We start from the raw sequence: 121896 nt of genomic DNA, 5'->3' as shown, positions 1-121896 counted from the left end.
GAGTGCCATTTGGGATGAAACACGTGGACTTCTCCTTAAAGAGGTTATTACAGTGCTTCTCCTGCTATATTTAGGTTAATGGAGTCCCTTCTACACCAGAGCTGGCTATTGGTTTCCGGCCCAATCCTGGCTTGTTAGAGATATAGTGTGTATTCATTAGTGCACACACCGTACAGTAGCAAAACGTTTCACAATGGAAACATGTGTCGGTATTACTTTATAATAAATCCACGTAATAGAGCATTTATAATGGATTAGTTAAATAGCTCATGCATCATTTATTAGTCATTACTCATTCATACAATTTTAATATAGGTCCGTATAAACCATTGTCTAATCAATTAGTTAAGTATTTTTGCGTTGCGTGATCTAAAGTGTGGGCTATTTATACTTTATAAACGCTTTGAGTGACCAGTGTAATTTCTCATTAAAAGATGGACATGCCATTCATTGGTAGACATTCTAGCAGTACCTGCTGCAGGTCTCAAAATGGCCCCTAGAACATATCAATGGTTAAACAATAAGCACACAATACAGATGATTTTTTTAAATATATTGAACATTTTATTCCGAAACAGTCACACTGTTGTAATAATAGTGCGATGTGTAACTTCAGACACATTCTATGCTGACTAGAACAACGTTTTTCCGTCTGAAAATGCTATCATTAGCGTTTCTTGTCAGTGACATTTATACCAAAACCAACGCGTGGAGCAGTCAGTCAATATACAGCTTGCGAGGTAGGGAAACAAATATCTGAATTCATAATTTAGCTGAACTATCCCATTATGTTTAAAGAGTGACTACATTTTAAAGGCCCAGTAAAAGTGTCGCCAAAAAACAAAGCCGTGTGAAAATAGTGTGTGGTTAAAAGACTGGAAGGATTTAAAAGTTCTACATGTCACATTTCTATCTGCAAATCATACATGGAACATATCTAGCTCAATCACATAGGCCTATCAGTAGTCATGAATGAATAAGAGAGAACAACCGATCTGGCCAGCTGTTGTGTGTAGGCTACATCTCCCAGTTGTATGACTGGTTTGCGTTTGTGAGGTTGACAAGATTAGCAAAACATTCACGTTACAATAGAGGGCTGCATTCCTGTGCGAGACAGGGTGGAGTGAGCTGGGCCACATAAGCATAAAAGAACATTGCGGGACTGCAGTTGGGTTCGGGACCAGTTCTTGCAGTAGCGGGTGGGAGTCGGACAGAAAGCCAGCAGCGGTATGAAAAACTGCTGGTGTGGGCGAGAGCGGGTGGAGGCAGGAGCTGGATGAATAAATCAGTCTGGTGCAGACCTCTACATTACACCTCTTCCTACAACATTTTTCGTGAATAAAATGTTTGATATATTTCCTTAATTTAAAGGCCCACTCCAGTCAAACACTAGATTTTCCTGTGTTTTATATATATTTCCACAATATGAGATTGGAATAATTCAGTGAAATTGTGAAAATTATGATAATGCCCTTTTAGTATAAGAGCTTCCAAAATTCTCTGCCAATATCAGCTAGTTTTTATGTTTTCCCCTCCCCACTCAGACCACGAGCAAAATTCTTGCTTGAGAAATTGCTGATGGCTAAGAATCTCCTTGACCATTTGAATTGAAAACAATCACAGTGAGGTACTTAATTGTTACCCAGAAATGATTTGATATTGAGATAAAAACGTCTGTATTGGACCTTTAAACATCCTGTGTTGTGTACTTGTTCTTTTACCATTGATACTGTATGTTTCAGACCTTAATTAAGGAGCATCAGGTACAGCTGGACCGTCTGTCTACCAATGGCATGTCCATCTTTTTGTGAGAAATTACACTGGTCAGTCAGAACATTTATAAAGTATTTCTAAAGTGTAAATTGCACACCATTTATATGAGGGCCACGCAAAACGACGTAACTAATGATTCTTCAAATGGCTTCAATGACCTATATTAAACATCTTATGAATGGAGAATTGATTAAGAAAAAAAATGAATAAACTATTTACTAATCCATTACAAATGCTTTATTACGTGGAGTTGCTATAAAGTGCTACCAGAGTTTCTATTGGACATATTCAGGTAGGTACCTCCCCATTTGGTTCAGTTTGGTTTCTATTGAAGACACACACGGTGTAGTGTGCATGACTGGAATTGTCACGGAAGTCCTGATGATAGCATTACAACGGATGTTGATGGAAATTATACATACAGTATAGGGCTTAATTATTTAAAGTATAGATTTGGCTATGTGTGTCTGTGTATAAAGACAGTGCGTATGGACAGTGTGTGAGTAGGCCCTTTGGTGAGCTTTTCATTTATATATCTATGTGCATAACTGTGATGAGTTACAGTACCAGTCAAAAGTTGACACACCTACTCATTCCAGGGTTTTTCTTTATTTTTGACTATTTTCTACATTGTAGAATAATAGTGAAGACATCAAAACTATGAAATAACACATATGGAGGAATCATGTAGTAACCCAAAAAGTGTTAAACAAATTAAAATATATTTTATATTCTTCAAAGTAGCTACCCTTTGCCTTGATGACAGCTTTGCACACTCTTGGCTTTCTCTCAAACAGCTTCACGAGGGATGCTTTTCTTACAGTCTTAAAGGAGTTCCCACATATGCTGAGCACTTGTTGGCTGATTTTCCTTCACGCTGCGTTCCAACTCATCCCAAACCATCTCAATTGGGTTGAGGTCGGGTGATTGTGGAGGCCAGGTCATCTGATGCAGCACTCCATCACTCTCTTTGGTCAAATAGCCCTTACACAAACTAGAGGTTTGTTTTGGGTCATTGTCCTGTTGAAAAACAAATGATAGTCGCACTAAGCACAAACCAGATGGGTTGGCGTATCGCTGCAAAATGCGGTGGTAGCCATGCTGGATAAATGTTCCTTGAATTCTAAATAAATCACTGAAAGAGTCACCAGCAAAGCAACCCCACACCATCACCTCCACCTCCATGCTTCACTGTGGGAACCACACATGCGGAGATCATCCGTTCACCTATTCTGCATCTCACAAAGACACAGCAGTTGGAAACAAATATCTCAAATTTGGACTAATTAGACCAAAGGACAGATTCACACCGGTCTAATGTCCATTGCTTGTGTTTCTTGGCACAAGCAAGTCTCTTTTTCTTATTGGTGTCCTTTAGTAGTGGTTTCTACTTCAGCAATTCGACCATGAAGGCCTGATTCATGCAGTCTCCTCTGAACAGTTGATGTTGAGATGTGTCTGTTACTTGAACTCTGTGAAGTATTTTTTGGGGCTGCAATCAGAGGTGCAGTGAACTCTAATGAATTTATCCTTTGCAGCAGAGGTAACTCCGAGTCTTCCTTTCCTGTGGCGGTCTACACGACTTTTGCGACTGCACTTGAAAAAAACTTAAAAAGTTCTTGAAATGTTTCGAATTGACTGACCTTCATGTCTTAAAGTATGTGTAATGGACGGTCGTTTCTCTTTGCTTATTTGAGCTGTTCTTGCCATAATATGGTCTTTTACCAAATAGGGCTATCTTCTGTATAACACCCCTTCCTTGCCAACTGAATGGCTCAAACCCATTAAGAAGGAAAGAAATTCCACAAATTTACTTTTAACAAGGCACACCTGTTAATTTAAATGCATTACAGGTGCATTCCTCATGAAGCTGGTTGAGTGAACTCCAAGAGTGTGCAAAGCTGTCATCAAGGCAAAGGGTGGCTACTTCGCGGAAGTTCAAATATAAAATCTATTTAGATTTGTTTAACAGTTTTTTGGTTACTACATGATTCTATATGTGTGATTTCATAGTTTTGATGTCTTCACTATTATTCTACAATGTAGAAAATAGTAAAAATAAAGAAAAACCCTTGAATGAGTAGGTGTGTCCAAACTTTTGACTGGTACTGTATGTTAGTATGTTCTGTATTTATGAGTATTCTCGAGTAATCATGAGTGTATGTCATTTTTCACTGTATTTGTAAAAAACCCTTGACGTTACACAATACAATTCATCCCTTCTATGGGTTTAACCATAGAAATAGAATCCTGTCAGTCCACGGAACGTTGACTTGAATGGCGAATGTCCATTCTCAAATGTGATTCTAATTCTATGGTTCCAAGTTCCAACCTTCCTCCTCCTCAGACAAAGTGTTGCTGAAGTCCTGAGTGGCTACGTCTGAGCTTCAGCCCTGACAGGATCTTCCGGGCCGGGCCACTCAGACCCTCCTCTCCACTCAGTCTCCTCCTCTCACCCACCCACCCCTGCCTGTTATTGGACTGGTTCACGTTCAGCTGAGACAATGTGGCAGACCAACTCCTAAGCCCCGCCTCCTGAGCACCGGTGCTCGGCGTCGGATTGGCTCCTGCCGCTACTGCTGTTGTTTCAGCTACTGATGTTTCTACTACCACTGTCCTTGCCCGCAGCCTGCCCTGTGGAACCTCATATGGGCGTGTCTTCTCTCTTTCCGTCTGGCTCTCTGGGGCGTGGCCTCCAGCCTGGCTGAGCAGGTGGTAGGCAGTTGTCTCGGGGGGAAGCTCCAATCGAAGGCTTCTCCTTCTCTGGCTAACAGGTTCAGGTTCTGGCGAGGGGCTACGGCTGCTGTCTGCGCTCCTTAGTTGGTTTCTCTTCCTCTCCTCCTCTTCATCCTCCTCCTCATCCTCCTCTTCCCCGAGCTGCCCGGCACTGGTAGTGCCCGCGGAGCGGCGGAGACCCGGGGTGGGCTGGCGCTGGTACTTGACAGGCTGCCTGTTGAAGTGGCTCCGTGGCTGGGTCCCCACGGAGGGAGAGTCAGCTGGCTCTGGACCCCCTACCAGATCACCCAGAGCAGCAGCCTCTGTTGATGCCCCCCTCACAGCCACGACTGGGGAAGCAAGGGGGAGGAAATGGAGGAGAGAGGGGAGGATATGCGACAACAAGACAAACCAGAGAAACACCGATTAACCACTGTACTTCACCTTTAGCTGAGCAAAGTAAATACTCTGTCTCTTTCTATCATAACATGTTGTGTGAGTTTAGGGCTAGCTTTTGAGAGGCTGTTGAATATTGGCAAAAGAAAGAAGAAAATGCCAACAATGAAGTCAGCAGAGGGCGCTATAACATGACAAAAACAGTGAGCAGCGAGCAGACAAAAGATCTGATGTGCAGCAGAGAAAGGTTCTGTAAGCAAATGTCAGATCAGATAAGAACAGCAAAGTCCTCTAGCCCACCTGTTTACCAACAATACCCATTAATCCAACCAACCATTCCTCTGATACTACAGTACATCCCGCCTACCTGCTCTCTCACTGGCCTCAGGGCTGAGCTGGTCCACTGCCTCATTGGACGACGACTTGTCAGATATATAACCCTCGCTCGAGTCTCTCTTGATTGTACGAGTCTGTTGAAATGACACAAACTCTGAGTTTTGGAGAATAGATACCAGATTTTTGGGGTAGGAAGTGTTGGGAATGGAACGCTGTAGCGAGATAAATACTATATTTCTCGGTCTAGAAAGTGAACCCCAGTGGGTTACAGAGAGATTGCCAGGTAAATTGTGGATGTTGATTAGCCTATACATATAACATGGATAAAAAAATTAAAAAACTTACTGGAGAAAATCAAGTTGCCTGGTCACTTGTTCTCCTAGTTCTGTTTTTCAGGTAAAAAAAATAAGCAAAGGGCAGGGCACTAACCTTCTCTTCCACCCCCCACACCCTCCCAGTATTTCCCAGTGGTCAGTGTTGTGTATTTAGTGGCCAAGAATGCCCACGCTAGGGCTGTGTCTCAATAGCTTTAACTTGCTTCCTCTCCTCATGTCCTTTCCTACCCATGAATACTGCAGTTTACACATTATCCAGTCCTTTGGCCTATCAGTGGTAACGAAGGAGAGAAGAAAGGAAAGGAAGTCATTTTACAATATAGGAAGGAGAACAGGAATAATTTGACACTCATTTAGTATATTTCACAGAAGAAGCCATTGGACAGTATTGAGATCCAGCCGGGGTAGATCTGGTCAGGAAAGGAAGGGTCAGATCAGAGTCCAGTCAGAGGTAGCATAGACACACAGAGACACACACACACACACACCACAATGTTGCATTGTGTTAAGCCTCACAGAAAAAGCACATAATCCCTTCCGGGTTGGCCACAGCATGGTGAGCCAGGAGCATTAAAGGGGCAATCTGGGATTAATACACATCTGTTTTGGGATTTTTGTATTTGAATTAATGATATAGCCATTGGCTCTTGAATAATATTCCTTATAAGTGCCTCGTTAGTTACATTTCTTCAACCCCGTCCCTCAGCTGTTTACCAAGAAAAGTGACTGGAGTGACCTCCAGTCCTTCTGTAGCTCAGTTGGTAGAGCATGGCGCTTGTAACGCCAGGGTAGTGGGTTCGATCCCCGGGACCACCCATACATAGAATGTGTGCACACATGACTGTAAGTCGCTTTGGATAAAAGCGTCTGCTAAATGGCATACATACATATATATATATATATATACCTCTTGTTGTTTGAATCCCAGATTACCCCTTTGACACAACAACAGGTACCAGAAGCAACAGGAAAGAAAGCAGCTCAAGGCAGCAGGCTGAGGCTGAAATCCGTGAACCCTGGCTTTGAGGCAGACTTGGGTTCAAATAGTATTTGAAATCGGTCAAATACTTTGAGTAGTTGCTCTAGCCTTCCTGGGGTGCCAGATGGGCTGGGTTTACAGTTTGGTGACTATTCTATTGGAACTATTGCGCCGCGTAGTAGCCCGGCGAAAGTATTTGAAATCATTTCTAATAGTATTTTAACCCAGGTCTGACTGTAGGGCATCATGAGCCGTCTCAGTGTTACTTAGACTTAGAGGACCAATCACTGGCTGACTAACCTACAGCTGCCAGATATGTGATCAAGAGGCCTCAGATTCAAAATTAAGTGTTTGATTGAGGTTAACATTGCCCTCCTATTCAAACCATTTAAAAAACATCGGAGAAAATCTGTATTTAAATGTACTTCAGTATAGTGGGTCTATGAAAAGTATTTGAAAAGTATATATTTATCTATCAGCTGAGGGTTAACCCATCTGTTGACCAGACCTAGGTTCAAATGGTATGTTTGGATTCAAACACTTAAGCTGCACTTGATTGAGCTTGTCTGACACGATGGAATCCCCCCTCAGTGTGTCCCTTACCTCTAGGGAACGGGGGCGTTCTTTGGACGAGGCTCCTCTAGTGGGGGGGTCCTGGGACCCAGGGTCAAGCCCAGTAACAGTCTTCTTGCCCCCCCCTGAACACATCGCCCGGGGAGGGGTGTCAGGGAGGGGGGTGGTGGGGGCGGGAGGTGGAGCATCAAAGATGTGTTGGTGGTGTGTGATGAGAAACTCCACCAGTAGGGCTTGGTAGGTGGTCTCCAGTAGGGCCACCATGGACACGTCTACAGACACCAGCGGGCGCAGCAGGGTCGGACCAAACACGATGCCCAGGTTACTGGGAGACATCTTGTTCTCCTCATAGTTCTCTGATACTCTGTGGAGAGAGAGAGAGAGAATGTGAAATCAGTGAAGAAGAGAGAGGATAGAGGATAGAGTATAAAAAAATGCAATCTGGAGGGCCCAGCACCCCTCATATGACCATGTGACCGACCGCTCTGCTGCACGCCACAATAATCTGTTTACCCAGTGAGCTGAAGCCGAGGCATAACTTTGAGGAGCTAACACAAGTCTATGAGCATGGTTCACTGAGACATCTCCACAACAACCAGGTTTACTAATTGTGCCGCAGTGTGCAGTAGTATCTGTGTAGGTGACGCATCATGTGCCGCAGTGCGCAGTAGTATCTGTGTAGGTGACGCATCATGTGCCGCAGTGCGCAGTAGTATCTGTGTAGGTGACGCATCATGTGCCGCAGTGCGCAGTAGTATCTGTGTAGGTGACGCATCATGTGCCGCAGTGCGCGGTAGTATCTGTGTAGGTGACGCATCATGTGCCGCAGTGTGCAGTAGTATCTGTGTAGGTGACGCATCATGTGCTGCAGTGTGCAGTAGTATCTGTGTAGGTGACGCATCATGTGCTGCAGTGTGCAGTAGTATCTGTGTAGGTGACGCATCATGTGCTGAAGTGTGCAGTAGTATCTGTGTAGGTGACGCATCATGTGCTGCAGTGTGCAGTAGTATCTGTGTAGGTGACGCATCATGTGCTGCAGTGTGCAGTAGTATCTGTGTAGGTGACGCATCATGTGCTGCAGTGTGCGGTAGTATCTGTGTAGGTGACGCATCATGTGCTGCAGTGTGCGGTAGTATCTGTGTAGGTGACGCATCATGTGCTGCAGTGTGCGGTAGTATCTGTGTAGGTGACGCATCATGTGCCGCAGTGTGCAGTAGTATCTGTGTAGGTGACGCATCATGTTGCACGTTCCGGTGCGGGATACACATGGTACACACCATCCAACGAAATGCTTCCTTCAGGTTCCTTCTCGACAATGCAACAACAATAAGAAATATAGGAACATTTAGTAAATGGCTCAGTAGAATAAGATAAAACAGGGCCTCCCGAGTGGCGCAGCGGTCCAAGGCACTGCATCGCAGTGCTAGAGGTGTCACTACAGACCCGGGTTCGATCCCGTATCACAACCAGCCATGGTTGGGAGTCCCATAAGGCAGCGCATAATTGGCCAGCGTTGTTCGGGTTAGGGGAGGGTTTGGCCGAGGGGGCTTTACTTGGCTCATCGCACTCTAGCGACTCCTTGTGGGGGCGGACGCCTGCAGGTTGACCTCGGTCGTCAGGTGAACAGTGTTTCCTCCGACACATTGGTGCAGCTGGCTTCCAGGTTAAGCGGTCAGGTGTCAAGAAGCGAGGTTTGGCGGGTCATGTTTTGGAGGACATATGACTTGACCTTTGCCCCCCGAGCCCGTTGGGGGAGTTGCAGCGATGAGACAAGATGAAAAAGGGGAGTAATTCAAATAATAATATATATTGGGATTGTGCAATATTGAGAAATCATAATAAGAGTCTGGTAGCAGCAGTTGTGATGCGTGTGTAGCATGAATGTACTGTGTGTGTGTGTGTGGGTGCATGTGTGTATGTCTGTGTGGGCGTGCATGTGTGAGTGAGTGCATGTGTGCTAAGGTGTGGAGAATCAGATCAGGTGGTCAGTCCAGTTCAAGTGTTCAGCAGTCTGATGGCTTGAGGATAGAAACTGTCTCGGAGCCTGTTGGTATCAGACCTCATGCTCCGATACTGTCTGCCCGACGGTAAGGGAGTGAACAGCTCGTGGCTGGGGTGTCTGGGGTCCTTGATGATGCTGCAGGCCTTCCTCAGGCACCGTTTCGAATAGATGTCCCGAATAGGTGGGAGCATGGTGCTGTACTGTATAATAGAGTAGTACTTGTGAAGGTGACGCATCATATGCTGCACTGTGTAGTAGTGTAGTACCTGTGAAGGTGACGCATCACTGTGTAGTAGAGTAGTACCTGTGAAGGTGATGCATCATATGCTGCACTGTGTAGTAGTGTAGTACCTGTGAAGGTGACGCATCATATGCTGCAGTGTGTAGTACCTGTGAAGGTGACGCATCATATGCTGCAGTGTGTAGTAGCGGTATGGGGGCAGTCTCTCCAGCAGGTCTCTCAGGTTATATGTGAGGTCATTCACTATCCCAGGAGTCTCTGCTGCCGCCTCCCTCTCACTGAGACGCTGGATCTCCTTGCCCACCCCGATGAAGTCATTGTACAGGTCAAAGGTCAACAGCGGCTCTGGAAGCTGTGTGAGGAGGAAGATGGTTATTATTAACAATTAATTAACACATAATAAATACTTATTAGCTTTGATGCATTGACTGACAACTGTACCACATGATGTTCACTAAAAGGGGAATTAAGATTTGTCCATATTAGTCATAGTTTGGCATAATCATGAAAGGGAGCTTTGTGTGAGAGCTTAAATAACAGTGTATAACAATGTATGACTGTATCTCAAGCCAGAATCCATTCGCCTCGATATGGTCTCTATTAACTGTCATTGGCTCTACAGTATATTGTCTATATTAACTGTCGTTGGCTCTACAGTATATTCTGTATTAACTGTGTCGTTGGCTCTACATTGTATTGTCTGTATTAACTGTATCGTTGGCTCTACAGTATATTGTCTGTATTAACTGTAGTTGGCTCTACATTATATTGTCTGTATTAACTGTATCGTTGGCTCTACAGTATATTGCTCTATTAACTGTCGTTGGCTCTACATTATATTGTCTCTATTAACTGTCGTTGGCACTACATTATATTGTCTGTATTAACAGTGTCGTTGGCTCTACAGTATATTGTCTGTATTAACTGTCGTTGGCTCTACAGTATATTGCTCTATTAACTGTCGTTGGCTCTACAGTATATTGTCTGTATTAACTGTGTAGTTGGCTCTACAGTATATTGTCTGTATTAACTGTATCGTTGGCTCTACAGGATATTGTCTCTATTAACTGTCGTTGGCTCTACATTATATTGTCTGTATTAACTGTTGTTGGCTCTACAGCATATTGTCTGTATTAACTGTATCGTTGGCTCTACATTATACTGTCTGTAATATCCATTTTCTTTGTTGTCTGGGAAACAGTGGAGTTGTACCTCCTTGAAGAAGTGTTTGAGGACCGAGGTGACGTCATGAGGTGAAAGGTCAGAGAGGTCGACTTGGTCCCCCTGGGTCTCGAAGACCTGACACAGCTTCTGGATACGAGGCTTCGACCCACTGATACGATACACCCCCTGGGTGGGAGGGAGGGATGGATGGATGTAGGGGGAAAGGAGGCCAAGAGAAAGCAAGAGGGATTGAGAGAAGGGCACTGCACTGTCACTTCTGCAAAACAGTTTTCCTGTTTGCTTCAGTACTTATTCGAAGATATGACATCCAGGTTAATACTGTACCTGTAGAGTGAGGGCCCTGCTCTCTATCTCGGCCGTGCAGCGCTGGACCACATAGGGCACCTCGTCAGGCCGGTCCCGGGGCAACAGGGAGAAACCCACGCCAAACAGAACGCCCTTCCTGTTCTCACACTCATGCAGTAACACCTCCAGACACTTCCTGTGGACCGCCACGCCACACTACAGATTGACGGCAGGCGGGACAGAGGACATGGATTAGCAAAGCACAGGGTGACCTCAAATCACACCCTATATACCTGGCTCACACTATAGACTCAACCTGAGCCATACTGTGCTGGCGCCACTGTGGAGGGCAGAGAACCAAACCAGCCCAGTACAGCTCGGTTCCACCCTTTAGTGTGACTGTGAATCAGGCGACAACGTTCTACTTTTGTCAGTTAAGAGGCTGCCACATGAAAGTCTCTCCTTCGTTTCCTCCTCTTTCCCACCTCCTCACACTCGATGCCGTTGACCACGATGTAGGTGTCACACTGTTTGCACTTCACCATCTTGCTCTTCATCTTCCGGAATCGGTGCGTCAGCGCGGCTCGGGACGTAGTCCGTACCTTCCCCACCGCACCGTTCCCCTCAGGAGTGGTGTCCACACAATCTAGGAGAAACCACACAGGAAGCGGACTCAGTCATCCTCGGCAGTGTACACTTTCACGGTGGGAAACACTGCCCCACCGAATGTACCCCCTAGTTCCCAAACAGAACCCTACTCCCTAACAACTCACATAGACCTGAGAGGATTGGACAAGTGGAAGAAAACGGCAACATTTCCACCTCGCCAATCAGTAGACAAGAAGCAATTGCCACAACGATTATATCGATCTAATCCTCTCAGATCTACCGGAGTGGCTAGGGTGTAGGGGTTAGGGCAGCATTTCCCAAACTTGGTCCCGGGGACCTCAAGGGCTGCACGTTTGTTGTCGTTGTTTGTCCTAACACTACACAGATGATTCAAATAATCAAAGCTTGATGAGGAGTTGGTTGGTTGTCTGAATCAGCTGTGTAGTGCCTGGGCCAAAACCAAAACATGCACCCCTTGAGGCCCCGAGGACCGAGTTTGGGAAACGCTGGGTTAGGGGTAGATTCGGGAGTTCAGCCGGAACATTTACATATAGAGAGCCATTAGTTGGTGTCTGTTGTGTGAGTGAGGTGACGACGGTGACATTCACCTCCTTCAAGGACGGTGCCCATGTCCCTCTCATCCAGGTCGTCTGATGACATGGTCCCTGTGGAGGGGGCTTTAAGGAGCATCCTGTTGCCATGGGCTACGGGGTTCAGGGTTCAACGCGGGTAAGACACGCAGAGAAGGAGAGAGGACCAGACAAACAGGGCGAGCTGGGTAAGCTTCGTAGCGAACACATTGTTTCTCACCACGAGCAATCATGACCTAGATGTTTGACGATTGGTCAATCTTCTGAGCATGATTAAATGGAATCTGTGGAATGAAGCACACAGGCTTACCTGGGCTGGACAGAGATTCCAGACTGCCTCCTATGCTCTCACTGTCACTGTAGCCCTTTCGTTTAACTAGACTTTCTTCAGGCAGGGAGAAGGAGTCCTGCAGAGAGCTGGGGTTGCTGGTCTTACGACGGCCACTTGGAGGTGCCACACACAGATTTGTAAACACACGCACACACACGCAGGTAAGCACACACACACACGCAGGCACACAATTAACATTGACAACGACTCTAAACACAAGACAATAGGCACTAACGGGACAAACAGTAGCATCCATTAGAGCCGTAGCCTATTTAAAACAGGACAAATCTTCCATCCGAACGTACCTCTTGTTCTGAGGGACAAACTCCTGGAAGGTGAAGGTTTGTAGGGGCTGTTCTTGGCTTCTCTTCCTGGAGATGTAGAGCAGGTAGGGCTCCCCAGGTTCACACGGCCTGCAGGTCAACTCCAGGTTGTGGTAGCCCAGGGGAACCGGCTCCGTCTGCTGACGCTGGAAGTAGAACATGTTCACTGTGGCCTAGGGGTGATAGAGGTACATGAGAAGAGGGATTATTTAAAAATGATTCATCCCATTGAGCTCAAGATACCTCTGTAGCTCGGTTGGTAGAGCACGGCAACGCCAGCATATTCGGTTCAATCCCAGCACTTCCTGTATGTAAAATGCATAACTAAATTGCTTTGGAAAAAGGGTTTGCTACCTGGCATATATTATATTACTATATTATTTAGAAATGGAAAATGGGACCATATTTGAATGTTTTGTTTGTTTATTGGGGCGATTGTTTAAATCAAAAGCATTGACAGTCTTAAAAGACTCATTGAAATGGCTGCAGACTGCTTGCCTGGAGTCTATTCACTCTTATGCCCCCTCTTATGCTGTCACTATCCCTATTATGCACTCCACTTGATCCATCCAGCACAGGGAACGTCTATCTCCCATAGGCCTGGACACCCACCTCCTTGAGCACAGTGTCCCCCTGGCAGATGAGTTTGCGGGTGTGAACTATGATTTTCTCCTTCAATCTCTCCAGCTTGTCCTGGTGGTCCTGGGCCTCACACACACACTGTCTGTACTGCATCTCTGCCTCTATCACCTGGACGAGAGAGGGAGAGAGAGAGAGGGAGAGAGAGAGGGAGAGAGCGAGAAGGAGAGAGAGAGAGCGGGAGATGGGCACAGTGAGTCACCGAAAAAGATAACTCTAATTTTCCCTTCAAAAAAATAATGATAACCTAAAAAGTGGAACCAAAAAAAAGAGAGGGATATGTTTCAGTGAACCCCACATGGCGGTCGGACCCGCTGCACCACACCTTTGAATGTGCGTCGTCACGTGACTTCCTCCTCTTGTCCAGGGTCTTGTTTCCCGCTGTGAGCTCGTCCCCGGCCTTGGCCGTCACCGCCTTGGTCTTCTCCAGGTCCTCGCTGCGCTGCAGGTACTGCTGACGAGCCTTCTTCAGAGCCGCCACCGCCTCATTCTGACCAATGAGAGAAGCATTGTTACCGCATCGTTCTGACCAATGGGAGAAGCCATTACCACATTGTTCTGACCAATGAGAGAAGCCGTTCAGTTAACGCACTGCTCCGATCAATGGGAGAAGCTGTTAAACACTCGCACACACCGTAGCGTCTAAAAAAAACACACGAAAAAAACCAGCTGTTTTTACCATCCTCCTCTGTTCTCTGGACCACTGATCCTTGAACTCCCTGCGCCACTTATCAATCTCATTCTTCTTGGATGCCAGGGCCTTCAGGATAAAGACGTCGGATTAAACACATCGTACTCAATCCGTTTACACATTATTCCACATTTTCTTGCATTCAGGAATGTTTTCGTTGTTGTTGTTGGACACATTGAGTATTTCTGTCTGTGGCGGTTCTCCTGCCTGTCTGTCTGTCTGTCCGTCGGTCCGTCTGTCTATAGTACCTGGTAGCAGCGTTGCTGCAGCAGCTCTGATGTCTGTTTAGTAGACTGGCTGGTCTTCACGTCGTGCTCCAGGGCCATGGTGTAGATGTACTGCAGAGGCATCATGTCCTGCAACAACGGTCACAGTAAGAACCAGGCCATAGATATCGTTTCAATACGTTATGGGAGATATATTTCAGTTATATTTAGAGATATTAGATCAACAGTATTTCAGAGAATATGTAGAGAGAGTGGTGAAATTAATGAAATAATATGTTTCTATGCAATACTGCACATGTGCCTTCAGAAAGTATTCATGCCCCTTGACCTATTCCACATTTTGTTGTGTTGCCTGAAAACATGTTTGTAGATTCTGTTAGCAAAATTATTGAAAATGAAATACAGAAATATCTCATTTACATAAGTATTCACACCCCTGAGTCAATATTTTGTAGAAGCACCTTTGGCAGCAATTACAGCTGTGAGTATTTCTGGGATCTTTCCACACCTGGATTGTGCAACATTTATTTTCAAACTACAAAGTTGTTGATTCATCCTCAGTTTACTCCTATCACAGCCATTATACTCTGTAACTGTTTGAAATTGGCCTCTTGGTGAAATCCCTGAGCGGTATCCTTCCTCTCCTGCAACTGAGTTAGGAAGGTCGCCTGTATCTTTGCAGTGACTGGGTGTATTGACACACCATCCAAAGTGTAATTAATGACTTCACCATGCTCAAAGGGATTATTCAATGTCTGTTTTGTTTTTATTACCCATCTACCCATCTACCCATCTTCTCTGGTCTTTCTGGTTGAATCTGTGTTTGGAATTCACTGCTCGACTGAGGGCCCTTACAGATGTGTAGGGTACAGAGATGAAGTAGTCACAACTTATTTACGTGACTTGTTCACCAGATTTGTTTGTTTTTTGAAACTCCTGAACGTATTTAGGCTCGACTCAAAACATTTCAGCTTTTCATTTTGAATGAATTATTTCCAAAAACATAATTCCACTCTGACATTATGGGATATCGTGCGTAGGCCCGAGACATTTCATCCGTTTGAAAATCAGGCTGCAACACAACAAATGGTGCAAAAAGTCAAGGCACTGTAAAACATTTCATTGTGGTAATTTAGCAGATGCTTTAATGCGCAGCGACTTTTCAGTGCATCCCACTAAAGTGGCGAGTAAACAGGCCTGGAAGAGTCATCTGATATGAATTGAATACTTTTCTATGCAATACTGTACACACCATCACATGTACACCTTAAACAGCCCCATGCACACGAGAGACAAGAAAAGCATCCATACCTGCTGAGCCACACAGGACTTAGCTGTTTCTGCTGCCTTCACAATGTTCTTGGCAAACTCTTGCTCTGCAAACAGACCAGAATAAGTCAGTATGATGGAACGTGATTTGATTTGAGTTAAAACAATTGATTAGCATAACAATATTGTCAGGCTGTCTTATCAAAAGCTTTCATCCAGCCAAATATCCATTGGACTTTTGGAGCTGTTGCGTGTTCCATTTATGTCTTTCAATGGTGATATAACAACCAATATGTAACATATCAGATCTCATATCAGGCCATCAGACCTCATAGAGAGGAGAGGTCAGTTCAGATTGTTAGCTTACATCACCAAATATCAAAATCAATGCTCTGCTTTGGCTGCCTAAGTGCTGCCCTACTTCAAGTAGACTAATCTGCTGATCCATACTGATGCTGTGGTGTCGGCGTTGCAACCATTCCACCAGTGGAGGCTGGTGGAAGGATCTACGGGAGGATGGGCCCGTTGTAATGGCTGGAATGGAATAAATGGAGCGGAGTCAAACATGTGGTGTCTATAGGTTTGCCGTGTGATACCGGTCCATTTATTCCGTTCCAGCCCAATGAGCCCTCCTATAGCTCCTTCCACCAGCCTCCACTGCATTCAACCGCCCACTGTCCACAGTGGCTCAGACCTCTGACCACTGGCTCAGACCTTTCCCTCAACGTTGACCACTTCCCCTACATTATCATCCACAGTGGCTCAGACCTTTCCCTCAACGTTGACCACTTCCCCTACATTATCATCCACAGTGGCTCAGACCTCTGACCACTGGCTCAGACCTTTCCCTCAACGTCGACCACTTCCCCTACATTATCATCCACAGTGGCTCAGACCTCTGACGACTGGCTCAGACCTTTCCCTCTACGTTGACCACTTCCCCTACAATGTCACTCTGACCTCTCTCCATTTCCTATACACAGCTATCCAAACACAAGTCTGCTTAGCAGCACCTTGGTGAGCTGATCTCTTTGCCCTCCTACAGCACAGAACAGTGCAGTACATTACAGTGTGGTATAGCAGAGCACATTACAGTACAGAAGGCTACAGTACAGAGCAGAACTGTAGGCTGTCAATCCTGTCCATTCTCCTGCTGTGGCCTGGTTAATCTGCCCTGTAGGCTCTGTGGGGTTCCCCTGGGGGGAGTGGCTGGCCCGCTCCATGTTATCCTCATTGGCTACCAACCATACAGATCTAATACCCTAACAGTGTTCCTCAGGGTAGGTTATATCGCTCTGTAATACCATAACAGTGTTCCTCAGGGTAGGTTATACCGCTCCGTAATACCCTAACAGTGTTCCTCAGGGTAGGTTATACCACCCCGTAATACCCTAGCAGTGTTACTCAGGGTAGGTTATACCGCTCCGTAATACCATAACGGTGTTCCTCAGGGTAGGTTATACCGCTCCGTAATACCCTAACAGTGTTCCTCAGGGTAGGTTATACCACCCCGTAATACCCTAACAGTGTTCCTCAGGGTAGGTTATACCGCTCCGTAATACCATAACGGTGTTCCTCAGGGTAGGTTATACCACCCCGTAATACCCTAACAGTGTTCCTCAGGGTAGGTTATACCGCTCCGTAATAACATAACAGTGTTCCTCAGGGTAGGTTATACCACCCCGTTATACCCCCGTAACGGTGTTCCTCAGGGTAGGTTATATCGCTCTGTAATACCCTAACAATGTTCCTCAACCTAAGGGGTCCGTGATATCTTACTGTCCCTGAAATGGTTAAATATTTTCCCTGATATATTTTCAACCAGTTTTGCTCACTGGGAATGTAAATGGTCCCTATAATAGTCCTTGTAATACCGAAGTTTTACCACCAGAGGGTACTGTGGAGAATACTGTTTATCCTTCCACACAGGGTTCAACCACAAGGTCTATTATCCTATTACAGTTGAAGAATAAACACACATTCTCTAACGGCAGGGTAGGCCTACTTTAGACGCTGTTGTCTTTTCCAGGAACAGAGTGACTGACTGCTTGTCTTTCCTAGGAGAAGAGCTTTGGTTGCTGTGGTTACTGCAGTTCCATACCAGTAAAATAACTTTTTTTAACAGAGGGATAAGAGAGCCTTTCATGTTGTCCTAAAATGATTCTTGTTTATCTTATGTCTCGAGAAAGCTTAACTGTCTATGAATGCCAGAAACATGGTATATACACTTCACATTTGGTGTGTGAACCCTTTCATTTGTTTATATGCAAAGCACATTGTTCACATGCAAGCACATATTTACAAATATATGTGTTTGTGAATATGTTATACTTGGGTAGTTGTGTCCATTTGTTACTTTGAATGAGTCTGTACCACATTGCAGTGATACACTATGGGCCATGCCCTAATTTTGAGATAGGCGCACTTAACTTGAATTAAATCATGTGTTTATATATCAATGTAAGATATGTAGGTATGAATATGAGACAAGCAGGCAGACAGACACAGAAATATCCCCACCCACATACACACAGGCAGAGAAACACAGAAACAAACACACCCACGTACACACAGGCAGAGAGACAGAAACAAACACACCCACGTACACACAGGCAGAGAGACACAGAAACAAACACACCCACGTACACACAGGCAGAGAGACACAGAAACAAACACACCCACGTACACACAGGCAGAGAGACACAGAAACAAACACACCCACGTACACACAGGCAGAGAGACACAGAAACAAACACACCCACGTACACACAGGCAGAGAGACACAGAAACAAACACACCCACGTACACACAGGCAGAGACACAGAAACAAACACACCCACGTATACACAGGCAGAGAGACACAGAAACAAACACACCCACGTACACACAGGCAGAGAGACAGAAACAAACACACCCACGTACACACAGGCAGAGAAACAAACCCACCCACGACAGAAAAACAAAACAAACACACCCACATACACACAGGCAGAGACACAGAAACAAACACACCCACGTACACACAGGCAGAGAGACACAGAAACAAACACACCCACGTACACAGGCAGAGAGAAACAAACACACCCACGTACACAGGCAGAGAGACACAGAAACAAACACACCCACGTACACACAGGCAGAGAGACACAGAAACAAACACACCCACGTACACACAGGCAGAGAGATACAGAAACAAACACACCCACGTACACACAGGCAGAGAGACACAGAAACAAACACACCCACGTACACACAGGCAGAGACACAGAAACAAACACACCCACGTACACACAGGCAGAGAGACACAGAAACAAACACACCCACGTACACACAGGCAGAGAGACACAGAAACAAACACACCCACGTACACACAGGCAGAGAGACATAGAAACAAACACACCCACGTACACACAGGCAGAGAGACACAGAAACAAACACACCCACGTACACACAGGCAGAGAAACACAGAAACAAACACACCCACGTACACACAGGCAGAGAGTCACAGAAACAAACACACACACACACGTACACACAGGCAGAGAGACACAGAAACAAACACACCCACGTACACACAGGCTGAGACACAGAAACAAACACACCCACGTACACACAGGCAGAGAAACACAGAAACAAGCACACCCACGTACACACAGGCAGAGAGACACAGAAACAAACACACCCACGTACACACAGGCAGAGAGACACAGAAATATCCCCACCCACGTACACACAGGCAGAGAGACACCGAAACAAACACACCCACGTACACAGAGGCAGATAGACACAGAAACAAACACACTCACGTACACACAGGCAGAGAGACACAGAAATATCCCCACCCACGTACACACAGGCAGAGAGACGCAGAAACAAACACACCCACGTCTCCACTCACCCAGGCTGATTCTCTTCTCCATCCAGGCCAGCAGGTCCTTGGCGTAGCGGCACCACATCTTGGCATACTGCAGGGCCAGCTCCACGCCTCCCTCACAGCGACACAGAGCCAGGTCTGCTTCCTGGGCTGAGAGTGAGTACATCAGCATGACTGCATATCCTCTCTACCTCACCCTGATGGGACACAGTCAGGAGGGCTTTTTTTTACCCCAAAACACACACAACGGGGCAGTCTGGACCCCCACGGGGTGTCCAAAACAGACCCCTCTCCCGCCTGATTCCCAGGGGAAAAGCTGGGCTCACGGGTATGCTTTGTCTCCCATACTATCAACAATGTGTAATTCGAATAATTTGTCATCCAAGAAACAAAAACAAAGGAATAAAAGAGAACAGACAAAAAGAAGGGTATCTCCAATTTCTCAGTTCCGTGAGTTCATCAGAAACATAGCTCTTTTTCCACGACAGGTTTGTGGTTTAGCCAAACAAAACTCTATGGAGAAGAGAGACCGAGAATGACTGGTCATCAGGGCTTGTCCCCGGAGTCCACAAGGTCTGCAGGTGCCCCAAGTGGTCACTCCTAAACCACCACGGGTGGAGGTGCGGTCATAGGTTGGTCATCTCAAAGCATGCATAGCAAGGGGTCATCATGTGGGAAAATCTAAATGTCCCAGGGACATTCTCCAGTCCAGCCGAGACCAGCTGCTTCCAGGGCTAAACAAACTGTGCTTTAACGGACATGAAGTTAAGAAAGGAAAAGAGAGAGAAAGGCGGAGGGTCCCAAACAGGCTTTTTAGGTTCACCTCCTCTCCTCTCCTCTCCCTGGCTCCTACCCCCTCCACTCCTCCCCCCCAGCACCTGTTCCACCGCTCCCCTCCTCCGTCAGAGAGAGAGAGAAAATGTGACGTCTAAGAAGATCACCCTGGCAACTCCTCGGTGCCAGAGTGCTGTAATCGATGTGGCAACACCAGAGCGGGTGTTTTGTGTCGTGGTTGTTATGGAAGTTAGGGCTTTGGTGTGACTGACAGCAGTCTGAAGTCAGTCAACTGCTCTCTCTCTCTCTCTCTCTCTCTCTCTCTCTCTCTCTCTCTCTCTCTCTCTCTCTCTCTCTCTCTCTCTCTCTCTCTCTCTCTCTCTCTCTCTCTCTCTCTCTCTCTCTCTCTCTCTCTCTCTCTCTCTCTCTCTCTCTCTCTCTCTCTCTCTCTCTCTCTCTCTCTCTCTCTCTCTCTTCCTCTCTGACTCAGTGACAGCAGATGGCGACGTGCAACAATCCTGCAACGCATGTCATGTGCATGCTTTCTTTCTTCCTTCCTCCCTCACTCTCCTTTCTGCTCTCTCTTTCCCTGTCATGTGCTTTCTCAAGTCTCCCCCCTCACTCGTGATCTCGCGACGTCACTATCCGTGGACTGTCCTTCCACTTCTTTGACCTGTCAGCAGTCGAGCTGCACGCACAGAAATAGATCGTTGGACCTGTCAATAACGCAGTCTTCTGAGAAGTCCATTTCCTGTTTCACATCTTCTTCTCCAACACAGAGATGTATTGTGTCCTACACTCTAATTCTGAGCTCGATTCCTCTCTGCGTGTTGTCACAGAAGCCTCTCTCAGTTCCTAGAGTGAGAACAGAGCATAGAAGGGACTTCTCTCTTGAAACAAGTAACTCCATGTCGGAGATGCAAAATCCACCAAAAACGATGAAGACTTTCTGACCGAGTGTTGTGCTGCGTTGACCTCTTGCTCTCGCTCCCTGTCTCGCTCTGTTGTGGGCACCCCTTCACACTTCGGCAACGAGTGTCCCTGTACCACCTGTGTGTGTGTGTCCCCTCTCGCTCCGCTCTGCCTGTGCTGTCTTCTGGGACTAGGGATTATCCAGAGAGGGCAGGTCCAGATTGTGGAGTGACAGGCTTTAGATCACAACCAGGTTTTACCTCCTGGTGTGTGTGTGCGACTTGCAGACCCTGTCAGGAGGACTATGAGGGTGGATGGGGTGAGGAAAGGGTTTAGAGCTCAGTACAAACGGATTATTGATGCTCCTCCTTCCAGCATTTTTTCTTTACTTGATCCCCCCCCCCCCACCTCTCTCTTTCTCACCCTCTCCCAATCTTTCTTTCTCTCTCTCTCTCTCTCTCTCTCTCTCTCCCTCCCTCTCTCAGTAGAGAACTTCACAGCTGTAGGTTAGTGGAATTACAGTAAATCAGGAATATTGATATACGACTGTCAGAATGTCAACTTGTGTTACACAAGTGCCAACAGTAGTTAGTTACACAAGTGCCAACAGTAGTTAGTTACACAAGTTCCGAACTCGGTACATACTGTTATTCACCCTTGACACCAACTAACACAGATAAACAACACAGTTGACACCCGCACATATACAGTCCACGGATCAATCAATGTTAACCCGGCGGGACAGGCGACAGGCATTGCAGAAAGCAGGTCACGGCACGGATCACTCAACTCATCAGCCCTACCATCCTACCCCCACCGCTCGGCCCCTATCCGCAGCCCCACCCCTCGCCCCTCCATTTGACTCATTACAGATCAGCTCCAAACTGGTGAGGGGGTATCTGGGAGAATTTGGGATTGGGAAGAGTGGGTTGGGTTAGGGTGAGGGCAGGATTCTGTATTAGATGTGACTGAATGAAGAGAGAGGAGGAGGGAACTCAGAGGGAAGGTATATGCTTGGTAACACGGTAAAGACGAGGTGCTCCGGGGGTGAAGTTTCCCCATTGGTGCAGATCTAGGATCAGCTTCCTCTCCCCCAATCCTAACCTTGATCATTAGTGGGGAAAATGCCAAATTGACCAAAATATATGATTTGATAGTTTCAAATACATGCAACTTAAAAGTGACCTATTACGACTCGATGTGACATCTTCTGGGCATCAGAGCAACATTTAGGGACTCGAATTTGAGTCAGAAAAGGATGTTCATATGATAGGTAAGATATGTAAAACCTCGCAGAGAGCCTAACCAACTGACAATCTCTTAGGAAAAAAATATAAACTATTGGAACCAAGACTTAAAAATGAACGGATGTTGGCACAGGATGGAGGTAAAAGTTGGAGCATAACTAACGAAATGACGGTAACACTTCACTTGACAGCCAGCGCCCATAACACGTAGCCATGTCATAATATGTCCAAACAGCTGACGTACACCGTCATGACACATATATTTAGACCGGTTGTGACATGTAACACACCTACAGAAGACTGTCGAAACCCACAAAACCTACCACACATTCCATTACGCTATAGCCTACCTGTCAACAGTATGTTTACGTTATATAACATTTTCTGAAATTGACCCTATTAAACTATCACCGTAGTTGCGCACACATTAATGTCCGACATGCACCTATCCCAAATGCTCTGCTGCTGATGACTAGGATGAGTGCAGGAGCAGTTTTCCGGAGCAGGAAAAGACACTCGTGGTATACGGTCTGATATACCATAGCTGTCAGCGAATCAGCATTCAGGCCTCGAACCACCCAGTTTCTAAGGGAATGTACGTGATTGGCTTAAACGATTATGATGGTCATAATCCTTTATGACAGTGTCGTAGTGTATTTTCTAGAAGGTATTTAAAATACTGTTACGATGAATAAAACATGAGTGTAAAAGAATTTATCACAACAACAAAGGACTTAAGAAATCAACTTTGAAAGGAAAGGAAACTTCTTGGCAGGGAAAAAACACGTTTGATTAAATGTGGGTTTTGACACTCGTATGTAGGTGTCATAGCCATCCGTAAAATAACGCAATATATGTCACAACAGGTGTAAATATATGGGTCATGACAGTGTTAGGACCATATTACGACAGGTTATGACAGGTTCTGTCGGCTGTTATGACATATTATGGCATGGTTATGCCCACGTGGGTCGGGCGTTTAAGTAAAGTGTTACCGAAATGACAGTTAACTAAAATGTATGCTTAACCCAGAATAAACTAACGTAATAGAATTGATTATACGAGAGACAACATTGACAAATTCCACAGCACAGCGGCAGAGTCATGTCTGAAGTATAAAACTAATAATGACTCAACAATCTGGGAACGCTTTAAAGTCCGGCAGTTGTGGGCGGAGCTAGACAGTTGGCCGTCAGAAGTATTACAATGTAAACTTCCCTTTAATCCACATATGTCAGAGTCAAGGCCCGCGGGCCACATCCGGCCCGCGAGAAGGTTTTTTACGGCCCCTGGGATGATCTTGATTTGTTATTAGAACCGGCCCGCAGACCGCAGCAAGCCGGCAGCCCGCAGATCTTTTACACGCACCAATACTACATTTCCCACAATGCAACGGTGACGCACCGAGCAGTAGGCTGCTTCATTTCAATATTTATTGGCACAGCAGTTGTCAGCATCACAGTAAAATTAACTTTCAGATACCCATCAAAAATGGCAAAACGGAAGGTGGACACTGAGAACCGGGGTTTCAAACAAGGTGGGAGTCGGAGTATTTGTTCACGGAGGTAGCTGGAAAACCTGTGTGTCTTCTGTGTGGAGAAAGTGTGGCGGTACTGAAAGAGTATAATCTGAGACGACATTATGAAACGAAACACGCGGACAAAAACAAGAATATGGACATGGAACAAAGGCTACAAAAGGCAGAGGAATTAAAACGAGGCCTCAAATCTCGACAGGCTCTGTTCAAAAAAGCCAAATCACAAGGCCAGGCTGCTGTCAAGGCCAGTTTTATTTTGGCAGAAGAGATCGCTAAATCAGCCCGGCCATTTACGGAGGGGGATTTCATCAAAAACTGCATGATTAAAGTTTGTGACGAAGTTTGCCCAGAAAAAGGCAACTCTTTTTAAATGTGAGTCTGAGCAGAAACACCATTGCCGAGAGAGTAGACCAGTTGTCCATCAATCTAAAAGAGCAGCTTGTGAAAAAGGGAAAAGATTTCATTGCATATTCCTTGGCTGTGGATGAGAGCACCGACATTTCTGACATTGCCCAGTTGTCAATTTTCATCCGCGGAGTGGACTCCAGCCTAAGCGTGACAGAGGAGTTTTTGGCTTTACGTCCTATGCATGGCACAACTACGGGGCATGATTTGTATGAAGAGGTGTCAAGATGTGTAAATGAGATGGAGCTGCCTTGGGAAAAACTCGTGGGTTTGACAACCGACGGAGCACCTGCGATGTGTGGACACAGGAGCGGACTGGTGGCGAAGATACGGGAAAAGATGCAAGAGGAAAACGCGACAGGTGAGCTGACAGCTTATCATTGTATCATACACCAGGAAGCGTTGTGCGGTAAAGCCTTGAAAATGGAGCATGTAATGAGCATCATCACGCGCACAGTTAACTTTATCAGAGCCAAAGGTTTGAATCACCGCCAGTTCAAGGCATTTCTGACGGAGTTAGAAACGGAGCATGGTGATTTGCCTTATCACACAGAGGTGCGATGGCTAAGCCAGGGAAAGGTGCTTCAAAGATGTTTCGAGCTTCGTGAGGAGATTTGTCTGTTCTTGGACAGCAAAGGGAAAGACACAACACAACTCCGAGACGAAATGTTTCTGTGTGAAATGGCTTTTCTGTGTGACATTACGAGTCATCTGAATGCAATGAACTTGCAGCTGCAGGGTCGGGATCGTGTCATCTCTGATATGTACAGTACAGTGAAGGCATTTAAAACCAAACTGACTCTGTGGGAGACGCAGATGCGGAAAGAAAATTTGAGCCACTTTCCCAGCTGCCAGACCATGAAAGAGAAGCTCTCTACCAGTGCGTTCCCGAGCGCACAGTTGGCTGATAAAATAGGTATGCTTGCCGCTGACTTTCGACGCCGATTTGCTGACTTTGAAGCACAAAAAAGCAGGTTGGAACTGCTCGGTAACCCATTTGCTGTTGACGTGGAAAGCTCACCACCAAACCTCCAAATGGAGTTGATTGACCTCCAATGCAATGATGCACTGAGGGCAAAATATGCTGCAGTGGGTGCTGCGGAGTTCGCCCGTTTCCTCCCCGACACAATGCCCCAGCTGCGCATCCAGGCTGCTCAAACGTTGTCTATGTTTGGCAGCACATACCTGTGTGAACAACTGTTTTCTTTGATGAACTTGAACAAAACATCACACAGAAGTCGACTTACTGCTGAACACCTCCACTCAATTCTGAGGATTTCCTCAGCTCAGAGCCTTACCCCGAACATTGATGAACTTGTGGAAAAGATGGGACACCACCAAGTATCACCCTCAACCTCAAACAAGTGAACATTACTGTGCAATCACATATTTAGAGTTTTTACTCAGTTCAAGTTTAAAAGTTAAAGTTTAATATTTGTTTTCACTGCATGTTACTTCTCCTTAAACAAAGTGTTGTTTTTGATTAATAGATTTTTGCACTTTATTTTATTGTATTTCAATCCAATTATATTTTAAAAATATTTCAGTTGAGTGGATGATAGAAAATTGCTATTATTGTTTTTTTCTTTGAAGTAAATTTAGCCCACTTTTGCTAAAATAGAAAATATAGGCTACTGATGGTGCCTTGAATACCGGTTTCTTTCATTTAATGTTCATGTTATGGGGATTTTTATATAAAGGAAATTTGTCTTTTGTGTCTGTTGAAAATTAAAGATTACTGACAGAGCCATAAGAAAATATTGCTTTATTTATCTGATCATATTGGAATATATTTGTTAGGTTTTCAGTAGGTTCAATTAGGTTCACTAGACTATATGCGTCATTTAAAAAAATTTCAATGAACATTCGAACAGTCCGGCCCTCGGCTTGTAGCTAAATTTTTTATTTGGCCCTCCGTCCATTTGACTTTGACACCCCTGCTTTAATCTGTCAGCGTATTTCAAGACATGGCATCTGGGGGTGTCGTGAGACACCCGATGGGTTGAACGATTCTCTTTTCATCGCTCAGCTTGGAAAAAACCAACGTATACTAAAAACGTGAATATCAATCAATCCGCCATCATTCGCATAATGGAGAAATGGAATGATTTATTGTTTAAATATTGAAAGTGGGTGGGCTACGGAGAGAAATGGTGCAGATTTAGGCCATGTGACGGAAAGCGATGCAGGGGGGGGCTGGAGATTGGGGTCTGGGGAGTTGTGATGTTTGTATGATGTTGCCGTTTGTATGTGTATATTTTTGTACTGTTTTCTAAAAGATCAAATAAAATCTTATAACACGGGAAAAAAGATCAGCATCTAGGGGCAACCCGCACCAAGAAGAGGTGACTGTCTGGTGCGCTGCAGTGGGCGACGCGAGGCCTTCCGTGGCGTGCAGCACAGCCAATAGGCACGGCTCCAGGATGTTTCCATTCTAATGTCTTATTTAAACACTGCTCTACGTGGTCCTGTAATCCTTAATCTCCATTACGACAACATGTGTCTGTGTCCATGGAATTGATGTTTAATGGGGTCAAAGGACATCCCTACATACATACACAGTTCCTGGAGAAACAAGTGGGCTGCGTTTAGTAGGTGGAAAACGTTTCAAAGCGTTGTGAATAAAAAAAAAACTTTTCAGTTTCCATTGCAAAATGTACTGCTGCGTTGTGTCCTATTGAACAAGACCCTGGTCTAACATGTCCCCCGCTCATTCCCATATCCCCATCATCTCACTCCTTTCTGTCGCCTTTGTAGTTTTTGTTGCCTCTCAGGCTGAACAATGCTCTTTTCATGACTCACTCTGTACTCACTCTTCCCTTCTGTCTGTTTCTCTCTTTTCCCTCCCATCCCTTTATGGAAAAACATGTGGAAAATCACGATGTTTTTCACATGTAACGTTTTATTTCACCTGTGAAATGTCACGTGAAAAAAAACATGTTGTTTTGGAACACTTCACACGTGATGATTTTTCACATGGTCCCATAACCTTTCACATGTGGATTCAAAGTTTCACATGATGCCCTGCAAACAAAAATATGTCGTTAGGATGCCGCAGGAACATCACAAAATAGCCGCAGTGTTTCCAAACCACATATTTGACACACATGATTACATTGCATATGTTTATTTGTACAGTAATAATTATTCAACAGGTCCTCACCTGGGATTTGAACTCACAACCTCATGGTTCACGGCCTTCAGATATTCCTGCTACGCCACCATGTCTGTGTCAATGACTAGTTTCACCTGTATTCTTATACTTTTGACTTAATAGTAAATCTCAGCTTTGTATGATACACTCAAGAAAACTATTATATGTATCCTAGTTATTCATTCAGGGGTAATATTAAAACAGAATTACATGCCTCACCAACATTAGACAACTATACAGAAAACCCTCAAATTACTGAAATAAATCAATGGAACCAATGAGAGAATAGTCAGATTAACTGATGTAAAACAAAAAGCAATGCAGAGAGGTATTGTATGTAATGAACGTGTAGGGGACTTCTGAGAAGTCTGCGCAGCAGAGAGATAAGAGCACTTCAAATCCCAGGTGGCATCATATTGTCCTAATATTTACATATTTCTTAAGCCCCATTCTTTGACTTTTAGATTTGTGTGCATTGTTGTGAAAACGTAGATACTACTGCACTGTTGGAGCTAGGAACACAAGCATTTCGCTACACCCGCAGTAACATCTGCTAAATATGTGTGCGTGACCAATACAATTTGATTTGATGTCTAAGGTAATCATGTTTAATTACACTATTTTAGCTGATCAGCGTGCCAGTTACCTTAAAGCGCCTATACCATTTCATTACTTCCTTGAACTTTTTTCACACGTTGAGCTGAAATTCTCACGTGTGAAGACAAAAGACACACAAATGAGGTCAGTTGTTCACATGTGTACACCATCTTTTCACATGTGGAATTTGCAGTCAGTGTCGCATGTTAGAACCTAACTCTCACATGTGGAATTGCATTTTCAAATGTGTAAAAATCAAATTTGCACTTTCACATGAAAAACTTGTATTTTCAAGGTATCACCTGTTGAAATGTTGCATTACCATGTTATCCCATTTATTTCACATGAGATCATGTTTTCACATGTGCTTAAATGTTTTCACATGTGTAGTTTCGTGCTATCACATGCTTCTTTAACATGTCACATGTAATCATATTAAGTTCACATGAGATCACATGTGAAATTGATGTCGTTTTTTCCATAAGGGATCTCCCCCTCACTTTTTCCCCCATCCCGCTCTACCTCCCCTTCTCACTCACATTTCTCCCTTCCTCGACCTCTATCTCCTTCTCTCCCCCTCTCTCATCCCTTCCTTCCCCTCTTCCTCCCTCCCTCTCTCTCCCGTTTGATGGATATGTCTGAGTGGTAAACTAGAGAGCATCTGTCTGCAGCTCTAATCCTCTCTCCCTCCCCACCCTCTCCAGTCTTCTCCTAATCTCGTTAACACAGAGTCAATTAGCGCCACCGGCTAATTACAGGTCAACAAGACAGGTTGAATAGTTGAAGATTAACCACCGTGACTGGCTGTCACCCCACTAGTCCCGCCCACATCACATCCCACCTGGATTGGCTGTCTATTAGTGTCAGTCAACAGTGTTTCCAGAAGAGAATGGCTTGGAGTCTTGCATCCCTTTCACATAAAGACCAAAACCACACAAATATACTATACCTGCATTTTTAAGCCATATTTTTTTGTATTTCTGAAAAGCATAGGGGGTAGAAAAACATGGAACAATAAAACCCACCTAAACACCTAAGTCATGATTCCTGTATTTATACAGACCCTGTAACCCAAATATAGGTATTGGGTCTGTGTGAATGGTTCTCAGATTTTTTTGCAGGTAAATTCCTTAACACTTCCATTGTTTAACACATCCCTCATTTGAAATGCAAACAGCCCCCATGGTTCAACAACAACCCCCAACCCTCCCAATTTGCCAATTACCCACTGATATGTATAAAAGGGGTATACCTGCAAACAACTGGTAATAAGGGGCTGTTTGAAATAAATATTGCCTTACAGTGCATTCAGAAAGTATTCAGACCCCTTGACTTTATCCACATTTTGTTACACTACAGCTTTATTCTAAAATGGATTAAATAACTAAATAAATACTCATCAATCTACCCCATAATGACAAAGCGAAATCAGTTTTTTTTTTCTTTTTCTCAAATGTAATAAAAAGTCAAACAGAAATATTTACATAAGTATATTGCTATGAAACTTGAAATTGAGCTCAGGTTCATCCTGTTTATTTTGATCGTCCATAAGATGTTTCTACACCTTGATTGGAGTCCACCTGTGGTATATTCAATTGATTGGACATGATTTGGAAAGGCACACACCTGTCTATATATAAGGTCCCACAGTTGACAGTTCATGTCAGGGCAAAAACTAAGCCATGAGGTCGAATGAGTTGTCCCTAGAGAGTCAAAACAGGATTGTGTTAAGGCACAGACCTGAGGAAGGGTACAAAAAAATGTCTGCAGCATGGAAGGTCCCCAAGAACACAGTGGCCTCCATCATTCTTAAATCGAAGAAGTTTGGAACCACCAATACTCTTCCTAGAGCTGGTCGTCTGGCCAAACTGAGCAATCGGGGGAGAAGGGCATTGGTCAGGGAGATGACCAAGAACCCAATGGTCACTCTGACAGAGCTCCAGAGTTCCCCTCTGTCACTGGTCAGAGGTCACCTTGGAGTGTACTCCCTGAGGGTGACACTGGAGGGCACCCTTATGTTTTCTAGTGTCCAGGTGAGCCTGATTGGGTTTATTGGGTTCACCTGGTGTATGACTATTTAGGTCCTCTGTGAACTGGGCCGGTTGCTCAGGTCTCTTGTTTTGTTTAGTGATTCATGTGCCAGTGCCTTTTTTTGCTGTGTAAAGCTTCAGTAAATGTTCTGGATTCATCCTCACCTCTGCCTGCTGTGTTTCTCTGAGCCTGGGTCCAAGTTTGTACAAGACTTATTGTCACACCCTCTGGAGATGGGAGAACCTTCCGGAAGGACAACAAATCTCTGCAGCACTTCACCAATCAGGCCTTTATGGTAGAGTGGCCAGATGTAAACCACTCCTCAGTAAAAGGCACATGACAGCTCGCTTAGAGTTTGCCAAAAGGCATCTTAAAGACTCTCAAACCATGAGAAACAAGATTTTCTGGTCTGATGAAACCAAGATTGAACTTCCTGTTCTGAATGCCATGGGTCACATTTGGAGGAAACCTGGCACAATCCCTACGGCGAAGCATGGTGGTGGCGGCATCATGCTGTGGGGGTGTTTTTTAGCGGCAGGGTCTGGGAGACTAGTCAGGATCGAGGGAAAGATGAACGGAGCAAAGTACAGAGAGCTCATTGATGAAAACCTGCTCCAGTGCACTCAGGACCTCAGACTGGGGCAAAGGTTCACCTTCCAACAGAAGTGGCTTCGTGACAAGTCTCTGAATGTCATCGAGTACCCCAGCCAGAGCCTGGACTTGAATCCGATCGAACATCTCTGAAGAGACCTGAAAATAGCTGTGCAGCAACGCTCCCTATCCAACCTGACAGAGCTTGAGAGGATCTGCAGAGGAGAATGGGAGAAACTCCCCAAATACAGGTGTGCCGAGCTTGTAGCGTTATACCCAAGAAGACTTGAGGCTGTAATCGCTGTTAAAGGTGCTTCAACAAAGTACTGAGTAAAAGGTCTGAATTCTTACGTAAATGTAATATTTCTAAAAACCTATTTTTGCTTTGTCATTATGTGGTATTATGTGTAGATTGATAGGGGGAAAAAACAATTTAATGCTTTCCGAATGCACTGTATATAAGAGGCTAGTCATACAAACCTAGCCTTATATTGTTTGCAGGTAACATACAGTACCACATTTTCTGTCTAAAATGGGTAATGGACACGAGGAACATATGGTGCTGGTGGTAGAGATCACAGAGGCCAGTCACCTTCAACACATTACAACCATTACCCCTGTCCTCTAACTACCGCTGGCTGTAATGTAAAGAAATCTCTCTTAGCCTTTACAAATGCCCTGCTGCACACCGTGGATACTGAAATCTAAGCCTGAACCACAAGGGTTTGCACATGTTACCAACTGGGCTTGAACCTGGGTCACCTGTGTGCTACATGCCTCAGCCCGCTGAGCGATAGCCGAAGTAGGTTTTAGTTGTGGGAGCTAATGCAAGTCGTCATGTCTCTGGCAAGGTTACTCATCACGCTGAACCAACAAACCTCCTCTGTTACTCACACCAGGGTTGGGGTCATTTCGAGTCAGTCTTAAGTGATTTGAATTGAAATCAAACAAAATGGAAAAACACACATGCATACAACACACCACGTTCTGCATAAGCACTTTGTGACATCTGCTGGCTTTATAAATACGCGTGATTGTATTACAAACATACCTGATAGACCTCCATCTTTGTCATCACCATCTGGGGGGTAGACATCCTCACACTGCAGGGTAGAATACAGAACGTTACACAGAGAAAGGGATTTGGAGACAAGACGATATACACTGTACTTCATATCAGTAGAATATGAGTGGAACCTAAACTCAAAAGGGCTCCCCTGTTGGCTGGTACAAACGGTACCAAAAGTATCAACACAACGGAGCACCCAGGCTAGAAAAAAAAAAAACGTTGATTGACTGACAGAGATAACATAGTAACGATTGACTGATTGTTTGTTTTTAGGCTGGGTATCTGTAAAGCACTTTGTGACAACTGCTGGTGTAAAAAATGGCTTTAGAAATAATGTTGATTAGTTAATGGATTGACTGATAGCACTGCTCCCCCACCGTCACGTGATCCAGCTCGGTGTTGTCGGTGGTTGCCGTAGAGACGGTCTCAGCGATTGACTGGGAGTCAGGGTCTGGAAACATCTCCTCTACAGTGCTGATGGAGCAGAGGGCAGATACACGTTATAATGGTTTTATGAAGCCTTCGTAAACCATTTAGAATTACTAGATGCTTCACTTATTCTTTCTGCGCAAATTCATACTACACTTAACAAAAATATAAACGCAAACATGCAACAATATCAACGATTTTACTCAATTACAGTTCATATAAGGAAATCAGTCAATTGAAATCAATTCATTGGGCCCTAATCTATGGATTTCACATGACTGGGCAGGGATCACAGTCATGGGTGGGGAGCCAGGCCCAGCTAATCAGAATTTGTTTTCACCACAAAAATACTTTACACACAGAAATATTCCTCAGCACCACCCCACCCTCCTCAGATGATCCTGCCGGTAAAGAAGCCGGATGTGAAGGTCCTGGGCTGGCGTGGTTACACGTGGTCTGTGGTTGTGAGGCCGGTTGAACGTACTGCCAAATTCTCTAAAATGACTTTGGAGGTGGCTTATGGTAGAGACATGTACGTTAAATTATCTGGCAACAGCTCTTGTGGACATTCCTGCAGTCAGCATGCCAATTGCACTCTCCCACAAAACTTGAGACATCTGTGGAATTGTGTTGTGTGACAAAACTGCACATTTTGGAGTGGCCTTTTATTGTACCCAGCATAAGGTGCACCTGTGTAATGATCATGCCGTTTAATCAGCTACTTGATATGCCACACATGTCAGGTGGATGGATTATCTTGGCAAAGGAGAAATGCTCACAAACAGTCAATGTAAACAAATTTGCGAACACAATTTGAGATAAATATTTTTTGTGTGCATATGGAACATTTCTGGGATCTTTTATTTCAGCTAATGGAAACATAGGACCAACACTTTACATGTTGCGTTTATATTTGTGTTCAGAATATCTAAAAAAGTTATTACTTTCAGGTCCTTACATCTGGTGACAAATGCGACAGAACCCCTTTTCCACCTTCTATGTAGCATTGCAATTGCTTATGAATGATTTACGAAGCACCTAAGAAACCATTATGAAGGGTTCATCTTAAATAGGACCTATCAAACTAAGGTACAGTACCAGTCAAAAGTTTGGACACACCTGGAAAATTGTACAAATAAAGAAAAACCCTTGAATGAGTAGGGGTGTCCAAACATTTGACTGCTACTGTGCGTACACGTAGATGTAAGAGGAAGAATATACTCGGTTTATAGATCCCACGTAGGTATACATTTCCTCTTTCTGGCAACTAGCAGCAGACTGATAATTGCCTCATTGAGGAAAGGTTTTACGTACTATGATTGTCTCACCGAGCTACCTTAAGACGAATGCACGGTATGTCGCTCTGCCCAAGAGAGTCTGCTAAAGGACTAAAAATGTAAAACATGTCAAGGTGTTCTGAATGATGGACTGATGATGATGTGGAGGGTGACAATGGTAACACGTGTACATGATGAGTGAATCTAAAAGTCAAGACTTACGAGTTGACCAGAGAGAGTTCAAAATTATCGAAGTCCCGGAAGATCTCACTGTAGCGCTTGGTCTCTGATTTGCTGGGGACCTTCACATCTGGGGTAAAAGATGGAGGACAAACATGTGAGCAAGAGAGGCCAAATGCTCGTTTTCTTTTTCAGAAAATGAATATTACACAAAAACACACAAGTTGAAATTGCTTCTTGCAGCTCCCAAAAAGGGATCTTGTAAAAAAAAAAATCTTACGAAATATTTTCTATTTTTAGAAATAACAAATAAAGGGGTAAACCAACAGCTGACACCCAGTTGTTAAACCTGGTGCAAGGAAATAAAGACGTTTGTGGGTTTGAAGGGTGGTGGTGGTGACCTGAGGCCTCAGATGTGTGATTGTATGCTCGTGTAAAAGGCATTAGCTGTAACACTGTTGTCTTTCAATTCCCCAGCCTCTGGTGAAAAACACATATCACTGTCGGTCACCCATTAAATCACACTAAGTACTGCTGAGATGGCTCAGAATGGTTTTAAACTTCGTGTGAACGGCAGACAAGCGTATTTACTTGTTATATAACATCGAATATGGGAAGGACTGCAAATAAACGGAGAAAAAGAGAAATGCGACTCCAACAAAGGGGTTCTGTTCATTTGATACATAGATGGTAGAAAGCATTTCCTATGACAGACTGAATGATGTATTTACTACGGAGTGCAGCGTTAAACCTGGTTTAACCAGGCTCGGCATTTACAGTACATGCCTCAACTGGGAAAAATACAGGTTGATGACACCCAAAACTGAATTATGGTACATTAACCCTGAGTGAACAACAACCAGGGTTGGAGAGTAACGGATTACATGTAATAACTGTAGTCCATTACGTTACCAGCAAAATATTGTAATCAGATTACCAATACTTTTGAAAGACTGGATGATTACTTCGAGGATTACTATTAAATTCCGAAAGGATGTTTGCGAATTTGTATTTTTTTTTTACACTTCTGTTCTCTCGGACATTAAAATCATCATTGAAAAAAGGCGCAAATGTAAGTTTGTTCCACCTGAGCGAGTCTGAACACAAGTAGAGACCGCTAAAATGACGCACCAAATGTATTTGATGGATCGCGGGAAAAGAGCAGGAATAGGCTTTTGTAGGCTACAGGTCGTTGTGGATGGCTGTTCACAAATCTAAATGTGTATTTGAACATGATAATGGTTGAATTCAAGAAGTTTAAGCTGCTTATCAATCATTGTTTTTCAAACCAGTGGACCAGTGGACAGCCAGTGAAAATATGTATTGCTCAATCTAATTCATGCTGATAAAAAAAATCATCCATAGTCCTAATGGACACTTGCTCAAACTTGCACACTTTTGATAGATTTAAAGTGGTAATCTGTAGTTGCTACATCTATTTGGGGATTTATAAATGATATATACAGTACCAGTCAAAAGTTTGGACAAATACTCATTCCAAGGGTTTTTCTTTATTTGTACTATTTTCTACATTAAAAAAATAATAGTGAAGACATCAAAACTATGAAATAACACATAGGGAATCATGTAGTAACCAAAAAAAGTGTTAAACAAATCAAAATATATTTGAGATTCTTCAAAGTATCCACCCTTTGCGTTGATGACAGCTTTGAACACTCTTGGCAAAGCATGCCATTCCATTTTTCAAATCAATGAGCCCAATCAGTCCTCCGTGACAACAAAAGAGTAGGGCTGGCTAATAAGTCCTGAGTCATGCTCAGGTAAATCAATTTGGCTAATCTATACTTCCATATTTTCCAAGTCCTATTCTTGAAGATCACGGCATGACTGGAACTCCGATAAACTTTGGTTTTTAATGTAAAGATATAATTGAATCATATTATTATATGTAGTAGAAAGAAGAAGCCTACATAACCAACCCATAAAGTAAAATGTAGCATCCATATATGGCCAGCTATGCAAACTTTAACATTGATTTATCCTGCAAAAGATGTCGTTCAATTGGTAACATACATTGTTGTCTTCTTCTAATGCCTCTTAAAGGGAAAGTCCTCTAAAAGTAACAGAATGTAATCAGATTACATTACTTAGTTTGCGTAATCCAAAAGTTACATTACTGATTAAAATTTGGGACAGGTCACTTGTAAATGTAACAGAATCAATTCCGTCCCTGGAAGGGGTGCGTCACCTGAGTGGGTTGATTCACTGTTGTGGTCATCCTGTCTGGGTTGGCGCCCCCCTTGGGTTGTGCCGTGGCGGAGATCTTTGTGGGCTATACTCAGCCTTGTCTCAGGATGGTAAGTTGGTGGTTGAAGATATCCCTCTAGTGGTGTGGGGGCTGTGTTTTGGCAAAGTGGGTGGGGTTATATCCTTCCTGTTTGGCCCTGTCCGGGGGTGTCCTCGGATGGGGCCACAGTGTCTCCTGACCCCTCCTGTCTCAGCCTCCAGTATTTATGCTGCAGTAGTTTATGTGTCGGGGGGCTAGGGTCAGTTTGTTATATCTGGAGTACTTCTCCTGTCCTATTCGGTGTCCTGTGTGAATCTAAGTGTGACCTGAGCCCTAGGACCATGCCCCAGGACTACCTGACATGATGACTCCTTGCTGTCCCCAGTCCACCTGGCCATGCTGCTGCTCCAGTTTCAACTGTTCTGCCTTATTATTATTCGACCATGCTGGTCATTTATGAACATTTGAACATCTTGGCCATGTTCTGTTATAATCTCCACCCGGCACAGCCAGAAGAGGACTGGCCACCCCACATAGCCTGGTTCCTCTCTAGGTTTCTTCCTAGGTTTTGGCCTTTCTAGGGAGTTTTTCCTAGCCACCGTGCTTCTACACCTGCATTGCTTGCTGTTTGGGGTTTTAGGCTGGGTTTCTGTACAGCACTTTGAGATATCAGCTTATGTACGAAGGGCTATATAAATAAATAGATTTGAATAAAAATGTAGAAAGTAACCTACCCAACCCTGACTACAACCTAATGCTGTAGTCTCGCTCAGACGTTTGCGGGGTAGCATCATGTGCTGAGACTGCATATGAGGCTTACAACCTATAGGGAGGGACCTGTTACAGTTGAAGCTGACAGTGTTTCACTTTAATGGCAGTCAATATGCAAAAACACTCAACTCCCAGTGTACATTTTTCATATCACCTCCCTCTCTCGCTCTATTGTTCTGTCTCCATTTAGGTCAACCACATCCTGCTTGTGATGTGTGTCATGTTTTGCTCAGAAGACACAAAGCTCTTGTTTATTCACCTTAGCAGAGTTCTGTTCATACGGCAGTAGAAGACAGGTAAGACATAGTAGAACTGTACACAAACCAAGTTCAGCTCTGTAGCACAAATGACATTGAAAAGCAATGTTCCCTCCTACGCGGAAACTGCATTCCCGGTAAACGCTGCACATGGCGGCTCAATCAGACATTACCTAGAAATATTAAGCGAGCTCTGGTGCTGAACTTTGGCAATATGGATTGAATCCAGCCCGTAGTCTCACAGAAAGCAGGGCCCTATAGCCTATTGCGCATGGCAGAGTTATAGAGGGAGATCGAGAGTGGGTTCAAATAGGATTTGTTTTCCGTCAAACCGTTTTCTCTTAAATAACGGAGACTGGCGTCCTTGACTTGATGGTTTCAAAGGCTTAATTTAAAAATATATATGTTTCACGAATGGCACACACCAACACGCAAAATGGAGGATGAGTTCAGGAGGTTCACTGATCCTGCACTGACTGGGAGGATGTAGCATGCAACCACACACGCATGCTCACACACACACACACGTTTGTTGTATTATTCTTGTGGGGACCAAATAATTGATTCCCATTCAAAATCCTATTTTCCCTAAACCCTAACCCTTAACCCTAAACCCTAAGCCTAAAATGGCCTTTTTCCTTGTGAGGACTGGCGAAAACTTGTCCAAAGTATCCTTGTGAGAACTTCTGTTCACCACAAGGATAGTAAAACATATACATACCTTCCCTGAAACATTTTCTCACCTCCTTTTCTACCTAAATGGATGGTTTCCCAGACCCAGATGGAGACTATTCTCCATTGAGCATGCTTTGGTCCAGGAGTAGGCTTAATCTGAGCACTGAAAACTGGCCCAAATGATAACAATCTTCTGTTTTCTCTTGTTGCTACTCACCTGGGGTTTTGGAGTGCTCCTCTTTAACTTCGGGTTCTTCTTCCCTCTCCATCTCTATTTGAGACTAAATATCACAAGTGCACCTAGCCCCAAACCAGCATCAACCACAGCAACCCCATCAATCTTCCCCGCTCCACCAGCAACGTTCCATCAACCTTCTATCAATCAATCTATCAATTCCATCAACGTTAGCAATGCGTACTCGTACACATGACAAACAACAGCTACAGAGCAGGAAATGGGCTCGATTTCCTCTAGTTGCACTCAATCACACTAACATTTGACTAGCACAATGCTGCTGTCTGGTAAAGTGCCTGGGTCTGACCCTTCTCTTCTTGTTCTCTCAGAGTTCTCTTCCTCTAGTGCAGAGCGAGGTTGGCCAATACGGTTTCACCATCATCAGAAGAGGAAGTGTGACTCTGTCAATCTAGGTCACACCTAGGTTGTCATACCGAAAGTAGCTAGATATGTGTGAGAGGGTGGAGGAGGAAAAAGAGAGAGAGAAAGTGAGCTGGCCTCTGTGTTAGACTGTTTGTGTTGTGCAGATGTTCAAAGAACAAACGTTGAGCTCTAAAATGATCTCTCTCATGGGTGTTGAAAGCTGAATGATATTGATACTACATTTGAGGCGGCAGGTTGCCTAGTGGTTAGAGCGTTGAGCCAGTAACCAAAAGGTTGCTGAATCGAATCCCCGAGCTGACAAGGTAAAAATCTGGTGTTCTGAACAAGGCAGTTAACCCACTGCACCCCGGTAGGCCGTCGTTGTAAATAATATTTTGTTCTTAACTGACTTGCCTAGACAAATAAAGGTTAAAAAAAAAGAATGCACATCTCGACATCAACCTCTTGAGATTACAGCCCTCACCAGTGTTGCAGTTAACATTTTGAAATGGGAATACTAATTGTACCTTTAAATAACTGTAATAGTATCCAATAACAACATAGGTTTTTTTTCTGCTGCAAACATTTTGCTACAGTGTGACCTATACGACCCAAGATAGTGAGGTAAGAATGTCCAGGAGATATAATCTAGAGGCTGAGACTGACTGACCTGTGAGGGAGAGACGCAGCATGGTGAAGGCGTGACTGACTGGAGGCCGACCCGTGGATGGGTAGCATTCCGCCAGGGGCTGGAGAGACTGCTGCAGGGCTTGGAGCCCCATGGACACATTCAGCTGGTTAGGACCATCCAGCTCTGGGAAGGAGAGGAGGAATGAGGGAGGGAAAGAGAGAGAGAAAACATTTAGATTGAGAGAGAGAGCGAGAGAGAGAGAGAATAAAAACCTGCCGCACAATTGGTATTATGCACTGTAAAAAATGTAATCAAATAAAAGTTGTCTGTGTGTGTGTTTGTGTGGTAAACACTATTTAAATGTTTCTATAGTCAATTGGCACATTGGCGACCCGTCATTCAGGGCAGGGGTGGCAGAGTCGCAATTACTGGCAGGGCCACTCTAGGACATTTAGAGACTTGTCCCGAAGCCAACCCTGCGTTGTTTTGCTTCGTGTTGTTGTCCTGATGGAAGGTGACCCTTATCCCCAGTCTGAGCTCCTGAGCGCTCTGGAGCAGATTTCCATCAAGGATCTCTCTGTAATTTGCTCCGTTCATCTTTGCCTCGAGCCAGACTAGTCTCCCAGTCCCTGCCGATGAAAAACACCCCCACAGCATGATGCTGCCACCACCATGCTTCACCTTAGGGATGGTGCCAGGTTTCCTCCAGACGTGATGCTTGGCATTCAGGCCATAGAGCTCAATCTCATCAGACCAGATCAGTTTCATCAGACCAGAGAATCTTGTATCTCATGGTCTGGAAGTCTTTAGGTGCCTTTTGGCAACCTCCAAGCGGACTGTCATGTGCCTTTTACTGAGGAGTGGCTTCCGTCTGACCACTCTACCATAAAGGCCTGATTGGTGAAGTGCTGCAGAGATGGTTGTCCTTCTGGAAGGTTATCCCATCTCCACAGAGGAACTCTGGAGCTCTGTCAGAGTGACCATCGGGTTCTTGGTCACCTCCCTGACCAAGGCCCTTCTCTCCAGATTGCTCAGTTTGGCCGGGCGGCCAGCTCTAGGAAGAGTATTGGTGGTTCCAACCTTCTTCCATTTAAGAATGATGGAGGCCATTGTGTTCTTGGGAACCTTCAATGCTGCAGAAATGTTTTGGTACCCTTCCCCAGATCTGTGCCTCGACACAATGCTGTCTGAGATCTACGGGCAATTCCTTTGACTTCATGGCTTGGTTTTTGCTCTGACATGCACTGTCAACTGTGGGACTTTATATAGACAGGTGTGTGCTTTTCCAAATCATGTCCAAGCAATTGAATTTAGCACAGGTGGACTCCAATCAAGTTGTAGAAACATCTTATAGATGATAAATGGAAACTGGATGCACCTGAGCTCAATTCCGAGTCTGAATACTTATGTAAACAAGGTATCTGTTTTTAATTTTTAATACATTTGCAGAAAAATCTAAAAACATGTTTTCGCTTGCCATTATGGGGTAGTGTGTGTTGATTTCTGAGTATTTGTTTTTATTTGATCCATTTTAGAATAAGGCTGTAACATAACAACAAAAAAGTCAAGGGGTCTGAATACTTTCCGAAGGCACAGTACTTTTTTTGTATTTGCTTGTTTTGCATGTTATATTGGTATTAATAGGTGTCATATATCAGTCTGCAAACTGTAAAATATATATATATATTTTGAGTTCAAAAATCTGGATACAAAAATGATCTCCTTTTTGAGTAAGGCACCTCCAAAATGCAGGTGATACACCTGCCCTGAATGATGGGTCGCCACTGGTTTAGTGGCTTTGCTGGTATGCATCTAAAAAAATTGGGTATGCCCTACCAAGATTTACATGCTAAACTCAACACTGAATTGGCATATCAGACAGCATACCCACTGGCCCTGCAACTTGCATTGGAATCAGAAGTAGGATGGCGACCCCTTGAGGGCGTGCCCGGAAGTCGCATGAAGTATGCAAGTTCTTGAATAGTTTGAAAGTTGAACAATCATGACCCTGATTGGGCCCACTGGGAAACAACTAGGTCCATTACCAAGTGCATACAATCCCATCTTATTCGGTTTAAACTGCAATATTACACCTCCTATTTAAGTCCTTCATAGTCACAATATTTGAGATGTGCGTAGCTCATGCAGTACGGAGCTCAATTTGGCCTCTTCATGCCTCCAGATGCTCCGTAATTGCGTCTCACCATCCATATGGTGCCTCCGACCAGATTTTCATATCAAGCATAAATTGTCTCTTAACCACAGGCACTCCGTTACGTTGCGCTGGATGTCTTCAATTTCAATGGGGACGTCCACAACGCAAGAGTGGAATCTCAACGAACTCTTGCAATTGAAGGCTCCGTGATACAGACGCCGCATACTTGGAATTTTTCCAACCTTTGCCCCATCTTCAGTTAATAAAAGCCAATTGATGTTTGATCCGATAATGTGGTCATAGGCGCCATATGGATGGTGTGACACAATTGCGGAGCCTCCGGAGGCATGAAGAGGCCAAATTGAGCTCTGTACCTCTCAAATGTTGAATCAATGAGGAGGGCTCCTTATAGCTACGCAGTCTTTGGCACACATTCCAGCACACTAGGTGTCGGTGCAAATTTGGATGCCAACTGACAAAAAACCCAACCGAGGGAGGCTGCTAGCTAGCTAAGGGACACTGGTACACAGTGGCAAGCACTGCTTTCCCGCAGTTCTGTTAACATTACAGTGAGGGAAGTCGTTAGCTAATCAAGTGCTATATTTTTAGCTAAATTGCGAAGGATGTCCTCTGACAGTCTTAGAATGTTATCGGTGGTTGATCTTGTTTTCCTTAAGCCAGCTTGGTGGATTCCAAGGAGGCCCATTTCCTCAGTGTGGCTGCTCAGTCTTTGGGTGAGTGCTCTCTCAAACAGCTTCCCGACATGACTGAGGAGGCTGATTGGTCTATAACTTGTGACATTGTATGGCTCTTTGCCAGGTTTGTGGATCACTGTGACAACTGCAGATTTCCAAGGTAGGGGAAAGTAGCCTTCCGTGAGGCATGCTGTGAAGAGGTAAGAAAGGAGGTGCAGGTATTCATCAGGTGCTTGTTTGATGAGTGTGCTGTCAATGTTGGCTTCCCCTGGTACTTTTTTTTTTTTTCAAGTGAGTCTTGATTTATTCAATGTTAAACAGAGCCGGTGTGTCATGTTTGTCATTTATTATCATGTCTTGTCCCTGTGCTCCCCATGCTATTCGTTTCCCTCTGCTGGTCTTATTTGGTTCTTTCCCTCCTTCTATCCCTCTCTCTCCCCCTCCCTCTCTCACTCTCTCGCTCTCTCTTCTCTCTATCGTTCCGTTCCTGCTCCCAGCTGTTCCTATTCCCCTAATCATCATTTAGTCTTCCCACACCTGTTCCCGATCCTTTCCCCTGATTAGAGTCCCTATTTATTCCTTTGTGATCCGTTCCTGTCCCGTCGGTTCCTTGTATTGTATTCACCATGCTGTGATTGCGTTTCGCCCTGTCCTGTCGTGTTTTTGCTGTGATTGTGTATCGCCCTGTCCTGTCGTGTTTTTTGCCTTCATCAGATGCTGCGTGTGAGCAGGTGTCTCTGTCGACTACGGCCTGCGCCTACCCGAAGCGACCTGCAGTCTGTGGCCGCTTCTCCAGTTATTTCCCCTCTACAAGTCTAGAGGATTTCTGTTATTCCCTGTTTGGACTAAAATAAACTCTGTTTCTGTTAAGTCGCTTTTGGGTCCTCTTTCACCTGCATGACAGAAGGAACCGACCAAGGAATGGACCCAGCGACTTCAGACGCTCGTTACACTGCCGTCGAGATCCAAGGAGCCATGCTCGGCAGACACGAGCAGGAATTGTCCGCTGCTCGCCATGCCGTGGAGAACCTGGCCGCTCAGGTTTCCGACCTCTCTGGACAGTTCCAGAGTCTACGTCTCGTGCCACCTGTTACTTCCTGGCCTGCCGAGCCTCCAGAACCTAGGGTTAATAACCCACCTTGCTACTCCGGGCAGCCCACTGAGTGCCGCTCCTTTCTCACGCAGTGTGAGATTGTGTTCTCTCTCCAACCCAACACATACTCTAGAGAGAGAGCTCGGGTTGCTTACGTCATTTCACTCCTTACTGGCCGGGCTCGAGAATGGGGCACAGCTATCTGGGAGGCAAGGGCTGATTGCTCTAACAAATTCCAGAACTTTAAAGAGGAGATGATTCGGGTTTTTGACCGTTCAGTTTTTGGTGGGGAGGCTTCTAGGGCCCTGGCTTCCTTATGCCAAGGTGAACGGTCCATAACGGATTATTCCATTGAGTTTCGCACTCTTGCTGCCTCTAGTGAGTGGAACGAGCCGGCGCTGCTCGCTCGTTTTCTGGAGGGACTCACGCAGTGGTTAAGGATGAGATTCTCTCCCGGGAGGTTCCTTCAGATGTGGACTCTTTGATTGCTCTCGCCATCCGCATAGAACGACGGGTAGATCTTCGTCACCGGGCTCGTGGAAGAGAGCTCGCATCAACGGTGTTTCCCTGCTCCGCATCGCAACCATCTCCCTCCTCTGGCTTTGAGACTGAGCCCATGCAGCTGGGAGGGATTCGCATCTCGAATAAGGAGAGGGAACGGAGGATCACCAACCGCCTGTGCCTCTATTGCGGAGTTGCTGGACATTTTGTTAATTCATGTCCAGTAAAAGCCAGAGCTCATCTGTAAGCGGAGGGCTACAGGTGAGCGCAACTACTCAAGTCTCTCCATCAAGGTCCTGTACTACTTTGTCGGTCCACCTACGCTGGACCGGTTCGGTGCTACATGTAGTGCCTTGATAGACTCTGGGGCTGAGGGTTGTTTCATGGACGAAGCATGGGTTCGGAAACATGACATTCCTTTCAGAGAGTTAGATAAGCCTACGCCCATGTTCGCCTTAGATGGTAGTCATCTTCCCAGTATCAGATTTGAGACACTACCTTTAACCCTCACAGTATCTGGTAACCACAGTGAGACTATTTCTTTTTGATTTTCCGTTCACCGTTTACACCTGTTGTTTTGGGTCATCCCTGGCTAGTATGTCATAATCCTTCTATTAATTGGTCTAGTAATTCTATCCTATCCTGGAACGTTTCTTGTCATGTGAAGTGTTTAATGTCTGCCATCCCTCCCGTTTCTTCTGTCCCTACTTCTCAGGAGGAACCTGGCGATTTGACAGGAGTGCCGGAGGAATATCATGATCTGCGCACGGTCTTCAGTCGGTCCCGAGCCAACTCCCTTCCTCCTCACCGGTCGTATGATTGTAGTATTGATCTCCTTCCGGGGACCACTCCTCCTCGAGGTAGACTGTCGGCTCCCGAACGTAAGGCTCTCGAGGATTATTTGTCTGTGTCTCTTGACGCCGGTACCATAGTGCCTTCTTCTTCTCCGGCCGGGGCGGGGTTCTTTTTGTTAAGAAGAAGGACGGTACTCTGCGCCCCTGCGTGGATCATCGAGGGCTGAATGACATAACGGTTAAGAATCGTTATCCGCTTCCCCTTATGTCATCAGCCTTCGAGATTCTGCAGGGAGCCAGGTGCTTTACTAAGTTGGACCTTCGTAACGCTTACCATCTCGTGCGCATCAGAGAGGGGGACGAGTGGAAAACGGCGTTTAACACTCCGTTAGGGCATTTTGAGTACCGGGTTCTGCCGTTCGGTCTCGCCAATGCGCCAGCTGTTTTTCAGGCATTAGTTAATGATGTTCTGAGAGACATGCTGAACATTTTTGTTTTTGTCTATCTTGACGATATCCTGATTTTTTCTCCGTCACTCGAGATTCATGTTCAGCACGTTCGACGTGTTCTACAGCGCCTTTTAGAGAATTGTCTCTACGTAAAGGCTGAGAAGTGCTCTTTCATGTCTCCTCCGTTACTTTTCTCGGTTCCGTTATTTCCGCTGAAGGCATTCAGATGGATTCCGCTAAGGTCCAAGCTGTCAGTGATTGGCCCGTTCCAAGGTCACGTGTCGAGTTGCAGCGCTTTTTAGGTTTCGCTAATTTCTATCGGCGTTTCATTCGTAATTTCGGTCAAGTTGCTGCCCCTCTCACAGCTCTTACTTCTGTCAAGACGTGTTTTAAGTGGTCCGGTTCCGCCCAGGGAGCTTTTGATCTTCTAAAAGAACGTTTTACGTCCGCTCCTATCCTCGTTACTCCTGACGTCACTAGACAATTCATTGTCGAGGTGACGCTTCAGAGGTAGGCGTGGGAGCCATTCTATCCCAGCGCTTCCAGTCTGACGATAAGGTTCATCCTTGCGCTTATTTTTCTCATCGCCTGTCGCCATCTGAGCGCAACTATGATGTGGGTAACCGTGAACTGCTCGCCATCCGCTTAGCCCTAGGCGAATGGCGACAGTGGTTGGAGGGGGCGACCGTTCCTTTGTCGTTTGGACAGACCATAAGAACCTTGAGTACATCCGTTCTGCCAAACGACTTAATGCCCGTCAAGCTGCGTTGGGCGTTGTTTTTCGCTCGTTTCGAGTTTGTGATTTCTTACCGTCCGGGTAGCAAGAACACCAAGCCTGATGCCTTATCCCGTCTGTTTAGTTCTTCTGTGGCTTCTACTGATCCCGAGGGGATTCTTCCTTATGGGCGTGTTGTCGGGTTAACAGTCTGGGGAATTGAAAGACAGGTTAAGCAAGCACTCACGCACACTGCGTCGCCGCGCTTGTCCTAGTAACCTCCTTTTCGTTCCTGTTTCCACTCGTCTGGCTGTTCTTCAGTGGGCTCACTCTGCCAAGTTAGCTGGTCATCCCGGTGTTCGAGGCACTCTTGCGTCTATTCGCCAGCGCTTTTGGTGGCCGACTCAGGAGCGTGACACGCGCCGTTTCGTTGCTTGTTCGGACTGCGTGCAGACTAAGTCGGGTAACTCTCCTCCTGCCGGTCGTCTCAGACCGCTCCCCATTCCTTCTCGATCATGGTCTCACATTGCCTTAGACTTCATTACCGGTCTGCCTTTGTCTGCGGGGAAGACTGTGATTCTGACGGTTGTCGATAGGTTCTCTAAGGCGGCACATTTCATTCCCCTCGCTAAACTTCCTTCCGCTAAGGAGACGGCACAAATCATTATTGAGAATGTATTCAGAATTCATGGCCTCCCGTTAGACGCCGTTTCAGACAGAGGCCCGCAATTCACGTCACAGTTTTGGAGGGAGTTCTGTCGTTTGATTGGTGCGTCCGTCAGTCTCTCTTCCGGGTTTCATCCCCAGTCTAACGGTCAAGCAGAGAGGGCCAATCAGACGATTGGTCGCATACTACGCAGCCTTTCTTTCAGAAACCCTGCGTCTTGGGCAGAACAGCTCCCTGGGCAGAATACGCTCACAATTCGCTTCCTTCGTCTGCTACCGGGTTATCTCCGTTTCAGAGTAGTCTGGGTTACCAGCCTCCTCTGTTCTCATCCCAGCTTGCCGAGTCCAGCGTTCCCTCCGCTCAGCGTTTGTCCAACGTTGTGAGCGCACCTGGAGGAGGGTGAGGTCTGCACTTTGCCGTTACAGGGCACAGACGGTGAGAGCCGCCAATAAACGCAGGATTAAGAGTCCAAGGTATTGTTGCGGCCAGAGAGTGTGGCTTTCCACTCGCAACCTTCCTCTTACGACAGCTTCTCGTAAGTTGACTCCGCGGTTCATTGGTCCGTTCCGTGTCTCCCAGGTCGTCAATCCTGTTGTGCGACTGCTTCTTCCGCGACATCTTCGAATCCTGTCTTCCATGTCTCCTGTGTTAAGCCCTTTCTTCGCACCCCGTTCGTCTTCCCTCCCCCTCCCGTCCTTGTCGAGAGCGCACCTATTTACAAGGTACATAAGATCATGGACATGCGTTCTCGGGACGGGGTCACCAATACCTAGTGGATTGGGAGGGTTACGGTCCTGAGGAGAGGAGTTGGGTTCCGTCTCGGGACGTGCTGGACCGTTCACTCATCGATGATTTCCTCCGTTGCCGCCAGGATTCCTCCTCGAGTGCGCCAGGAGGCGCTCGGTGAGTGGGGGTACTGTCATGTTTGTCATTTATTATCATGTCTTGTCCCTGTGCTCCCCATGCTATTCGTTTCCCTCTGCTGGTCTTATTTGGTTCTTTCCCTCCTTCTATCCCTCTCTCTCCCCCTCCCTCTCTCACTCTCTCGCTCTCTCTTCTCTCTATCGTTCCGTTCCTGCTCCCAGCTGTTCCTATTCCCTAATCATCATTTAGTCTTCCCACACCTGTTCCCGATCCTTTCCCCTGATTAGAGTCCCTATTTATTCCTTTGTGATCCGTTCCTGTCCCGTCGGTTCCTTGTATTGTATTCACCATGCTGTGATTGCGTTTCGCCCTGTCCTGTCGTGTTTTTGCTGTGATTGTGTATCGCCCTGTCCTGTCGTGTTTTTTTGCCTTCATCAGATGCTGCGTGTGAGCAGGTGTCTCTGTCGACTACGGCCTGCGCCTACCCGAAGCGACCTGCAGTCTGTGGCCGCTTCTCCAGTTATTTCCCCTCTACAAGTCTAGAGGATTTCTGTTATTCCCTGTTTGGACTAAAATAAACTCTGTTTCTGTTAAGTCGCTTTTGGGTCCTCTTTCACCTGCATGACACGGTGAGGGGATGGTCTACTGGTGTGGGATTTGAGGTGTACAGAGCCAAGGCATGAGCCTATTGGCGCGTTCTAGCATTTATTTGCCTATTAACCGTTAGGGAACACCTACTCTGAAATGTAATAACTCAATTCGCTCTTGCACCCTTTCTAAACAACGCAATTTTGTAAAAACTTTGGCAAGAGGTAAAGTCTACAAAACGCAGTCCACTCTTGTTTGTTACACATTTTTGTTTTGGTAATGGAAAACTGTTTGGAGATCAAATGTTTCATTGACGAGAAAATGAGCAGAATGTCAGCAGAAATTGATCTCGCTCCATCTTCTCCAACAGCCAATGGGCTTCCTTTCATCGCCATTCTTGGCAGTGAGTGGAAACGGCAACCGGATGCTTGACATTTATACATCAATTACATATCTGTCTTGTTGTTCGTCGGGGGACAGTAGGAGAGGAGAAAGGACGGGAGAACGGTTGTGCGACTGCTCATGCTCTCAAAATGTCGGCGTCAGGAAAAGACACATTTCCGAGGTAAGCAGGACGATTATGAGATGGGGTTACATCAGGATGCCACCGGGCCACAAGTAAAGTTGGGAGAAGAGGAATCTTGGGATAGGGACACAGAGAGGTGGATTTCTGAGGAGGAATGGAGGAGAAAAGAGGAAGAAGAGGTGGAAGAGAATGAGGAAAGCAGAGGTGAATCTGAGGAAGATGGCGATACAAATGGAGATCGGGTGTTGAAGAAGATTGGTGTCAAGTGCAAACAGTGAGTTCTTGAGGTAAAATGGAAGTGAATGAGGGTGAGTTAAGTGAGGTGGAAGGTGTGGTGAAGAGCTCGGACGCCGAGCCTGGCATCAGTAGACATGATAAAGAAGAATCTGGTCCAGTAGGACATTTTTGGAGAAAGTGGATCCTTGACCTTTTGGTGGATCCATTTGTGGTTTCCGGGTGGGTGGGAAAGGACCTGGGTGCAGTTGAATCAGTGAAGTTAACCTGTAGTGGACTTGATGATATTTGTTTGTGTTCTGACCAGAGGGAGCGGGTGCTCCGTGTCATGCTTTGCTCTTGGGAAAAGGGCACCAATGAAATGAGTGATTTCTGGGGTAGCGTTAAGTGTGAAGGTGGAGCAATAGAAGTTGAAGATGCCTGCTGTTTGGTGCAAAGCAGACCCGGTGGTGAAACAGAGGATTCACTGTCAGTCCTTTTGAGTTTTGAGTCAGTCTTTACCTGACAAAGTCATGTTAGGATATCCAGTACATTCGGAAAGTATTCAAACACCTTCCACTTTTCCACATTTGTGAAATACATAAGTATTTCAGACCCTTTCCTCAGTACTTTGTTTAAGCACCTTTAGCAGCGATTACAGCCTCGAGTCTTCTTGGGTATGATACTACAAGCTTGGCACACCTGTTTTGGGGAGTTTCTTCAATTCTTCTCTGCAGATCCTCTCAAGCTCTATGAGGTTGGATGGGGAGCGTCGCTGCGCAGCTATTTTCAGGTCTCTCTAGAGATTTTCAATCGGGTGAAAGTCCGGGCTCTGGTTTGGGTCACTCAAGACATTCAGAGACCTGTCCCGAAGCCACTCCTGTGTTGTCTTGGTTGTGTGCTTAAGGTCATTGTCCTGTTGGATGGTGAACCTTCACCCCAGTCTGAGGTCCTGAGCGCTCTGGAGCAGGTTTTCATCAAGGATCTCTCTGTACTTTGCTCCGTTCATCTTTCCCTTGATCCTGACTAGTCTCCCAGTCCCTGCCACTGAAAAACACTCCCACAGCATGATACTGCCACCACCATGCTTCACAATAGGGATGGTGCCAGGTTTCCTCCGGGACGTGACGCTTGGCATTCAGGTCAAAGAGTTCAATCTTAGTTTAATCAGACCAGAGTCTTTTGGGTGCCTTTTGGCAAATCAATTTCGAGTCATCGCAAAGGGTCTGAATACTTATGTAAATAAGGTATTTCTATTTTATTTTTTTAACCTGTTTTTCTACTTTGTCATTGTGGGGTATTGTGTGTAGATTGATGATGGAAAAAATGTATTTACTCCATTTTAGAATAAGGGAAGGGTCTGAATACTTTCCAAATGCTCTGTATCAGTTCTCATTAGAGCTTTTGTGCCGAATCCACTGCTCTGTTTTAGGTGCAGCGTTTATCAACATGTCGCTGCAGTATATAAGAGGGAGATTCTAAGATGTGGGAAGTGTACAGGAGGGCATGGGATAGAGGAGTGTGTAGTTTTGGTGGAAACAGTTGTGTGTCAACTGTAGGGGTACCCATGTTCCTGGGGATCGGAAGTGTCAGGTATGAGAGAAGCAGGTTAAGGTGGCTAGAGTCAGAGTAGTGTGCAGCTGGTGTCGTATGCTGAGGCAGTAAAGGAAGTAGAGGAGGATGGGTCAAGGGTGAGGATCCCTGTGAGTAGTAGATCTGTGCCAGCACAGAGGGATAAGCCAACGAGTGATTTATGCTTTAGTAAGGTTGGCTTCTTAGTGTGCACAGCAATGGTTATCAACTGTAAAAATGGAACATAAATCACAGAATATAGATGTGGTGGCAGCTGCAGAGAAGTATTTGGGTGTACGAGATTTGACTTCAGAAGAGTTACAGGATGTGTTGGTGTCCTGTCCTCCCAGGCCGTTGGCATGGTGCTGAAACAGGAAGGGTCAAAGTAGTGGAATGGGATAGTGGGTTTTTAATGAGTGTAGGGTTAGTTGGAACTGTGTTTTTTTGTGATATTCTTTTTAGTAGTATATATTTTTTTATATCACAAAGTATAATGGATTTATATTATAGTGTTGTTGGGGGCGCTAATGCAACATATTGAGTGCTGCTCGCCGTTAAACGCCAAAGAAGAAGAACGGCTCACTGTTCTATCTGTGGTGGCATCTTCAATCGAGCCTAGCCTTTAGCTAGCTAGCTAGCTGCTCTGCAAGCTAGCTTGACTTACTTTTAAAGTTAGAGAAACAAGTTGAGGAAAACATATTTTGTTATGTTACTGATCTGTGCGTTCTATATGGCTGCAGCATGCACATAAAATCAATACTTATTTTGTTCTTTAAACAGACAGGATACAGTCAAGACACATGCAATTTAATATATATATATACACACACACACACACACTACCATTCAAAAGTTTGGGGTCACTTTGAAATGTCCTTGTTTTCCATGAAAACATACATGAAATGAGTTGCAGAATCAATAGGAAATGTAGTCAAGACGTTGATAAATTTATAAATAGTGATTTTTAATTGAAATAAAAATTGTCCTTCAAACTTTGTTTTCATCAAAGAATCCTTCATTTGCAGCATTTACAGCCTTGCAGACCTTTGGCATTCTAGTTGTCAATGTGTTGAGGTAATCTGAAGAGATTTCACCTCATGCTTCCTGAAGCACCTCCTGAAGAACATCCCACAAGTTGGATTGCCTTGATAGGCACTTCTTACGTACCATACGGTCAAGCATCTCCCACAACTGCTCAATAGGGTTGAGATCCGGTGACTATGCTCCATTATAGACAGAATACCAGCTGACTGCTTCTTCCCCAAATAGTTATTGCATAGTTTGGAGCTGTGCTTTGGGTCATTGTCCTGTTGTCGGAGGAAATTGGCTCCAGTTAAGTGCCGTCCACAGGGTATGGCATGGCATTGCAAAATTGAGTGATAAGACTTACTTTTTCAAGATCCCTTTCACCCTGTACAAATCTCCCACTTTGCCACCACCAAAGCACCACCAGACCATCACATTGCCTCCACCATGCTTGACAGATGGTGTCATTTTAATTTTTTCTGCGTCTCACAAATGTTCTTCTTTGTGATCCGTACACCTCAAACTTAGATTTGCCTGTCCATAACACGTTTCCTCTGTCCAGTTTCTGTGTTCTTTTGCCCATCTTAATCTTTTCTTTTTATTGACCAGTCTGAGATATGGCTTTTTCTTTGAAATGGGGTTCAGCAGACAATGTCACCTAAGTGTAATATTTCTGAATGTTATGGCAGCCAGAGGAGGCTGCTGAGGGGAGGACGGCTCATAATAATCGCTGGAATAAAGTAAATGGAATGGTATCAAACACGTTTGTTTGATACAATTAAATCACAGCCATTACACTCCATTCTAGTCATTATTAGGCTATGAGCCGTCCTCCCCTCAACAGCCTCCACTGATGGCAAAAGTAGCCAGTCTACTTTAGATCTATCCCATTAGCCATTGCAGGGGGAATCCACCTATCTGATGTAAGACAATGAAGCCATAGGCATAACTTTACCGCAATCATGACTAGGTCGGTTGGAGGAAATAAAAGTATAGGCTTTTTGAAACTTTTACAGATGAGCCCTGATTTACATAAATTACAGAAAATACACATCAATATAAATACAAAATGCAAACAGAAAAAAAACAGCCATAAAAAATAAACATTCATCAGTAATGAGGTCTACAATCAGCTTCCTGAATTTCCCTAGAGCAAGGGTGGGGAGCAAGGGGAGGGGGGGGGGGGCAAAGCACTTCAATCCAGCTCTTGAGACCTAAAAAAAGAACCCATTTTTTACTCCCTAATTTTGTGGTATCCAATTGGTAGTTACAGTCTTGTCCCATCACTTCAACTCCCGTACAGACTTAGGAGAGACGAAGGTCGAGAGCCGTGCATCCTCTGAAACACGACCCAGCCAAGCCGCACAGCTTCTTGACACAATGCCCGCTTAACCCAGAAGCCAGCCGCACCAATGTGTTGGAGGAAACACCGTACACCCGGTGACTGTGTCCGCATGCATGCTCCATGCCCACCACAGGAGTCGCTAGAGCACGATGGGACAAGGAAATCTTGGCCTGGCAAACCCTCTCCTAACCCAGACGACGCTGGGCCAATTGTGCGCTGCCTCAAGGGTGACACAGCCTGGGATCAAACCCGGGACTGTAGTGACGCCTCAAGCACTGCCTAAAGACCGCTGGCGCCACTCGAGAGGCCCCTGCAAATTGATTTTAACAAACAATTGGTTCCCCCAAAAATGTATCCCTCCGTTGAGTTTCAAAATCCAAATTTGGCCCTCTAGCCAAAAAGTTTGCCCGCCCCTGTCCTGGAGGCACCGAAACATAAAATTTAAGAACATTTTGAAGTTTGTTCCACAAATAAGGTGCAAGAAAACGACACTGATTTAGGCTACCTAGAAGAGACCAAAGGAATTTCCAGAGTTAGCCATCCCTGAGACTGGGTGTGGTAACTGGTATGTCTAAATAAGTATGATGTTAGGTACAGTGGAACTTTTTATAAAAGGGCTTTATAAATGACAACATAGCAATGAATCAATGCTCATGACATCGAAGAGGGTCAATCAACTTCTCTGGCAAAAAAAAGAAAGACTTTGACAAGAAAAAATAGTTGACAAGATGATAAAGTTGGCGGAAAAACGTATCAGCAATCCACGGATCATTGGGCAAGACTCCGTGATGACGTACGGCGTAATGAAACACGCCACGATGTGAAGTTTATGGGCATTATGCCGCGTTCAGGTGCTAGTTGGAACTAGGAAACTCTGACATTTCCGACTTGATAATTGAACGCGGGATGAGTATAACTGCAACCTAGGACATGAACGAATCTTCGTGTCAGACTCAGAGCGCACATTAAAGTTTCCCAGATAGTCATTTTGTTTGTCCTCGCGTGAACTTGTCTATGTGTGGCAAGTCTTGGCAGACGTGAAAATATTCAGATAACATGAGATAACTGCATATTCGTCTTGTCTGTAAAATCATTAGACCTACAAAGAAAACCATATGTGTGAAAGTCGTAAATATGTTCCATTGACTTACCGCAACAGTCCTCAAAAAGCAGCCGAAGTTGTCTCAGACATTCGGCCACTGCGCGGAGTCTTGACACTGTCCATGTTATATCGTAGAATTTCATCCTACGAATACCACTACCGTTTTGACACGGGATTAGTGTGGTGCTCATTCCCGGTAAATGAGAATCATTCTCTCCCTGTTCAGTAGGCGTATGTTTTACACCACACCGCATATTCAATTCCAACAAAGACATTTCTAGCTGTCTACGAGTAGAGGCACGCAACACAAAACAATTTGGCTAACACGCATTATAATATCCTAGCTCAAAATGTGGTAGGCTATATTGATTAAAATCCAAAACATTCCTTCCATTTCATGCAATGTAGAACAAAATCCATTCGGAAATCAATACATTTCCCTCAGAGGTGTGTAATTGAGTCAGTTTGGATAGGCAGTCCCCTTGGCGCATCCTAGCCCAGAGTCCACTCAGCAGTTATCGGTTGTCTCATATCCTCCGACTGATTTCCTCAATCTCTTTAAAAGTAAAACCGTGTCATAGAACAATGTTTTCAGGTCTATCAACTAGGGTTTTCCCTCCCTACGTAGTCTTGTTCCGCTAGGCATCTTGTCCAACCGCATTCCTACGGTATGTCGCAACATTCTTTTAGCGTCATCTCGACCCTGGTTTTGATAGTTTTTCAGATTTTTTTTAAACGTTTGATTTATAAACCACTTGAAAATAACACATTTGGGACACAAGGCCCATCAAGGTACAATTTTCGCGGGCCATCACACTGGGAGCAAAATAACTGGTTTAAAGAGCACACATGAAGCAAAGTAGGCCTAGTCTAGGTCTAATCCATAATGTTTTACTCCTATTTGGCAGGCAGTGCTTAGAAATCCCGGATTTTAGGCTTCTATTTTTAGTAACTTTCTGGTAAGTAGAATGCATGAAGATTCTATAGTTAGTTATTTTTAATTATTGGTTAAAGTTTGTTCACTGAGTTATGACATATGTAAAAAGGAACTCTGCAATTGTTGCACAGAATAAGAGGGGGATGGCAATTTGTCACCCAACAACCCAATAATCACAGACAAACAGACAAATAACTTTGATAAGGTTTCAGTGGTGCAACATCTAGCCAAATAGAGGAATCTCTACTTTGACCATGTGGAGGAATAGAGACCACAATTATCGTTACTCTTTTTTAACAAAATATTTTATTATTTGGTATGAAGTTACAAAAACACTGTTATGACAGACAATGTAATCTCTTAGACTATTATGAGTGAATCGCAACATCTCACATGGCTCCTCCTCAACCACAACAGTGTGAGGCGTCTACTGCGGTCTCTGTGGTCGCTCCCGCCTGTGAACCTTGTATAACTCCCGTGTGAAGGCAACAAGGCATTAGTCTGGAAACAGACCAGAGGTGGCAAGTGGGGGAAAGGAGTACTCCACTGCTATGAACAGCTCTACTGTAACTCAATGGCTATGGACTGACAGGGGAGGCGGATAGGGGTGAATTCTAACATCCTACTTAAGTTGAATTTTCACTTGTATTGATGATTGATGCAATAGTCTATGTGCTGGGGGTCTAGGGTCAGTCTGTTATTATCTGGTGTAATTCTCCTGTATTATCTGGTATCCTGTGTGAATTTAAGTATGCTCCCTCTCATACTTTCTCCCTCTCGCTTGCTCTCCCCTCACGGAGGACCTGAGGCCTAGGATCATGCCTCAAGACTACCTGGCCTGATGACTCCTGGCTGTCCCCAGGCCACCTGGCCGCGCTGCTGCTCTAGTTTCAACTGTTCTGCCAGCGGCTATGGAACCCTGACCTGTTCACCGGACGTGCTAACTTGTCCCTGACCTACTGTTTTCGACTCTCTCTCGCTCTCTCCCGCACCTGCTGTCTCGACCTCTCAATGATCGGCTATGAAAATCCAACTGGCATTTACTCCTGAGGTACTGACCTGTTGCACCCTCTACAACCACTATGATTATTATTTTACCCTGTTGGCCATCTATGAATTTTTGAACATCTTGAAGAACAATCTGGCCTTTAAATGGCCATGTACTCTTATAAACTCCACCCGGGACACAGCCAGAAGAGGACTGGCCACCCCTCATAGCCTGGTTCCGCTCTAGGTTACTTCCTAGGTTCCTGCCTTTCTAGGGAGTTTTTCCTAGCCACCGTGCTTCTACATCTGCATTGCTTGTTGTTTTCGGTTTTAGGCTGGGTTTCTGTATAGCACTTTCTGACATCTGCTTATGTACAAAGGGCTTTATAAATACATTTGATTGAATTAAGAGATTAGGAAGATTTGACTTAAGTGGAAGTTAGGATTCTACCCATAGTTATTAACTTTAGGAGCTGTTGGGTTTCTAAAAAGACGTACTCCACTGCTATAAAGAGCACTACTGTAACTCAATGGTTAGGGTCTGACAGGGAGGGCGGGTAGCCAAGTCATTCACTTTGGGAGCTGTTGCTTTTTTAATTACAACTGTTTTGGTATTAATCTCATATGTCATAGGATAGGACTTTGAGCTCCTTGGTGAGGTTTTCGTAAAACTATGGGACTCGTTTGCGAAGCAGCACACACAACTTTCAAGCATAAATCTCTAATGGATGCAAAATATGTTAGGTCTACCTATAGTTTGAAAATGAACACATGAAAAAGGTCATCTTAAAGCCATATCCAAAATCATGCAATATGCTTGTCTTTTCCAGTGCTTTCAGAAAGACTGCTACAGTACACTGTTATAGAACATGCACACAAGTTAATTAATTAACAATTAATACATGAAGTATTAATTCTAGGAGTCGAGGTCTACTCTGGTCAGTTGTGAGATTTGGCATGATGAACTAGGCTATAAGGCACTTGAGGCATGGTAGTGACCAAAGTCCCAGTTCACAGGCCAATCACTTCACTGAAATGTAATAGACAGTCCAACCAGATCACTGTTGACATACAGATCCCACCCTGTATTTAAGTCTAGTAAATGCAGCAAAATAAAGGTGAGTCCAACATATTTCTGAAATGAAAAAGTAAATGGAAGAAAAAATGTTCTAAAATAACGCAACTGATCCCTGTTTTCAACATGTCCTCTTTGGTTAAAAACATAAACAGGAGCCCATGTACTGTACATCCTGTTGCTGCAAGGATGCAAAGAAAGGGGGTTAAAACGTTAAATAAAAAAAATAAAAAAAACCCATGGTGGTTCAGAATCTTCAGCATTTCTCTCCATCAATCCTCCATCGTCAATCCCATCCCCTTCCTCTCCACCCATTCCCCTCTCATAGTTCGTCCCGTGTGGCTGTGCTGTCCAGAGGTGACTGGAGTACATCAGAGTTCTGGGCCTCGCTGCTGATCTCCGCCTGCTCCTGGGTCTTCCCCGAGCGGGCCCGGTCCCAGTCCGTATGCACCTTCTCGTTGTCCCACACCACGGAGGTCTCTGTGTCGCTGATGTAGCCCGCGTCTCCTGTGTAGTGAGTGGGGAATACTAGCAGAGGCTCGGCCGAGAAGGCCTTCAGGTCTCGCACCTCAAACTGCTCCATGTAGTCCGAGCTGGGGAAAGAGGCACGAGAGAGGAGAGATAAAGATGTCAAGGGACACATTGAAAAGAGAAATAGGTGAAAAGGGGTGAATCTCAAGTCTTTTCTCAAGTGTGTTGAGGGGAGCTTCGGAAGAGAATATCTTTCTCCTCTGATGCTCCCTTCGTTTGCTGCACTTTGAAAAGGAGGCGAGAAGACTCGAGGAATCCGGGAAAATACTTTTGAGATTTACCCAAAGAGACAGGCGACAGAAAGACAAAGAGAGAAAGCGTGCGACAGAGAGGGGTAAACTTACACAGGGTGCTTATTGAACATGACAGGGAGGAACTCATCTACGGGTAATATCCTCTTCAACGGCTCTGCCCTCAGCAGCTTCTGGGCTCCTTGTAATGACATCATATAGCCCAGCGTCCAATAGGAGTAGTCGGCCTCCACCAGGTTGTGTATATTGGGCACAGACTTCTCAGGGCGGTCCACCTGCATCCTCTTCCTGCCGATATAACTGGGAGGAAGAACAGTTGTTGAAGAACGTTTACACCACATGGGAAGGGTAGACAGTAAGTGCTGAGTCAGCAAGCTAGAACAGGGGTTCTTAACTCTTTTAAAAGGACTTCTAGCATTACAATTAACACTTAAGAACTAACCAAATACTGTATCATGTGTCTGAGGGATCGGCCAGCGACATCCCAGGGACCAATTCCGGTCCCCGGACCAGAGGTTGAGAATCACTGACCTATAATAGAGGATATCCAGTGTGTATAGTGGATGATGCACAGTCTATGGGACACCAGTTTTGCCCCTGGCTCTCCACTTCAGTCATCAGAACACAACATTAATTGAATGTATCTCTATGAGTGGAACAGTGTATGGAACACTCACATCAGGTCCCAGTCTAGACCCTGGCTCTCCACTTCACTCATCAGGTTCATCAGGCGTCGCTTGAAGAAGACCTCGAAACGCAGATCGTCCTCGATCACCAGGGAACTCTTTAGAGCCCGCTCTGCGATCTGAACACACACAGAGATAAAACAGTGACCGTCACGTTCAGAGGACGCAAAGAAACGTATGGACACTCTATCTATACCTGAGAGTGGCAGTCAGAGGCGTGTTCCAGGGTTGGGCTCAATTCAGAATTTTGGAATTGACTCCATAGTCAACTCATGAGTTTAATAAAATTAAAATAAATATTGAAACCAAAACATACAATATACTTGATGTGAAGCCGCTCAACCACTACACCACACCAGTCATCCAACAGACTCCCATTCAGAGCGACACACAGAAGTATCCAGGGTCAATGTCCTGCTCAAGGGCATGTCCACATGTCTCCCACAAGGCCAAAAACGGGGACCCGAACCCTCTAAGATCCCCCCCACAGTTCCCCAATAGCTGCCCCTCAACCATCCGAGACCCCTCCCGCAGTCCCCCCCCCAAGAAAAAAAATGTAATTAATTCCATACCCCTCCCAAAAGAACCCCCCAATGCACCGACAACCAATAAATTTAACTAAAGAGAAAAAAGAAAAAGACAAAGGAAAACAACAATGCAAAAAAGAAAGGACATCAAGGACAACTAAAATCACAACAGCAAGGCCAACTCTATATGTTTGAATGCATGTCTGGCACTATTTACATGTGTGTGTGTCCGTGTGTATGTGTGTATTTGAACGAGTGTGTGTATATGCATGTCCACAAACACCTGCAAGGCATCAGCCTCAGGCAAACCTAGTTCTTGAAAGAAAAGCTATTCTTTGGCCATTAAAATAACATAAAATTGATCAGAAATACAGTGTAGACATTGCCAATGACTATTGTAGCTAGACACAGTAGATTTTTTAATGAAATATCTCCATAGGCGCACAGAGGCCCATTATCAGCAACCATCACTCTTGTGTTCCAATGGCACGTTGTGTAAGCTAATCCAGGTTTATCATTTTAAAAGGCGAATTGATCATTAGAAAACCCTTTTGCAATTATGTTAGCACAGCTGAAAACTGTTGTGCTGATTGAAGAAGAAATAAAACTGTCCCTTTTAGACTAATTGAGTATCTGGAGCATCAGCATTTTGGGGTTCGATTACAGGCTCAAAATGGCCAGAAACAAATAACTTTCTTCTGAAACTTGTCAGTCTATTCTAGTTCTCAGAAATGAAGGCTATTCCATGCAAGAAATTGCCAAGAAACTGAAGATCTGATACTACTCCCTTCACAGAACAGCGCAAACTGTCCCTAACCAGAATAGAAAGAGGAGTGGGAGGCCCCAGTGCACAACTGAGCAAGAGGACAAGTACATTAGAGTGTCTAGTTTGAGAAACATACGCCTCACAAGTCCTCAACTGGCAGCTTCATTAAATAGTACCCGCAAAACACCAGTCTCAACGTCAACAGTGAAGAGGCGACTCGGGATGCTGGCCTTCTAGGCAGAGTTCCTCTGTCCAGTGTCTGTGTTCTTTTGCCCATCTTAATAAAAACATTTTTTGGCCAGTCTGAGATATGGCTTTTTCTTTGTAACTCTGCATAGAAGGCCAGCCTCCCGGAGTCACCTCTTCACTTTTGAATGGTGATGTATATCTTCAATTATGCTGTGATGTTTAACGTACAATTTCAATCGATCTAATAAAATAGAATCCACAGATTGCATGTTGAAGATAAATACTTTTACTAAGAGTATTAGTATATTAGTAATTGACTGATCCAGTCTCTCCAGATCCCCTAACAGTACTATTTCTAGGGTCAATTTAAGATCAATGTTATGCGTTTTCAGCCATTCCTGAACCTGAGACCAGAAACAGGCTATCTGAGGGCAATACCAAAATAAATGCTCTATTGATTCTGTATCCTCACAACAAAATCTGCAGAGTGCTGATGATTTTATGCCTCAAATATTCAACATTTTGTTGTTGGCAAGAATTCTATATAATAATTTCAGCTGAAAAGCACGAAGTCTTGAATATTGCGTCGTTTTATATATCAACTCATACACCCTGTACCAATGAATCGGTACATAAAAAATATCTTCCTAACTATTTTTGCAATCTGTATAAGCACAGTTGTCAACATCCTGGTCCTCAAATGAAACTGGTATAATTTCCTATTTATGCTATTTTCCTCCACCAGTTTTGATCCTTTATGTTATACAGACCAGTTCCCTACCTCCTCCCGCTGCAACCTGCCTCCTCCATTTTTGGGGTAATGCTGTAATCAATTGGTTGTACTCTTGAATTGAGCAGATCTTCCTGTACAATTCTGATAACATAACTCTACCATTCCAATTTACAATATCATTTAAGAACAAAATACCCTTTTCAAACATCTTTCCCATGAATACAGGTATTTTATCAACCAGCACATTTGAGTTCAGCCATAATATTTGTTCTATCTTTTCTTGGGGGATGACATTGAAATTGCATCCAGCTCTGCAATGCTTGTTTGAAAAAGATAGATACTTTCTGCACAAAGGCAAAAAGGCAATTTTTAAACAATGGATGAGCTTTTCTTAGTAATCTACTTTAAAACCATTTAGGGTTCAAGTAATACTTTTGAATTAGTGAAGCTTTTAGAGAGGTTTAGTGCTTTTTATTTAATAATCTCAACCCACCCAAATCATATTCTTTATATAGATATGTATGCTTTATTTTGTCTGGTTCAGCGTCCCAGTTAAAGCAAAATATATTTTGCTCATATGATTTGAAAAACGAATCATCAGGAATAGGCAGTGCCATAAGTAAGTAAACTGAGATATGACTAAAGAGTTAACCAGGGCAATATTTCTAGAAATAAACAGGTATTTACCTCTCTATGGTTGCAGGATCTTGTCTATTTTTACAAGTTTTCTATTGAAATTCCTTGTGGAGAGCTTATTCATATATTTTGTGATATGAATACCAAGTATCTGTACTTCACCGGCACCCCATTTTATAGGTACACCTCGGGGTAATGTAAAAATTGTATTTTTTTAACGATCCAATAGGTAACATTATACACTTAGGTTTTAGTCCACAGAGTCCAGACAAGTTACCTAGATCTTCAATGAGACATTGCATGGGTTTAGCTTGCGGACTTAATATAAAACGAGTCATCGGCATACATAGACACATTTGTTTTAAGCCTGGGATTTCTAATCCTCTAATGTTGTTATTGGATCAGATTTTAATAGCTATCATTTCGATTGCCATAACGAATAGATATGGTGACAGCGGACACCCTTGTTTAACCCCTCTTGACAATTCAAAACTCTGAGAAGTAGCCGTTATTTACTATTTTACACCTGGGGTTGCTATACATTACTTTTACCCATTTTATAAAGAGAGTCACCAAAATTAAAAATATAAATAAAATCCAGTCTTACTTTATCAAATGCCTTTTCATACTCCGCTATAAATACCAGGCCTGGTTTCATGGATGTTTCATGATGTTCTATTATTTCTAGTAGTTGTCGTATATTATCTCCAATGTATCATCCATGTAAAAAACCTGTCTGATCAGGATGAACAATACCTGGTAAAACCCTTTTAATTCTGACTGCTATGCATTTCGCTAGTATTTTTGCATCACCACATTGTAGTATAAGGCGCCTCCATTCTTTATTTGCCATTTGGGTCTTGTTTTAATAATAGTGAAATCAGACCTTCCTGCTGAGTACCTGACAGACTACCATTTCTATAGGAGTAGTTAAAACAATCTAACAATGGAGCTTTTAGTATATAAAAAAGGCTTGATATACCTCTACTGCTATGCCATCAAGCCCTGGGAGTTTTCCAGACTGAAAAAAAATAATAGCCTCAAAAGGTTCTTCCTTTGTAATTTGACCTTCGTACTGATCTTTCTGTACATTTGTTAATTTCCATTTTTTTTGTATTATTTGGAAAGAATTCCTGTATTGTATTTTCCCCAAATTGAACAAAGTTTCAGTGATTAATGAAATATAACTTATTCGCATACAGGCCAATGTTCTTTAAAAAAATGTTATTCGCATATATGTTTTGTTTTCCTTGGCCATTTCATTTCAAGCGTTTATCCTGCACGGATATCACCGCGTGTTTGATGTTTTATGTGCAAGATGTACTGTAAAATAGAAGAGGCATTTGAATTGAATTGAATTAAATTCTATTTCCTTTCATTCAACTTTGAATTGCAATTCTGTATCTGGTTTACTACTACAATTCAAATTCAATTGAAGTAAAATTCAATTCCAGAATTTGAGGCATTCTATTCTATTCATTAGGAGAGCACACTGAAGCAACACTTTTTTTGTTAACAAATAATGAAAACCTGTGTTCTTATTGGACAAGTTCAGGTACTACCTCCCCTGTTTCACACCGTTTCAAAAACGTTCTCCCTACGGAACACTAGCCTGGCCTGCAGCTGCAGGGCTCACCTCTTTCCAGATGTTGTAGTGTGAGAGGAAGCAGCCCAGCTCTCCCTTAGTGAGGGGCCTGCCGTGATACGGATCACTGTAGCCTGGTAGCATGTGGATCCCCAGGGCATTGATCTCACTGATGTTCATCGCTCTGAGGGGGAGAGAGGGGGGGATATTATTATTATTATGAGAGAGGGAGGGGCGGGAGAGGGGGGGGTGAGAGAGAAAGAGACCGAGATAGAGAGAGAAATAACAGGGTCATTTTGAGCTCTTGCAAGACTTAGCGACATGACATTATAAACAGTGGGGCAACTTTTTCTGTGTGTTATGATGTCCCATCACTGAGTCCACCTTTAATGGTACATGAAGTGTATGACGTGCCGAGAGAGGCGTACCTTCAAAAAGGGGTCAACTTACTTGCCGTCTACCGCTTGAATGACCTTGCAGGCAATCTCTTGCTCGTACAGAGTCCTCAGCATGCGATCCCGCCGGTCGGTCCGTTTCTTTAGGTTGATCATGAACACCTGCACACACGCAATACATGGATGGACCTTACTGTACGGTAGTGAGTCAATACATGCAATACCACATGGCACCCACAGAGGGAGACATTTGGAGCTGAAGGGTGCAAAAGAGACATTCTGAATTCTAGTTGATAAATGCGAAATAGACAGCTACCCTTGAACACTCAGAAAACAATTGGATAGGTGTATGAAATGTGGTGACATTTCAACCGAGCCTACCAGAAGACATGGTGAAGCAATTGCCTTTTTGCTTAATGCCATTAGATCCTTACACATCTTCAGGAGTGCCTAGGGCAGAGGTGTCAAACTCATTCCATGGAGGGCCGAGTGTCTGCTGGTTTTTGACATTTACTTTCGATTGTGTCCAATTAAGAGCTAGACAACAACGCAAGGGGCGTTCTTAACTAATCAGTGATCTTAATTGATCAATCAAGTACAAGGGAGGAGTGAAAACCTGCAGACACTCAACCTCCATAGAAAGAGTTTAACAATGTGGGCATAGGAGCTAGGGGGTCAATAAGGAACTCAGAAACCATATTCTGAGCTGGCTCATATCCCACCTCATCAAAGCCCAGTTTATCTTGTATCTTTATGGGGGCCGGGATGTACTCCGAGGGCAGCACATGAGGGTTCCGCACTAACGTGAGAAAGGAGAAAAATTATAGGAATGATAAACAACTCACAATCTGACCAGTAACATTAGTTAGAGAAGAACGAAAAGCTCCAACTTCCAGCTGTGTTCCGATATGCACACTGGCCTACCACTTAGAATGAGGCAATGTATTGAGCATTCATCCTAAGTGGTAACCCAGTGAGATGTCAAAAAGACCTCATTTCAACCAGACATTTGAGCTGACCTTTTGACCTGTGACAATATGACATAACACTCACCATTGACCTCCAACAAGGAATGTAGGAAGCTGTCTGCTTCGTCTGTCAGGGAGTTGTGGGCTCGCAGTGGCACGGGGAAATATCCATAAGTCTCTCTGTTACATAGGAACATCTGCACATCTGTGGAAGACGGAGGAAGAGTAGTGTAGAGGGAGAAGAGATGTTTGTTATTAACAACAAGGTTACTACAAACATTTACACATTGCTTTGCTATGGCTATTCACAGTACAAGTCTCACTGTAGATGAGGTTCTTTGTGTCACGCCTGAAAATATCTACCTTCAAAATATGACACTTATCTTAATTATACTTTTGCATAGATACATATCTTACACAAAGCATACACTATGTCTGTGGATAGAATTAGAAAAAACACACTCTGAAAACTCACCACTGTCTGTTAAACCCCCAGGAATTTTGCACATAAAAAAATAATTTAAAAAACACGTGCAGAACGTGATTTCTGATCCTGAGATTTGATAAAGAAGTCCCCTGAGGGGAGGGACGGGGGTGGGGCAGGGGTGAAATCTACGTAGTCGTAGCCTCCGCCTATTCACAAAGTGCCTGCGGGAGGCGAAGAGCTGATCAAGAATCAGGTCTTCCCTGTCCATATAATCTTATTCATTACTGTTGCTGAAAACTCTGATCTAAAAGAATAACAGCAGTAGGCCTACCTGCCATGTGACCAGAATAACAGCAGTAGTAATACCTGCCATGTGACCAGAATAACAGCAGTAAGCCTACCTGCCATGTGACAAGAATAACAGCAGTAGGCCTACCTGCCATGTGAACAGAATAACCACAGCAGGCCTACCTGCCATGTGACCAGAATAACCACAGCAGGCCTACCTGCCATGTGAACAGAATAACAGCAGTAGGCCTACCTGCCATGTAAACAGAATAACCACAGCAGGCCTACCTGCCATGTAAACAGAATAACCACAGCAGGCCTACCTGCCATGTGACCAGAATAACAGCAGCAGGTCCTACCTGTCATGTAAACAGAATAACAGCAGTAGGCCTACCTGCCATGTGAACAGAATAACCACAGCAGGCCTACCTGCCATGTGAACAGAATAACAGCAGTAGGCCTACCTGCCATGTAAACAGAATAACCACAGCAGGCCCACCTGCCATGTGACAGAATAACCAGAGCAGGCCTACCTGCCATATAAAATAGAATAACTACAGCAGGCCTATCTGCCATATAAAATAGAATAACCACAGCAGGCCTACCTGCCATATAAAATAGAATAACTACAGCAGGCCTACCTGCCATATAAAATAGAATAACCACAGCAGGCCTACCTGCCATATAAAATAGAATAACCACAGCAGGCCTACCTGCCATATAAAATAGAATAACTACAGCAGGCCTACCTGCCATATAAAATAGAATAACCACAGCAGGCCTACCTGCCATATAAAATAGAATAACCACAGCAGGCCTACCTGCCACGTGAGCAGAATAACCACAGCAGGCCTACCTGCCATATAAAACAGAATAACCACAGCAGGCCTACCTGCCATATAAAATAGAATAACCACAGCAGGCCTACCTGCCATATAAAATAGAATAACCACAGCAGGCCTACCTGCCATATAAAATAGAATAACCACAGCAGGCCTACCTGCCATATAAAATAGAATAACCACAGCAGGCCTACCTGCCATATAAAATAGAATAACCACAGCAGGCCTACCTGCCACGTGAGCAGAATAACCACAGCAGGCCTACCTGCCATATAAAACAGAATAACCACAACAGGCCTACCTGCCATATAAAATAGAATAACCACAGCAGGCCTACCTGCCATATAAAATAGAATAACCACAGCAGGCCTACCTGCCATATAAAATAGAATAACCACAGCAGGCCTACCTGCCATATAAAATAGAATAACCACAGCAGGCCTACCTGCCATATAAAATAGAATAACTACAGCAGGCCTACCTGCCATATAAAATAGAATAACCACAGCAGGCCTACCTGCCATATAAAATAGAATAACCACAGCAGGCCTACCTGCCACGTGAGCAGAATAACCACAGCAGGCCTACCTGCCATATAAAACAGAATAACCACAGCAGGCCTACCTGCCATATAAAATAGAATAACCACAGCAGGCCTACCTGCCATATAAAATAGAATAACCACAGCAGGCCTACCTGCCATATAAAATAGAATAACCACAGCAGGCCTACCTGCCATATAAAATAGAATAACTACAGCAGGCCTACCTGCCATATAAAATAGAATAACCACAGCAGGCCACCTGCCATATAAAATAGAATAACCACAGCAGGCCTACCTGCCACGTGAGCAGAATAACCACAGCAGGCCTACCTGCCATATAAAACAGAATAACCACAGCAGGCCTACCTGCCATATAAAATAGAATAACCACAGCAGGCCTACCTGCCATATAAAATAGAATAACCACAGCAGGCCTACCTGCCATATAAAATAGAATAACCACAGCAGGCCTACCTGCCATATAAAATAGAATAACTACAGCAGGCCTACCTGCCATATAAAATAGAATAACCACAGCAGGCCTACCTGCCATATAAAATAGAATAACCACAGCAGGCCTACCTGCCACGTGAGCAGAATAACCACAGCAGGCCTACCTGCCATATAAAACAGAATAACCACAGCAGGCCTACCTGCCACGTGAGCAGAATAACCACAGCAGGCCTACCTGCCATGTGAACAGAATAACCACAACAGGCCCACCTGCCATGTAAACAGAATAACCACAGCAGGCCCACCTGCCATGTAAACAGAATAACCACAGCAGGCCTACCTGCCATGTAAACAGAATAACCACAGCAGGCCCACCTGCCATGTGAACAGAATAACCACAACAGGCCCACCTGCCATGTAAACAGAATAACCACAGCAGGCCCACCTGCCATGTAAACAGAATAACCACAGCAGGCCTACCTGCCATGTGACAGAATAACCACAGCAGGCCTACCTGCCATGTAAACAGAATAACCACAGCAGGTCTACCTGCCATGTGACAGAATAACCACAGCAGGCCTACCTGCCATATAAAATAGAATAACTACAGCAGGCCTACCTGCCATGTAAAATAGAATAACCACAGCAGGCCTACCTGCCATATAAAACAGAATAACCACAGCAGGCCCACCTGCCATGTGAACAGAATAACCACAACAGGCCCACCTGCCATGTGAACAGAATAACCACAGCAGGCCCACCTGCCATGTAAACAGAATAACCACAGCAGGCCTACCTGCCATGTGACAGAATAACCACAGCAGGCCTACCTGCCATGTAAACAGAATAACCACAGCAGGCCTACCTGCCATGTGACAGAATAACCACAGCAGGCCTACCTGCCATATAAAATAGAATAACTACAGCAGGCCTACCTGCCATGTAAAATAGAATAACCACAGCAGGCCTACCTGCCATATAAAACAGAATAACTACAGCAGGCCTACCTGCCATGTAAACAGAATAACCACAACAGGCCCACCTGCCATGTGAACAGAATAACCACAACAGGCCCACCTGCCATGTAAACAGAATAACCACAGCAGGCCCACCTGCCATGTAAACAGAATAACCACAGCAGGCCCACCTGCCATGTAAACAGAATAACCACAGCAGGCTTACCTGCCATGTAAACAGAATATCCACAGCAGGCCTATCTGCCATGTGAACAGAATAACCACAGCAGGCCCACCTGCCATGTAAACAGAATAACCACAACAGGCCCACCTGCCATGTAAACAGAATAACCACAGCAGGCCCACCTGCCATGTAAACAGAATAACCACAACAGGCCCACCTGCCATGTAAACAGAATAACCACAACAGGCCCAGCTGCCATGTAAACAGAATAACCACAGCAGGCCCACCTGCCATGTAAACAGAATAACCACAGCAGGCCCACCTGCCATGTGACAGAATAACCACAGCAGTTCTACCTGCCATGTAAACAGAATAACCACAGCAGGCCTACCTGCCATGTGACATAATAACCAGAGCAGGCCCACCTGCCATGTAAACAGAATAACCACAGCAGGCCCACCTGCCATGTGACAGAATAACCAGAGCAGGCCTACCTGCCATGTGACAGAATAACCAGAGCAGGCCCACCTGCCATGTAAACAGAATAAACACAGCAGGCCCACCTGCCATGTAAACAGAATAACCACAGCAGGCCCACCTGCCATGTGAACAGAATAACCACAGCAGGCCTACCTGCCATGTGTACAGAATAACTACAGCAGGCCTACCTGCCATGTAAACAGAATAACCACAACAGGCCCACCTGCCATGTGAACAGAATAACCACAACAGGCCCACCTGCCATGTAAACAGAATAACCACAGCAGGCCCACCTGCCATGTAAACAGAATAACCACAGCAGGCCCACCTGCCATGTAAACAGAATAACCACAGCAGGCCTACCTGCCATGTAAACAGAATATCCACAGCAGGCCTATCTGCCATGTGAACAGAATAACCACAGCAGGCCCACCTGCCATGTAAACAGAATAACCACAACAGGCCCACCTGCCATGTAAACAGAATAACCACAGCAGGCCCACCTGCCATGTAAACAGAATAACCACAACAGGCCCACCTGCCATGTAAACAGAATAACCACAACAGGCCCAGCTGCCATGTAAACAGAATAACCACAGCAGGCCCACCTGCCATGTAAACAGAATAACCACAGCAGGCCCACCTGCCATGTGACAGAATAACCACAGCAGTTCTACCTGCCATGTAAACAGAATAACCACAGCAGGCCTACCTGCCATGTGACAGAATAACCAGAGCAGGCCCACCTGCCATGTAAACAGAATAACCACAGCAGGCCCACCTGCCATGTGACAGAATAACCAGAGCAGGCCTACCTGCCATGTGACAGAATAACCAGAGCAGGCCCACCTGCCATGTAAACAGAATAAACACAGCAGGCCCACCTGCCATGTAAACAGAATAACCACAGCAGGCCCACCTGCCATGTGAACAGAATAACCACAGCAGGCCTACCTGCCATGTGTACAGAATAACCACATCAGGCCCACCTGCCATGTAAACAGAATAACCACAGCAGGCCTACCTGCCATGTGAAACAGAATAACCACAGCAGGCCCACCTGCCATGTGAACAGAATAACCACAGCAGGCCTACCTGCCATGTGACCAGAATAACCACAGCAGGCCCACCTGCCATGTGAACAGAATAACCACAGCAGGCCTACCTGCCATGTGAACAGAATAACCACAGCAGGCCACCATTTGAGGGTAGAGGTCAAACACAATGTGTACCAAATCATTATCATGCTGTATTGTATGTGAAAGCTACTAAACAGGATACACGAGAGAGAACACATTAACAGTACCTGCCATGCGAGCCGAGAAGGCGAAGACAATGATGTCATCGAAGGCCCAGCTGTAGTCTGGGTGAGGGGGGTGGAAGGCCAGCTGGCGTGACGCCTCCTTCCTCAAGTCAATCAGGAAGGTGGAGTGCACCATGGGAACCGCGAAGCATCCTTTACGCACCTGCTTTCTCATAGGGATGTAGGCAGGGGTGCGCTTATAGTAACCCTGGAGGAGGACGAGGGAGAACTGTTTAGAATACGATGAGCACTTCTAAGCGCTTCAATCAAGGTGATTGTGCTCTCACTTTAATGCATGATCGCATGCAAAGTATCTGGGGAGGACACGACCGCACGTCTGCACACAAGCACACACACCCACACACACACACACATAGTAGCATACCTGAGAGGTCATGCCACACCAGAAGTTGGAGTAAGCTGCACGGGACTCTAACATGGGAGCTACGATCGTCTTCTTCTCCTTGATGAGCTTCCACAGTACATTAGGATTGGTCAATAGGTTATCACAGTCCACTACCTAGACAGGGGAGAGTGGAAGAGGGTGTGTGTGTGTGTGTGTGTGTGTGTGTGTGTGTGTGTGTGTGTGTGTGTGTGTGTGTGTGTGTGTGTGTGTGTGTGTGTGTGTGTGTGTGTGTGTGTGTGTGTGTGTGTGTGTGTGTGTGTGTGTGTGTGTGTGAGAGAGAGAGTTTTGATAGAAAGGGGAGAGGGAACAGTGAGACACTTAATCCACTTCACGCTTTAAACATCACTCTGCAATGTCAATCCTCTCTTGTGACACTTTGAACAATGGATGTCATTGTAGCCTAAGTCCAGCCACCAGAATCAGTGTTAGAATGAAGAGGCAGTATTGGCCACAGACCTGGGTTCAAATAGTATTTGTTTTAATTCATAAACTTTAGCTGCTCTATTTTAACCCAGCTTTAATTGCACAACATTACTGAAGACAAAAGGCACATTGCAAGAACAAAACTTCCTCATCTGTGCTTTCACTCCGTGCCATAATTATACCCCTGCGAGTCCTGGACAACGTGTTCATGCTTTGGGGTGCAAGAATAGAACTCAAAGCTGTCATATTTAAGATTCAGCCAGGTTTGTTACAGAATGGTACATAGTAACACCAAGCCAGATGAATTGGTTTCCTCTAAACCAGAAGTGAGACAGGACTCCTGGTGTTCTCTTACTGCGTTCTTGTTCTTGTAAGGAGAACTCTGCGCCTCCGTAAAATAGGACGGGTCGTCGTGGAGAAAGACTTGACAGCGTCTCAAATGGCACCCTATTCCCTACATATTGACCCTGGTCAAAAGCAGTGCACTCTGCGTCCCAAATGGCACCCTATTCCCTACACACTATGTAGGGAATCGGGTGTCGTTCTGGACGCACACTGTTGATCTGTAAAATTGGTTGGGGTCGTCATGGAGACTGGAGAAAGAAAGTACCATGAAGTAGTCTGCCCACATGTCTCTTGCGGAGTCCAGTGCTGCCTGCCGTAGCTTCATCACGTGTGCATAGCGGAGGTTGGTCCACTGCTTCGGGCTGTCTGCATCCTGGTACTCTCTGAGTGACAAACATAAGCAAACAGGACATTCAGTACATCCTCTCGGTGACACTTTACATTAAGGTTCCTTTCTGTAACATTTTACATTAAGGTGCCACTCGGTGACACTTTACATTAAGGTGCCTCTCAGTAACACTTTACATTAAGGTGCCTCTCTGGTGACACTGTACATTAAGATGCCTCTCCGGTGACACTGTACATTAAGGTGCCTCTCGGTGACACTGTACATTAAGGTGCCTCTCGGTGACACTGTACATTAAGGTGCCTCTCAGTAACACTGTACATTAAGATGCCTCTCCGGTGACACTGTACATTAAAGGTGCCTCTCCGGTGACACTGTACATTAAGGTGCCTCTCGGTGACATTTTACATTAAGGTGCCTCTCAGTAACACTTTACATTAAGGTGCCTCTCGGTGACATTTTACATTAAGGTGCCTCTCAGTAACACTTTACATTAAGGTGCCTCTCGGTGACATTTTACATTAAGGTGCCTCTCAGTAACACTTTACATTAAGGTGCCTCTCAGTAACACTTTACATTAAGGTGCCTCTCTGTGACATTTTACATTAAGGTGCATCTCGGTAACACTTTACATTAAGGTGCCTCTCAGTGACATTTTACATTAAGGTGCCTCTCAGTAACACTTTACATTAAGGTGCCTCTCTGTGACATTTTACATTAAGGTGCATCTCGGTAACACTTTACATTAAGGTGCCTCTCTGTGACATTTTACATTAAGGTGCATCTCGGTAACATTTTACATTAAGGTGCCTCTCGGTGACATTTTACATTAAGGTGCCTCTCAGTAACACTTTACATTAAGGTGCCTCTCAGTAACACTTTACATTAAGGTGCCTCTCTGTGACATTTTACATTAAGGTGCATCTCGGTAACACTTTACATTAAGGTTCCTTTCTGTAACATTTTACATTAAGGTGCCTCTCGGTGACACTGTACATTAAGGTGCCTCTCGGTGACATTTTACATTATGGTGCCTCTCAGTAACACTTTATATTAAGGTGCCTCTCGGTGACATTTTACATTAAGGTGCCTCTCAGTAACACTTTACATTAAGGTGCCTCTCAGTAACACTTTACATTAAGGTGCCTCTCTGTGACATTTTACATTAAGGTGCATCTCGGTAACACTTTACATTAAGGTTCCTTTCTGTAACATTTTACATTAAGGTGCCTCTCTGTGACATTTTACATTAAGGTGCATCTCGGTAACACTTTACATTAAGGTTCCTTTCTGTAACATTTTACATTAAGGTGCCTCTCGGTGACACTGTACATTAAGGTGCCTCTCGGTGACATTTTACATTAAGGTGCATCTCGGTAACACTTTACATTAAGGTTCCTTTCTGTAACATTTTACATTAAGGTGCCTCTCTGTGACACTGTACATTAAGGTGCCTCTCGGTGACATTTTACATTAAGGTGCATCTCGGTAACACTTTACATTAAGGTTCCTTTCTGTAACATTTTACATTAAGGTGCCTCTCGGTGACATTTTACATTAAGGTGCCTCTCAGTAACACTTTACATTAAGGTGCCTCTCAGTAACACTTTACATTAAGGTGCCTCTCTGTGACATTTTACATTAAGGTGCATCTCGGTAACACTTTACATTAAGGTTCCTTTCTGTAACATTTTACATTAAGGTGCCTCTCTGGTGACACTGTACATTAAGATGCCTCTCCGGTGACACTGTACATTAAGGTGCCTCTCGGTGACGCTGTACATTAAGGTGCCTCTCTGCTGACACTGTACATTAAGGTGCCTCTCCGGTGACACTGTACATTAAGGTGCCTCTCCGGTGACACTGTACATTAAGGTGCCTCTCCGGTGACACTGTACATTAAGGTGTCTTTAAGGAGGATGTTAAGGGTTTATACGTAGTTGGTAGGTAGTTAATTATGAGTTAATATGTAGTTTATAACTCACATATTAACCATCTATAAATGACTTACAAATGTAATGTGATGTGTTACCTCTCCTGTATAAATGAGACAGATAGATACAGAAACACAAACAGTTTATAAAGTGAACATGAGAGGAACTCACGTGGGCTCCTCCTGCGGCCTCCACTCCACATAGTGGTACAGTTTTTGGACCTTGACGAGCCAGTCACGCAGGATGGCTGTAGTGTTGTCCACATTGTGATCCGTCGCAACCCTGTACAGCACAGAGACAGAGGCACATTATTATTTTTCCCTTTTCTGGTCAACAGTGTAAGGGTAATAAGCACATAGACACGCACACACAGACGTTTATAGGAGACGTGGCATTGGAAGTAGACCTGAGTAAAGTAGAGACAGTGAATGTGAAAGAGCATATCAGATGACAGTACTTCAGTGTTCACTTCAATGGCCTATTTTCAAGAGCAATGGGATACTGACTCCAGCATTGAATTCCATACAAGCATGTCTTACACCCTTACCAAAGCAGCTCTAATATCCATCACCCATCCATGCGGGTTACTAAAAAGCAGAAAATAGACTAAATAAGCAAGAATGCTGGGGAAGTGAAACTTTATGGTTATTAGCTACTGAAAAGAACTGTGTGTGTGTGTGTGTGTGTGTGTGTGTGTGTGTGTGTGTGTGTGTGTGTGTGTGTGTGTGTGTGTGTGTGTGTGTGTGTGTGTGTGTTTGTGAGTTACTGTGTCAGACTGACAGTTTGCGTGCCTGATTCCATTCTGCGGCAGTTCCAACTTAAACCACATCTTTCTGTCTATGTGAATAGGAACAGGGGATCCTGTTACAACCAGAGAGAACGACTGCTAATCAGTCGAGCCGATATATCCGCCGATATTGGCCTTCTCTTGTCTTGTTCCACCGCTGCAACTCCCATACGGACTCGGGAGAGTCGAAGGTGCGTCCTCCGAAAACACGACACTGCCACGCCGCACTGCTTCTTGACACACTGCTCGCTTAACCCGGAAGCCAGCCGCACCGATGTGTCGGAGGAAACACCGCACAGCTGGATGCGCCCGGCCGCCACAAGGAGTCACTAGAGCGCGATGCGACAAGGACATCCCAGCCGGCCAAACCCTCCCCTAACCCGGACGACACTGGGCCAATCCAGAGTCCGCTTTAGACGGATATATTACATGCGCACTAGCACTCAGCGCGCGCAGAGAGCAGCGCGAGAAGCGACGACGTCATCAAGTCATCCAAAAACATGTCAGACATTGGATAAATCTAAAATGGTAATATCTTCGCCTGTGAGTGATGACAAACAATTGGCCTCAGCAACAATTATTTGAATAAGTCAATGGATGTTTTGTGCACAAATGCGATGACTAAAGTGTCTTATTAGGAATGTTCTAATCTGACTTCTCTATGTGGAGATCTTTGTATGGAAATCATCTTTTTGGGCCGGGGCATCAGTTAAACTGCAGTACCGATGCAAGACTGTAGGAGCAGTCAAAACCGTGCTTCGAGATCAGAACCCCGAAGTTAACACAGGCTTGGGAGATTATATACGTTTTGTTCTATGAAATAATATCAGTCAGTTAACATGACCTTTTATGAAATATAAAGCCTAGTGTCCTTTTTTATTTAAAAAAAATCACAAAAATTGACATTAGCTGATGAAAATGGTCTGAGAGAGCAAAACGTATCAGATCTCCTAAGCCTGTGTTTACCAAAGGCCTATCCCCAAAAAACGACAAAAACTCCATTCATTTTCTCATACCCTTTGTCCAATGATCTTTACTATTGCTCTCTAGCTGGCTAGATAAATATGGTGCTTAGATGTCAGATAGGAGCTAATAGCAAATGTGGCTAGCTACTTACATGCACTATTTTCGGCAACGAGCCATCTGACTTGCTGAGTAACGTTAGTTAGCTATTTACTGGTTTGCTGATCTGATCAGCTGCAATCGTATCCGTGTATTGACTTGCAGAGTTTTTCCTACCTTCGCTCTCCTTGTTAGATATTATGCACATGTATGGCTTGGTAGCAAATGTCATCGCAATAAACAGCACCAAGTGGTACACTACATCAAATCAAATTTTGGTCACATACACGTGTTTAGCAGATGTTATTGCGGGTTAGCAAAATGCTTGTGCTTCTAGCTCCGACTGTCACGATCGTCGTATGAGTGAGACCAAGGTGCAGAGTGGTATGCGTACATTCTCTTTATTAAAAGAATGAACACCGAACAAACCAACAAAAATAACAAACGGACAGTGAAGCTATACAATATAGTGCTGACAGGCAACTACACATAGTCAAGATCCCACACCAGAAAGTGGGGGAAAAGGCCTGCCTAAATATGATCCCCAATCAGAGACAACGATAAACAGCTGTCTCTGATTGGGAACCATATCATGCCAACATAGACATACAAAACCCCTAGACATACAAAAAACTCTAGACATACAAAAAACCATAGACATACAAAAAACCTACTAGACATACAAAAAACCCTAGACATACAAAAAACCCTAGACATGCAAAAACCTAGATGACCCACCCTAGTCACACCCTGACCTAACCAAAATATATCAAAAACAGAGATATCGAAGTTCAGGGCGTGACACCGACAGTGCAGTATATCTAACAAGTAATATCTAAGTTTCACAACAAATGCTCAAAAACACATAAATCTAAGTAAGGAATGGATTAAATATATATATATATATATATATATATATATATATATATATATATATATATATATATATATATATATATAGTGGCATAGTTTAGAATATAGTATATATATATGAGATTGGTGATGCAATATCTACACATAATTAATGTTAGTAAGATACTGTAGAATAGTAGAGTGCAGTTTATACAAAGTATGTGGACCAAGCACATGACCAAAAGTTTATGGACAGGCTTAGGCTTGTGTGCAGCTGCTCGGCCATGGAACCCATTTCATGAAGCTCCCATACGAAAAGTTATTGTGTTGACGTTGCTTCCAGAGGCAGTGTGGAACTCGGTAGTGAGCTTGTGTGGCTTACCACTTTGCGGCTGAGCCATTGTTGCTCCTAGACGTTTCCACTTCACAATAACAGCACTTACAGTTGACCCGGGGCAGCTCTAGCAGGGCAGAAATTTGATGAACTGACTTGTTGGAAAGGTGCCATCCTATGACGGTTCCACATTGAAAGTGCGGGCCATTCTACTACCAATGTTGGTCTATTGAGATTGCATGGCTGTGTGATCGGGTGTTGCTGAAATAGCTGAATCCACTCATTTGAAATGGTGTCCCCATACTTTTGGACATGTAGTGTATGAGCGATGGCGAGAGATATGAGATGTGAAAGGGAGCGGAGTTACAGCCTCACTCTATCGAATCGTAGCAGTAGGATCAAGTTACAACCCGCCCATTTCTTAACACATAGCTGAAATAGCCAATTGAGTTGTTTGGAATTTCGTCCTGGCAGCTGAGTTGTTTAGAGATGCTCCTGACAGCTGAAAAAAATACTTATTCCCGATCATGGAAAATGACAACAAAAAAAAAGACTAGTTTCATAAGCATTGAACACAGATCATGACTTAACGTTAGACCCATTTGCATTGAATAGATGTTATTTGATATTCTCAAACTAAGAGCAGTGTCTATAATGATGTCCTTCCATACAGGCGTGACATGCTGGAGTGATGCTCCAATGCAAACGTTGATCAGTAGCAGGGATGGACAAAAATGACTAAATACAATTACATCATACAGATACAAAATACCATAAAGATCAATGTATCAAAATAAACTAAAACATGTTTTTTATTTTGTAACGCATGTAATTAAAATACATGTTTTTATATTTTTATTTTATTTTTTATCTAAGTATCTGACTGAGCGGTGGTAGGCAGGAGCAGGTGCGTAAACGTTCATTCAAACAGCACTTTAGTGCGTTTTGCCAGCAGCTCTTCGTTGTGCGTCAAGCATTGCGCTGTGTATGACTTCAAACCTATCAACTCCCGAGATGAGGCTGGTGTAACCGAAGTGAAATGGCTGGCTAGTTAGCGCGCGCTAATAGCGTTTCAAACTTCACTCGCTCTGAGCCTTGGGGTGGTTGTTTCCCTTGCTCTGCATGGGTAACGCTGCTTCGATGTGGTGGCTGTTGTCGTTGTGTTGCTGGTTCGAGCCCAGGGAGGAGCGAGGAGAGAGACGGAAGCTATACTGTTACACTGGCAATATTAAAGTGCCTATAAGAACATCTAATACTCAAAGGTTAATGAAATACAAATGGTATAGAGGGAAATAGTCCTATAATAACTACAACCTGAAACTTCTTACCTGGGAATATTGATGACTCATGTTAAAAGGAACCACCAGCTTTCATATGTTCTCATGTTCTGAGCAAGGAACTGAAACGTTAGCTTTCTTACATAGCACATATTGCACTTTTACGTTCTTCTCCAACACTTTGTTTTTGCATTATTTAAACCAAATTGAACATGTTTCATTATCTACTTGAGGCTAAATAGATTTTATTGATGTATTATATTAAGTTAAAATAAGTGTTAATTCATTATTGTTGTAATTGTCATTATTACAAATACAGTTTTTTACATTTTAAAATCGGCCGATTAAATCGGCTTTTTTGGTCCTCCAATAATCAGTATCGGCTTTGAAAAATCATAATCGGTCGACCTATACTTAAGATGCAGTGCATTTGGAAAGTATTCAGACCCCTTAACTTTTTCCACATTTGTTACGTCTTATTCTAAAATGGATGAAATCATTTTTTCCCCTCATCTATCTATACACAATACCCCATAATGAAAAAACAAAAACTGGTTTTTAGAAATGTTAGCAAATGTATAAAATAGAAAAAACTGAAATATGACATCTACATAAGTATTCAGACACTTTACTCAGTACTTTGTTGAAGCACCTTTGACATCTATTACAGCCTTGAGTCTTCTTGGGTATGATGCTACAAGCTTGGCACACCTGTATTTGGGGAATTTCCCCCATTGTTCGCTGCAGATCCTCTCAAGCTATGTCAGCTTGGATGGGGAGCATCACTGCACAGCTATTTTCCGGTCTCTCCAGAGATGTTTGATCGGCATCAAGTCCGGCCTCTGGCTGGGCCACTCAAGGACATTCAGAGACTTGTCTCAAAGCCCCTTTTGCGTTGTCTTAGCAAAGGGTACTTATGTAAATTTGACTTATTTTCAATAAATTAGCAACAATTTCTGTTTTGTCATTATGGGGTATTGTGTGTAGATTGATTAGGAAAGAAATTCATAGAATCCATTTTAGAATTGGGCTGTAACAAAACGTTGAAAAAGTCAAGGGGTCTGAATACATACCGAATGCAGGTGAGACAACAACATATCACAATTGTATCAAGTAGTTTTTCCTTCAACAAAAAAATAATACATATACTTTTAGTTCATTTATCAGACGCTCTAATCACACCATACTGTATCAGACTTCTGATACCAATGAAGGATGAAAGGGGGGGCCACAAGATGTGAGCCGCTATAAATCATTTTTATAGAAAAGTATTTTGTATTTTTAAAATACACTGAAGTGTAGTTCAGCCCAGTGTAATTCCAATGACAAAATACTCAGAAGTAATTATTTCAAAAACATGTAACAGAAATTCTGCCCATCTCTGGTCTAATATAGGCTAATATAAGTCCCAAATGGAAGACAAACAGATGTTGTTCCCTGTAGCACCATATATACACTCCACTGATCAGCCAAAACAAGCTCAATTTTTGTATCCTTTATTTAACTAGGCAAGTCAGTTAAGAACAAATTCTTATTTACAGTGACGGCCTACCGGGGAAAAGTGGGTTATAACTGCCTTGTTCAGGGGCAGTGGGTTAACTGTCTTGGTCACCTACCTGCCGACCCCCTCCTCAATAACTCAATCAACGCATGCACACCCTTATTGAATATGCATTCACCTGTATTGTGAGTAGGCCTATGCCATCTTCATTTACCCAGTTTATCAAGAGATTTACCATTCAAATAACATTATGTTGTTACGTAGGTAGATTACATTTAACTTTGGTAAAAACGATGTGATTTTAAAATGTGTATATATATATATATATATATATATATATATATATATGTATATTGATGAATATACACAGCTGTTGCTGCAAAATTATATTAATGATATTGCATATCGGCCATCGGCCTCCTTGACCCCCAAAAATCGGTATTGGCCCTAAAAAAATCCATATCGGTCATTCTCTAGTTACAACACCCATCACTCCTCCTGAGCCCTAGGCCCCGTCAAGAGACAACCCCTATGCCATATCTCCTCTAGGCATGTAGATCTGAGAGGATTGGCTAGGTAGGCTATTATGTAAGCAGAGGGCAAGGAGGAGCTAACTATCTTCATGTTTATTCTGCTGGCCTTCCTATCAAATTCTTCCAGATCAGTGCCTGCTGGGGGCCGTTTCTGGATGGGGCCCAAGGGAGGAGCTACTCCCCATATTGCTTAGCCTTAACCTATCCAAATCATGCAGAATAGTGCCTAGGAGTTGTTTCTAGGCAGGCAACAGAGAGTCAGAGTGCTGGTCTGGCCTAAACCAGCTTGTAATTCTCCAGTCCTGACGGCAGGCAGCCAAAGTAGGTTCTATCTTCTCAGTGTGGAGTGCTGGAGTGCTGATGTCACACTGGTCTGTGAGAACATGGCAGCTCCTTGCTAAGTTTGTTCTCTCCTGTCTCCTCACCGTAGCCGCCCAAGACATACCTACATACTCATCAAACCGATTTCACATACAGGACTCTCAAAGCCTTGTGTACAGTCGAAATCCGCTCCTCCTGTGCTCGCCAGAAACCGTATGCAGGGGTAGCCTACACTGTCATTCTGCCCAAGCCATTGGTTGTTTAGGTCCAGATAGGCCTATGTTTCAACTCCAATAATGACATTTTACATTCATTTTGGATCTGAGGCATATAGCTGTATTTATACAAAAATGGTCTGGAGCTGGGACCTGGACTTATCTCAACATGAGCTGACAAAACATTGATGTAACAGTAAGATATCCTTCAGCCTATTATGGAAATCCAAGTGCAAAACTGTTTGTTACTGTAAGGCCGTGTTTATAACATAGCTCCATGTTTACGACAGTACATGGACCATGTTTTTAACATAGGAAACTGTTTGGAAAAAGCACAGGTGTGACTTAATGGGCTTACAAACACATCTAAACAAAATGCCTCGTTTTGGTATAACATTGAATACATTTAACAAACAAAAAAATGTTTATATGCAAACAGTAACACATTTACTGTCAATTGGAGTATAGCCTAAGCCCACACATCTACTACAGTTAGGCTAGTATATTCAAGGACTAGAGTCTAGCCGTAACGCCGTGGTATATTGTGACCTCACTACACTGTGGCCCATTCATGGAGGTAGGCCTAAAGTAGGCGAGTGAAGATCATTTTAGAGCATTCCAATCCTCTCCAACCCAGCCAAGCAGGCAGCTTGGGGCCCAGAGCCTCATACCCTGTTTGAGCATGTTGTTTGGGTGTAAATGGTGAACCCCATCCCCTCCTCCTCCTTCCCCAGAAACACAGCTGTTTCAAACGATCAACTCAACAGCAAGCTTCAAGTGGTATTTATGTATCCATTTGTGATGCTATCCTTGATATGATCCTGCTGTTGTCACATGCTACACATGCACACTTGTGTGCACATGCATCTACCTATCCAATGTTATCATGATTTTTTGTAAGAGATATTATACTTTAGTAATCCACAATGACCTGGTGATGTAAAAATCTAATAAATGACATTATCTTCCATATTCTTATTTTATTCTTATGTATTACTTAGCGTCGCTGCACAGCTATTTTCAGGTCTCTCCAGAGATGTTCGATAGGGTTCAAGTCCGGACTCTGGCTAGGCCACTCAATGACATGGAGACTTGTCCCGAAACCACTCTTGCGTTGTCTTGGCTGTGTGTTTCGGGTCATTCTCCTCTTGGAAGGTGAACCTTCGCCCTGTCTGAGGTTCTGGGCGCTCTGGAGCAGGTTTTCATCAATGATCTCGCTGTACTTTTCTCTGTTCATCTTTCCATCGATCCTGACTAGTCTCCCAGTCCATGCCGCTGAAAAACATCCCCACAGCATGATGCTGCCACACCCCTGCTTTATGGTAGGGATGGTGCCAGGTTTCCACCAGACCTGACGCTTAAATCATAAATCATTCTCTCTACTATTATTCTTACATTTCACATTCTTAAAATAACGTGGTGATCCTAACTGACCTAAGACAGGGACTTTTTACGAGGATTAAATGTCAGGAATTGTGAAAAACTGAGTTTAAATGTGTATGTAAACTTCCGACTTCAACGGTATATATTCATATTCCTTTACTTAGATTGTGTGTATTAGGTAGTTGTTGTGGAATTGTTAGATTACTTGTTAGATATTGCTGCACGGTTACAATTAGAAGCACAAGCATTTCGCTGCATGGTTACAATTAGAAGCACAAGCATTTCGCTACACTCGCAATAACATCTGCTAACCATGTGTATGTGACCAATAAAATTTGATTTGATTCATCAGTCGTAGCCTAAACATAGAAGTTTGCCTCAAAACAACATCAATACACTGTTTAGTAATAGGCTACACAGTAACTTATCTGACCTGGAGGTCAAACCAAGAACAGCTCAAATTGACCATCCCACCATCCACTCATTTAGACTGCTAAAATATAAAGATCCACAGTCCCCTCCTCGCTTTCATCATGTGGGACAGTCAAGAGATTTCCTGTGGCTATATTTCCTGTAGTCATCATCTCCGTTTAATAGCTGAACTAACAGATCAGTATTTAGCCTAGCCCTTAGGGCGACACATTAAAAAAATCATTGGATAGTTTTCAGACAGAGGGGATATCCTCTCATTGGCGAAGGAGAGGAGAAATACAGTAGAAGGCGGATTGACAGGGCTCAGCTAGTTACAGGCAGGGGGGCTCTATCCTTCCTGTGTTTCCAATGGGTGAATAAATACCACGTAGGCACTGGCTAGTAGTAGTGGCCTCTACTTCAACAGAAATGCCAAACATCTGACCAATTCAATTGAACACTGCACCATGCAGTGCACTCTGGTGACGTTGCAGGAAAATGACTACCCCCCTTTTCCCCTAAATACTTTCACAGACTCACTACAAGGAAAGTCGCGCCCCCTCGCCTGGATTCATCTTTCCAGAACCTTTGTGATGATAGCTGTAATTCTGATCTAGCATATTGTAATGACCTGACTAGTCTGTGCGGGTCGATACAATATTATGTACATTATGGTTGGTGCTAGGAAAGTTGCTTTTGACTGTCATCTAAACATACATAAAATTGACCAGTAACGAGGAATGACACTCTGCCCTTGTACATTACAGTTACGTTAGCTAACTAATATGCTAGCCACATCAATACCATCATAAAACAGAGACCATACCTCACATTTAAACAGACACTTACCAAATTGCCACGCGGTCCTTGGGAAAATTCAGACGTTCGATATTTCCAAGGAAATAAGGCAGAGAATGTTCAGAGTTGCGGCAGACGAGGGCAATGAGGACCCGCGGGGCAAGAAGTGGAGATTCGGGGCTCCAGCGCTCTTCGGGGAAGTATCCTTGAGCTGGTCCGGAGAACAGTATCGTCAGGGCGGTGGACAGAAGGAAGTTGTACCCGTGCATCGCAAAGCACAGCAAATGGAGAAAAGCACGTTATAAACTAACAAATTAACACCCTATGCAGAAAGAGCAAATATTTCAATGACTTGAAGCCCTTTCATGAAAATGTCACCACCGACAAAAACGCAACACCTCAATTACAACGCTCAGCGATATTCAACCAGAGGATTAAAGGAGATGTCCCTCAATGTTTAAAGGGGATGGGCCTAAATTACACAGTGGTTGTTACAATGTAACTTCAAGTTTATGACATTGAATAATATTTTTTTTTGCATGTGGAAACTACTACGAATTGAGCAAATTATTTGTTGTACCTTTATTCATCAGTTCTTAATGTTAATATTGATAATTCTGTACAAATCTTTATTTTCATAATTGTACCCTTTAGCTAAGGGCATGTGCCATTTCAATTTATCATCAAAATCCTACATTTTTGGGGGTTAGACAGAAATGCATGCCCAAAATGTTATCGCCCACTTTGATAGTCAAATGCAAAGTCAAACTTTAAAGTAGAGGTCAACAGATTAGTAACAAAGTAAACACTGGTCCCATATGGAGACTTTCTGGCTGAGCTAGTTGGAATCCCAAACAGTTCCACGAGATTGTACACACTAAAGTTTTCATGAAATCAGAACCCTGAAACTTTAATAGTAAACCTATTTGTATTATGACATTACACTGTTTGATCTGGAATGAATCATCCAGCAACTACTTCAAATGGTTTTCCCCATCATGATACATACACTCAGCACAGTTCTACAACTGATGTGTCAACAATCCAATGTTGTTCCTATTCATTCATTCACTTTCATCCCATTTTCATGATATGTAGGTTTTAATCTCACGTCTAAAACATAACACCGTCAAATAGAAACAGGAATGTTCAGTGATATCATGTACATTTTTCTCTGTGGATGTTGAGTTCTTCAATTCCGGTTTGTCCTTCTCTTTGATCTTTAGAGTTTTGCTGCAGAGCCTGGTCTCTCCACCTGGAGTGTCAAGGAGGCAGCGGCTGGTTCATCTATGAGCCAGAACAGCTCACCGTGGCTGGGGACCACTCTGGCTGCAGGTAGTGCCGGGCCTTCCCCACCCTCCAGCACTTGCTGTGGGAGACCAAAACAGAAACTCACAAGTTGAAAGGAAACGCTCACTTGTCATAGTGTTATCAACAACCACAGAAATGCTCTCAATCTCAATAGGATACAGTACCTTTAGCACTGGTGCTTTGCTGCCCCTGTTGACACAAAGACCACACAGCGGGCTAAGTTCACCATGGGAAATGTCATGGTCACACGTTGTGGTGGGGGCTTGGGCGAGTCACCGATTGGGGCCACAATTTTCTGGGTTTCCTAAAAGAGGGGTAAAGCCAAAACACAAGAACGGTCCATACATAGCCAGTGGAGTGACTAAAACAACACATGCATGACAGGTGTAACCGTGTGTGTAAAAGAACACAAAAAAACACAGTACTGGACAGAACCAGACCTAAATTAACTGAAAGGAAGTATCTAAAGATCATTTTTTTAAACCTTACACTGAGACACCACAAAAACCTGTCAGTACATGCATGTATAGCACCATAACTTTGAATCTGTATTTAAACCTACTGCATATTACAGTTGAAGTCGGAAGTTTACATACACTTAGATTGGAGTCATTAAAACTCGTTTTTCAACCAAACCACACATTTCTTGTTAACAAACTATAGTTTTGGAAAGTTGGTTAGGACATCTACTTTGTGCATGACAAGTAATTTTTCTAACAATTGTTTACAGACAGATTATTTCACTTACAATTCACTGTATCACAATTCCAGTGGGTCTGAAGTATACATGAACTAAGTTGACTGCGCCTTTAAAAAGCTTGGAAAATTCCAGAAAATGTTGTCATGGCTTTAGAAGCTTCTGATAGGTTAATTGACATCATTTGATTCAATTGGAGGTGTACCTGTGGATGTATTTCAAGGCCAACCTACAAACTCAGTGCCTCTTTGCTTGACATCATGGGAAAATCTAAAGAAATAGCCAAGACCTCAGAAACAAAATTGTAGACCTCCACAAGTCTGGTTCATCCTTGGGAGCAATTTTCAAACGCCTGAAGGTACCACGTTCATCTGAACAAACAATAGTATGCAAGTATAAACACCATGGGATCACGCAGCCATCATACCGCTCAGGAAGGAGACGCGTTCTGTCTCCTTGAGATGAACGTACTTTGGTGCAAAAAGTGCAAATCAATCCCAGAACAACAGCAAAGGACCTTGTGAAGATGCTGGACGAAACAGGTACAAAAGTATCTATACACACAGTAAAACGAGTCCTATATCGACATAACCTGAAAGGCCGCTCAGCAAGGAAGAAGCCACTGCTCCAAAACTGCCATAAAAAAGCCAGATTACAGCTTGTAACTGCACATGGGGACAAAGATTGTACTTTTTGGAGAAATGTCCTCTGGTCTGATGAAACAAAAATATAACTGTTTGGCCATCAATGACCATCGTTATGTTTGGAAGAAAAAGGGGGAGGCTTGCAAGCCGAAGAACCCCATCCCAACCGTGAAGCACGGGGGTGGCAGCATCATGTTGTGGGGGTGCTTTGCTGCAGGAGGGACTGGTGCACTTCACAAAATAGATGGCATCATGAGGTAGGAAAATTATGTGGATATATTGAAGCAACATCACAAGACATCAGTCAGGAAGTTAAAACTTGGTCGCAAATTGGTCTTCCAAATGGACGATGACCCCAAGTATACTTCCACAGTTGTGGCAAAATGGCATAAGGACAACAAAGTCAAGGTATTGGAGTGGCCATCACAAAGCCCTGACCTCATTCCTATATAACATTTGTGGGCAGAATTGAAAAAGCGTCTGTGAGCAAGGAGGCCTACAAACCTGACTCAGTTACACCAGCTATGTCAGGAGGAATGGGCCACAATTCACCCAACTTATTGTGGGAAGCTTGTGGAAGGCTACCCAAAATGTTTGACCCAAGTTAAACAATTTAAAGGCAATGCTACCAAATATGAATTGAGTGTATGTAAACTTCTGACCCACTGGGAATGTGATGAAAGAAATAAAAACAAAAATTAAATCACTCTACTATTATTCTGACATTGCACATTAAAATACAGTGGTGATCCTAACTAACCTAAGGAGATTTTTACTAGGATTACATGTACGGAATTGTGAAAAACTGAGTTTAAATGTATTTGGCTAAGGTGTATATAAACTTTCGACTTCAACCGTATCTATAAGTGTCATTAAAATACATTAATTATGATAGACTGAAGGGGGGGTTCCCAGGGGGATTTATAAAATGGGCTGGTGAATGGGTGTGAGATTTTCTAATAATTGTTAAAAGCCCCATATGTCAGCCTGACAGTAATTTGTGATCATGTACTCATGGCATTGCACGACAATACATTTAGTTTCTGTTAACATGAACGCCTTCCCTTACATGTGTTAAACATAAATATTTGTATTAAACTAACTGTAGAGGGCTTATGGCTAATTTCCAGTTCAAATAACATGAAACTGGGAGAGGGCTGCTTCCAACATATATGCTGAGGGTTTTCTGGTCTCCCATAACAGATGACAGTCAATCCATTATGAAAGACTATCTGATGAGAAAAGTATCTAACAGCTTTAATTACGCCCAGACCAAGCAACGCCTTTTAACTGTTTTTTTTTTTTAACCCTCATGGAGAACAGATGGAACGTCATGATCTGATCATCACAAGACCACATGGTTAAAAAAATAAGTATCAGTAACATTGACGTAAATAGTTGTCCCGTTTTAGCTCCTTCCATACTAGAATTACAACCTAGTGAGTGATACAGGCGGGGTTCCAGGTTGTCTGAGAAGAGCTGAGCTTTATCATAGAACATGCTCAACACTTCTCCAGGAGTTGTGAGATTTGATCATCTGTGCAACGCGACTGCACAAAAAAAAAAAAAAAAGACAACCTGGGAGTCAACATGGAACGAGGCTACAGTGCATGCAATAGAGATGACCTGTAACTGGGGCGTAGACTGTGCTCACCTCCAGCAGGGGATGGTCTGGGAAGAGGGAACAGGTGTGTCCATCAGGCCCCATGCCCAGCAGCAACAGATCAAACACAGGGATATCCTCCTTCGGGAAGGCCTATATGTACATGTGAGACAAAATAATTCAAGGTAGACTCAGTCGAAATGACGTTGCCATGAGCAGCACCGGAGATATTGAGGTGAGCGAGACGCAACACTTCGCTCACACACAGTGTCTGCACGGGTTCCCTTTACGCTGTTCACAGCGTGGTAGACAGGGCACCAAAACAGCAGAGAAGTCAAGTCTTGCGCTTCAACGCTCTTAGTTGTTGTTGGAAATATCGCTGAGTCTACCTTCCATACAAAAATAGACTATAATATCTCAGGGTTTCATGTCATAACTTTTATTTGTTTCGTAACCATACAAGTGATAAATTCACTGTGTGTGTGTATATGCGTGCATGTGTGTGGGTGTGTACCTCCTTCAGTTTGCGGGCATAATCCTCAGCACACTCCTGTACAGATAAAGAGGGGTCAATCGCCAGGACCCCACTGTCTGGGATGTTGATTTTGGAGAACAACTGATTCTGTTGACAAAAACAAAACATTATTGAATATAAAGAGTTAGGATGAATATAAGTATATAAGTGAAGGTTTTAATAAAAACTAGATAAAGGTAAATGCCCTTCCCCAGAATTAAATGCGTGTGCTTGCAGAAAAATACAGACAAGGATAAGAATATGCACATACACTGACTGTACAAAACATTAGGAACACCTTCCTAACATTGAGATGCACCCACTTTTCCCCCTCTGAGCAGCCTAAATTTGTCGGGGAATGGACTCTATAATGTTGACTACAATACTTCCCATAGTTGTGTCAAGTTGGCTGGATGTCCTTTGGGTGGTGGACCATTTTTGATACACACAGGAAACTGTTGAGCGTGAAAAACAATGCCGTGTTGCAGTTCTTGACACAAATTTAAACCGGTGCACCTGGTACCATACCCTGTTCAAAGGCACTCAAATATTTTGTCTTGCCCATTAACCCTCTGAATGGCACACATACTGCACACAATCCATGTCTCAATTGTCCCTTTTTAAGCTGTCTCCTACCCTTCATCTAAACTGATTGAAGTGGATTTAACAACTGACATCAATCAGGGATCATATCCTTCACCTGGTCAGTCTGTCATGGAAATAACAGGTGTTCCTAATATTTTGTACATTCATTGTATAATAATTGTCATCTTTTTTTGCATAGCGGGTTTACAGGAAACTGATTTTAATATATGCAGCTGCAGAGGTGAGGACCAGTAAACTGTGAGATTATGTTACCTTGTACAGTCCATAGGTACTCTCTCCATCGTTGAAGGGAACCAGCCTCTCATCACAGAACCCTGCTAGCCAGTGGCTGCAGTCCAGGTCTGGCAGGGCAGGCAGCTCCTTGCTGAGCATGGACACCAGGCTGCCCCCTGAGAGGCCCAGGGAGAACCGGCCATGGTCCAACAGGGCCTTGTCAGCCCGAGATGCTACCAGGTGAGCCAGAGCTGGACCAAGCTCTGCTGCTGAGGGGAACACCACTACTCTTCTGCCTGACATCCTGACTGGAATAGAAGAGGGGGGAAAAAGAAGGTTGAGTTAACATAAAACCGTTTATTGTATAACCAGTGATGCACTTCGTATACCAGCGAGGAGGAAGTGTCACTGTCAATACACCACATTGTTTTACAATTCACCATGATATTGCAGAATTTCCCCAATTCAAGAGAAGCGTGCCAGCTACCAATAAATATAACAAAAAAAGGCAAGAGTGGACTGGTCTATAATAATAATGATGATGATAGGGGTGAGTAGTCTTCGGGGAAATTCACATCTCACTGTAGTCCGAATGTGACTACGCTTTACATTGCATGTACATCAGACTAAGTTCAAATGTAACTACGTTCAATTGAACTTTCTGCCTTGTAAAGAAACTTTCCAAGTTTTTGCCGTGCTTAGTTTTAGGCTGTGTAACCAGAAAACTGGTATAACAGTCGCATTTATCAGCATAATCTCACTGGTGCACGTTAAGTGTCCACTATGGTGCATGTAAGAAAGCTCTGCAGTGCCATTGATAGCTTGAGTCTCAATCTGGAGAGTAGGTGAAGCTCACCAGTTCCAGACAGCTATAAAATTCAAACTATTAGCTCTAATAAAGCGTGTGAAAACGCAACATTTTACTCAAAGTTAATCTTGTAGAATTACCTTCTCTTTTTTTTGTCGGCGAACGCAATTTTGACACTCGCATCACTTCCTGAAACTATTCATCCACTAGCCAATCAAATATCCAGGACCGCCCTGTTATGTTGAATTCTGGTAATTGTAGTGATTGTGATTGGCATAAATGCTGTGTGTGTTATGTGCACTGTCTTTGGATTTAAGCCTAAAAACTGTCTTTACGACACTCTAATCGTCTTTGATGATCTGGATTGTATACGATATTAGATGTAATTCAACTAACTGATAATTAACAGTATAGTAACAGACTATGTACTACGTATAATAATTGAACCCCCTTTACGCGATATAGTTATGGTAGTTATTAAATGAAAATGTTCTAAAATTATTATCCCAAATGCTTTTTAGATGCAAAGTTGCCACTTGTCTTTGCTGTGATCCTTTGTGATTTCCCCTCCGATCCTGTAGATGGAACCATGCGTCTTTGTTGTGTACATGTTTGTACAAAGAACTAGAGGCACACATTGTTATATACAACAAACTAAATATTTGACAGCTCGTTGAAAGTAATACATACAGTTATCGGCAGATTTGAGTTTTATATAAATACGTTTGCCAAAATGTCGACAGCCTTTTGTTTTCAAGCACAGCTCGTTTCTGTCATGGACGCGTTATCAAAAACAGCAGTTTCAGAAATAAGCAAACTAGTCGACATCGAATCAAAGGTTTTAAAATTAGAAATAACGCGTGGTCGGAATGAAATAGCAACACTTACAGAGAAATTGCAGCTGATGGAGAATTTGTTTTGGGTCGGCGGGGGGCACAGGGAGGACGCAACGGCAGATACACGCACGAAAACGCCTACAAGAGTGAGAGATGGTTCAATGAACGATTATTGTGAAAGACCTCAGTCTGAGCCCAAAATAGCTGCAATCAAAAAAAGGTTTGCAAAGTTGACCCTTTTTGAATATTCTATGGGCAGGTAATGTAATTGTGTGTGTGTGTGTGAATAGATCTGGGTCAAAGACGTGTGCTGTGTGAGTCCCAAAAGTGCACATTTCTAATTTGCTATAGTTTTTGACCCAGGTCTGGATTATACTGGCCACAAATAATAGCTATTAGAATGATTCTGCATGAAACCCTGTGCTGCTTGAATCCTGTGGCTTCTGCTTGCCCTTTGGGTTTAGGCTGGGTAACTGTAAAGCAGTTCTTGATAAATGCTGATATAAAAAGGATTTGATTAAATACTTGATTTATTGATTGAACCCAACCCTTTTCATCTGGCAGAATTGAATCTATTTGTTTTCTTGTTTCTTGCTTAGTGAGAGTTCCTGGGAAAATATTTGTCCTCCCCAAGAGATGCACGTCATCCATCAGGTTGAAGATGGTGCTCTTGTTTTGGAAACAGTGGTACGTTAACTGTCATTCCTTCTGTCAAGTAGCCTTACTGTAATGTCCTTCTAGTTACCATTTATTTGCTAAGCTGCTATTTACCCTAAAGCCTACCACAGTGGTGAGAGACCAGCCTGAGTTGATTGTGATCAAGGAGGAACCTTCAGAGGTGGACATATGGGGTAGTGGGCCAAAGACCGAGCTCATAAATGAAAATGGTGAGTGTTGATGGGTTAAAAATCACATGAGGGCCTGGGTGCCAAATAGTACACTGACAGTGACTTGTATTGGCATTGCTGAACAGTTGGGTAACCTAGAAGGTTGGGTAATATAGTGCAATAATGCAATAGGCAAAATGCAGAAGCATCGGCTTGTCTTGTGGAACTGAATATAAAGGTTGAACTGTTTAATTGTGTTCTAAAAGATATACTTATGCATTCCTTCCTGTGTCACAAACAGGAGCAGCAACATCACTTGATACAGATGTTGGGTGTCTCGATGTGCTTCAGCATTGTCCAGACAGCTCAGACAACCACCCTATACTTACTGAGAGCCAAGTGAACCACAGCACTCAGCCCTTATCCGGAGTGCAATCGGAGGACCTGGACACGCATTGGACGCCACCTGCATGTTCACAGAGCCAGGATGTGCAGCAGATCACACTTGCTGCACAGAGAAGCTCCATAACTGGAAACAGCTCTGGTGGTATAACAAATGTGCCCTCTCAGAGTTTCAGTGTGGCAAAGTCGAACATGAAGATCCACAGCCTGAGAACATCAGGAGCTAAAAGATTTGGCTGTATGCATTGTGGCAAGAACTTCAGGTGTTCTAGTCAGCTGGAAATACACCAGCGAAGTCACACTGGAGAGAAACCGTACCGATGCACGCTGTGTGGAAAGAGATACGCACAGAAAGGGCATCTTTATACCCACCAACGCACACACACCGGAGAAAAGCCATATCGCTGCCTCGACTGTGGCAAGAGCTTCATTCAAAAATGCACTCTCGATATGCACCAACGTACCCACACCGGAGAAAAACCTTATGTTTGTGTGAAATGTGGGAAGGGATTTACTAAAAACTGTAACCTTAAGAAACACATGGGTGTACATACAGAGTTTAGCATGCATGTTTACAGTGAGTCCAGTTTACAAGAGGACAGATGGACAAACAGACCTCAGCCGTACTAGTACCAACCATAGGCCTACAGCCTCTGCAGTGGATTTGCTGGACTTCAGCCATTCAAAGTTTTCCTCATAGGATATTAGTCTTTGCTTTTCAGAAAAAATAAAGCTGTCCTATTTTTCAACGTTTGCCAGGTCTCTATGTTGCTCTCTGTCATTTGTATTTTATTCAAATGTAACCTTTTATTTAACTAGGCAAGTCAGTTTAAGAACAAATTCTTATTTACAATGACGGCCAAACCCGGACGACGCTGGGCCAATTGTGCGCCGTCCTATGGGACTCCAAATCACGGCCGGATGTGATACAGCCTGGATATCGTTTTCCTCATTTGAAATAGGTTTTGGAGGTGAAATATTGCGGTGAAAGTAACAGCCGACCGCTAAGGGTCTATTTAAAAAAAATGGATCTAAACATTACCGCATTGGACTGTGGGATATTTGACCGTAAACCATGAATTAAAGCACAACAGAAATGTGTTGTGACCTTTACTTTCTGTATTTACGGTAAAGTATCCCACAATTCAAAGCGGTAATGTTTAGATTCATGAGCGAGGTCTATTCAGAAATATTTTTGAGAAGAGGGGAAACTCCATCGCATTCGTATTACAGAGCCCATTGTCTACGCTGCTCATGCGTTGTCCATGAGCCGCGCGGTGCATTCTGGGACAGGGAGAGCTCTCCTTCAAGGAGTGAATGGGAGTCAATTGGGCTAGCTCTAAACCCCCAACATTATCATGAATTTCGACAAGTACTACATTAAAAATATTTTCGGAGATGTGAGATAATTAACTTATCTGTAATATCGTATAGCTTTTGCATCGTATTTTCGAGGAAAATAGGCATACCCCGACTTTGAGAAGGGATTGCGTGACGATCAGTTTAGCAACCGCGTGACGCAGCATGACAACTTAAACGCGATTGGTCAAAAGTCTGATGGGTGAGGCTTTATACATTCGCAGTTCTTTTCCGAATGAGATTCCTATCTCGTAATTTAGCTTATCCCTGGTCTATTTCAGCTAGCTAGCCACCCAATCAATGTCTATTATTATTCCATTTTATTAATATCGCCAGCCTATCATACACGTTGGACTTCGTTTCTTTTTAAAACATAACCATGAATACGATGATAAATCGGGGAAGTTTTCAGACCCAGTTAGCTTCCATTATGGAAATGCTAAGCAAAGCTGCTGTGGTTGAAATCGGTAAACTTGTCGACGAGTGCTCGGCCGTTCTCCGTTCTGAAATATCCCAGCACATGAATGAGAATGATGCATTAAAGAAGAAATGTTATCTGCTAGAGATTGAATTAAAGACGGTAAAACTCCACGAGCGTAAAAGGGTCATTGCCAACCGTTGTCAGAATGGAGTTCAGGTCTCGGGACAAATATTTACGCATCGAGCAACAGAGAACCGAGGTGAGCATTTTTAGACGGTAACGTTAGCTAGCTTGCTACTGTAGCCGATTAAAATACATTCCACGATCTACGAGTTAAGACTGGTGTGGGCAGACTTTAGATACAACTAGTGAATTCACCACCCAACGAATAACCCGCAATTAGCTGCACACATTGTTCTATGTAATTGCGGGCTATTCTTTGGGTGATGTAAACAGTACATGGTTAGTTTTTGATAACTTTTTATGTGACCTCAGCCAAACAGCCAAATAACGTTACTCCATCTAAAAGTGACTCAATTCTCACTTGCGGTACAGTTCTAGAAACATAACACCCTCTACTTTCATATTACGTTAAAAAAACATTTCACAAATGCAAACACAGTTGCAGGCGACATGTTTGTGGCGTCCATCTTCCGTTTACACGAAGGTGTTCGTAGACGCAGATGCCTAACGGCAGGGTAGCCTAGTGGTTAGAGCGTTGGACTAGTAACCGAAAGGTTGCAAGTTCGAATCCCCGAGCTGACAAGGTACAAATCTGTCGTTCTGCCCTTGAACAGGCAGTTAACCCGCTGTTCCTAGGCCGTCAATGAAAATAAGAATTTGTTCTTAACTGACTTGCCTAGTAAAAAAAAAAAAAAAAACGTTAATTAGCACAGGTACGCCTCTGTCTTCCAGTTGTTTTCCGTAAACGAGCGCTATAACCCTAACCCTGTAGGTGTGTGGAACGAAACACCTGCCTCAGCAACTAGATCCTGGACTAGGCACCCAGGTGGTGAGGGTAGGCAACAACACATCTGAGACACTGACCATCAACACCGAGGCCCCTCAAGGTTGTGTGCTTAGTCTCCTCCTGTTCACCCACAACTGCGTGGCTGCGGACGACTCCAACACCATCAAGTTTTCTGACAACATGATGGTGGTAGGACTGATGACTATGAGGCAGCCTATAGGGAGGAGGTCAGAGACCTGGCAATGTGGTACCAGCACAGCAACCTCCCCCTCGACATCAGCAAGAGAAAGGAGCTGATCGTGGACTACAGGAACAGAGGGTCGCGCATGTCCACATCGATGGGGCAGTGGTGGAGAGGGTCGAGCGTCAAATTTCTCAGTGTCCACATCACTAAGGAATTAACATGGTCTGCACATTTGTGAAGAGTGCATGACAGAACCTCTTTCCCACTCAGGAGGCTGAAAAGATTTGGCCTGGGCCCTCAGATCCTCAAAGTTCTACAGGTGCACCATTAAGAGGGTCTTGACTGGCAGCATCAACGCTTGGTACAGCAACTGCAAGGCACCTGACCGCAAGGCGCTACAGAGGGTGGTGAGTGTGGCCCAGTACATCACTGAGGCCGAGCTCCCTGCCATCGAGGACCTCTACACCAGGCAGTGTCAGAGGAAGAACCAAAAAATTGTCCGATGCCAGCTACCCAAGCGATACAGACTGTTTTCTGCTGCCGCATGGCATGTGGTACCAGTGCAACAAGTCTGAAAACAACAAGACTTCTAAATAGCTAATCAAATGGCTACCCGGACTACCTGCAGTGACCCTTTTTTTGCACCAACTCTCTTGCACCGACTCTATGCACACATTGGACTCTACCCACACACACATACTTACACCCCAACATACACACTACATAAGCCCACACACACTTTCACACTCACCACATACGCTGCTGCCACAGTTGATTATCTATCCCGTTGCCTAGTCACTTTACCCCTACCTATATGTACATAGCTACCTTAATTATGTCATACCCCTGCACATCAAATCAGTACTGGTTTTCATGGTATATAGCCATGTTATTTTTTACAAGTTATTCACTGTGTATTTATTGCTTGTATCACTATTTTGCATTTTGGAAAAGGACTCGTAAGCAAGCATTTCACTATTTGTCTACCCCGGTTTACGACTTCATGTCAAATACTTTTGGATTTGATATGACAATCTCCTCTTTGTCCACAAAGCTGCTATTCATCTTGCCTGTAGACAACTCTGCAAGCATGTATGTACTTCCAAAAACGGTCTAAATAAAAATGAATAAGGAACCAAACATTTTTTTAACGTGTTGTTTTTGACCAGAAGAGCTACCAATTGGCACCTCTTCCGGTCAAACACAAAACGTAATTATTTTTTTTCTGTTGCTTGTCGATTTTTATTTAGACCTTTTTTGGAAGTACATCCTGTGTGTAACAGCAGTAAAGGGGGGATAGTTGCTGCAGGGCAGGCATATTTGGTGAGTAACTTATTTTAATGTTTAATGTTTACTGGGAAGATGAATGGTGGCTGGTTCAGCCACGGTCAGTATATTCATGATGGACGTTCCCATTTTCAGAGAAGCAGTCTGCCCCCGCGATAGAGAGTGTCTTTGGTAAGGACTGGTGCATGGATCTATGGAGAGATGGGGAGTCAATCCCTCAGGATAAAGAGACAACAATTGGATCGGCCATCTTGGGCGATGATGGGGTCACTCAGGTCAGATTTATTAATATCCTTGAATGGTACATCTCTGCCAGCCAGGCTGTCCCAATTTTCTCCCTTCCCCTGACCTTAGTCCTACCCATTTGATGTTTTCAGATCTGTAAGGTTAAAGACCGAGTAATGTGGTGGAAGCTGAGCGTTTTATACTTATCCGGAGTTCAGATCAAAGGTTTAGGGCCTAGGGAAAGGGTTAAGGAGTGAACTGGGACTGAAAGGCTTGGATCACAATGAAGGTTAAAGGTGCTTCTGTTACATTCAGAATAAAAAAGAAGGATAATAACGGTCTCTCACCTGTCTTGTGTAGGCAATAGACTTGGAGGACAATGAGCCTGACTTGGTGTTTATCAAAGAAGAGCTGTTTGAGGATCAGCCAGTGGACCAGCAGAGGGGACATGCAAGCAACAGAAAAAGTATGTGTGTCGTGATCATTGAAATTCGGGACAGCTCATTCATATGTAAAATAAATGACATCCTTTCATGAAGGAAGGATGCACGTTGCAATTGTAAGTCTCTGGATTAGAGTTGTATGCTACTATGACTTGTTAAGGAACTAGGGCTGTGGCGGTGATGACATCTTGTCAGCCTGTTATTGTCATGCGAAAAATGGCTGGTCTCACGGTAATTGACTGTTAATGAACATAAATACGTTTAGCATCTCCAGGCTCCACTCCACTGATGAAATGTTATGATATGAAGAATTGATTTCAGAAGAACAGAATGAGTTGGCCAACTCTGTTATCTGGCTATGCACCATGCCATAGGCTTGTTCATTTAGCAGACAAGATATGCTTATAAAATCTGTGCCATTATTTTATATTATATTTTTTTATATTAAGAAGAATATGATTGAAGTTACCTGAATAAAATAGAGTGGATGTGCGCATATGAAGTGGCTATGTTGAGTGTAAACTGGATAAAAATTACCGCTCAGGAAGGAGACACGTTCTGTCTCCTAGAAATTACCGTACTTTGGTGCGAAAAGTGCAAATAAATCACAGAACAACAACAAAGAACCTTGTGAAGAAGATGCTGGAGGAAATAGGTACAAAAGTATCTATATCCACAGTAAAACTAGTCCTATATCGACATAACCAACTAGCCTACCTGGTGATATATAAAAATGTTTAAAAACTTGAAAGGCCGTTCTGCAAGGAAGAAGCCACTGTTCTTAAACCACCATTAAAAAAAAGCCAGACTACGGTTTGCAACTGCACATGGGGACAAAGATAGTAGTTTTTGGAGAAATGTCCTCTGGTCTGATGAAACAAAAATAGAACTGTTCGGCCATAATGACCATCATTATGTTTGGAGGAAAAAGGTGGAGGCTTGCAAGCCGGAGAACACCATCCCAACCGTGAAGCACAGGGGTGGCAGCATCTTGTTGTGGGGATGCTTTGCTGCAGGAGGACTGGTGCACTTCACATAATAGATGGCATCAGGAGGTAGGAAAATTTTGTGGATATATGGAAGCAACATCAAAAGACATCAGTCAGGAAGTTAAAGCTTGGTTGCAAATGTGTCTTCCAAATGGACAATGACCCCAAGCATACTTCCAAAGTTGTGGAAAAATGGCTTAAGGACAAAAGTCAAGGTATTGGAGTGGCTATCACACAGTTCACAAAGACCTCAACCCTATAGAAAGTTTGGGCAGAACTGAAAAAGCGTGTGTGAGCAAGGACTACTACAAACCTGACTCAGTTACACCAGCTCTGTCAGGAGGAATGGGCTGGAAAGGGCCAAAATTCACCTAACTTATTGTGGGAAGCTTGTGGAAGGATACCTGAAACGTTTTGACCCAAGTTAAACAATTCGAAGGCAATGCTACCAAATGCTAATTGAGTGTATGTAAACTGCTGACCCACTGGGAATGTGATGAAATTCTGATATTTCACATTATTAAAATAAAGTGGTGATACTAACTGACCTAAGACCGGGGAGTTTTACTAGAATTAAATGTCAGGAATTGTGAAAAACTGAGAACATGTATTTGGCTATGTGAACTTCAGACTTCAACTGTATCTGTCGATGTTCCCTTGCCATCCATGTGTAATATGTGGTAGAATATGTATTGTATAACGGCACTATCATCGTTTCTTCGGGCTTGGCCTCATATGGCCTTATGCATACAGGTGTTTTGAATGAATCATTTCCTTGTTAGGCTTTGAAACATCCACAACGACCATGTTTTCCACTGTTTCAACCTATTGATCAATTTAAAGAAAAGTTCAATCTGTTTTAAAAGCACATACTGTTTTCATGTTTGTGATTTTCGACTGCATTTGCATTGTCAGTGGTTAGAGCCCTGAGTACCAGACCATTAGGACCTGATGAGTTAGCGAGTTGGGTACTACTAATTTTACTGCAGTCGTGACTCGTGACTGCCGGTTTGGCAGTAATACGGTCACTGCAACAGCCCTATACGGGACTGGTTATTGAACTGTTTCACAGCTGTGGTGCCGGTATTGAGATTTGTTTTCATTTGTACTGTACAGGGAGCGTAGCTGTGGAGGATGCTCCAGCAGTAGAGCGAGCAGCTGCCAGTCAACTTCACCTATACAAGGGGGACTTGAACACATACCCTGCAGGCAGCCAACAGGTACAGCCTGACACAGAGCAGCCCACATCCATTGAGAGCCTCATGGAAGATCCCACTCTGGCTGGTCTGGTTGACCACACAGCAGTGCCTGGCCCTGACACAGCCGATGGGATGTACATGGACTATCCTCCCCGCAACACATACGCACCAAGAAACCGGCCAAGCCACCAGCAGGGAACTGGAAAAGACCTGAAGCAGCAGTTTGACTGTTTGTTTTGTGGGAAGAGCTTTGGTTATTTGAGCTACTTGAAAGTCCACATCAGACGCCACTCTGGAGAGAAACCGTTTGGCTGCACCGTTTGCGGGAAGCGCTTTGCTCAGAAGACGTACCTGAAGCTGCATCAGCGTACACACTCTGGGGAGAAACCTTACAGTTGTACAGAGTGTGGGAAGAGTTTCTCTCAGAAGAGCTCGTTGAATGTCCACCTCCGGAGTCACACCGGGGAGAAGCCTTATAGTTGTGTCGACTGTGGGAAGAGCTACACCTATAAACACGGTTTTAACACACACCAATGTTTCAATTAATTAGATTTTTAATTTACATTTCAACCTTGTTTTGAAAACTGGCAACTGCAACATCTTTAACTGTATTGTAATCATGGTGGTTTTCGGTAGGTAGATTTTTTTTTTTAAAAGTTAACATTTTTGCGCTACTGTGTGCCCTAATGAACATGATCAAGCTGTTACTCTTCACTACATGGCAGAGAACTGTTCCATTCAAGTTCACTCTGCTCTGTCTGTAGGATTGCACACAAACACTGCCTTGTTGTCCCACAATTGGCAAGAGACTATAGATGCCCCACTGTTAGATGAATAGACATTTTTGAAATATCTCTAAAGACATGTACTGTTTGTGTTAAACAGTGGTGGTCCAGATACCAGTTGTTTGTGCTACTGTGAAGAATGCCAGTGTAGTAGACCGGTCATGTAAACATGTGCCAAATAATTATCTGTAATGAATTAAATGGGTACAGTAATACATTTACTTATTTGTACTCACATTACATTTGTATTCCATATGTTATAAAAATGTAAACATGGCAATGATTAAATGATTGAAATGGTATACCATTAATGGTGTTTTAATTATGAAAGCAAACTAAGTTTACAGTAGATGAATATATTCCAGGAAAACAACTGACACAATCATGGAAGCATTATGTACAAAACAAGTATAAAATGCACTGCTGGGAACAGAACTTGAAAACATCCATTTAATGATATCTTATGTCATTTGTACCAACGTATAGAGGACAATGCAGATACAGTGCCAGCTTGCATCAAACATTGGCAGGTTAATTCCTTGAGCCTAAAATATAGAACAGGCTAGTGGTAGGTAAACATTACAGTACTTATGAATTGTGCAATACTCATGCGCCACGTTCTTTGCAAAATAAAACTTCAATTTACTTTTATTGTAGGTAAATCATAACATGTTAGTGTTGTAGCGAATTCAGACAAGCCTACAACATACTGTAGTGTATTTGGGGGGAGGGGGTCTCCCGATGGACTCCCAGGTCCAGCGTCCAGATCCAAACCCCTTAACAAGGTCGCTAGGTGACGTTAAGGTCGCTCCAATATTGTGGAGTATGACATACACTAGACAGTATTTGGTTCTCCAGTTTGAGCAGAGCAGGCACACAATCCTTTAAAGGGGCAATCAGCGGTTCAGATAAGAGGCCTCCCCACCCTTTTCGGTAAAAAGCTGAGGGCTGGGACTGGAGCAATGTAGGCTAACAACTCAAATTCATAGAGCTATCGATGCAAGGACTGACCATCAAAATGATAGTTTTATCCATGTTTTGAGGCTATTTAGGGTGTCAGCCTAGTCGTTAAGAGTGTTGCCCTAGTAAACGAAAGGTCACTGGATCAAATGCCAGAGCTGACAAGGTGAGAAATCTGTCGATGTGCCCTTGATCAAGGCACTTAACCCTAATTGCTCCTGTAAGTCTTTCTGGATAAGAGCGTCTGCTAAATAACAAATGTGTTTATTTACTTTGTTTATGTTGGGTTCTGATGGGGTACAACAGTTCAACTAAGCTCATGAGGCATTAAGTTATATTCTTCAGCAATAAATGAGTACATAATTTCTAAGTCCCAAAATAGATGTAGCAACTTGCAGCTTGCCCCTTTAAGTCAAGAGTATTGCAATCAACCAAAAATACTTCATTTATTTTTATGAACAGTCATGTGTGTTTGGAGCAGTTGCTGATTGACGAAAGACAACTGACACTTAGAACATTTGTGCACTTGCTTCTTTTTCTTATTATCTTCCTTTTGACCGTGAGCTTTGGCCAAGTGCTGAGTGAGGTATACTTTCTGGGTGAAACCAATTTCGCATGTGAGGCATTTGTACGGTTTCTCACCAGTGTGAAGGCGCATGTGACACTTCAGATTGCCCTTCTGTGTGAATCCTCTCCCGCAAACAGTGCACGTGTGGGGTCTCTCTCCCGTGTGCACCAGGTGGTGTATCCTCAGGCTTGACGGACAGCTGAAAGACTTGCCGCAGTAATGGCAAAAGTACTTCGAGCTGTTCGAGGCCAGATAATCGGGAGCAACACACTTGTGTTTTTTGAGCTGAGTTTTCCCAGGATAACAGTTCTTACACACACTGCAGTACAGTGACTTGTGAGATTTCATATGCATCGTCAGATGGTTCTGCCGCAAGAAAGTCTTCTTACAAATCACACAACTTAACTTGTTTGTGTCGGATTTACTATGGGAGTGCAAGTTAAACCTATTAAAGTAACTGAAAGTCTTAGTCTTCCCAGCAGTCTTTCCAGCTTTGCTTTTTGACTTTGCTAAAGACTTCTTTGCATACGTTGGCTTTGTGATGTGTTCATCTTGTCCTTCGTTGGGCAACAGCTCGGTATCGTCTGGTAGGAACTCGTTCGTCTCATCGTCCTCAATGGGAAATACATGTTCGCCATATTCCTCCTCCACTCCGTCGATGGATATGAAACGTAAAGTGTGTCCTGTGGAGACATCCGTAGTTGACATCTCCCGTACCTGTTTATCCCGTCTCCCTGGCCTGTCCTGGCGGAAGGAATCAAAGGATGGATACTCATTGGAGGGCCCTTCTCTTCCATTGTCCAATAAGTCGTCATCTCCTGAAGCAACAGAGAAAATACAAAAAGAATACACATACGAGTTGTGGCTTCGATTGCCTGGCCACCTATTCATGAAAAACAATGTCCAACCTCCACGATGACCAATTTAAGAGAGGGTCACAGTGTCTTATAACTGTGCATGTCATCAAAAGCATACAGTTAAACCTATGCGATTTAGCACTACACCAGCCAGGCAATTCAAACATCTCATATTAAAACCTCTGACAACTTACCGTCTAAAATTATTGTTGGTCTTTCCTGTTGGTCTCTGTTGTTTATGATTTCCACCTCAAAATCCTCCTCTTTAACGTCAGCTTGGCCTGAAGGCACCTCTGTTGACTATGAGAATAAGACAAATCTTTTTTAGAGCCACTTGAAAAATGTAGACACTAAATAACAAAATGCATTGAAGGAATAAGACTTCTAAAACATGACAGAAGGGGTAAGTGTCAATAATGTAGGGGAGCCTCTGATTCACTCATTTCAAAGAGCTGGGCATCTGACAGCATGTCCTCTGTTGGTTTCCACAATCCTGCCTATAGTGCTTTCTCATATCAGTGCAGATGAAGAACAACGGATGAGGCAAGGGAAACTGTCATCAGTCTACTCACTCACTTTGGCAATGTGTTGCGGACTGTTCTCTGTGCTGTAGGGATCCCCATGGTTCCATAGATCAAGGCACCATTCCTTCCCAAATATTCCTTCGATGGTGGGGGACCCGTTTAGCCCTGGAAGAGAATGCAGAACTGAATTGGCACTTGGGAATATTGTGTCAAACACATTGAAAACAGTGGCCCCTATAGGACGAATAGACTAAAAGGGAAAGGAATGAAGACTATAAAATCCCCATTCTGCATGCATTCTTGTCAACACAACATGCATCCTCCTCCTTGTCATGGATGCATTATCAAAAGACCACAACATACCTCTGTCTATTCTGGTGATAGTTTCACCAGTTTGAACACCAACAGAGCGATAGTTTCCAGCCAGCTTGGGAGCTGTGCTTTTCACAATTGTCAGTTCACTTTCCAGATTATGCAATTTATCAATGAGAGCCTCATTTTCTAAAGAAATTCCCGCGTATTCGTCGTCAACCAGTTTGCACACATGAGCCATTGCGGTTCTAGACAGTATTTCCATGATGGAGGACAGTTGTGTGTGAAAAGAAGCGCGTTTAGACATGGCTCTGCGTTATTGTCCAAACACCGTTTGAATTGATATTAAAGTTGTTCAAACTAACCAAATATCTCGTAAATTTCGAACACAAAAAGCCTACCTAACCCAGCTGCTGAACAGAATCTAACTGGGAACAAAAACAAGAGGCGATGGAAATTCAATTTCCGGCCGACGCAAACGTATGACGTGAAACAGATTAAAATAGCATACATGTGGATAAAAATATGCTTTGTTAACTCTAACATTTTATAGTTAAACGGAATACATACCAATAATTTGATTAAACATATAGCACCGTAGTAAACGCTACATTTTAAACCTTTATTATTATGTGGGGCTGTGACCCCATCTACTGGTCCAGAATTATATTACTGTAAAAAAAAAAAAACGCTCCACATCAGTAAAAGGAAGTACGCAAATCAGAGGAAAAACAGATTTTTAAAAAGATAATCTGAAAATGACAGTGAATGCATATGGTCAAAAAAAGCTAAAATGTACTTATTTGAGAAGCAACACTTTATTTCTACCTTTCTGAGAATCGGAAATGTTGGTGAATTATCCATCCATGACATTGTGCTGTACAAAAATGCATTTAATTACATCCCTTAATTATTCTATACGTTTGTCAGAGAGATAGTTAATGACACAATGAAAAAATGTCTCAGTGATTTGACTAGAGCAACAATGCATCACTAAATAATTTGTGGATTTAGTTAAGCAGCTAATCTTAGAAGAACATAGAAAGTACAAAATGGTGAAATCCACATGAGTCTGAGGAACAAGTGGTGTCTACTTCCACAAAATTGGCAGTTACATAAAAATAAATAGACAAAAAACCTGGGACAAGGAGAGCCCGGTCATGGCTAGAAGGGATACAGCTTTTGTCAAATGAACGTCAGATTTGGCTTTTCGTAGCAGGTTAGGAGAATTTACGCAGCAGATTAGGAGAATTACGGTTAGGAAAAGGTTTTGGGTTATTGATGCTAATTTGGGGATTTTGAGCTAGCGCCCAATTGACTCCCATTCACTGTTTGAAGGAGAGCTCTTCTTGTCCCAGAGTTGCCCAGAATGCACCGCGTGGACCAAGTGATTGGTCGACAGTCTTCTGGGTGAAGCGTTATACATTTCCCCCATTCATTGCCCAATGGGACTGCTATCTCATCCTTTTTCTAATATCTCTGGTACAGTCTCAGTTCGATCCCCCCCCCCCCCCCCCTTTGGCCCTAACCCTTTGACACGTGCATATATGACACTTGCAATACGGTGAAAGATGTACCCCTAGCTACAATGCTTATACCTATCCAGACCCTTTAGACATGCCAACATTGAGGGGTTAGGGCTACGGGGGGGATAGATAGGGAGCCATATGGGATCGGATGTCTGATGTAACAGACAGACTAGTGGCTGGACGCAGGCCTCTTCACTCCCATGACCCTGAAAGTGCTGCTGGCAATCTTTTCGTAGAGCAGGAACACGAGGGCAGCGGTCAGGACAGTCTGTAGGAGTTTAGCTTCCAGGCCTTTGAACAGGCCCAGCATGCCATACTTCCTAATGGCAGGAGAGAGTGTCGAAAAACAGAATAGGAGATGAAGGCATTGTAGGAGATGAAGGCATTGGCTGCATTCCAGGTAGTCTTAATTGCAATGGTGCTGCACATATGATCAGATCTCACAGCACCTGGAGAAGTGTTTGACATCTCAGGAAACACATGAATATGGTATAAGAATCCTCTGAGATGCACAGCACGACGGCAATAAGACAACCTGGAACGCAACCAAGGACTAAGTCTGGTGTGGTAGCAGTCATGGGGCTTGGTAAATAAAATGTTGAAATAAGGTAGGCAGGTGTGTGTGTGTGTGGACCAACCTCACTCTATTGATCAGCAGGTGCATCACACTTCTCAGGCTGTTGACAAGTGGCGATCCGCCTGTGTGCTGCGTGTGTTGACCAAACTGAGAACGAGATGCAGATAACGAGCAGTGAAATTAACACACAGAGAGCTTGCTCCACTGGAATAACACTAAACATTGGGACAGCCCAATGTTTCACAGCAGAGCACTAAAACACAACCTCCAAACTGGCGGACACACTCATACAGTCACAGGACAGACAGACAGCCCTCACGAAAGAGTACTACAGAATTACTACACAGAACCTATTTGTGCATTAGCGGCAACGCAGAGACTTGTGGGGATTGTGTGGTGAACGTGTAGTTTACACACTACTCAAGATACACAAGTAGAGTTTTGTGGTGTCCGGTAGGAAAACAGTAGTGTCTCCAGTAGTAATCAGGTAGAGAGTTTTACTACTTGATGTTGGTAGCCGAGCTGTTTGCTAGTGTAACGGATGTGAAATGGCTAGCTAGTTAGCGGTGTTCGCGCTAAATAGCGTTTCAATTGGTGACGTCACTTGCTCTGAGACCTTGAAGTAGGAGTTCCCCTTGCTCTGCAAAGGCCGCGGCTTTTGTGGAGCGATGGGTAATGATGCTTCGTGGGTGACTGTTGTTGATGTGTGCAGAGGGTCCCTGGTTCGCGCCCGGGTATGGGCGAGGGTACGGTCTAAAGTTATACTGTTACCATTGAAATGTAGCTATATAGCCCCTGTTTTCGGCATGCGAGTTAATAAGAAGGTGTGTTTGTATGCAGATGTACAGTATGTTCATACTGGTATACTTACCTCGACATAAGAAGACTGGAGGCCATTGTTGGTAAGATTAATATTGTTTCTCAAATATTTATTTGTTCGTCTTATGTGACTTCTGTTAGCAGAGAATTGACAATGGCTTATAATTGTTTGTTTCTTGTACTTGTCTTTATATTCTAAATATAGATAAGGATGAACAAAAAGTGTAAATATCAAATTTTTTTGCTATTACATTTGTATAAACATTTCTTGTTTGATGATATAACTACATGTGCACTAGTCTAGTAGAGACACAGTAGTGACACAAGAAGATGTCAATAGTGAACAGGCCCAGCATGCCATACTTCCTAATGGCAAACAGTTGTAAATGTGCCAGTCGTCATTTGTAATTCAAAAGGGTTTATGTGGGAAATGAAAAGGTATCAGGAGAAAATCAGTACTGACACAACACTACACACTGAATGTGTAGGCATTAAGTAGTAATTCAATAGTGAACATGTAGGAATTGTGGTAGAATGTGTAGGTTTTAAGTAATAGATACCCAAAAGCTCAGTAGTTACACAGTAACTAGGAAATGCGTAGTGTTCACAAGTCTTGAAACGTCTTGAAACTACTTGAATAACTACAGAAATCACCACTGGTTTACTACACATCTCAAACAAATAGCAAAACCACGGTTTTGTGTAGATCTTGGGTAGAAGTGATTCAGTAGTACCTTTTCATGAGGAACATTCAAACAAACACACGCATGCTCACATACACACACTGTTCTTACCCTCAGGATGGACTGTACAGTCTGTAATGGGTATGTGACTGTGGTGGCCACTGCTTTGGCACCAATCAGAAAGACCTCAAGAGACAACAGCTAGAGAAATGGACAGAAACAGTATCAGGATCAGTTAGTTCCAGAATAAATAGGGTTGGGCAGGTATATAAAATACAGCATACCAGGGTATTTTTATATATTGGAGGCATGACTTCCAATACAATGGAAGTGTTTGTGAATGTCAATTGTTGTACTTTTTAAATCAATATTTTGAATCAAGATGTGTACAGATGCTTATTTATAAAACCCTCTTAGGCCTCACTCCCCCCTATCTGAGATACCTACTGCAGCCCTCATCCTCCACATACAACACCCTTTCTGCCAGTCACATTCTGTTAAAGGTCCCCAAAGCACACACACCCCTTGGTCGCTCCTCTTTTCAGTTTGCTGCAGCTAGCGACGGGAACGAGCTGCAAAAAAACCTCAAACTGGACAGTTTTATCTCTATCTCTTCAATCACGGACACTCTTACTGACAGTTGAGGCTGCTTAGCGTGATGTATTGTTGTCTCTACCTTCTTGCCCTTTGTGCCGTTGTCTGGGCCCAATAATGTTTGTACCATGTATTGTGTTTCCACCATGTTGTTGTCATGTGTTGCTGCCATTCTGTGTTGTTATATTATGTCTCTCTTTATGTAGTGTTGTGGTGTCTCTCGTCATGATGTCTTTTGTTCTAATTTAAAAATGAAATAAATAATGAAATCCCAGCCCCCGTCCCCGCAGGAGGCCTTTTGCCTTCTGGTAGGCCATCATTGTAAATAAGAATTTGCCTAGTTAAATAAGTACTGGTTGACAGATAAAGCTAATGATTCCTCTTTGCTTTTCTGTTATACCATTTATTTTGGTAGTGAGGGAGGACTGAAGGGCTTTTCCCCATCAATGAGAATTCAATTCCCATCGATAATTTTACCCAGTCTTTGCAAGTAATCCCTTCGCCCCCTCCCATTTACCTCTCTGTGAACCAAGCTTCTCATCTGCCTCTTCAAGCCCTCATAGATCGTGAACTCGACAGCCGGGTTGAGCACCAGCAGGAGCGAGGGGAATGTCCCGTTCCACAGGGCCCCCACCCCTTCCTCCTCAATGATCTGCACCAAGGCATCTGAGGGGAGGAGAGAGGGACACTGTTTACCCTAGAGACAATCTGACATAGTGACAAATAAACCAGACTAGGACAACAGTAGTACAATGTGTGTGTTGCCTGCGTTTTTGAAAGAAATAGAGAGAGGGAGAGAGAGAGAGAGAGAGAGAGTGTGTATGTGTCTGTACGGAGAGAGAGAGAGAGAGAGAGAGATGATGCTGGCTGAAGAGGCAGTGGGCACAGGGATGGAGCTAAACTTGTCCCCAGAGAGACAGACATTATACTGGCACACATCTACAACTTTATCTGTTTCCAACACTCATACTGCAGCTGCCTTTACCCATGACGCCTGAGTAGTTAGTGGGACGGAGGTCTGCATTGCGGAACTTTGCCCCCTGAAGCTTGAGCCGTGTGTTGACCACCCACAGCGGAGTGGTCATAAGCACGTTCACTACACCTGCAGAGAGATGGGGAGAGAGAAAGCTCAGAATCATTGCATGACACTGTTTAAGTGTTATTACGTCTTAATAACCTACCTGCAGCGGTGCCCATTAGCAGGTCTCTGCTTGGAGTTGACTTGTGTCCCCGGAGCCAGCTGGCTCTCAGGCTGTGGAAGCAGTAGAAGTAGATGAAGTTGGAGCAGCAGAGACTGCAGATCACTGGGAGCCAGCCACTGTAGGGCGCCAGCCTGCAGAGAGGACAGGCAGGGGGACAGACACAACCTCAGGTGATTCTGTTCAAATACAAAAAGGCTAAAAGAGCAGAGAGAGAAAGCAGAACGAGAGAAAGACAGAGCTCTTGTTAACTAACAACCCCTCTTCCTTGACAATTTCTGACAGAATGGCAGGAGTGGACCTGGCTTTCCTCTTCTCATCCACTATAGAAAAAGAGGGACAGAGAGAATAGACATGAGACTTGCACCGAGATATCTTATGTCCTCTATTCAGTTTGCCAAAAGGCGTAAAGATATAGCTAGCCTTACCTTGCAGCCGTAGTCTTGCAGTGTCAAGTGGGAAGAAAACGGTCACACTCCCTTAAAAACATAGGCCTACTGTCAAATGTAGGGTCTTCAAAATGTGAACATTTGCTGATATTAGGCTAACCTTATTTATAGGGGATACAGGTATTGGCAGTATTGGCCTGTCAGATAGCATTTTAAAAGAAAAACTGCCCCGTTTTCATGTAATACAGAGAATCTGCAAAAACCTATTATAAAAAAGGCAATGCACATAAACAAAGTTAACTTACCACTGCTCCTGCCATTGCATGCACCAATCTTTCATACGAGAAAACTTCAGCAAATCGAAATTCTCGAGTGCTCATTTTAATTGCGGGAGATACAAATGTAAACTTGACAGTTTTGTTTGCATTCCACTATGCAAAATAGTTAGTTAAAAAAAAAAAAAATCAGTTCCTTCCAGAGAACATCAACACGGCTGAATGCTCTTATGGGTTTTTCTCATAGTCATTAAAACCATTTCCCCCCGAATGCACTTCGTACTAATTTTACATCCAGGTCGTTCCTATAGCCAATGGTACATATATTCCCTTTCCCAATAAGGTGATTGGACAATAGGAGATGCCGCGTGTTCATTTTATTGGCTTTTCCAGTTGTCACTTAAACAAATTAAACGGCAGGGCTGCCTTCAGTAGGCATTTACTTTCTGGAACACTCAATTGAACGGAAACGTTGCTGTACTGAGAATGACCAGTTGAAGAACAGGGACGGGTTGTCATACTGTAAGTATTTGGTTGGAAAACGCTGTCAACAGTATCACTGCCATTTAAATACACTCATTACTTCAAGCCACACCCACCAAACGGGAGCAAACGTACCTCAGTCGGTTCAAGAACGTTTTGGGTAAACGTGTCGTTCAGTACAAACCGTTCCGCAACATAGCAAACGCTCAAGCGAACAAAACGCATCTCAGGCTTGTCCAGATACAGTACCACAGACATAATGGTTTAGTTATAAAACAAAAATGTGGACTAGGCTGCTGAGGGGAGGACTGCTCATAATAATATTTGTAATGGAGCAAATGGAATGGCATCAAACACATGAAACCATGTGTTGGATTTATTTGATACCATTCCATTAAAACTTCTTCAGGATCAGTGTCCCTTCCACGGGACGGTTGAGCTAACGTAGGCGAATGCGATTAGCATGAGGTTGAGCTAACGCAGGCGAATGCGATTAGCATGAGGTTGAGCTAACGTAGGCTAATGTGATTAGCATGAGGTTGAGCTAACGTGGGCTAATGCGATTAGCATTAGGTTGTAAGTAACAAGAACATTTCCCAGGATATAGACATATCTGACATTGGCAGAAAGCTTAAATTGTTGTTAATCTAACTGCACTGTACAATTTATAGTAGCGACTACAGTGAAATAATGCAATGCTATTGTTTGAGGAGAAAGCACAATTTTGAACATGAAAAGTTATTCATCATTAAATTAGGCACATTTGGGCAGTCTTGATTAAAAAAAAAATACAGAAATGCATTGGATCAGTCTAAACTTTGCACGCACATTGCTGCCATCTAGTGGCCAACATCTAAATTGCACCTGGGCTGGAATAATACATTATGGCCTTTCTCTTGCATTTCAAATATTGTACAAAAACAGTTTTTTTTCTTTGTATCATCTTTTACTAGATCTGTTGTGTTATATTCTCCTACATTCCTTTCACATTTCCATAAACTTCAAAATGTTTCATTTCAAATGGTATCAAATGCATATACAGTTGATGTCAGAAGTTTACATACACCAAAGCCAAATACATTTAAACTCAGTTTCACAATTCCGGACATTTAATCCTAGTAAAATTTCCCTCTCTTAGGTCAGTTAGGATCACCACTTTATTTTAAGAATGTGAAATGTCAGAATAATAGTAGAGAGAATGATTTATTTCAGCTTTAATTTCTTTCATCACATTCACAGTGCGTCAGAAGTTTACATACACTCAATTAGTACTTGGTACCATTGCCATTAAATTGTTTAACGTGGGTCAAATATTTCAGGTAGCCTTCCACAAGCTTCCCACAATAAGTTGGGTGAATTTTGTCCCATTCCTCCTTACAGAGCTGGTGTAACCGAGTCAGGTTTGTAGGCCTCCTTGCTCACAGACGCTTTTTTTTCTTTCTGCCCACACATTTTCTGTAGGCTTGAGGTTAGGGCTTTGTGATGGCCACTCCAATACCTTGACTTTGTTGTCCTTAAGCCATATTGCCACAACTTTGGAAGTATGCTTGGGGTCATTGTCCATTTGGAAGAACCATTTGCGACCAAGCTTTAAAATCCTGACTGATGTCTTGACATGTTGCTTCAGTCCCTCCTGCAGCAAAGCACCCCCACAACATGATGCTGCCACCCGTGCTTCATGGTTGGGATGGTGTTCTTCGGCTTGCAAGCATCCCCTTTTTCCTCCAAACATAATGGTCATTATGGCCAAACAGTTCTATTTTTGTTTCATCAGACCAGAGGACATTTCTCCAAAAAGTCCCCATGTGCAGTTGCAAACCATAGTCTGGCCTTTTTATGGCAGTTTTGGAGTAGTGGCTTCTTCCTTGCTGAGCGACTTTTCTGGTTATGTCGATAAAGGACTCGTTTTACTGTGGATATAGATACTTTCATACCGGTTTTCTCCAGCATCGTCACAAGGTCCTTTGACGTTGTTCTGGGATTGAATTGCACTTTCCGCACTAAAGTACATTCATCTCTAGGATACAGTGCGTCTTCTTCCTCACCATTATGATGGCTGCGCGGTCCCATGTTGTTTATACTTGCGTACTATTGTTTGTACAGATGAACATGGTGCCTTCAGGCATTTGGAAATTGCTCTCAAGGATTAGCCAGACTGTGGAGGTCTTGGCTGATTTCTTTTGATTTTCCTATGATGTCAAGCAAAGAGGCACTGTTTGAAGGTAGACCTTGAAATACATCCATGGGTACACCCTCCAATTGACTCAAATGATGTCAATTGGCCTATCAGAAGCTTCTAAAACCATGACATAATTTTCTGGAATTTCCCAAGCTGTTTAAAGGCAGTCCACTTAGTGTATATAAACTTGACCCACTGGAATTGTGACGAAATGAATTATACGTGAAATAATCTGTCTGTAAACAATTGTTGGAAAATTTACTTGTGTCATGCACAAAGTAGATGTCCTAACCGACTTGCGAAAACTATAGTTTGTTAACAAGAAATGTGTGGATTGGTTGAAAAACTAGTTTTAACGACTCCAACCTAAGTGTATGTAAACTTCCGACTTCAACTGTATATGCATATCCTTGCTTCAGGGCCTGAACAACAGGCAGTTAGTTTTGGGGTATGTCATTTTAGGCAAAAATTGAAAAAAAGGTGCAGATCCTTAAGCGGTTTCAATTCCGCTCCAGCCATTACAAGCCTGTCCTCCCCAATTAGGGTGCCACCAATCTCCTGTGGTTTGGAGTTACTTTTCTGTAATATCTCTGGCTTGGCGCTTGTCCCACAATGTTTTCCGGTCGTCACATTTACTACAACCACAAAGTTATAAACCCTGCCTATTTCCAAAATAAAGATTCTTAAACTTAACCCCTTTATTTAACTAGGCAAGTCAGTTAAGAACAAATTATTATTTACAATAACGGCCTACCCTGGCCAAACCACCACTAACCTGGACGACGCTGGGCCAATTCTGTGCCGCCCTACATGATTTCCGTTCACAGCTGGTTGTGATACAGCCCGGGATCGAACTAGGGTCTGTAGTGACACCTCTAGCACTGCGGTGCAGTGCCTTAGGCTCCCAGGTGGCACAGAGGTCTAACACTTTGTGGCTAACTGTAACCTTGAATTAAGACCAAAAAGCAAATTATTATTTTGATACATTTTTTAGGATAGACAATTTTGACCTTGAGGCTGTGCCATCTAGTGGAAATCATGTGGTTTTCATAGTCTTGTTCATTCTACAGGCTAGCTACTACACCCGTCTGTATTCTGAATTCTAAACTGTGCTCCTTTCTGGAAAAGGGTATGTTGTTTTATTGCGTTTTGTGGTTGCAAATATTAAAGTCCACTACAAAAATGTACTTTCTGCAGCCCTATTTGATAAATTCTAAACTTTTAACATTTGTAACAGTCATGTCAGGAAATAAATGCATTTTAGACAACTAATCACAGTAATTAATCACAACAAAATTAAAAGACAAATATATCAAGCATCGAGAGGCCTCTTTCCCCATCCAAAGGTATTCAAAAGTCTCTCTTCTTGTCCATGATATGTATTGATGCTTATAGCTACAAATAATCTCTCTACCACCTCAGCAAAAACTTTACAAACAGCCTCCCCACCCCTCCAGGACAGAAAGGCTATAGAAGCACCCAGTAACACACTGACCAGAGCGGAGTACATCTGCAGAGAGAACCCCAGGCACATGGATACAGCCACAGCTACAGTCAAGCCCACTAACCTTCCTATTAGATGTCTGGGTGAGAGTTGCCCCAATTTATCCCACACCAAGAAAACTGACACAACACCACCACCACCAAGCCACCTTTGCCCTGCACACCACCCCAAACCCAGCACAACTAGGGCCCCCAAGTTGTAGAGGTCCCTCCGTGTCCCTAGGATGGATACTACCAAGGCTCCTGTGGCCATGCACCCGGGAGCCAAACACAGCACCATCCTAGCAGCCCCCACAGCCACTGACACGGTAATGAACTGTGCCATCCTGATCTCGCCGCTCTTTGCCACATTCTTCACTGCCCTGACCGTCATGATGCTCATCAAACCAGCGATGACCATCCCACTCACTGCAGCCACCCTGGCCCCCACCCCGCTCCCACTCACCCCGTTACCCACAACCTCCCACCACACCCCAGGCTCTAGGAGCTCCTCCACCCTGCCCACCCCATCTGCAGCACCCACCCCCAGCCCGATCAGAAGCCCCAAGAAGGGGGCGCGGAGGACCGATGCAACCAGGCCATGAGACCCAGACAGGACCTCTGCTATCCAGACCACTGAGATGGCTGCTAGTCCTCTCAGAAGCCCGATGGCACCCCCTCTGGCTGTGGATCTCAACACCAGCTCCACACAGAGGTGGTAGTCCAGTGGTCTTGCTGGTGGCAGTGACTCCGCTTCCCCTGGACTCTCCTCCTCTATGTCTTCCAGTCCCAGTACTGTCCATGCTCCGAGAGAGAGAAAGAGCGCTCCTAGACTCACCACTATCAGTGTGGCCCTTACAAACGCCCACTGACGTCCCACGATGCTCCAGCATCTATCCCCTCCTCCTACGTCCTTCTCGTATTTTCTTCTCCCCTGGATGGAGAACGATCTGTCTCTCTCTGTTCCCTCGCCCATCATTTTGTTTTTGATGAACAATTGTTTTTTTCCCCCACCTAAACAGTACAGTCAATCACCCTCTCATTGTTTCTGTCTCCATTGGATGAGTTGAGGCAACCTGTTTTCCTTAGCGAAAGGTGAAACCAGAATTTGGTTATCTGATATCCCCCACCCCCTCAAGAGTGGATCAGTTCCTTCAGTGTGTCTCACGTTGACCACTGAAGGTGCCTCTTCTGAGGAGATCCCTCTCCATCACTGCGGTACTGGTTGCATCTATAGGTTAGAGAACCACGATGGAAACAAGTGGAGACTTGTGTGTCATCCTCAATGATTCGATTTACGCACCTCGACTATACAGTATGTTTCTCTGTTGTTGTTGTTTACAAGTCGGCAACACTATGAAAACACCAATTTAGAAAACATCACTATCATTTAAGATAATCTTTGTCAAACAATTCACTTACTGTAGCTACAGGTGCTGTTCTCTATGGTTGTTAGCCTGTCTCAGAGCATCTGCCTCGGTCTGAATCGGCCTCATGCATACTGCTTGACAATCAAACCGTTGAGAAGGCTGTGTGTGTGTGTGTGTTTCGGGAGTTACTGGTTGGACCGGATGCCAGACTAGTGAGAACAAGTCTCACCTACTATTTCACAATCCTTATCCATCTGTGTAGGCCTAAATTGTGGTTTCCACTCACCACACCGGTTTCTCCAACCATAACTGCTGCAAACAAATGCTGCTATTGTAAATTACTTTGATTATCATGATCAATGATTAATTAATTAACCATTTATTCAATAAAAAAATTGTTATTCCATTGTAAATTCGACAACACAATCGATTAACATTATCTGAGTCTCGCATCCGAAATGGCACCCTATTCCTTACATTATGCAAATTTGAATATGAACCTCGAACCCAGTTCCCCTCTAATCAGGGACCAATTTAGACCTGGGACACAAGGTGGGTTTTAGCTCATAGAGAGTGCACAATATAGGGAAAAAGAGTACCCCTTCGGTTGCATGCTGAGTCAGCCTCCCCGTCTCTCGGCCAGGCTCTGCAGTAGGGCGATTACAGTGTCACTTCAGCTAGTCTCTGCAACAGCGTTTCCACTAGATTATCTAGCCATAAACTCAAAATTCATGAAAACAAACATGAGCTTTTTGTACTTATTTTAAGATTAGGCATAAGGTTAGTAGTGTGGTTAATGTTAGGTTTAAAAATCTAAATTTAAGAAGATGAATAGTAAAAATAGGCAGGGTTTAGCCATAATTATGGCTTTGTGGCTATATAAGTTAGTGACAACCCGGAGCGATGACTGTCACTTCCTGTCTCTCTCAGCCAGTCTCTGCAGCAGGGCAATGACTGTGTCCTGTTTGGAGGAAAGCAGCTCCAGAGCCGTGGCCATCCTACCCAGGGACTCTGCCATGCGTGCCTCCCTCCTCTCGCGCCTCCTCCCCCGGGCCTCCATCCTGCTGCGACGCCCCTGCTCCTCCTTGGCCTGGCCCTCCTGCCTCCTCAGGAACTCCTGCAGCAAGGAGGTGCCTTCTTCTGCTCGCTTCTGCTGCTGGGCCAGAAGGGAGGTAATGGAGGATCCCTTGGAGGAGAAGCGACAGCGCTTCTTTCTGCGGAGGTCTATGCGGCTGAGGTTGGAGGGGATGTGACGGGAGGCAGGGGGCTGTGCGACCGGAGCAGGGGAGGGGTTTGGCTGTAGAGGGTCTGTGTTATTGGCTATCCTGGGGGAGGGCGTGTCCAAGGGGGTGGGAAGAGGGAGGGAGGAGCGGACAGGGGTAGGGGGAGGGAGGGATCTGACAAAAGTGTAGAGAGGGAGGGTGGAGGGAACTGGCGTGTGGAGTGGGAGGGAGGAGGGGACAAGGGTGAGTGTCCGAGTGCATGCAGTGATGAGGTTGCCATGGGGAAGGAGGGGCTTCTGCTCTGTTTTGGTGGTTTCCGTGGCGACGTTCACCTTAGGGATGCTGGTTACTAGGGTAGGGCTGCTAGTGGTCTCGGCGCCGATGGTGTCACCAAGCATGGCATCCATCATCTTATGAGCGAGTGAGAGACAGACAGAAAGAGACAATGTTGAGATAATAGGGTCTTGTTAGCACCCTTGGGCAGCTTTGTTTCTTACTTTCATAATACACCCCCAATGTCACTAGAATTGATGAGCATTCACTACAAGACCACTAGAACACTTTCAACAAAATGAAGAGATGGTTGCCTGACAACGTCACGAAAATTATGCGTGAGCTACGCATGAGTAGAAGGCTGTGTGTTGTTGTGATCCTGAACAGCCCGTTAGCTCGAAACAATGACAAGAAACTGCCATGTGGGGCATTGTAGGTGGCTTGTATCTTGTTTGTGATACCATGTCATGTTTTAAGGTGTTTTGACTTATACCACGTCTATGACAATATGGCTCAAATGCGCTAGTTAGCTAACAACTGGCACGGTGTATTTGAGAGACAAAAAGTGCTTATTGCGTTTTCAATAAACATTTGGAGACGAGATATAGTTTCAATAATCCTATGATTCTAAGCCAACCCCTGTCTGTTTTGCCCAGAAGATGCACACGCATCGGTTTTCTTGCTAAACAACACACGTCTATCGTAATAAAACAAACAAGTACCTCAAAGTACTCCCAGGAGGTTCTGGCCTGGCCGGTCTCCCTGCCTCTGTATTTGACCCTCTTGTAGGTGACGATCAAGTTGTTCCACTTGCGGCGTATCTTCTCAACGGGAAGACAATGACCCTGCTCCTCCAACTCCTTCTGTACGCTCTGGAAGAGCTGTGAACGCTCCCGCGTCCCGTACAGGCTCCAGCGGCGTCCCACTGCTTCGATCAAGTACACAATGGCCTGGTAGGAGAACTCTGGGGAAACCTGGGGAGGAGGCCGAGGAGTCGGGAGGGTCATGACTGTGGCTGAGGAGAGGAAGGAGGTTGGAGAAGAGGGATGTTTAATAAGTATATAAGTACTGTTAAGTCGCTCGATCAGCTAGCCAGCATGCATGTGAGATTTGGTTCCGGGTGCTGCTGATAAATGGTACATCTACAGTAGGTGCTTAGACCAAGAAATATAGGAAGAGTTCTATTTATTTGATGTGCCCTATTTATTTTACTCCCCTCCATCTCCTTCACTCTTTAACGGGAAAAATAAGACTCACCTGGAGCTATCTTTAAGATGGTTTTGCCATCTGCAGAAGTCGAGGAAAAGAAACGGTCAGCACTCACAGGATCTAGTGGACAGAAAGAAAGGCAGGTGTCACATGCAAAACCGTCAAAATACAGTTTAGTATTTTGCGATAGTTCATAATATCAATAATATTCTGATAATTCATTATAAATTATACAAATATTTATAAAGTGTGCAGAGAATGTTCCTGTTTCTCCTGGTTTGCCTTTTACGTCCTATTCAGCTCTGGGTGTGCGGTATATTCGGCCTATTATCTAATAGTATTTTTAAAGTAAAAGTTAAAGTTCCTGTGAGACAAGACAAAAATATATGCTCTCGCTGTCTTACTTGTACGGTACCAACAACTTACACAGTACGATGGGTTTGCTGGTCGTTTTAGTTGCTAGCCGCCCATGCTGTGTTGAATATCCTACATGGTCTTCTATTGGACCGCCTTCTCCCGGAGAAATATCATGACGGGCTACAGACTCCGTGGCTCTTTTGCCCGAAAGCAGCGAAGATGATTCGTCTTCATCGTCAAAGGACTCGGAGTCTTCACTTTTCACAGTGATATTCAACGACATGACCGCGTCTACCATGCGCACCGTCTTGGTTATGGAATCGCTCGACCACGTCTAAATAGGCTGCCTATGTGGCTGTTTCTCTCAATTCTTATGAGAAGGAAAAAGTTTGTCTTTCATTTAGATAAAGAAATTCGCCTACAAACCCCAACATCAGCCACTATTGCAGTATTTGCATTCTCGGACATGTGACTTTACAACAAGCTGAAGAGAAATGGCTGCGTACTTTACCAGGCATGTCTGCGCAACGCTGCTTCGCAGCTCTGGGCATGGATTCGCTGCTGGCAATTGTGGTGACGTGTACTAGCGTGCGCAGGCCCTGCACGAGTGCAGAGACGCAACGCAGACGCTGCCCAAGACTGCCCTGAAGAGGGCGCTGCTGCTCTGTCTGACATTCTCCTCAACAGAACCGCACGTACAAGGCGGATACAAAGAATTATGAAGGTGACATCAAAGATGGAACAATGAGACAGATATTTCACTGGATGTTTAAATTTGAAGCATCCGCTTGACGTTTCCACTCGCTTCCAAATATGGTACTGAGAGGAAGACTACTGGCGGATAGTGGGAGAAGATGGAACGAGATGGATTTTGGCCGACATTCTACAAATGTTCTCACCGATGAAACATTTGATCTCAAAGTTTTCTGTTCCCCAAACTAGAATATGTTATGAACAGAGTGGACTAAAGTGTGTAGACTTTAGCCTTTGCAAACGTTTTAAAAAATGCCGTTGTTTAGGAGTGCAAAGGCGAATCGAGTTATTGCACACGCGCACTTCACGTAGTAGGCGTTCCCTAACGGAAATATGCAATATGCGCCAATAGGATTTCGCTATCTCGTGCATGGCTCTGCCTGCCTGCCCGCCCGCCCCCTGAAGTTGGTTGCTGAATGTACTCTTGAACTCCCTCTCAAATAGATCCTTCAATCTTTCGCCCATCACACGGAACTCTGCATTATCCCTCAGAAAAAAAGACGGACACATTTGTATAGAAAACATAGTAAACAAGCTAGAAATGCAATAAACAACTAATTTAGCCTAATTCATATTTGTTATGGATTAAACAAGGGCACGTTATTAAAGTGTTATTCATTCATTAGCACAAGTTGACTAGTATAATCAAAATGTTAGCCCTGGGTCTTCACATTGGATACTGCAGTAGTGCAGTCTCAACCTGTTAAATGTGGCACAGTTGGTCAAGAGATAAGCAACACATCAGACACAACGTTTTGCACTGTTTGGTAGAGATTCTGTTGAAGCACCATTGGCAGCGATTACATACCTTGAGTCTTGGCTTGGCACACCTGTATTTGAGGATTTTCTTGCATTCTTCTTTGAAGATCCTCTCAAGCTCTATCAGGTTGGATGGGGAGCGTCACTGCACAGCAATTTTCACGTCTCTCCAGAGATGTTCGATCTGGTTCAAGTCCGGGATATGGCTGGGCCACTCAAGGACATTCAGAGACCTGTCCCGAAGCCACTCCTGCATTGTCTTGGCTGTGTGGTTAAGGTCATGTCCTGTTAGAAGGTGAACCTTTAGGTCATGAGCACTCTGGAGTAGGTTTTCATCAAGGATCTCTCTCCCAGTCTCTGCCGCTCAAAAACATCCTCACAGCATGATGCTGCCAAGGTAAAAAACAATCTAGCTGGATGGTTTTTATCAAAATCTTGTCAGTGGTGTCATTTCAGCAAAAATCGAGGGCATGGAATGGCAAAATGACTTCCGTAGCTAGCCTAGGTTTTCAGTGGCCTTGCTTTCATGCGTAAGGGACTGTCAATGGTGCGGATAGAGCACAGCAGAGATTCCGTGCCAACCTGTCACTTTTGGTCAAAAGCACTCTATGGTGTTGGCATTTGAACTTTGTTTATTGTGGTATAGTGTGATATAAGCCGAATTCAATATAATTCCAATGCAAAAACCCAAATGACTCCCATGGGTATAGCTACAGTGCCTTCAGGAAGTATTTACACCCCTTGACATTTTACACATTTTGTTGTGCTATAGGCGGAATTTTAAATGAATTAAATTGAGATTGTGTGTTTCTGGTCTACACACAATAGCCCATAATGTCAAAGTGGAATTATGTTTTTAGAAATGTTCACAAATTAATAGAAAATGAGAAGATGAAATGTCTTGATTCAACAAGTATTCAATCCCTTTTGTTATGGCAAGCCAAAATAAGTTCAGGAGTACAAATGTACTTAACAAGTCACATAAGTGTTTAACATGATTTTCAAATGACTACCTCATCTCTGTACCCCACACAATGATCTGTAAGGTCCCTCAGTCAAGCAGTGGATTTCAAACACAGATTCAACCACAAAGACCAGGGAGGTTTTCCCAATGCCTCGCAAAGAAGGGCCCCTTATTGGTAGATAAACATGAAGTTAATTAAACCGTGGATGGCGTATCAACACATCTAGTCACTACAAAGATACAGGCATCCTTTCTCATTTGGTGGATAGTAAGGAACCCACTCAGTGATTTCACCATGAGGGCAATGGTGACTTTGAAACAGTTAAGAGTTGAATGGCTATGATAGGAGAAAACTGAGGATGGATCAACAAAATCGTAGTTACTCCACAATACTAACCTAACTGATAGAGGGAAAAGAAGGAAGGCTGTACAGACTAAAAATACCTTTTGCCAAAAAAATTGCTAAGCAATCGTTTTTGGGTCCTGAATACAGTGTTCTTTTTGGGGCAAATTCAATACAACAAATTACTGAGTACCACTCTCCATATTTTAAAGCTAGTGGTGGCTGCATCAAGTTATGGGTATGCTTGTTTGTAATCGTTAAGGACTGGGGAGTTTTTTTTTTTTAGGATACAAATTAAATGTAATGGAGCTAAGCACAGGCAAAATCCGAAAGGAAAACCTGGTTCAGTCTGCTTTCCACCAGGCACTGGGAGATTAATTCACCTTTCAGCAGGACAATAACCTAAAACAAGGCCAAATCTACATTGGAGTTGCTTACCAAGACAGCATTGAATGTTCCTGAGTGGCCGAGTTACAGTTTTGACTTAAATCTACATCGAAATCTATGTCAATAATGTACAATCCAGATGTGGAAAGCTCTTAGAGACGTACCCAGAAAGACTCATAGCTGTAATTGCTGACAAAGGTGCTTCTACAAAGTATTGACTCAGGGGTGTTGAAAGTTCTGTATCGGTATTTTCAATACATTTGCAAGAATTTCTTAAAACGTGTTTTCATTTGTAATTATTGGGTATTATGTTTAGATGGGTGAGAATGTGTATTGAATCCATTTTTAATTCAGGCTGTAACACTGTGAATACTTTTTGAAGGAACTGAATCTTGTAGCCTATATTCATTACCAAAACCGCCTTGCGTTAGTGTGTAGAGTGCCGTCCATTGTGCTGATACAGTGCAGCAGAGATAGGCAACAGATTTTGCGCCAACCTCAAGCAATGGTCATAGTCTCTGCATTTGAACGTTATGTTTGTGATGTAGTGTGATATAAGCAGAATTCAATATAATTTCAATGCCTCCTTAGTCACTTTATCCTGGTGTCAGGTCTGGAACGCCACCATCCTGATCTCAGCACCCTTCACCGCGTTCTTTATTGCCCTGACTGCCAAGATACTCATCAAACCCCAATGGCCACCCCAACTCACTGCAGCCAACCTGGCCCCCAGCCCCGCTCACCTCATTACCCACAACCTCCCACCACACGCAAGGCTCCAGGAACTCCACCGCCCGGTCCACCCCATCTGCAGCACCCACCCCCAGCCCGATCAGAAGACCCAAGAAGGGGACGTTGAGCAGCGAAGCAACCCAGACAATGAGACGACTGCTACTCCTCTAAGTAGCCCGACGGCGACCCCTCTGGCCGTGGCTCTCAACACCACTTCCACAAAGAGGTGGTAGTCCAGCTGTCTTGTTGGTGGCAGCGACTCTGCTTCCCCTGGACTTCCCTCTTCCTCCAAGTCTTCCAGTCCCAGTGCTGTCCATGTGCTGATAGAAAAGAGAAAGAGAGACTACAACCAGTATGGCCCTTACAAACACCCTCTGATGTTCCATGAAGCTCCAGCATCTACCTTCTCCTATGTCCTCCTTGTGTTTTCTTTTCCCCTGGATGGAAAACGATCTGTCTCTCCATTTCTTCTCCCATTGTTTATTCTTCATTAACAATAGATTTTTATTGAATCATCTAAACTGTACAGTCAATGCGCACTTTCAAGCGGATTACCTTTGTCAAATCGGCGACCATTGTTGGTCACCACTTTCAAAGTGTGTTGCATTATGGGGTTAAAAATAACCAGACTTGCACCTACATGTTGACTGCATTAACTTTGCATTAATCTATTTTCAACCAATCATTAAGTTGTTTTTGTTGACCAGAGACATGAATGTGATATGAGGCTCTCTCCTATGATTCTAAGCCAACTGTTTTCTCTGCTTAGAAGATCTGCAAACATTTTATTTTGCGACAGCTCATAATTTCAATACAATTCTGATCTTTCATTATAGATTGTAAGAGCATTTTCCTGTTTCTCCAGTTTTTGCCTCCAGCACCTTCGCTAGCTAATCAGCTCTGGGTGTGCAGTAGATTCTGCTATTATCTACTAGTATTTCTAAAGTTAAAGTTCCTGTGAAACAAGACTGAAATATGAAATATATATCTCTGTATGAGTATACAGTACACACAACTTACAAAGTACTATGGGTTTGGTAGTCGTTTTTAGTTGCCAGCCACGGTCATCTTTTGGACCGCCTTCTCCCGGAGAAATATCATGAAGCTGCACTCTTTACTCGAAAGCAGCGAAGATGATTCGTCTTCTTTGTCAAAGGGCTCTAAGGTTACGTTCCAAACACTTAAAAGACACACCCTCAGCCCTCAAATTAAGTGGACACTTCTGCATTCTTTACCAAGCATGTCTGCATAACGCAGCTGCGCAGCTTTGGGCAGGGATTCACTACTGACAATTGTGGTGACTATACCAGCGTCGGGCAGAGACGCAAAGCAGACGCTGCCCAAACTGCCCTGAAGAGGGCGCTTCTGCTCTGATGATATTCTCCTCAACAGAACAATATTCTGGAAGGCTACACACAGTCAAACATGTAGACCTACAGTATGTTCCACAATGTTTCAGAAATTCATGAGTTTATTTTCAACAGAATCCCTGAACATAACCAGAAGTAAGAACCTGGAAGGTAAGACATTCTAAGGCTCTTTCTTGCATGAGAGGTGAAATTAAATTTGATTACCATTATATTTAAATTATTATGACACACCGATTTTGACTGTTAGAATGAATTAAATAAATTAATGAAATTACTAGATGGATAACAATGTACATGCAAGTTTGTATGAAGGCTGTATAGAAAGACCAGGGCATGGTGAATATTCCCTGTTGTCTCATAGCTCACAGGTCACTGCACTTGTACATAGCTCATCTGTAAATAGCCCATCCAATCTACCTAAATCCCCATACTGTATTTATGTATTTATCTTGCTCCTTTGCACCCCAGTATCTCTACTTGCACATTCATCTTCTGTACATTCTACCATTCCAGTGTTTAATTGCTATATTGTAATTACTTCGCCACCATGACCTATTTATTGCCTTACCTCTCTTATCCTACCTCATTTGCACATGCTGTATATAGATTTTTCTATTGTATTATTGATTGTATGTTTGTTTACTCCATGTGTAACTCTGTGTTGTTGTTGT

General features: G+C 43.8%; 7 protein-coding genes across 15 annotated transcripts; 2 read left to right on the top strand and 5 right to left on the bottom strand.

Annotated features, from left to right (window-relative positions):
* Window positions 1-3774: 3774 nt before the first annotated feature.
* On the bottom strand, window positions 3775-53660 carry LOC123999002 (GEM-interacting protein-like). Of its 3 annotated transcripts, XM_046304306.1 has the most exons (21): window positions 53111-53659; window positions 38796-38939; window positions 33619-33706; window positions 32068-32164; window positions 31673-31724; window positions 19398-19523; window positions 15542-15606; window positions 14252-14359; window positions 13992-14072; window positions 13638-13802; window positions 13286-13423; window positions 12656-12846; window positions 12330-12463; window positions 12038-12133; window positions 11306-11466; window positions 10860-11036; window positions 10563-10700; window positions 9500-9702; window positions 7138-7471; window positions 5252-5354; window positions 3775-4838 (listed from the first exon to the last, which is right to left on the bottom strand). In XM_046304306.1, exons 1-21 carry the CDS (start codon window positions 53334-53336, stop codon window positions 4117-4119), a joined length of 3549 nt encoding a protein of 1182 aa, XP_046160262.1. In that variant the 5' UTR covers window positions 53337-53659; the 3' UTR covers window positions 3775-4116. The 3 variants fall into 3 exon arrangements, with proteins under 3 accessions (XP_046160262.1, XP_046160263.1, XP_046160264.1); XM_046304307.1 differs by lacking the exons at window positions 38796-38939; window positions 53111-53659 and adding an exon at window positions 37745-38076; XM_046304308.1 differs by lacking the exon at window positions 5252-5354 and having other exon boundaries at window positions 4694-4838; window positions 53111-53660.
* A 625-nt stretch (window positions 53661-54285) lies between these two features.
* On the bottom strand, window positions 54286-82186 carry colgalt1a (collagen beta(1-O)galactosyltransferase 1a). 2 transcript variants are annotated; one of them, XR_006832381.1, is made up of 13 exons: window positions 81784-82186; window positions 72430-72540; window positions 70244-70361; window positions 69190-69324; window positions 68808-69012; window positions 63413-63532; window positions 63082-63158; window positions 62415-62521; window positions 62016-62148; window positions 57520-57647; window positions 57285-57373; window positions 56936-57142; window positions 56511-56653 (listed from the first exon to the last, which is right to left on the bottom strand). XR_006832381.1 is itself a non-coding variant. In XM_046304309.1 (12 exons), the coding sequence occupies exons 1-12, from the start codon at window positions 81999-82001 to the stop codon at window positions 56383-56385; spliced, it is 1830 nt and encodes a 609-aa protein (XP_046160265.1). In that variant the 5' UTR covers window positions 82002-82186; the 3' UTR covers window positions 54286-56382. The 2 variants fall into 2 exon arrangements, 1 of the variants encoding a protein (XP_046160265.1); XM_046304309.1 differs by lacking the exon at window positions 57285-57373 and having other exon boundaries at window positions 54286-56653.
* A 113-nt stretch (window positions 82187-82299) lies between these two features.
* pgls (6-phosphogluconolactonase) lies at window positions 82300-88389 on the bottom strand. The gene is given in 7 exon segments (XM_046304349.1): window positions 82300-83101; window positions 83208-83233; window positions 83236-83347; window positions 86039-86140; window positions 86502-86609; window positions 87360-87628; window positions 88269-88389. Coding segments are annotated over 7 exon segments (807 nt in total). The 5' UTR covers window positions 88312-88389; the 3' UTR covers window positions 82300-82954.
* Window positions 88359-90947, top strand: LOC123999010 (zinc finger protein 572). The gene is made up of 4 exons (XM_046304324.1): window positions 88359-89184; window positions 89564-89651; window positions 89743-89851; window positions 90093-90947. Exons 1-4 carry the CDS (start codon window positions 88862-88864, stop codon window positions 90821-90823), a joined length of 1251 nt encoding a protein of 416 aa, XP_046160280.1. The 5' UTR covers window positions 88359-88861; the 3' UTR covers window positions 90824-90947.
* On the top strand, window positions 89272-98357 carry LOC123999013 (zinc finger protein 24-like). Of its 3 annotated transcripts, XM_046304328.1 has the most exons (5): window positions 89272-89276; window positions 91975-92232; window positions 94550-94689; window positions 95000-95105; window positions 97188-98357. In XM_046304328.1, the coding sequence occupies exons 2-5, from the start codon at window positions 91983-91985 to the stop codon at window positions 97814-97816; spliced, it is 1125 nt and encodes a 374-aa protein (XP_046160284.1). In that variant the 5' UTR covers window positions 89272-89276; window positions 91975-91982; the 3' UTR covers window positions 97817-98357. The 3 variants fall into 3 exon arrangements, with proteins under 3 accessions (XP_046160284.1, XP_046160283.1, XP_046160285.1); XM_046304327.1 differs by lacking the exon at window positions 89272-89276 and having other exon boundaries at window positions 91416-92232; XM_046304329.1 differs by lacking the exons at window positions 89272-89276; window positions 91975-92232 and adding an exon at window positions 92249-94450.
* On the bottom strand, window positions 97811-108232 carry LOC123999007 (peroxisomal membrane protein PMP34-like). Of its 2 annotated transcripts, XM_046304319.1 has the most exons (12): window positions 107368-108232; window positions 107106-107156; window positions 106934-107000; window positions 106660-106811; window positions 106464-106580; window positions 105996-106144; window positions 104996-105085; window positions 103444-103529; window positions 101328-103125; window positions 101017-101129; window positions 100635-100740; window positions 97811-100401 (listed from the first exon to the last, which is right to left on the bottom strand). In XM_046304319.1, exons 1-9 carry the CDS (start codon window positions 107444-107446, stop codon window positions 102975-102977), a joined length of 942 nt encoding a protein of 313 aa, XP_046160275.1. In that variant the 5' UTR covers window positions 107447-108232; the 3' UTR covers window positions 97811-100401; window positions 100635-100740; window positions 101017-101129; window positions 101328-102974. The 2 variants fall into 2 exon arrangements, with proteins under 2 accessions (XP_046160275.1, XP_046160274.1); XM_046304318.1 differs by lacking the exons at window positions 103444-103529; window positions 104996-105085; window positions 105996-106144; ... (3 more) ...; window positions 107106-107156; window positions 107368-108232 and having other exon boundaries at window positions 98492-100401; window positions 101328-101922.
* Window positions 108233-112036: 3804 nt separating this feature from the next.
* Window positions 112037-116634, bottom strand: LOC123999009 (PH domain-containing protein DDB_G0287875-like). Of its 3 annotated transcripts, XR_006832382.1 has the most exons (5): window positions 115987-116576; window positions 115609-115680; window positions 115074-115366; window positions 112908-114488; window positions 112037-112716 (listed from the first exon to the last, which is right to left on the bottom strand). XR_006832382.1 is itself a non-coding variant. In XM_046304323.1 (4 exons), the coding sequence occupies exons 1-4, from the start codon at window positions 116466-116468 to the stop codon at window positions 113766-113768; spliced, it is 1128 nt and encodes a 375-aa protein (XP_046160279.1). In that variant the 5' UTR covers window positions 116469-116634; the 3' UTR covers window positions 112037-113765. The 3 variants fall into 3 exon arrangements, 2 of the variants coding, with proteins under 2 accessions (XP_046160279.1, XP_046160277.1); XM_046304323.1 differs by having other exon boundaries at window positions 112037-114488; window positions 116429-116634; XM_046304321.1 differs by having other exon boundaries at window positions 112037-114488.
* Window positions 116635-121896: the final 5262 nt, after the last annotated feature.

This window comes from Oncorhynchus gorbuscha, linkage group LG16 (genome assembly GCF_021184085.1).
Source record: "Oncorhynchus gorbuscha isolate QuinsamMale2020 ecotype Even-year linkage group LG16, OgorEven_v1.0, whole genome shotgun sequence".
Taxonomy (NCBI): domain Eukaryota; kingdom Metazoa; phylum Chordata; class Actinopteri; order Salmoniformes; family Salmonidae; genus Oncorhynchus; species Oncorhynchus gorbuscha.
The sequence above is the reverse complement of the archived record's forward strand: the minus strand, read 5'-3'. Positions and strand labels throughout refer to the sequence as shown.

Excerpts from the sequence above, each read along its gene's own strand:
- LOC123999009 (XM_046304321.1), bottom strand. The coding sequence starts at position 116,215 with ATGGTAGACGCGGTCATGTCGTTGAATATCACTGTGAAAAGTGAAGAC. Across the intron at positions 115,367-115,608 it reads CATCTTAAAGATAGCTCCAG|CCACAGTCATGACCCTCCCG; the intron begins GTGAGTCTTATT and ends TCCTCTCCTCAG. Across the intron at positions 114,489-115,073 it reads CCTCCTGGGAGTACTTTGAG|ATGATGGATGCCATGCTTGG; the intron begins GTACTTGTTTGT and ends CTCGCTCATAAG.
- LOC123999002 (XM_046304306.1), bottom strand. The coding sequence starts at position 53,336 with ATGTCTTTGTTGGAATTGAATATGCGGTGTGGTGTAAAACATACGCCT. Across the intron at positions 33,707-38,795 it reads GCTGCGTCTCTCCCTCACAG|ATGTGAAGGTCCCCAGCAAA; the intron begins GTCAGTCAGTCT and ends CTTTTACCCCAG. Across the intron at positions 12,847-13,285 it reads GGGACACTGTGCTCAAGGAG|GCCACAGTGAACATGTTCTA; the intron begins GTGGGTGTCCAG and ends TATCACCCCTAG.
- LOC123999013 (XM_046304327.1), top strand. The coding sequence starts at position 91,932 with ATGAATACGATGATAAATCGGGGAAGTTTTCAGACCCAGTTAGCTTCC. Across the intron at positions 92,233-94,549 it reads TCGAGCAACAGAGAACCGAG|AGAAGCAGTCTGCCCCCGCG; the intron begins GTGAGCATTTTT and ends TCCCATTTTCAG. Across the intron at positions 95,106-97,187 it reads ACATGCAAGCAACAGAAAAA|GGAGCGTAGCTGTGGAGGAT; the intron begins GTATGTGTGTCG and ends TGTACTGTACAG.
- LOC123999010 (XM_046304324.1), top strand. The coding sequence starts at position 88,862 with ATGTCGACAGCCTTTTGTTTTCAAGCACAGCTCGTTTCTGTCATGGAC. Across the intron at positions 89,652-89,742 it reads CTCTTGTTTTGGAAACAGTG|CCTACCACAGTGGTGAGAGA; the intron begins GTACGTTAACTG and ends TTTACCCTAAAG. Across the intron at positions 89,852-90,092 it reads CGAGCTCATAAATGAAAATG|GAGCAGCAACATCACTTGAT; the intron begins GTGAGTGTTGAT and ends TGTCACAAACAG.
- colgalt1a (XM_046304309.1), bottom strand. The coding sequence starts at position 82,001 with ATGCACGGGTACAACTTCCTTCTGTCCACCGCCCTGACGATACTGTTC. Across the intron at positions 70,362-72,429 it reads AGGCCGCAGGAGGAGCCCAC|AGAGTACCAGGATGCAGACA; the intron begins GTGAGTTCCTCT and ends TTTGTCACTCAG. Across the intron at positions 62,522-63,081 it reads ATAAACTGGGCTTTGATGAG|GTGTTCATGATCAACCTAAA; the intron begins GTGGGATATGAG and ends GCGTGTGTGCAG.
- LOC123999007 (XM_046304318.1), bottom strand. The coding sequence starts at position 101,583 with ATGTCTAAACGCGCTTCTTTTCACACACAACTGTCCTCCATCATGGAA. Across the intron at positions 101,130-101,327 it reads TATCACCAGAATAGACAGAG|GGCTAAACGGGTCCCCCACC; the intron begins GTATGTTGTGGT and ends ATTCTCTTCCAG. Across the intron at positions 100,402-100,634 it reads ACCAACAATAATTTTAGACG|GAGATGACGACTTATTGGAC; the intron begins GTAAGTTGTCAG and ends CTGTTGCTTCAG.